Consider the following 144,179-nt stretch of genomic DNA (forward strand, 5'->3'; position numbering starts at 1 on the left):
TTTCTAGAAATTCCATTTTAAAGTGTTGAATTCATTTTTTTAAAGAGTGCTTTGCTGCTTTATAGATGATAAGAAACCAATAAAGCAATTAGTAATTAAATGAACAGGCTCTCCTAGCTGATGGAAGGGAATAGTCTTTCTAGAGCTCTACTTTGGAAATATCTGGAATTGAATTAAATTTAATAAGTATTTTAAATGCCTATTATGTGCCACAATTTATGCTAGGTATTGGGAACATAAAGATACAAATTATTTGTATTTTATTGAATGAAAGTCAAATTCTTGAAAACTTCATTATCTGGCTGCATGCAGAATGTTATTTAGGGATATAATTACATTAGTTGGATCATACATGTATCTGCAATTTCTCCTTTCTCCCAGCCCCAGCCTGTTTGGAAAGACAGAACATCTCTCTTTCTCTGCCTTCCCACCCCCAACCACCAGTATCACTAGCATTATTACCTTTAGAAACCCCAGAAATTTCAATGCCTAAAATCAAGGATGTATAATGGAATTTAAAAAATAATAACTAAAAAGCCTGTTCTTCAACTTCACACCTTATTATATCACCCTATCAACTTAAAGCTCATGCAAAGTACTCTAAATTGTGCCTTTAAAACAAACCAAAAAAAAAAACCAAACCCAAACCAACTACCTTGTCTTACTTTAGTTAAACATCACCCCTCATGACATCCTGGTTACCTGCCATCATTCACAGTAGACAGATTTGTAAAGTTGAGTCAAAGATCGAGATGACTCATAACTCTGCCAATCCTATAGGTTGGCTATGAAATAGATATAAGGTAAATTAATGATAAATCCATTCAGGCTGGTCTTTCTCAGAACACTCACTGTCCCCCATGCCCAATTTCTATCTCCTTTAATATCAGGTTAGTAGTCAGGCTTATGGTTGAAATATTGGTTATTTATACAGATTTTTTCCTATAATATTTCGGGCAACTATGTATTGTAATATATTTTGAGAGGCAGCATTTTTGTAATGGTAGAGTGCTGAGGTTGTCTGGAAGACCTGTGTTTGAGTCCAGACTCCTACACTTACTGTGTGAACCTTGGCAAGTCACTAATCTCTCTGAACTGATCTCCTTATCTGTAAAGGGGGAGGGGGTTGGTTTACGGTATAATATGTTATCCTCTACATGGAGTTGTTGTGGGCCTTAAGGCTTTATAGAAATGTTAGTTATTACCTTGGCTAGCATTAAATTATATACTTAACTCCTCCCACCCTGGAATCAACTCCAACTGGAACTAAGAAATATGTGTCATATAATTTCTCATCTGCACACCAAGTCACTCCCCTACCCTTGAGCTGTAGCATACAAAGGGTGGGGAAGAAGGGAGGGGAAGTAGCTGATAGGCGACCCTCCCTTGCCCGAAGGCTATGACTTTCCATTGCCAGTGGTCTGCTGCCCTGCAGAAGAAAACAGGTGCCTGATTAAAGTTGGGGGCTAGGAATTTGTGAATTGCTCTTAAAATTCCTGGTCTTCTGGAGAGAAAACTGTGGTGTGTGTGTGTGTGTGTGTGTGTGTGTGTGTGTGTGTGTGTGTGTGTGTGTATGTTTGGGGGGAGGAGGGGCAAGGAAAGGACTATGTGCGTATGTTGCAGCAAGAGCAGTACTGGGCAAGGAGAGTTGGGCTGAGTCGGAGTCTGGTTTTAGAAGCAGCAGTTGCCAGCAGCAGAAGCAGGAGCGGAGCCCAGCCTGACGCAAACCTGCCAGCAAGTAGCAGAGCCCCGAACACGAGGCAGGCGCCCCGGCGCGCGCGGTCGCAGCTGTCTCTCCACCCCAGAAGCCCCGGGCTGGCCCAGGAGAGGGAGCACAAAGGCAGGCGGTACGGAGCAGACCACTCTATCTCTGGTGCCACGAATGCGCGGCTCCTTCCCAGCGCCCCACCTGCGAGCGCGCCTGGCTGAGCTGAGAGAGGACGGGTGGAGGAAGCGAAGGCAGCATCAGCAGCAGTAGCATCTACAGCAGTAGCATCAGCATCCTTAGCGCTGCTCCTCTCGCGCCCCTCCCCCGCCCACTTCGCCTCCCACCCGCTGTCTCCGAGAGGCAGCCGGGCTGCAAGGGAACCCATCGAGGGTAATATGTTCCCGCGGCGACTCCTCCCGTGCGTGTCCTTGGCCCCGGGTTCGGCGCCGCAGCTCCTCCTCGTTTCCTCTGCTCCCGTCGCCACCGCTTCTCTCCTTACCTCTCTCCATCTCCATCTCTGCCGCTGCCGCTGCTCCTGATGGATGCCGGGGAGTGCTGCATTGCTTAAGCGCTTCTCCCCCACCTCCCCTTTTGCTGGTAGGGTAGGGGCCCTGGGTGCTGCTCTTTCGCCTCTCTTGGTTTAGAGGGGTTTATTGCCTAGCTAGAGACATTTCTGTTTTCTTTCCCCCCTTTCATTCCTTTTCTTCTTTCCCCTCCACCCTGAGACCATGTAGATTCACTGGCGAGAGATCCCACCTAGGCGGGAGTGGGGCTAGGCGGCTTAGATAAAAGGCTGAGAGGAGGAGGAGGGAGAAGAGGAGGTATTGGAGGGGGAGCCCACGCTGCTGCTGGTGCCACCGCCGCCACCAAAAATTTTGCTGGTACCATATGAGATCACTGTATACCAAAGGGAGAGGGGGAGATAACCAGCTTTACCCGAATCCCTCTACTTGGATCAAAGGGATTTTAAACACAAACGTAGAGCTCTTTTTTTAAAAAATTAAATAGTGACAAAAATATGCATCTTTGAATAAGCAAAGAGATAAGTAGGCTCCTTCCCCCTCCTCTTTTCTTTTCTTTCTTTCTTTTCCCCTAAAGATTCTCTCTCCCCGCCCCGGAACTCTGCCGAAGAGCCACTTTATTATTAATCAGAATTCCCATCTTTATCTAGGGCTCTTCCTTCTGTAGGGACTGCAGCATCAGAGTATTGGGTCTGAGATGTGCGTGGGGGTTGTTTTTATTATATCTTAGAAGAGAAGAGAGAGGAAGACAGCAGCGAGATAGCCGGGGCTATTTAGGGGTAGTAGAAAGGAGTAAAGAACTGAGTGCTGAAAACTACAGGGGGGACACATCCCCTAAAGAAAAGGGAACAGGAGTGGGACATTGGGGGGGGGGCGGAGTGTGGTGGAGCAACAGGGTACCACATTTGATACGAAGACAAATTAATTCCTGTAAAGAAAAAGGAGGCAGCAGTAGTAGCAGCCAGGGTCCAAGGGTGTAGGGTGTGTGTGGCAGAGGCCAGACTGGTCAACAAGGAACAAGAGGAGACAAGGAACTGGAGCACAATGACTCATTTACAAGCAGGTCTATCTCCAGAGACACTGGAAAAAGCCCGACTGGAGCTGAATGAGAACCCAGACACCTTGCACCAGGACATTCAGGAGGTGCGGGATATGGTCATCACCAGGCCAGATATTGGTTTCCTTCGCACGGATGATGCCTTCATCTTACGCTTCCTGCGGGCCAGGAAGTTTCATCACTTTGAGGCTTTCCGCCTCCTGGCCCAGTACTTTGAATACAGACAACAGAATCTGGACATGTTTAAAAGCTTTAAGGCTACTGACCCTGGCATCAAACAGGCTCTAAAAGATGGCTTTCCTGGAGGACTAGCCAATCTGGACCACTATGGCAGGAAGATCTTAGTCCTCTTTGCAGCTAACTGGGACCAGAGCAGGTAAATCTTCAATCCAGCCCTTTCTGTAGGCCAAAGTTTTGCAAGAGAGCTGAGAGAAATTCTTTTACTAACCCCCTTGGGGGGGGGGTTTGAAATTAAGCAGAGCACATAGGTTCTGAGATCTGCTAACTTTTTTTATGGGGGCACCAGAAGCTGAGGTTAGGAAAGAAGCTTTCAGAACTCACAGGGGGAAAGAAAGCCAATTACTTTACTAATTCAATTTAATAAATATTTATTAAGAACCTACTATTTGCAGAGCACCACGACAAGAATTGTGTGTGGAGGGAAGATAAGATATTTAGATAAGATACAGTGTTTGCCCCTGACTTGATTACTAGCCAGTCCCTATAGGTCAGTAGGATTATGGCCAGGCTTGCATTACCATAGCACTGAGTGTTAGACAAGCAGGACCATAAAGGATATCTCTACCCCTACCTTCGATTTCATAATCTCCTAAGAAAGTTCACTGGGGCTGTCGAGAAATGAAAATAAAAGTATACTTTTGCTTCCTTATCTTCTTTCTAAAATGTCTTTAAGAGAGAGATTCCTTTATATCTTGTATGCTTAAGCATTTTGCTTTTAAGGAAACATTCACCCAGATACAGAGAGTTTCCTTACTTGGGGACATTTCTGCTTAGTGATGTGTAGATGAAGGGATAATATGATGTATGTCACTTCATTAAGACATACCTTTTGTAGGCTAAGGATGCCCTAAAAACACTGAAAAGGAAACATGATTGGTGTGCTTATTCCTACATCCGTCACTAATATTAAGCAACAGAACAATGTGCTTTCTGTTCAATGATGTTCAGAGTGGTGGGGAAAAAAAGTAGAAAACATTCAGATGAATTTATGGGGAAATTCCTTAAAATATATTGCTGTTTTAAAAAAGAGAGATGTGTCATCATACTACTTAGATTTTGATGCTAGCCAAAAGAATGCAAACCACTTCTTTTCTACTTTTTTCTGAAGTATTTTCCCAGGTTGAAAAATGTGTGAAATTCAAAAAGACTTTTGTACTAGTTAGTACCAGCTAATGTTCAAAGTTGAATGGAGAGGCTAAAACTATATTCAGTGCTCTTATTTATAATGAGTTTTTCCTTTATTAAAAAGTGGCCTTTTGACAGGTTCCTTTTAGATAGCTTTAAATCTATCTTTAGAGTTTTTATGAATTTTTTTTCACATTTACTAAATTCTTATAAATAACCTTTCTTAGTCTTGACATTTTAGAACATAAACTTTTGTTTTCAAGAACTCATTTTCAACTTTGTGTATGTGTGTGTATGCATGTGTGTGCACACATACATAAATGAATTTGTATTATTAAGAGGTGGCCCTTTGTTCCTTGTTAGGTCAAAGTAAATTAGTTGTTTCTTAGATAAACATGGTGACAGATTCATACCTGAAGAAAGAGAGTCAAGACTTACTGGGTGGTTGGTGGGGTGGATTGTGAAGCATGACTGGGAAAGTGAACTTAGTATGAAGAAGTTCTGCTCAAATACAAAGCACACATATGTGAAAGGTTGGGGTTAAGATGGTAATTCTCAAATGGTGGTAGTTACTTTTCTCCAATTTTTTTTTTTTAATGAAGAAAGAAAGTTTAAAGTGACCTATTGGATACCCTGTTTTGAATTCTTTTCTCTTTCAAAAGTGACATAACTACACTTGCACAAGTAAATTGTGGAAATATGTAAGCCATTAATTGAACAAATCAAAATGTAAATAATTTGTTTAGAAAGAAATCAACATTTATGTGGAGAACATGGGTTTTATTTAGCTACAAGAAACTGTTAATTGTAAAAAAAATTTAGTGTAAACACCACACAAAGTGAATTGCAGCAGTATTCTAAAGACAATTTCATTCACAGTGACACAAATACATAAGAAACTTACTTTCAATGAAATCTATATGCAAGCTAATATTTATTTACTGATTTTTGGACTAATCTCAGATGGTCTTAGGGTTTAGTATAAAAAGCAAGGGACCTAGAATCAATATAGCTGAGTTGTAGTTTTAATTCTGCTGTTAACTAACTCTGTGACCCTGGGTAGGTCCCTTAACCTCTCAGGGTTTAGTTTGCTCATTGGTAAAAGGCTATTGGATTAAATTATCTTTAAGATATTTCCAAAGTCTAGATTTTTATGAACATAGTTTAAGCTTTGTATGGGAAAGTAGCAACTCTGAAACTCTTAAAAAGTTGTATTTTGTTAATTCTCTTTCATTTGTTTAAGTAAAAAGTACACGTTATAATTGTCAAAATACAGACTTTTTTGGTGATGGAAAGTGATTTATTGATTTACATGACTTGGTTTCATCTAATTAATCAAATGTGTTAATATTTTATTCATCTGAAAGTAGAAAATTATAACATAAAATTATATAATTCATTCATTAAACAAATTTTTTGAAATCTGATTATATGCAAGGCACTATTAGACCCTCGGAGGGGCAGCTAGGTGGTGCAGTGGATAAAGCACTGACCCTGGATTCAGGAGGACCTGAGTTCAAATCCGACCTCAGACACTTGATAATAGCTGTGTGATCCTGGGCAAGTCACTTAACCCTCATTGCCCCGCAAAAAAAAAAATAGACCTTTTGGAATTTTGGAGTTGGAAGAAAAATGAATTTTAACTAAGAAAAACAACTTTGGCATAATCAAGAAACTCACAAATATTAAAGTCAGTTGGTGTACAGTATTAGATATTAGATCATAGATTTTGAGTTGGAAGAGACCTCAGATATCATCATTTTACAGTTAACTAATTTGAGGCCCAAAGAGATCATAGAATCCTAGATCATACATAGACCTAGAACTGGAAGGAAACTTAGAGGTTGTTTAGTTCCTTCTCCCAATTTTATAAGATGGGGAAATGATTGTGAAGTAAGGAAGTAAAGTAACTTTCCCAAATCATGCAAGAAGTAATAAGTGGTGGAAGTAGAATTTAAACTTAGATCTTCTGATTCTGTGTTCTGTTTATTCTACTATAACATGCTGCCTCGGTTATGTCCATAAGACAGGTGTGATTTAATCTGAACTGCACAGTTTTACAGAAAATTTTTCTCTTGCTTCCCTCTATCCCACATGTAAATCTACTTGAAAGAGGTGAAGTCCAAGTTCATGTTCATTGTTTCCATGACACTGTCTATGCATTTCATCCTCTGCCATCTCCTTTTCCTTTTGCCTTCAATATTTCCCAACATCATGGACTTTTCCAATGAGTCCCATCTTTTCATTATGTGGCCAAAGCATTTAAGCTTCAGCTTTAATCTTTGACCTTCCAGTGAACAGTCTGAATGAATTTCTTTTAAGTATTGACCAACTTGACCTCCTTGCTGTCCAAAAGTCTTCTCCAGCACCAAAATTTGAAAGTATTGATTCTGCAGTGCTCAGATTTCTTTGTATTTCAACAATCACAGCCATACACTGCTACTGGAAAAGACAAAGGCTTGACCACATGAACCTTTGTTGGTAAGGTGGTGTCTCTATTTTTTAGTATGCTGTCCATATTTGCTAAAGATTTCTTTCCAAGGAGCAAACATCTAATTTCATGACTGCAGTTGCTGTCTGCAGTGTTCTTTGAGCCCAAGGATATAAAATCTGACACTGCTTCGATTTCTTCTCCAACAATTTGCCAGGATGTAATGCCTCCAGTTGCCAAGATCTTAGTTTTTTTTTTTTTATGTTAAGCTTCAAGTCAGCTTTTACACTTTCCTCTTTCACTGTCATCAAAAGGCTTCTTTATTCCTCTTCAGGTTCTGCCGTCAGTGTAGGCAAATAGTTTATTTTAGGGGGTCTGAATGTATAACAAAACAAATTCACTTAAACCCTTGTACTCTAGATAGAGTCCTTTTCTAGTCTTGGAACTGTAAAGAACAACTGCCCTTCAGTCCATTTCATTCTCATCACCAGGCCTACCTCATCACCTCTAACCTTTGAACCCTTCCCCAGTCTTTTTGCACCTGACCTTCTATATGTTAACAATAGTCTCTAGACTTTTTGAAGCTTCAGTGTTTCCATTGGATGCTCAATATTTATAACCCCGCTTCCCGTACTCTTTCTCTTTTCCCTCCCTCCCTCCAAAACCTCTTTGCTTTCCTAATATGGTTTTAACTTGCCAGAAAAATTCTCATCCCTGTTCTTCTTTCTCCTCATTCAGTTCTTTGCCTAACACCATGTAAATCTCATGTAACTAGTCAAACCCTCTACCTAAGTAAAACTTAACTATGAATCTCTTATCTTGACCAAAGATAAAGCCAGCATCCTGGTTGGACATGGGGAGCTCCCATTATGGTAGGTTTCATGCATTTCTTTAAGTCATTAGAAAGCTGGGTGATTGGTAGAAGTGGATGATTTTCTAAGGGAGAATCCAGAATCAGAGTAGAATAAAGGATTCTTTTACTCCCCTGCCTACCCCAGTCCCTGTAATGTATTGCTTGCACCCTTTGTTATATTTTCTAAGAGATTTGTCAAACCAGACTCATTGAAGAATTGATCTGCTTAACAGGTCAGAAACGGTGTCTTATGTTTCTTTTGTATTCTCCACAGCTCCTAACAGAGTGCTAGCATTTCACTCAATAAGAACTGGCCAAATTCAACTGGGTTACATATGAGTAGGAAGTTAGCTGACACCCATTTTCCTGAATTTTAAATTTGGAGAATTAGCTGGTGTAGTCGCACAGGAGACTGTTGGATAAAAGTAAATATGAGGGAGGGGATGCCAACCATCCATAAATGAAATAGGATTTGTTCCTGCAGTAGAATAATGCAGAGCCAAATCCAGTATTGTAAAATACTGGCATGCTTCCAGAGACACTGGAGGGTATATCTGATGGTTTTTTTTTTCTACAAGAAGACCAAGGTAAAAGTGCAATATCACCCCCCTCCCATCACTGGAATGTTCAAAGACTTTCTTGTCAAAATGCCTTCCTGTGTGGTCTCTGAGGGTTCTTCTTTTTCTAAAAGGAACAGGCACATTTGATTTATTACATTTATTGAGCAGGCTGTAACTTGGAAAAGATCAATAACATTTTTGCTTCTTTATTTTAGATTGTATAACATAATTTTTAAAAACAAGAAGAAAACTGAAGAATGAAAAACAAGTTATTGAACTTCATGTAATTCTCCCATTGTCATAGTATGTACATATACATACATGTAAATATGTGTATGTATATGTGTGAGTATATGGATGTATACATATACACACTAAGAGACAGACACACACATACATACATGCACACAGAGAGAGTTGCTTCATAAACTCTGACCAACCCAGTTATTGTTATCAGTTGTTTCAATCATATCTGACTCTCCTTGACCCCACTTGGAATTTTCTTGGCAGAGAAACTGGAGTCGTTGGCCATTTCCTTCTCCAGCTCATTTTACAGATGAAGAATTGAGGTAAATGGAGTTAAGTGACTTGCTTAGAGTCACACAGCTAGTAAGTGTCTGAGGCTAGATTCAAACTAAGAAAGAGTCTTCCTTACTCCAGGCCCAGTACTCTATCCAGTAGGCCACATACTCTTTATGATGCCATGGACCTATACTGTCCATGGGATTTTCTTGGCAAAGATACTGGAGTGGTTTGCCATTTCCTTCTTCAGTGGATTAATGTAAACAGAGGTTAAGTGACTTGCCCAAGATCACACAGCTAGTAAGTGTCTTAGGCCAGATTTGAACTCAGTTCTTTCTGACTCCAGGCCCAATGTTCTATCCACTGAGCCAACTAGCTGCCTCAAACTCTGATAAAATATTTAGTGAGTTGCCTATTGTATTCAAGACACTAAATATATGTTACAGCTACTTTATTTTGGTGGTCACTGGTTTTTCTCAGTCTCATGCTTTCTCTTTCCTGATCAGAATCTTGTTCTAAGACCTTCTCATTCATTTCTCATCCTATTCTAAATTGATTATTTTCTCTATTTTCTCTATTTTCCCTTCTCTAGGCCTGCTAAGTTTTCTACTTTCCCATATTTTCTTCCCTACTTCTAGGCTAGCCTTGGTCTCCTATTAATTCTCTAGCCCAATTAAGATTTTTTTCTCTGTCTTCAATCTAGTCTGAACCTAATCTTGTATTTCTCTCCTTTTCCATGCTTTCAGTGTGGATAAAGTCTTTCTCTTTTGTAAATATGTATGTATATGCACATATATATGTATATTATATATAGCTACACACATATATGTATGTGCACACATAACTTCAAGTTTCTTCTCCTAATTGGAAAATTTTATAAAATGAGTAAGGTAAAGAAAGATGTCATGAAGTAAGAGGACAGAAATAAGAGAACATTAAAGAAAAGAATTCTGGCATCATCAGGAACAGGTAGGGGAGTAACTGGAGAAATTAAATCAATTCCAAAGGGCTTTAACTGAATCCCATTATTACATGCCTCCCTAGTGTACAGATTAATATATACCTTGAATTAAATTATACTTCCTGAAACATAACTATATAAAAGTCTGACATATCAGAATTAGTTTGTAAACCAGGTGATAGATATTATCCCCCTCACCAATACCATAAATGGTTTCCTCTTTACTATAAGCCCACATTTATGGTTGAGTGCTAGAGTATTCTGTTTAAATATTTATTCTGTTCAACAAGGTTATATTCAGGATGGATTATCAATTTTCAAAGAAGTAGGAATAGAAATTTAATAATATGTAGGTTATAATTTAATATAATTAAATATTTAAGATGATGATTATCACATGATGAGTAAGAGATAACCAATGGAAAATCCATGTACTTTATTGGTATCCTTGTGCATGCAAAGAAGGCCCCCTGCATGCACAGTTGTCTAGGCCCCTTTTTGCTAATGTTATAGGAGGACATGGAGAATAATTACACAGGATAGATGGTTATGGAAGCATCTTTGTTGCTGGAAGGAGCAACGATACTGATGAGATGATGGATTCAGTTGAGTGAGTAATACCCTAATACACACTAAGTGAAAAAAATTCTTGATATCCACTTATTTGTAACATCTCTTTTCCATAAAAATTAAGATACAGTAAAAATTTAGCTGCTTGAGCTTTCTGGGCATTTGAATTTTGTTTTAGCCAGGATTGACTAAAATAGTATGATGCTTTTTTTTTTTTGTCTTTTTAAGGCTATGAAACAAAAACACTAAAGTTTTAAAAAGAATGTTCAATAAATGAAAACTTGGCTGAATTATAGCCAATAGTACTAATATTTTTCTACAGGTTTACTGAGAGATATACTAAACAAGAATTAAAAGAGAATCAGGCAATCTTCTGGACAACTAAATGAAAAAAAATAGTAAGAACAACAGCAGAAAAATAAAAGTTGTTTTTTGAGGTTTTTTTTTGTTTGTGTTTTGTTTTGTTTGTGAGGAGGGGGCTTTATTTTCCAGGTTCTCTAAATGATTCAAATAATTTCTCAAATGTCCACATTGTTAAAAAACAGATGGAAAGGAACTTGTGACTAAAGGGCCTGGAACTTTTCCCACCAAGATTTGGGGAACAGTGAGACTATATATTTATGGATCTTGGTCCATATTGAGGCAGGAATTGATAGTCACCTGGGCCTGCATGCCAGACTTTTCCCAGTCGGAGCACCCTTTTTGTAAATACACTGGAGACTGTTGCTTGTCAAACCTTTTTAGTTCATTCTTAGACTTGGCCCTTTAGTTCATGCCATGAAGAAGAAAAAAAATAGTTCTAATAAGTGTACTGAGAGTTGTTCTTAGGATCCTGGAGCACATTCCTGAAAAAAAATGGGATGGTCTTTTAAAAAGGGATGATGTTGGGATGTGTTGCTAGGACTTGAAGGGGCTTTGCAGAATCATCAGAAAAACCAAGTGATGCTGAAAGCAATAGGCACCCAACTAGTAGGAAACAGGGGATGTGAGAGCAGAGTACTAAGGCTGCATATACCTCCTCAACTAGAGTAGCAATTGACACCTCCAAACTAGGGCAGCAGCTGACATCTGTGATCTAGGACTTTTCTCCAACCCTCACCTGGAGACCAGAATTCACAAACATCTACTTAATGGAGAGGAGGAGCTAGGTAGCACACTGGCTACAGTACTGAACTTGCAATGAGGAAGACTCATTTTCCTGAGTTCAAATCCAGCCTCAGACACTTAATAGCTTTATTCTCAGACAGTTACTAGCTGTGTTATTAGCTAGGCAAGTCACTTAACCCTGTTTACCTAAGCTAAGCATCAGGGATACAAAGAAAGGCAAAAGAAAGTCCTTGATCTGAAGAAACTCACAATCTAATGGGAGACAGAAGATACAAACAAATATGTACAAATTATACACACATATATACATACATTAATATAAACACATACATATATACATATGTGTGTGTAAATTTTCTTCAGAATTAAAGTAGTACTGGGAGGATTGGAAATAGCTTCTTACAGAATATGGGACTTTAGCTGGGATTTGAAGGAAGTGGGGCAGGGGACGCTAGGAGATAGTGACGAAGAGGGAGAACATTCTAGGTTGGAGGACAGACAGTGACAATGCTCAGACAGGAGATGGAATGTTCTGCGTGAGGAACAACAAGGAGACCAGTGGCACTGGATTTCAGAGAATATGGAGGGGAATAAGGTGTAAATAGATTGGAAAGGTAGAAGAGAGCCAGGTGTTGAATGAATTTAAAAGCACAACTGTAGGTGTTGCCAGGAATCCTTGGAAACAATGACTTCAAATAGTGGCAGGGGAAGTGAATCCATCATGATCTTATGGGTCCCTGTTTACAAAATGTGGTGCTCTTGTAGAGGCTTTAGGGTCCATCTTCATTGCATGATTCAGGGCAGTTCAGAGATCATGGTAATTAAGGTGTTTTAATGGGGAAGAATCATTAGTCAATTCTGAATGGTCTCCCATCTCCCAAGTCAGAGGTAGGCAGGGATCAATCATAAATAAAAGTTTCTAACAATAGGAGAATCAAAGTATTGGGGAATTGGGAAAGGATCCCAGAAAAGGAGCAGGGCAAGAAGAAAGGATAACAAGTAGGAAGAGGGCATATGGCTAGAACTTATGTATCTTGTTTGATAGAGAAGGACTAGACCCTGCCAAAACAAAGGTTATTCTTGATTACAACAGATGCCCTATCTGACATTTTACAAAACAGCTGATGAGATAAAAAGTCAAGAATATCAACTTCCAGTGGCCCATCATTTAGCATTTGCTAGGATCAGGAAGTTTCCAGGCTCATATGGAACCTTCTCAGACCAAACAGAAGATCATAAAATCACCCATTTAGAGCTAGAAGGGACTTCAGAAGCTATCTGGTCCAACCCCTGCTTTTTACTGATGAGGCAACTGAGAATTAGAGAGGTTAAGTGATTAGCCCAAAGTCACACAAATGTCAAATGCCACATGTAAGACTTGAACCCAATGTTTCTGACTCCCTAGCAAATACTTTTCCCTCTGTTCTGCCTTCCCACAAAGGGTTTATTGGGCAAGACTGACTAAGATATTACCCACCAAAGAAAGATTTGTCTAACATTTCAAGGTACTTTGAAATATGTAGTATGGAACTTAGTGACTAATATTTCCACTGGAAATCCAGACTGACCAATTTAGGAATAATTTTAGCTCTTTTTAAGTCCTATGAATAGGTATATGTATGTGTATATATATATATATATATATATATATATATATATATATATATATATATATATATATATATATACTGACTCTACAATGAGTTGAATTACTCTATTAGTCTGGAAGAGCCATTGGCTCTTGATGCTGGTTTTTTATGGTACCAAACAATGAGTTGAAGAATGAAACACTTGGTCAATTTGGTTATTTATTATAAGGATTTTATTTCCCATTTTTTTTTGTGTGTGCATAGCATTAGGCATGAATTCAGTCCCTGGTCTCAAGGAATTTACAGTGTGGCTTGTGAGAAAACCTGTGAAAAGCTGAATAACAACATAAGCAAAATACTGCATTCATCACAAGACAATTTGGTGCCAAGGGTGTTATGCAAGTGGTATAGACAAGAAATGCCAGAAGTGAAGAAAAGCCACTGTGCTCCATTTAGAGTCATTTAGACAAAGAGGGATGTTAGCAGAATTGGTCTCAAAGCCAAGAAGACCTGGATTCAAATCCTGTTTTTGACACATTTTGGGGTTTCAATGCTCCAGGTATCTCTATTAATTTCTTTTCTTTTTTTGGGGGGGGGCAATGAGAGTTAAGTGACTTGCCCAGGGTCACACAGCTAATAAGTGTCAAATGTCTGAGGTCGGATTTGGTCCTCCTGAATCCAAGGCCAGTGCTTTATCCACTGCACCACCTGGCTGCCCAAGGATATTAATTTCAAAGGGCTGTCTTGGTTTTAAATAGGGCGTTTTCTCATCTGAGAGTTCCCTGTGTCATTGGTCTGGTTCCTGTCTTTACCTGGACAAACAAAAACTCAAATGCATTATTTAGGTATGCTCAACTTTCCTCCTTCTGCTGAATTCATTGAATTATTTATATGGTCAGTCCCTAACTTATATGGGAGCAGCATAATTTTAAATGTGATTATGTGGATATACCCTCAAGTGACAGAAATTCCAATTTCACTACAACTTGATACATAGTCTTTGAGTATTTCTGTGCCTGAAGAATTAATCACCTTGTCAACAAATATTTCCCAATGTTGTGACCTGGGAAGGAGGGGAAGAGAACAATTATTTATTAAGTATCTACTATGTGTCAGACACACTGCTAACTACTTTATAAATATAGTTTCATTTGATCTTCATACCAATCCTAGGAGGTTAGGTGATATTATTATCATCCTCACTTTACAGTTCAGGAAACTGAGACAGACAGAGGTTAGTGACTTACTAATATGGTTACTGTTTAATGACCTGACCAGGGTCACACAACTGGTAAATGTTGGAAGTAGATTTGAACTCAGAGCTCTCTGTATTTAGGCCTAGCACTATGCACAGGTCCTCTTGTTCTTTAGACCATCAATGTGAAATCTATTGATAGGCCTACACTGAGAGCCTTTTCCATTTGCTATAACATTACAGGGCTTGTGCTTCATGGATGTAAACTTTGAGAATCTAGGGTCAGCCTCCACACCATGAAAAAATTGAAGAGGGCACTATTTCTATTAGTGAAGTATACATTTCAATATAAGGCAGCTAGGTGTCACAGTGGATAGAGTGCTGGGCCTGAAGTCAGGAAGACATCTTCATGAGTTCAAATCTGGCTTCAGATACTAATTGTGACCTTGGGCAAGTCACTTAACCCTGGTTGCCTCAGTTTCCTCATCTGTAAAATGAGTTGGAGAAGGAAATGACAAATCATTCCAGTATCTTTGCCAAGAAAGCCTCAAATGGGGTCATGAAGAGCTGGACAGCTTTGAAAAATTGCTAAACAACACATTTCAATGTAACATTTTAAAAAACACCACCACCTCTATGTTTGAAGGAATTTCTTCACTTTGGTATTTCCCATAACAATAAAATTACAGGTCCAGTACCAGTCAGTGGACAAAACCAAACAAAACACTTCCCCTAAAGTTTTTAAGAATTATTGTGACCTTATGAGTTACAGTTGAGGGAAACTTACAGCGTGGCAGGTTATTTGGCAAGGCCTGATGAGAGGAAAAATTCTTTGATTCTGGGACAGATTTTAGATGTCTGTCATCTGAGGACTAGTCTAGGTACCTTCAAAAAGTCCCACCACAGGGTGACAGATTTTTTCCACTAAAGCAGCTCCCAAAGATTATCTCGTGTGAACTGATACAGAGTGAAGTGAGCAGAATAAAGAGAATGATTTACATAAAAACAGCATTGTAAAAACAACTTTCAAACCTTAACTCAACAACACAATGATCAATCATGATTTCAGAGGACCATGAAGCATGTTCCTTATCTCTTGACAGAGAGATGACCTACATACATTTTTGGTCATAGTCACTGTGAGAATTTGTTTTCCTTGACTATTTACTTTTGTTACAAGGTTTGATTATTCTTTTTTTTTTCCTTTTTTCTTTTGTTTTCTTTTATTTCTCAATGGTTAAGGAGAGGAATAAGAGAAAATAAATAAAAATTATTTTTAAAAAAGTGTCATTTAATTTCCAACTTTTAAAAATTGCCTTGCAAGGTTGATTTGAGAATCAAGTGAAATAATGTCTCTAAAGTGATTTGCAAGCCTTTAAAGCACCATCTAAATGTCATCTATTCTTATTATCTTCACCTACTAAGGCAGAGTAGATAGAGGTTATTTTAGTGAAGGGAGGGCACATGCTGATGAAATCAAGGATCCATGAAGTGTTGAAAGAAAAGTATGGAAAAAAATACAAAGTTGTACCAGTCACAGTGACACATCTTGTTTATTTGACAAGAACAACATTGGGAGAAATCACAAGTGGCCGTCAACATAGAGAAGAATTCAAACAGTACAAGGCAAGTAATATTTGCTTTGGTACATAAGTAATACTAGTATAATATAGCATACACAGATCATTTAGTGTGATTGGGTTTGAAGTTTATACCAATTAATAGCAGACAATTTAAATAGCAAGTACCTGAGTAATGTCCAATCTTTAATGTCTTTCAGAGCTATAGACTGGCAATGGAGTGTATGTATGTGTACGCGCATGCACATACATATCAGTTCATACATTTTGGGGGATGGGCAAGGACTAAACAGATTAAAGGGAAAGATTATTAGATAGACACTTGTTTCATGGAATCTTGTGCCCCATTGGAATAATAGAGAGATATAATTGTCTTTTGAATATGGTTGCTTTTTTCCACCATTATAGAACTAGTTCCTTCTGTTCGTAGTGGCACTCATTTTCTACATTTTCTTCAAAGAAAGATGATTTTAGTTTCCATGTTTCATCTCTAACATTTCCTTCAGTCTTATTCACCTTCATTCCCACAAAATAATAGCTCAGATGCTAATATGCCAAGCTTGGTGATAGGAGCTGGATTTATTTTTTGAAGTGCATATTTTTATCAGTGTTTTTACAGAAGATTTCATTCTTCCCCATCCTGTCCCAAATGTATGTATGGGTTAAGTGACTTGTCTAAGGCCACACAGCTAGTAAGTGTCAAATGTCTGAATCTGGATTTGAACTCAGGTTCTCCTGAATCCAGGGCCAGTGCTCTATCTACTGTGCCACCTAGCTGCCCCTCCCTCAGAGATTTTTTTGTTTTGTTTTGTTTTGTTTTTTTGTCGGGGCAATGGGGGTTAAGTGACTTGCCCAGGGTCACACAGCTAGTAATCGTCAAGTGTCTGAGGCCGGATTTGAACTCAGGTAGTCCTGAATCCAGGGCCGGTGCTTATCCACTGCGCCACCTAGCTGCCCCCCCCCCCCCCCCCGAGATTTTAAAAGGGAAAGAAAGAATGTTTCCTTTACACATTAGGGAAGCCCCTGAAAGCCAGCTTAACATGGATTCCTCCAAATAGGGGAAAAGAGGGGACTAGCTCCTAATAGATATGCCAGTGTGGGCAGGAGAGGGGGTGCTTAATGATCCTGTCTCCATGAGTCTAGAGTAGTATAGGTGATAACATTCAGAGTCAAATCATGTCAACAAGCATTTACTATGTATGTGTTAGGTACTGCTAAATCCTGGGAATACAAATACAAGCAGGAAGAAAGATAGTTCCAGCCTCCAAGGAGCTTACATTCTAATGCAGGAATGTAACACATAAAAGGAAGCTTAAAAGCCCAGGGGGATGGGGAAGGCAGGGAATAGATGAAAGTACCCAAGCATCTGACATGGGGGCATGGCAGAGAGAGTTCAGAAAGTTCAAAATTCAGTCTAAAGAATAAATGATTGTCCTTGTCTTCCTCCTTGAAATGGAGATTCTGGGAGGAAGCAGCAAATCATAAGTAGAGGAGCCAAGAATTGAGAGTACTTCCAGTGTGTGAAGTCCAGGGTTGAAGTGATCTTCAAAGGTGATTGTAGAGAAGGGCTGGAGAATCAGAAAGGCAGCTTAGGAAAAGACATGATTACTGAGAGGTAATACTAGAAGGTGAGGTGATGTGGATCTTGAAGGAAGGCAAGACTTAAATAAATGGAAAGGACAAAGAGAGTAATCCAGGTAGAGCAATTGGTGAGTAAAGATGTGGTAGTGATAATATACATAGGGTATTAAGGGAATAACAAGAAGATTAGACTAGTTCAAGTGAAGTTTCATGTAGTGGGGTAATGGGAGATAAGATCAGAAAGGTAGGTTGTTGTTGTTCAGTCATGTGTGACCATGACACTGTATGGAGTTTTCTTGGCGAAGATATGGGATTGGTTTGCCATTTCCCTCTCCAGTGGTTTAGGCAAGCAGAGGGGTTTGGGGTTTTTTTGGGTGGGGCAGTTGGGGTTAAGTGACTTGCCCAGGGTCACAGAACTAGTAAGTGTTAAGTGTCTGAGGCCGAATTTGAACTCAGGTCCTCCTGAATCCAGGGCAGGTGCTCTATCCGCTGCGCCACCTAGCTGCCCCAAACAGAGGTTTCTTTTGATTCAAACAGGCAAATTTTCAATTTCTGTATAAATGTCAGTTGTTGTTATATCCTCATTTGTTTAAAGGAAGAAGTAGAGCCAGAGGAGGCAAAGTAGGAGTGTCCAGAGAAGTAGGGAACGTAGGAAAAGAAATGTCATGGTAATCAAGAAATGACAAAATTTCAAGAAGGAGGTTGAGATTGACAGTGTTGAATGCCTCAGCTAGGTCAAAGGAAATGAAGACTCAGAAAGGGGTTCTGGTTTGGGGTGTGAGAGGTCTCTGCTAACTTGAGAAAAAAATTTAGTAGAGAGTTCTGAAAAGAAGTGGGTTAAAATGGAAGGTAAGAAAGCAGAAGCAGCAAGTATAGACCACAAAATTTATGTTCACCTATATTTAATATTTAAGTGCTTTGATCTCTTCAGAAAAATAACATTGGTCTAATAGCCATGGTCATTAATTTGTGAATACACACAATAACTCTGCAACAAAGGCCAGATTTTTTTATGGTCACTTTATACAGGAAAATACTTCAGGAGGATCAGGTTATTTTCCCCAGGTTCTTGAGGAAGAAAATAGAATAGATGGATGACGGGATATCCTACTTCACACTCTTTTATATATTAGAACATCTGTGATTTCTTTCAAGGAAAACCTTTTAGCAGTTTGGTGCCCAAGGGTAAGATGTCTTACCAAAGACATTACTGCCTCTCACAAATTGGAAAAGTGGTCTTCCTGCTACTAATCTTAAAGTCAACAATCACTGTCATTATTATTTTTTGTTTGTTTGTTTGTTTTTAGTGAGTCAGTTGGGGTTAAGTGACTTGCCCAAGGTCACACAGCCAGTAAGTGTTAAGTGTCTGAGGCCGGATTTGAACTCAGGTACTCCTGACTCCAGGGCCAGTGCTCTATCCACTGCGCCACCTATTGGGTTCAAGAACTCCTTAAATGTGATAACTCCTTCCTTGAACCTCTTTCCTCTATGTACAAGAGAAGGATAGTTATAGAAATGGTTCATAGAGTGATCTTGGTTGTGAACTCCAAATAAGATTATCATTTTTTTGAAAATATCTTATTTAATAATAACAATAGTTAGCATTTACGTAGCACTTTAAGGTTTTCAATGTTCTTTATAAATACGATCTCATTTTATCTTCACAACAACCTTGGAAGGCAGATACTTTTATGATATTTATTTTACTGATGAGGAAACTGAGCCATAGGCAGCTAGATAGTATAATGGATAGAATGCTGGGCCTGTAGTCAGGAAGACACAAAGTGAAAACATTGTATAGAATATGTTAAATCTCTTGTGCAAAATTGTTTATTTGCCTTTTCTTTGTAACTTATCTATAAAAAATTGCTGCCTTCCTTCCCCTTCTGGCAAAAAGATATGCATGTGTAGTAATTAGGACTTCATTCCTCCATGTTTTTCTTCCTCTTATCTTTTGTCATTGTCCTGGAATTTTATTTTAGAAAACCCATCAAGTAAAATATGTTGGATGTGGCTTACTCTGGATATATCTAAGCCCTTCTGCACATCTAAAAGTAGATGGAGTTGGTCAAATGAGGGAACATCTGGGTTTTGCCTTTTTTTTTTTTTAAAGAAGTAGTTTTCTTTAGGGTCTGTCAGCATGTTGTTGACGCATAGAGTTGTAACCCTGTTTGAATTGTAAACACTCAATAATATGTATTTAAAGTTGTACTATTGCAAACCAGGTATATTATCCATGTACTCATACACTATTTTTTGTACCTCTTTTACCATTTGGCCTAGTCTGTTTTTTAGGGTGTTATTTTCTTCAGTAATTTTTTGTGTCTCCTTTACCAAGCTGTTGACTTTTTTTCATGATTTTCTTGCATCATGCATTTCTCTTTCCATTTTTTCTCTTCCTCTCTTACTTTATTTTCAAAATAAAGCACTTTTTGAGTGCTTCTATGGCCTGAGACCAATTCATATTTTTCTTGGCAGCTTTGGATGTAGGATCTTTGACTTATTTATCTTCTTCTGAGGGTGCATTTTGATCTTCCTTGTCACCATAGAAACTTTCTAGGGTCAGCATTTTTATCTGTTTGCTCATTTTCCCAGCCTATTTCTTGATTTTTAACTCTTTGTTAAAGTGGGGCACTGCTTCCAGGGTGGAGGGCACAGTGTTCCAAGCTTCAGGGGTTTTGTATAGCTTTTTTCAAAGATACTTCTAGGGATTTGTAAGTTTTTAGTTCTTCCAAGGTAGTATGATTTAAGGAGAGATATGTTTACTACTCTCCTGGCCTGTGCTCTGGTTTGCAAGTAGCCACAAGCCTGATTTTCTGCCCTGGAACTATGAACAGGGTTCCACTCCACTGTGGCTACAAGCTCCAGTGTGTTTGTGCTCCTCCTCAGCCAGGGACTGCCACCCAAGACTGTGACCTGAATGGGAGTATGGGCAAAATAATAGAGTCTTGCCTCAGTGCTATCAAAGAGATCCCTGTAATCTCCTCCTGGCTGACTGTTTGACCCCCTTACTGTCTGTGGGCTGAGTTCCAGAAGCAGTTGCTGCTGATGATGATTCAAAGACTCCCAAAACCTGCTTCCTGGTTTGCTGGGTCTGGGTCTGCTCTGGCACAGCCTGCATTGGACTCCACTCCATTCTCACCCTGGTACAACAGACTTTTCCTGCTGACCTTCTAAGCTGTCTTTGGCTGGAAAAGTACTTCACTTTGTCTTCTTGTGGGTTCTGCTGCTCCAGGAATTGTCTTATGGCATTATTTCAAAGTTTGTGGAGGGGTCTTGGGGAGAGCTCAGGTGAGTGGCTGCCTTTCCCCCACATCTTGGCTCTGTCCTCCCCCCCAACCCCCAATACACTATTGTTTTTTGTATTCTCATCCTGTATCAGAAAATATTTTCTTCTATTGTTACTTGATTTTTAAATTTTGTTTAGCCACTTATTAAAGAATGTGTTTATGGAACAATTTGCCTCAGATCCATTCTAAGTCGTATATTTGATTTCAAATTTAAAATAACACAATAAAATGTTCAAATCTGGCCTCAGACACTTACTAGGTATGTGACAGTGGACAAGTTAATTAATCCTGGTTGCCTCAGTTTCCTTATATGTAAAGTGAGCTGGAGAAGGAAATGGTAAACCACTTCAGCATCTTTGTCAAGAAAATCCCAAATGGAATCATAAAGAGTCAGGCATGATAGAAACAACTGAACAACAAATTAAGTCTGACAGAGGTCAAGTGACTTTCACAGGGGCACAAAGCTAGTAAATATTTGAGGTTAGATTTGTACTAAAATCTTCTGAACTTCAGATCTGACACTCTATCCATTGTACCACTTAATTGCTTCTAGTTCCTTTCTAGGTTTTAACTATTAAAAAGGCTTTTAAGTCAGAGAATGGTAAAAAGAATCCTGGGGAAGCAAAATGAGCCAAAACTCCATCATAATAGCTTACAATTGTATGACTTTCCATAAATTATGTCATTTGAGTCTGTAATAACCACGTAAGCTAGTGCAAGTATTATAATAGACATTTTATACATGAGGAAACTGGGATTTAGAGAGCTCAAATAAGTAGCCCAATGCTACACAGCTAATAAATGATGGGTACTGATACTAAAACCTAGGCCTTCTGATTTCCAGGCCTATGCTCATTCCATGACACTTAACATTATCATTGCTTTGGAAGATACCTTTCAGACTTGTTCAAGATTCTGGGTAATGCTGTTCAATTTGCAAATATCCCGCTGTGCTACTAATAGTCATAATATGACATGTTTGACAACAGAGGACTGGAGTGAGTCAAGATCAATTTTGACCTCATGGAGAATAATTAAACTGTAAAGTTTTTTCTGAATTATATTCCACAGATATTTATTCATTTCCCCTTTTAAAACTGGAGAATGAACATGATCTATCAGAACAATCACATCTTTTCAATGAAAAAAGTAAACTCATTTTTAATATTAACATTGCAATTCTGCTTTTCTTCTTCTTCAAGATAATGGTTCTACCTGTCTTTTAATTTTCCTTCAAAAATAGTCATGACTCATACACTAGAAGGTTTTTTTCTAAATGTGGGTACATTTAAGAAAAGCATTTTTTATGGTTGAAACTTAGATCAAGCCAGCCAGTTTCCTTTAAGAATACTTGTCCTGGGGCAGCTAGGTGGCACAGTGGATAGAGCACCGGCCGTGGAGTCAGAAGTACCTGAGTTCAAATCTGGCCTCAGACACTTAACACTTACTAGCTGTGTGGCCCTGGCAAGTCACTTAACCCCAATTGTCTCACAAAAGAAAAAAAAAATACTCATCATGCTCCAACAGGAAGTTCCTCAAAAACCTTTCCTGTTCACACTATAATTTGGAAGTCTTTCCCTGTTATTTCTTGTTCAGCTCTCTACGACCCTATTTGGAATTTTCTTGGCAAAGATACTGGAGTGCTTTGTCATTTCCTTCTCCAGTTATTTTACAGATGAGGAAACTGAGGCCAAGAAGGTTAAGTAACTTGCCTAGGGTCACACAGTTAGTATCTGAGGCCAGAGTTGAATTCAGGTCTTCTTAATTCTAATGCTCTAGCCACTGCACCATCTAGCTCCCCTTCCTGGTTATTAGGATTATAGATACCTTTTGAGTTTCATCTTCCTTGATCTCTTTGTAGTATTTGACACTGTTCATGCCTACTTCCTGTTGGATTCTCCTTTGGTTTCAGAGATATCACACTTTCCTTTTGCTTCTCTGATTATGCCTTCTTTTTGTTTTACTGATTTCTCATCTTCATCTTTTTAACAAGCCTATAAGGTACTTAGCTTATACATGTCATTGGCCTTTTTTGTTCTCTTTCCATATTTTCCCTCTTGGTATTCATTCCCATTTCTTCACCTGATTCCTCCATGTCAAATGATCCCACTCTGTATTTTCAAGCCTGATCTTTCTTCTGAATTCCAGGTCTTGATTTATGATTGGCCTCAGCATAGCATATCCTCATTTGAATATTTCATCACCATCTTCCTCAATGTTGCCGAAACTGACATCTTTTCCCATTCATTGGCTGCTCTTTTTAGCTTAATTTATTTCTGTTGCTAGCAACATCATAAACTTAGTCTTCCATATTTTAACCTCTGTGGCTCTCTAGGACTTTTTTCTCCCTTACTTCATATATAGGCTTTCACAAACTCGTGTTTATTCCATCTCCTTAATATCATTTATATCTGTACCTTTCTCTCTATTGACACCTCAACCACCTTAGTAAAACGCCATATTACCATCAACATGAACTATTCTAATAGCCTTCTAATAGATCATTCCTCTTCCATTCTCCCTGCCCTACTTTCCACCCTTCTTCTTACTATGAGGTTAATGTTTTTATTAGATAAAATTTGTAAAGCACTTAGCACAGGGCCTGACACATAGAAGATGCTTAATAAATACTTATTTCCCTCCTTCTTTATGTATTGATCCAATTATGCCACAATTATGCTCAAATTTTTTCAGTGGTTTCTTCACATTGCCTACCGAATAAAATTCACATTTCTTTGCCTGACATTCAAGAGCCTCTACAATCTGCTACCATATTCCCTCTCAAAAATTTTTTCATCTCATTTCGCTTCCAAGTACTCTATGTTCCATCTAAATTGCAGGCCACTTTGTTCCCTGAACATGTCCTTTGTACCTCTGCTCATGCTGTTCCTTGTGTTTGGAAAGTCTCCCTTCTTCTCTTTGCCTACTGGAATATGATCCATCCTTTTCAAACACAACTCCACAGACACCTTCCACATAAAACTTTCCTGATTACCTCCTGTTAGTTGATATCTTTGCAGTCAAACTTTACATAACAGTTTGTTTTTACTCTTCTTTTATGTATTCATTACATATTATTTTTACTATAATTTTATGTTTGTGTTTTATCCTACTTCTAGACTATTTGCTCTATGAAGGTAGGGGCTTTCTTATCTAAACTTTTTATTTCACTCAGTACCTAGCTCAGGCCTCCAGATAGATAGATAGATAGATAGGTAGATAGATAGATAGATAGATAGATAGATAGATAGATAGATAGATGGATGTAGATATAGATATAGATGTATGTGTATGTATATGTTTGTGTATATGTGCATGTGCATGTGTATATGTGGGTATGTAAGTATACCCACATACACATACACACACACACACACAGACACACACAGAGTGCTTAATGTCCGCTCAATATATTAATGTCATGTAATCATAGAGCTGCAAAGAAATTTAGCGACCATCTAATGCAGTGTTCTCACTTTGCCAGTGAGAGCTCTGGGTTTTATAGAGATTTAATTACTTGCCCAAAGTTAGGTGGTGAGTTAAATAGTTGTGGTCACAAGAACCTATAGTCATAGATTTAGAGCTAGAAGGCATCTTAGAGGGCATTTAGTCTAATCCCTTCATTTTACAGAAGAGGAAACTGAGGTTCAGAGAAATTACATGACTTTCCCAGAGTCCTTTGGGTCATAAGTGTCAAAGATGGTATTTGAACTCATGACTTCTTGAAAGCAAGTCCAGCCTTTTGGTGTAGTGAAAGAACACTACATTTAGAAACAGAAGACCTGCTCTTGAGTGCTGGACCCACCACTTTGTCAAAGGAATACTGTTACTTTACTTTATTCAGTTTGCTCCTCTGTTTGGAGGAGAGAGTTGAATTAGATTCCAGGTTCCTTTTAAACTCTAGTATCCCACGATTCTAGGCACCAGGACTCCTGAATCCCAGGAACAGTGTTTCTATAGTGATTTCCCCCCATTCAACTTCTGTGCTGGGAAGAAATCCCTATTCTCATTCAGAAAGGGAAATTGTGGTCTTGTGATTTTTATAATGATGTGAAAGTGAGAGCCTAATGACATATTCTTTGCCTATGATATGAGAAACTAAGTGACTTGTCCAGGCTCACAAAGCCAGTATGTGCTCAGCGTGAGATAGGAATTCAGGTATTCCTGTCTCTGAAGTCAGGTCTCTTTCCACTACATACCATGCTGTCATGAATTTCAGAAACTGTAGTGTGATATTTGGGGGAAAATAGGAATAAGAAATGCCTGTGGTTTTCTGGATTGTCTAAAGTATACCTAGGTAACTGTCTATATTATCGGAATGCTCATTGGCTATTCCAATAATGAAGTATGCCAGCCCTGAAATGACTAAAGCAAGGTAGTCAGTCATGCTCAATGGAACATTACAGAGGTAAATGCTTGTTTGAAAAGTATAAAAAGTGTTCCTGGGACATGTTCTCTGAAAATATTTTCCCTTCCATTGCCTTTCACTCAGACAACTTGTATAATTTCCAAAAGTTATGAAGGTACATCTCAGCACTGATCTTAATAGCAGACATGAACTACTGTAAGGATCACTGTTTATGCTGTTAGTGAAATCTTCCTGTGTTCAAACACAAACACACTATCATGTCTATTTCTGCTTCCATTATTCCTCTCTGTTAAGGGCTAAAATTCTAGCTTGTCTGTCTAAAATATCTAATGAGTGGTCACCAATAAATGATAAGCTTTAGCAAGAGTTAGACTTTTAAGCATTTATTAAGGAGAATAAGAATTTGGTAAAGAGAGAGAAAGGCCTAGATTCCTATCTATTAAAGGGAGAGCACATTTCTAGCTCCCTTCTCCACCAGAATCCAGAGGAAAGAGAGCGAGAGTGAGTGCCAGTCTCTTCCTTCCTCCTCCCACTAGTCCGCGTCACTTCCTGATGCCAAAGAAAAGACTCCTGGTCTTGCCCTCAAAGACCTTCGCTTCATGGGCAGAACTCTTCTACAGTAAGTCTCCAGCAGGTGACGTCATTCCAATCGTTACAGTCCCCCCTGTTGTTCCTCAAGAAACAAAATGTTTCCTTGACGGAACAGTAAAAAGAATATAATAACTATTGCTAACTAATAATATGTGAACAACAATATAGAAAAGGAAGAGAGGAAAGTTTTGTCCAGGGGGCGATTTTTTTTGTCCTCGTGAACCGACGCTTTGACATTAGTCTTGCAAAGGGAGGGCCTCTGCAGAGAATACATGTTACAGATGGTGTATATTATAACAGAAAGAGAAAAAAACAACAAAAACAACAAATCAAAACTGTTCATTTAAAGTCTCTGAAAGTCTTTTCTTAGATGTCCTCTAGGTGTAGTCGTGGAATGGAAGTCTTTTCAGGGGTTGAGGTGTGGATGCTGGTAATCAGCCAGGAAAACTTCCTACAAAATTGAGCTTAACACAACTTTAAAATAGCTTTGTCAATAATCAAATCAAACAATGAAAGTTCTCAAAAACATGTCTAAGGGAATACAGAATCTTAGTTGTTACACATGAAACATATAATAAAACAGAAATTGAAACATTCTTTAGAATTATAATATTACTATAGTCCCCCCCTTATGGAGGGTAATTGAGAAGACAATTGCTGCAATATTAATTATTAAAAATAATTTTTATCTGTTTCATCACTTTTTGCATCATCTGCCTAATTATCCTCATGCCATTATGAGAAATTCCAAGTCTCATATGGATTTAAAAATGAGGATAATAAATGATTGCAAAAAATGCGAATACGTCTTGACTCAAAATATAATATATAATTATGCAACAATTTCAAATAATACCCTTTTTTTACTTAGAATACAATTACTTTTGTGAAAAATCAGAACATATTTAAATACAAGTTAAAGCACAACAGAATCTCAAAGAAAACGTTTTTTTTTTTAAAAAAAGAAAACTTTTACAGACCAGAGCAATTTGAATCAGACTTGATTTTGAACTCAGGCCTGGATTCCTCTTCCCCCACTTTGCCTCCAGGTGCTAGGGGATTAAAAGCTTCCAGAGGGTGGGTCGTTGCCTCCAGGCATGCAAAATTAGAGCAACAATTAGTGTTAGAACTGGGAAAAGCTGCAGGAATCTCTTCAGGTTTCTCTGAAAAAGCATGGTTGGGAGAGGGGGAGATATTTCTTTGTGGGAGTACATTGCTGGCTCTTCTAACAAAAATAAAAAGAAAAATAGAAAATCCACAAAAACAAAGCATTAACATGATCTTATCTCCCATTTGTCTGGTTAAACGGACTAAAATCAAAAATAGGGTAATTAGGGAGTTTAAAAGGTCCATTTGAAAAAATTTAAGGGGAAAACACAGCCAGTACACCAGTACTTAGCAATTTAAAGGGTAGGGGAAATTTCTTACCCAACCAGAAGATCAGAAGAAGACTGAGGTTTAGCTTTCCTCTTCGTGGTCGGCCATCTGTTAAGGGTTAAAATTCTAGCTTGTCTGTCTAAAATATCTAATGAGTGGTCACCAATAAATGATAAGCTTTAGCAAGAGTTAGACTTTTAAGCATTTATTAAGGAGAATAAGAATTTGGTAAAGAGAGAGAAAGGCCTAGATTCCTATCTATTAAAGGGAGAGCACATTTCTAGCTCCCTTCTCCACCAGAGTCCAGAGGAAAGAGAGCGAGAGTGAGCGCCAGTCTCTTCCTTCCTCCTCCCACTAGTCCGCGTCACTTCCTGATGCCAAAGAAAAGACTCCTGGTCTTGCCCTCAAAGACCTTCGCTTCATGGGCAGAACTCTTCTACAGTAAGTCTCCAGCAGGTGGCGTCATTCCAATCGTTACATCACCCAAGTGCTCTCCATCATGCTTTCCCACTCTGCTTCCTGTATTTCATAATATGTGAGTCTTTCTAGGTTTTTCTGAAATCACCCTGCTTGTCATTTCTTATTGCAAAATAGTATTTCATTACAATCATATACCACAACTTGTTCAGCCATTCCCTAATTGAAGAGTATTCCCTCAATTTCTAATTCTTTTGCAGCACAAAAAGAAGTGTTGTAAATATTTTTGTACAAATAAGTCCCTCTACACCCCTTTCTAATCTCTTTGGGATATAGATCTAGTAGTGGTATTGATGGATTAAAAGGTATGCACAGTTTTATTGTCTTTTGGGCATAGTTCCAAATTGCTTTCCAGAATAGTTGGATCAGTTCATGACTCCACCGACAGTAGTTAGTGTCCTAATTTTACCACATCCTTTCCAACATTTTCGCGTTCATTTTCCGTCATATTAGCCAATCTGACAGGTGTGAAGAGGCACCTCAGAGTTGTTTTAATTTGCATTTCTCTAATCAATAGCATCACCTTGCTTTTCAAATATATTACTCCCCTCCCATGTTTCTTTTGTATCAGAGAATAAAGAGAACCAAAAGAAAAGTTCCATAAAACTAACCACATATGAAATGTCTGATATTATGTTAAATGTAAATGCTCTACATACATATTTCTCTGCTTCTGCAAAGAAGGGAAGGAGAACATTTTCTCATTTCTTTAGGACCAAATTTCATCATAATAATTTCATAGGATTCAGTTTCATGTTTTTTTGTATTTATATTATTGTGATCATTACACATACAGTTTGCTTATTTTTTACTTCATTTTCAGTCAAATCATTTAATACTTTCTATGCTTTGCTAAATTCTTTTTTTTTCTTTTTTTAATTTTTTTTTTTTTTTTAGTGAGGCAGTTGGGTTTAAGTGACTTGCCCAGGGTCACACAGCTAGTAAGTGTTAAGTGTCTGAGGCCGGATTTGAACTCAGGTACTCCTGAATCCAGGGCCGGTGCTTTATCCATTGCGCCACCTAGCCGCCCCCACTTTGCTAAATTCTTCATAGTCATTTTTAAAAAATCATTTGTATCTTTTGTTTTTATATTAACTTTCTTTCCCAACTCACTCCTTTTTCCCATCCCCAGAGACCTATCCCTTACAGCAAAGAATAAAAACAGAGGGGGAAGAAGTAGTTCAACAACACAAACCACACACCAACTAATTCTGACAGTATACTTTATTTCATCCCCCAAATCTCCCACTTCTGCAAAGAAGGTGTATTTACTCATCACTTTCCAAGCTGGATTTGATTGGTCATTATAATTACTCTCCCTCATTTTTTTCTTCTTCTTTCCTTCCTTCCTTCCTTCCTTCCTTCCTTCCTTCCTTCCTTCCTTCCTTCCTTCCTTCCTTCCTTCCTTCCTTCCTTCCTCCCTCCCTCCCTCCCTCCCTCCCTCTCTTCCTCCCTTCCTTCCTGCCTTCCTTCCTTCCTTCCTTCCTTCCTTCCTTCCTTCCTTCCTTCCTTCCTTCCTTCCTTCCTTCCCTCCTTCCTTCCCTCCCTCCTTCCTTCCTTCCCTCCTTCCTTCCTTCTTCCTGATTCCTCCCCTTTTTTCCCATCTTTTGTCTTAGTTACATGACCATTTTACACTTTCTTGATCACTTCTCTTTCCCCTTTAGACCTCCACTCCTTCTAATCCTCCTATTTGCCTTCTCCTGTTCCTCCTTCTCCTCAGGTTCATATACTTTAGGACTCCTTCTTTACTTGGAGCCTTCCATCTCTTTCTCTTCCTTGAAATTCTTTTTTTCTCAAATTTCCCTTTTTAAAAATAAATATCTGGACTTTTACAGTTTTCAAACCCTTAAGATCTCTTCCACAATTCCTTTCCAACTTTCCCTTTTCTTTCTTCAATAAACACCCTCCTCTTGCTCCATTTTCTTCACAGCCTCCTCCTACCAAAGCTAAAGTAAAAAAAAAAAATACTGATTTGGGGGGGGCTTAGAGTTTTCTGAATAATTAACTAACTTCTATAACATACATTCAAAACCATTTTATTATTATTTGAAATCTAATAGTTTAATATTAAAAGGGTAACTATTTGTAGAGTTTTTGCCTTACCATATAACTTAATGTCTCTGACATTCTAGACACTGAATATATATATATATGTATATATATATGTGTGTGTGTGTATACATCTATACATACATACATATATATATATATATGTACTGATGAATTTTTGGCTAATAATAACTGTTAAAACCTGTCATGTGTTGTTTATACTTTTCTCCTAGAATAGCTCAGTTATTTTTTACTACTGTATACATACATGTATATGTATCTATATGTATATGTTAATAATATACATGTTTAGTGTATATAGAAATATATGTACACACACACACATATATGAGTTATAGAGTGGAAAGAGGACTGGTTTTAGCATCCAGGGACCTTGGTTCTGAACCACAATGGATATTAATTAGCAATTAGCTGTTATTTTGGATAAGTAACAACCTTGGAGTCTTAATTTTCTCACCTGTAGAATGCTAAATTGATGTAGATTATATTAATCTAATAATAGATAGAATTTTGAAGGTTTGTGAAGCACTTTGCAAGTCATTTCATTTGGTCTTCACAACCTTATCAAGTAGGTAATGTTATTACCCCCCACTTTACAGATGAGAAAACAAATATAAAGATAATTTAAGTGACATTCCCACAGTCAGTGTCTGAGGATAGATTTGAACTCTTGTCCTCCTGACTCAGATGCAGCATGCTATCTATTCTGTCACCTAATTGCTACTACATAGTAGGTAGTCTTAAAGGTTTCTTCCAACTCTAAGATTCTAGAATTCTACAATTCTATATTTTGCTTGTTACACTCAGTTCTTTTGAATGTGTCAAACTATGCTGCCTTATTTGGATTTGTTATTTTAGTCATTGATAATTGACACTACTACTTAAAAAGGATCAAAACAGAATCCAGAAAATAAACAGCAGATGTCTTAAGTATATATCACCAAAAATATTTAGTTCCCAGAGATGTAGACTCAGTAAAACAGAGGACAGGGGTTCCTACATTTATAAGATCATTCTCATTCTTTATTGTTCATAAAATTCATTATAATTAGTTATGTATATGGTACTTTAAAGTTTACCAGGCACTATATATGTGTGAATATGCATATTATATATAACAATCATATATATGTATGTATATATGTTAAAATTGTGTATATGCATTTATCATATACACACGATTTTAACATATAAAAATCTTTATATGTACACACTAACATCGTATATGAAATTCCTATGTTTGTATTTTATATATGTATGCATATACATATATAAATAAATTGTACCTATATGTATATTCATATACATATGGGCAGCTTGATGATGCAGTAGATAGAGCGCTGGGCCTGAAGTAAAGAAGTCATCTTTTTGAGTTCAAATCTAGCCTCAGACACTAGCTGTGTGACTTTGAGCAAGTCACTTAACCCTGTTTACCTCAGTTTCCTTATCTGTAAAATGATCTGGAAAAGGAAATGGCAAACCACTCCTATATCTTTACCAAGAAAACCCTAAGTGGAATCACAAAGAGTTGAACCCTGCTGAAAAATGACTAAATAACAACATACCACAATTCTACCTTTTTAGAGTACAGCACAATTGGTTTAATAAGACCAAACTTAACCAAATTTGAAGGCATGCAGTATATTTGAGGAACCACAGAATTGTGGGAATTTGGCATTTAGTTGTTGTTAGTCCTGGATCCTTTCTTTTCTTCTTTCCTCCCTTTCTCCTTCCTTCCTTCCTTCCTTCCTTCCTTCCTTCCTTCCTTCCTTCCTTCCTTCCTTCCTTCCTTCCTTCCTTCCTTCCTTCCTTCCTTCCTTCCTTCCTTCCTTCCTTCCTTCCTTCTTTCCTTACTCCCCCTTCCAATTCTTAGCAGCTACCACAATGACATTTATACCAGATACTACTAAATATGGGATACTAAAGAGAATTCATGAAATAATCCAGGCAGCATTTAGATGTATGTCTCAGCAGTAGTAGACAAAAGCCTCTGGCCAAACCATTTGCAAGGCTCTTCCTCTTAACACTTTGTGTCATGTTACTTTAAGAAAAAAGAGATGGTTACAAAATTCCTTACATTTCAGTTTTGCTCTGCTGGAAAAAAGCTTAAGTGGGAAGGACAGAATGCAAAAGGCAAAGGTGGTGCAATGAAATTAACAGTATGATTTGGAAAAGCAGTCTGGTTTGGTAGAAAAGAATTAAAGGGAGGGAAAGAAGAGGCAGTAAGGATGGTGATCCTAAGATCATAGTTCATAGTGTCATGGATTTAAAACTGGAATAGAACTTAGTTGTTATGGAATAAAACCCCCTTATTATACAGGTGAGGAAACTGAATCCCAGAGAGGTTAAATGATTTTCCCAGAGTCACACAGCTCATCAGTGTCTGAGGTAACATTAGAACCCAGGTCTTCAAGGGTTCTAAGTCCTCTACCATATGGTATAAAAATAATTTTCAAAACATAAAGCCCAATATCCTTTTTTCTTTGAACTTCTATTTTTACACTTGAAGTTGGTATTTTTTTGGTTGACCATATTTCATAATCATATAAATCTGTAACCCCATTGATATAACTGCTCCTTCCAACAATACATATCCACATTGTAACCCATATAGGTCCTACCCTCCTGTTGGATTCTTGTTCCTTTTCCTCCAAAAAGTTAACCACAGGGATGCACCCAATATGTTGTAATGAAGTTATTATTATATGTTTTTCAGTCCTTTTTTTCTAGCTCTGTTTCATTTGTCCATCAGCAAAAACGTGTTTAAATCACTCATGATGGAATTCTTTTAATTGCATACTATAATTTTTCTTTCTCATTCCACCCCTTTATTCTAGACAGTCATTTAACCAGGATCTATTAAGTGTCAGGTACAGTGCTTAGAAAGGAAAAATAAAACAGTTCCTGCCCTCTGGGAGTTTGCATTCTTTTGGGAGTGGCAATCATGAAAATAAAACATGTAGGTAATACAAAATATAGAGATAGAGTAGATAGGTTATTTCAGAGGAGAAAGCAGCTGATGAGGACCAGAAAAGGCCTCCTGGCAAAGGTGGCTTCTGAACTGAGTCTTGAAGAAAACCAGGGAAATTGAGAGTCAGAGATAAGGAGCGAGCAGCATCGGGAATGGCCAATGCAAATGTTCAGAAATGGGAGCTGGAATGTCATGTTCCAAGATCAGCAAGGAGGCCAGTGTGTCTGGATTGTAGAATGTTTGGAGAAAAGTGAAGTAGCATCAGACTGGAAGGGCAGGGAGGAGTCAGGCTGTAAAGAACTTTAACTGTCAAACAGAGATGCTTATATTTGATCCTGTAGACAGTAGGGAGCTATCAAAGTTTATTGTGCAGAAGATGTATGTGGCAGTGTCAGACTTGTTTTAGGAAAATCACTTTTACAGTGGAGTAGAGGATGGACTAGAGTAGAGAGAAACATGAGGTAGGGAGACTCATGAAAAGGTTATTGCATAATCCTGGTGAAAGGTGATGGGGGACTGAAATTATAGACTGTATTGGATATGTGTGTAAGAGTGAGGTGTTTTTTTAAATTTTATTTTAAATTTTAAATTTTTTTTATTTTTTATTTTAAATTAAATTAAATTAAATTTAAATTAAATTTAATTTAATTTAATTTTTAAATATATGGAATAAAACAAGCATTACCTTAACAAAATGTAGTAAAAAAAAGATGATTGTACATGAAACTGCAAATCTATTATATACAACTTGTTTTTAAATTTATAATAGTTATTGTGTACATTTTTCTTTCTTCTTTTCCTTTCCCTACCCTGCCCTAGAGATGGCTACCATTAGACATGAATATGTGTAGATATTGTAGAAATACATATATATATTTATATATACATACATATATACACACATACAGAGGTATTGAAGATGATAATAAGGTTGCTAGACATGGTACCTGGAAAGATGGCAGGATCCCCAACATCAGTAATAAACTTTGAAAAAAAGGAGAATTTTTGAAGAACAATAATGAATTCTTTTTGGTTAGGTCAAGTTGATCTTTAATCTATTTTTTTCATAATTTTATTGCGTAACTGGTTTCTTTCATATATTCATATGCTGGGATGACTTGGCCTAGTCATGTCTGTCAGGTGGGTGGTTCTCTAGCTGGCAGTTTGCTCTCTCAGCCAGGGCTGAAGGGTCTCACAACTGGCTTTGCTTTGCCACCAGCCTGCTGAGCCAGGACAAAGGGGCCTCAGCCACTTGTCTGTGCTGTGGTCAAGAGCCTCCTGCTGACTTGCCCAGACACCCACCATGCTACACTGCACTCCCCTTTAGCCCAAGTTAGACAGACCTTTCCTAAAGTCTTCTAAATTATCCCAAGGTGGAAGATTGTTGCTCTCTGTCTTTTTGTAGATTCTATGTATGTTGTTTCTGAAGGGAACTTGGGAGAGCTCAGGCAACTTCCTTGCTTCTCTCTGCCATCTTGATCTTTGCTCTAACAAGGGAGTAGTCTGACTCTTTGTGGATGGCTTCTGCAATGACTTTTATGTCAATGATGAGCCATTTCCTATCTGTTAAAAATAATTAATTTAATTCTTTGTGATGTTATTCATCATGTCTAGTACCTTTCATTTTTTTCCCCCTGTAAAATAAATATTCATGGACTTGAAAAGCATAAGTTTTCTTGGGCTTCTCGCATTCTTTATTCCTGATCCATTTCTCTTGTTTCAACTTTTATGTTGAAGAGGCAGTGTGGAGTAGATGCTGGAGCACTGGAATTAGAATCAGGAGGACCCAGGAGGACTGCCTCGAGACAAGCCCCTTAAACTTTCTGTACTTTAATTTCTTCATATGTAAAATGATGGAATTGAACTCATATGTCCTCCAAAGATCCTTCCAACTTTAAAACTATGATGCCAAAAGTTACCAAGCATGAGAGGGATAGTGATTGGACATGTGACTTCCTGAAAATATGGAATGACTAGATGAAGAAAACCCTTCCATCCACTCAGGTGGGAGTTGCCTAAAACATTGAGAGATTAAGTAACTTTGACAAAGGTCACATGACTGGTACATGCCAGAGGTAGATCTTCCTGGCTTTAAGGCCTACTATATATTATGCCACTGTTTCCTCTAAGCAGAGAAGAGATGTATTTAATTTGAGGGTCTGAGTAGTTTCTTTGGGGTAACTAGATGGCAAAGTGGATAGAGTATGGGGCCTCGAGTCAGGAAGACTAGAGTTCAAAGCTGGTCTTACATTTACTAGCTATGTGTCCCTGAGCAAGTCAGTTTACCCTGTTTGCTTCAGTTTCCTCATCTACAAAATGAGCTGAAAAAGGAAATGACAAACCACTACAGTATTTTTGCCAAGAAAACTCCAAATGGGGTCATGAAGTGTTGGACACAACTGATAAATGGCTAAACGACAACACATTTCTTTGTAGAATTTTTGTATCTCTGCATATTTTACAACAGATGTTTTTTATATTAATGAGATTTTTTGATCACAGGCTTCTTGTAAATACTTATTGCAAGCACTGGAATCTGAGATGAGCAAATGTCCCATAAAATGACATTTCTTTTTGCTTGGGGTAGCACAGGATACAGCCAACTCCATAAGCTCCTTTATTTGCTTTTTCTTTCTTTTTTTTTTTTTTTTTTGTGTGAGGCAATTTAGGGTTGTGACTTGCCCAGGGTCACACAGCTAGTAAGTGTCAAGTGTCTGAGGCCAGATTTTAACTCAGATCCTCCTGAATCCAGGGCCGGTGCTCTATCTACTGTGCTACCTAGCTGCCCCTTTTATTTGCTTTTTCAAGGAGAACCCGACACATCTTTTCAGCAACATGTTCCTTCTTTCTTCTGGTTGTTTATTTTATTTTATTTTATTTTTTAGTGAGGCAATTGGGGTTAAGTGATTTGCCCAGGGTCACACAGCTAGTAAGTGTTAAGTGTCTGAGGTCGGATTTGAACTCAGGTACTCCTGACTCCAGGGCCGGTGCTCTATCCACTGCACCATCTGGCTGCCCTGGTTGTTTATTTTAAGAATGTCTGGTTAATACAATCCAGTTTTTCCATTGGTAACAACAGCAAAAGCAATTGATAAATGTAATCTCATTTGATGAGTGAGTCTATTATTCAGTGGATGAGGATTTCACAGTGTGTGTATGTGTGTGTGTGTGTGTGTGTGTGTGTGTGTGTGTGTGTGCACACAAATCTAGTGTTTCTGTAATGTCTGACTCTTTAGTGACCCCATTTGGGGTTTTCTTGGTAAGGATACTGGAGTAATTTGCATTTCCTTTTCCAGTGCATTTTTTTGCGTGCGAGTATGTGCGTATGGGGGGGGGGGTGGCGCAGTGAGGGTTAGGTGACTAGTCCAGGGTCACACAGCTAGTAAGTGTTAAGTGCCTAAGGCCGGATTTGAACTCAGGTCCTCCTGAATCCAGGGCCGGTGCTTCATCCATTGCGCCACCTAGCTGCCCTTCTCCAGTACATTTTAACATTGAGGAACCTAAGGCAAAAGGGGTTAAGTGATTTGCCCAAGGTTACACGGCTAATATGTGTCTGAGGTTGGGTTTGAACTCAGTTCTTCCTGACTCCAGGCCTGGCATATTATCCACTGGCCCACCTAATTGCCACTATACCCACAACTAAGTTAATGTATATAGAAATTATGAGGTTCCTAGTTTTCTCTGCCCCTATTTCCTCTACTCAGCCACCATCACAACAAATGTGCAAGGGAGCTTCTCAGTATTGGGGGCCATTTTGTATTTGTCTTTTTTACATGGTCTGCCATAGGCAATGAATTCATCACCAAGTAATCAGATTACTAGTGATGAACCTCATTATTTATAGCCAGGCTGACCTTTGGAAATTAGATCCCTTCTGTTGATAGGGCCATACTCGGAGGCATTCTGTAGAAGAACTTGACAGAACTCGCATTCGGTCAGTAGTTCTGGAGAGTCTAGGGTGATAAGGCAGGTCGGAAGTTGTAGAAACACAAAATAACCAATAGAAACCATCTAAATACATATTTATAGCACTTGTCTGATAATTCACAACTCCAAAGCATGACATTCTGTTTAAATGAAGTTAATTTCTTATACTTTCCTATTTGATTCACTAATTTAAGGACAACTGTCTTTTGCCCTGACTTTTCAGAAGTTTTCCTTTTGTTTTCCTATTTTTTAGTTTTGCTTTATTTTTCTCATGTCAGAAAATCAGCAAAGGGATGATGATGATGTTGTTGAGCAGTTTAAGATTTGAAAATGCGTGTGTTTCTTTGTGTAGAACTCATACATTATCTTATTCTGATACTCACAACAGTCCTGTGAGGTAGGTGCTATTATTATCCCAATTTTATAGAAGAGGAAACTTAGAGTAAGAGTAAAACCTCTTTCTTTAACCTCTCTGCCCTTAAATTAATATGACTAAAAACTAAGAAGTTATACAACTATTGTGTCTGAGGTAGCATTAGAACTCAGTCTTCCTAATTCAGAGTTCAGTTTAGTATCTGCTATGCCACTTACTTGTCTCTGGATAAAAAATTCTTTTGAAATATTTTACTGTTTTTAAAAAAATATTTATTTTCCTTTTAAAAATTTTCCTTTTAAAAAAATTATTTCCTGTTCATAGCATTTATTCATATACCTCACAGTTTCAAGTTACATAACATAATTATAGTGTCTCTTTGCCCTATGTTCAAGGTTAGAATGCACTGTTCTAATAACATTTAAGGATTCCTAGGATAGCTTTACACTTACTCCTTGAGAGGAGAAACCTGTAGAAGTGACATATCCCATGATGCCCAATGCTATCTCCTGCCTGTAAAATCTATAGAATCTCACTAGGTTATATTAGAAAGGGGATAGTAGAAACCTCTTCAATATTACTACAATGTTTCAATAGTTCTGGTTGTAGGTGGTTACTGATGGCTCCCTAGAGGGGAATTCAAAATACAAACAGCAACAAACAAAATTGAGCTCATTTTCAAGGTCACTGTGGTAGCAGTATGAACTGAGGTAGAATGGCTGCTGAGATTATTCAGGTGTGAGTTTCTGTAAGGAAAGAGGGGAAAAGCAGGGGAATGAACATTTGACTCACCTTTTATTTGTGCCTGTTAGTGCCTACTACAGTTTCTTACACATAGTGTGAATTTTGTGGATTCTTTTTGATCAAATGCTTTAGTTTATTTATAGCATCTTTATTGGTACAAAGGAAGAAATAGAACCCAATGTTAGAAATGCAGCTCAAAGAATCCAAGCAGGCAGCAGAGTGTGGTTGAAGGAGTCTTTATTCATCTTCGAAGATGGGCACTCTTCTGAATGTGCCAGAGAGTGCACTGAAGTTGAGGTCCTTCACCTCTATTTATACCCCTCAAAGGGTCCCTCCCAACCAATCACATTAAGGTATTTTACTATCCCCCTATTTATATTTCAGTTATTTCAGTTATTACAGTTGCTATTTATACAGAATAACATTAACAGCCTAAGAACGCATCAGGTGATACCAGTTGACCAATCAGATTGTGGCGCTAGGCCATACCCTTATTCTGGGCAAGAATGTCCCCATTCCTCACTAGAATAGTGCTGTGTGAACACACATAACCATACATAACTTGTCAAGAAACAAAACTGAAGTTGGTGTTTAAACATTGTGGTCACGTGGGGATCACCTTGGGCACCTCAAGGTGAACTCCCAGCCCAGCCCAACTCCCACAAAGCACAGGCCTTGTTCCAGGCCCTGCTCAGGCCCAAGGCCCAGAAGCCTCAGCTCCCTAGAGCCTAATGTGCTGGGCAGCCCCCGACTGGGAAGTTTGGCAACAAAGCTGTAGGGCCTGAAACCAGACTCACTCTGCCTTTAGGGCTCTGAGAAGAGTCTAAATAGAGTCTTTTCTCTCACCAACAACTATCAAGCAATTATATGGGGTCTTTTCTTCTTAAAGTTCAACAAGCTCAAATATTAGAAGTAAACACAGTCTCTACAAATTTGAATATAATTATATTGAAGGAGGTTGAATTTTGTATTGAAAGTTCAAAGGTATTAGTCTTCTCTCCTTCTTTGTTTTTTTACCCCTTCTTTCTTTTTTAATTTTTGAAGAAAAGGGGAAAAACTAAATCTAGGCAATAAATACAACCTCAGTAAACATTACCTTTAACTACAGATGTTTCTGTATGATATTCTTATCATTTATAGAGGTAGCCTTATTACTTTGCATGAGGAGATTCTAGAACATGGAGTCAGGAAACATCTGCTGTGAGTGTGATAGTATTCTGTTAGATATAACATTCTCAAGCAGGTTTTGGTAATAAAATTGAGAACTACAAAGAAAACTGGGTAGCTAGGTGGTGTAGTGGATAGTTTGCTGGGCCTTTAGTCAGGAACTCATGTTGCTGAGTTCAAATCTGGCTTCAGACAGCTGTGTGACTCTGGGCAAATCACTTAACCCTGTTTGTCTCAGTTCCTCATCTGTAAAATGAGCTGGAGAATGAAGTGGCAAACAATTCCAGTATCTTTGCCAAGAAAACTTCAAATGAGCTCATGAAGAGTTGAACACGATTTAAAAATGACTGAACAACAACAAAGAAGAGTAGATAAAAACCCAATTGTTAACATAATATATGTAGGTCATTCTACAATTGTAATTAAATCGATTATGTGATGTGCAAACCTAGTAATTTGAAGATAATTCATATTTTGCAAAGAAAAGTTCACCAATATAACCAATTATGGCTCTTTTTTAGTTTCTCATAGATTTTTTTTTTTTGTCATATGAAGTGTGGAAATGTGGAATTTCCTTTGAGAATCTATCCACTAGACACATTTTAGTGGCTTTTAAAAAGCAAAGTCATAAATTTGTTGAGGTATTTAAAAGAAACATTTAGAGGTATACTGTTGACTTTCTGAGGCTTCTGTTGTAATAGTGCTCTGACTTAATTAGTATTTTTTCTGTTCCCCATAGGTATACTTTAGTGGATATTTTGCGTGCTATACTTCTTTCTTTGGAAGCCATGATTGAAGATCCAGAACTACAAGTGAATGGATTTGTTCTGATCATAGATTGGAGCAACTTCACCTTCAAGCAGGCCTCTAAACTCACACCAAGCATGCTGAGATTAGCAATAGAGGGCCTTCAGGTAATGATTTATGAAACATACACACTCCCCAATACCCCCATCTCACTGATTCTGTGCTGAACATCTGTAGTCAAATCTAAGGAGGAAGTACAATGTTCTCATCTAGTTCTACAGCTAGATTCTCAGTCTGTGTAAGTCAATAATATAATTCCCAATGGAAGTCTTTTATAGATTTACACAGGCTGAAAATATGGAGCTAAATTTATCATTGAAATGCAGTTACCTCCATGGGAAGGAAGTATGGGGGTACAAATGACATTTGGAGTTCCTGTGACAAAGAACCTTAAATTTGGGGCTATATTTTTCCTTTTATTATGATAAATGTTACATTTGATTCTACTTGTATAGAATCAATACAGAGCTCACCAATTTACATTAACTGGGCCATCAAATATGAATTGTGGAGGCAGATAAAAATAATAGAATGTCTTAAATATTAATTCTTCTATAATTCTTCTATACAAATTAACAACCCCTGGAATATCTTTCTATACACATAAAAAGGTATAAATGCAATCATATTTTAAGTCCAGCTATTGTTTAAAGCAGAGGTTCTCTAATGGTTTGAAGTGTTTCTGCATGGAAACCCAACTTACTTCTCTGCCTGACTTGATGTTTGTAAGACACCTCCACTGTGTTTTGGCACTTCCCAAATGGATGATTATAAAGTCAGATAACTGAGTATTTTATCTTTATGATTCCCAGGCAATTTGAAGCTACTTTTAGTTGGGTGGAGAAAGCCCTCCTCAGTATTTATGTAGGAATGGATGCTTACCTAGGAGTAAGATCAATTTTGCCCGATTGGGATATTATAAAAAACAGTAAAAAAAATTATTGGATCATACGAAGCAAATTTCTATTAATATAAGGCATTTTCATTTGTATAATGTCTTCTTGCTTTTTAAAAAAATTCTTCCTTCTTAGCATGAAATTTTTTTTCTAGTGGAAATGATCAACTCTTTTGAACATTTATAAAGGGTTGTGAATATGTAGAGTACCTTATAAATATTTAATATAAAACCAAAGTTTTAGTCATGAAAGGGATTTTTAACAATGGTGTTCTGCATTTATTCTCTGTATTTTAAAACTTAAATTTACCCATTTGAAAGTTGTTTAGTTTCCTAATCTTTGTCACTGCAAAGTCAGTTTTTTTAACTACCATGGTTTTCTGACACACTGACACCACCAAAATATGTTAAGCTTTTTTGTGTGTGTTATATAAACCAAGAAGAATTCAGATTACTTCACTACAACAATCAGAGACTATGTCTGTAGGATATTAAATGGATGTTTAGAGACCTCTGAGAGGAGTCAGCTCTGACTGTGGAGTATCTTCTTTGAATAAAAAATTCACTCCTTGGTTTGATGCCCTGGAGTTGGTCAAATAAATTGATTCTTTTTACTCCTGAGGGGATTTTTCCAGATTCAAGCCTCCTTATTGGTTTTCAGTGAATCAGGCTTATAACTTGCTTTAGCACCCTTTTTAATTCTGAGGTGACAGACAATGGTGTGAAAACAGGGAGAAGGTAATACTTGGAAATACTTATATTATTAGACTTATCCTTAAATCTTCCCTACTGCTAGCAAGGTGAAAAACCCCCTTCAGTCACCAAAACAAATTGTCTCCATCTTATGGAGCTATATGTGATTCATTAGGAAATTTCATAGGATGATAAATGAACTATTATTGTTGTTGTAACTCAGCTTGATTCCCTACCCTTTACATCTGAAAGGATACCAGCAATGTGCCCTTAGCTGCAGATATGAAAACTTGATTTTTTTTCTGTTTTTTTTTTCTTCTTTCCCCATTCAAACTTAAAACCTCTTTCAAGGAGAGATCTAGCCAGTAGGTTCAGGCTGCTTGTATGATCTCTCACAGAGATGCCACCATATGGCATTTCACAGGTGAAAGGAAATTGTCACAAGACAGCCAAGCAACAACTGTGATATGATTGGAATATTGCCAGTTGGGCAATGACCATAGCCATTGCAGTAGCTCATTGGAAGGCTGAGTGTGGTACACGACAGGAATAGCCTCAGTGTTCAGAAGCCGTGTTTATGTTCTCAGAGAGGAAGTGATTCAGCCCCCATCCAGAGACTTACACAGCCTCTGAAGCATGTACTTTGGGAATGACATCACTATATTACTTCAACAGCTCTTCAGGGAATGGTACTACTCTCTGAGTGAGAGTATACCTAGCCATAGTGTGATTTACTTTGATGTCACACACATTCCAATTCAGTCCTTCTCTAGTTTAGAGTTTGTTTGTTGGCTTGAATGCACCTAAGCTTTGAGAGAGTGAGGAATTGACTCTCATGGGAGGCAACTGAGGTAATTACCCAAATGACCTCAGCTACTAGTAGGCAGATAGTCCCATACAGCTGAAGACTAAAGTTAAGTCAGATCCCTCATGGTAATAGATGAAGTACTAAGCAAATTACCTGTCCTACACATTTCTTCTAGGGCTACCCCTTCTCTTTACTCTGCATTACCCTAACCAGGATCTTAGAGTAAAAAAGGCCCTTAGAGATTATTTAGTTTAGCCACACTTATTTTTATGTAACCCTGAAAAATACATTTCTCATCAGCTCCTACTGCCTCGAGGATTATGCATAGATGTGAGCAGTCCTCTTCCCTCTGTTCTTGCCCTACCTGCCCACACCTCTAAATCGATATCTCTAAGAATTATGCAGGAGAGCTTACTCACCCACAAGAAATACATATTGTTCCCCAGCAGACCAGAAGTACTTAGCCCCTTGGTAAAAGTAAAACTCCTTGGTACTCTGGTTGATAAAAACATACTTCTCTTTCTAAGCAGCTGATGGTATTTGGTGCTGCATAGAAATCTATTAGAATTTAGGAGATAGCATACATAATATAGAAGACAGACCATAATTTCAGGAGTCAGAGAAGCTTGATTCAAATGCTGCTTTGTACTTTTGGCTGAAGTTAGGAAAGTCCTTTAATCTCCCTTGCCCCTAGTTTCTTCACTGGGAAAGTGAAGGGTTCGAAATCAACTCTGAGGTTCCTTTCAGCCCTAAATCTATAAACCTGTGCATAGATTGAATATTTTATTGCTCTGTCTCCCTACTTGGTTATCATCTCCCTCAGTGAGGTAGTGAGCCCTTAGTGACATCTGTGCCTTTCTAAGCAAATATAGCCACGCTAATCACATTAACCTTATACATTTGTGATTGGCTAAAAAAAAAACTAAAACATATATGATCAGGTTTGGATTTTAACTCCCAATTGACTCTATCCTAATGATCATGAGCTTTTCTAAATTGTTAATGGATGCTTTTGTTGGCCTGTAGATTAGGTTATAAATTCTGTGGATTATAGCTGTTTTGTCAGTGACCAACAGAGGACCTTTGACCTTTCCCCCCATTCACCTACTGGGCCAATAAGTCATGTATCATCCATTTAGTTCTTTTTTTCCCCCATGACACTCTCAGGTCAACGTGGAGTCCCCTCATAGGCCACCTGGGTCCCTTTATTATTCCTCTTTGTATTCCCCTGGACTTAGCTTACCCTTCTTAGTATCACTATAATTATTTATCATTTTTCTTTCCCTTCTCCCTCCCCACCTCAATGTGCATTGACAGGGAAATGGACCTGGGTCAACTTCTGGGAAGCCAATTAAGTTCACCAGTATACCACACTGTGCCCACAGGATATTCCAGAAAATGCAGAAAGAACTGTCATCCTAATGGAAACACTGGGTATTCTGAAAATTGAAAGAAGTGGACATCATAGGTCATGAATGTGTTCCAATATGACAGATATATGATTTGCTATTCTGCTGAGTCCCTCTTGTTTCAACTACTTTCTCAGAACTAGTCACTTTCTTGACATTTGATTTATTATCTGTAATATACTACATTTTCTTTATACATGACACAGATGGAACTGTACACATAGATACACAACATTGTTTCAAAGGTACAAAACCATACATACATATAGTTAAATCTCAGAAGAAAAGTGTGTGATTTCAGTTTGCTTTCTATGTACAAGTAGGTTAGGCATTTTGAGAGGTATTATGGTTTAGTGGATAGAGTCCTGGATGTGGGGTCAGGACATCCTAGGTTTTTCTACTCTTGCTTCTGATTTTATTTGCTGCATGACCCTGGACAGGTCAATCTCTTTGTGCTTCAACTTCCTCTATTGAAAAATAGGCATAATAACTTACATGATTGTTGTGAAAATCAAATGAAATATCTCTAAAGCATTTTATGTTATTGGACAGGGACTTAACAAAATGCTTTTAGGTAGTAAATTAAGAGATCTCAGAGTTAGCTCTGGAATCACAGTTAGTATCAATAAAAATATGCTATGACTAATGGGTGGCATTTGTATTTTGGAAAACAAAAAGGTAGATCATTAAGGAAAGTGCATTGAAGAATTAAAACAGTATTCAAAAAGGACTGCCAATAGAATGGAGGACAGGGGCCATTACTCCAACACTCATGGTATTGGGCTATTCATTTTCTAAATACAGTATTATTCAGAATACATACTGCTTTTTAAAAAGTCTAATGTTATCATTAGAGAATTAGCATTACAAATTGTACCTTACTTTAATAAGGTGGGGATTTAGTATCTTCCCCAGCATAGTTGCAGCAATTCCCACTTCCATTACTTCATACATTGCCATAAGGAGTCCCACAAGTAGGGATGGAGAATTTAATACATGGCCTTATGGATACAGAAGTAGAATCACAGGGAAATGAACCTGAGTCAACTGCTTGGAATTAAGCTTATTGGTATACCATACTAGCTTATAAGATATTGCAACAAATGCAGAAAGACATTTGATTTATTATCTGTGGTATTTTATTTGTGTCATAGACAGAACTATATGCATATAAACACAAAATCATTTTAAAAGTTCAATGCCATATAGTGTGAGGCTTTTAATGTTTACTATGTATCTATGGGACAGAATTAAGGAACTGGCATCTGAGGTCATAGGAGAATATGGAGAGAAAGAGGGAGTCTCAAGGCAAACTTTGCCTTCTTAGCAATTTTGCCTGTGGTCAGTCTAGTGCCTGGAAGTTTCTGGGATTTCTTTAGCTCTATACCGAGGGCTATCTGTTTTTCACATCATCTTATATTAATAATTGCTAGCATAATAGCTAGAATTTCTATAACACTTTAAGGTTTTCAAAATATTCTATCACTTCATCTGCTTAATGACTCTGAGAAATGGGTGATATTTTTCTCATTTTATAGATGAGAAGGGAGCAGACAGAAGTCAGATGATTTGCCTAAGGTCACATACCTTGTAAGTGTCTAAAACTGTATTGTGAACTCACTTCTTCCTGACTCCCTGTTCAGCACTCTGTCTACTACAAAACTTAGGAATTAAAGTTTTTGGCAAAATAAACATTGCCTGAGCTGTATTCCCAGTTGCTTCACTGTGTAATCTTGGTGAAATCACTCAACTCCTTAGTCTCAATTTCCTTTGAGAAGTAGCCTGTATTAATGAAGACAGCATTAGATTTGGAAAGATATTTGTATATACACATATAAATTTATGTATAGGTAAATGTGTATGCATGGGGAAGCTAGGTGGTACAGTGAATAGAGTACCAGACCTGGAGTCAGGAAGACTTCTCTTTGAGAGTTCAAATTTGACCTTAGAGAATTACTAGCTGTGTGGCCCTGGGCAAGTCACTTAACCCTGTTCGCCTTAGTTCCTCATTAGAAAAATGAGCTGGAAAAGGAAATGGCAAACCACTCCAGTATCTTTGCCAAGAAAATCTTAAGAAGAGTCAGACATGACTGAAATACCTCAACATCAACAAAAACATGTGCATGCATATGTATATGCACATGTATGTACATACATACATACACATGCACACATATCTAGGAAATATTATATCTCACATATACACACACATACACACACAAATAAAAGATGATAGAGTACAATCCACGTGTGACACCTCTTATAGTGACACTTTATCTTAAATATAGCCATTTACTCAACAAGAAGTTATAATATTGATACAAATATATTAAGTACACATATATACATTTGTGCACACATACATGCAACACAAAACACCTATGTACATATACCTACTTATGTGTACATGTGCCTTTCTGTGTACACATGTAGATATGAAAACACATGCATATATGTATGCATATATGCTTTAATATATTGATAGCAATATTATTATTTCTTTTGACTTCTTGTTAAGTACATTTATGTTTAAGATAAAAAATATCATTGTGAGAGGTGTCATACCTAGAATGTACTCTATAATCTTTGCCCTTAAACATCCTTGTCTTTCCTTGATCTTTATTGCAGGTACAGTTTCCTTCACAAAGACTTCCCTCATCCCTCCATTTCGTAGTTCTCTATTTGCCCTCAATTTTCTTCATACTATAATCTTTCATGTACAAATAATACCCCCTCAGTAGAATGTAAGCTTCTTGAAGACTATTTAATTATTTTTCTTTATTCCCCTAGAGTCTAGAACACTGCCTTGTACATAGTAGGTGCTTAATAATTTTTTTAAAAATTAAATTAAGTTAAATGAAATAGGGGCCTTCTTTCTGCTGTTTTTGGTGCTCTGAGTCACATTTGTTTCCTGCAGGTATTTGTGTAACAACAATCCTAATGTTCACAGTCACTGACTCACTATGAAACATTCTTCAAACAACCAAATTCATCATGTTCACTGTTGTCTCTGGGACTGCCCCTTGGGTGACATCAGGCCCAGGGTCTTCAAAAGGCCTGTGATTTAATTTATGAAAATTTTTCCTTCACCGATGCAACAAGATCTCAGATTACAATCTCTCCATGGCCTTAAGTCACTTGTTTAATAAGTTGCTGTAGACTATCTACCTATACATGCATCTATGTGTATATATGTATAAGTATAGATACAAGTATATGTATACATATCTATATACATAGGTATATAAATGTATATACATACCCTATATGCATATATGTGTGTATGTACACATATACATACACTCTCACACTCTCTCTAAATATGCATATATATGTACATATTTATATGTATTTATGTATGTATGTGTGTATATATCTGTGTATGTGTGTGTGTGTGTGTCAGTGGGGTAGTCTATATATAAACTCCATTGTTTAGAACCTTGGGTTGAGATTTGTACTCTGATCAAAGCAGAAATCTGTGGAATAGGAAGCAACCTACTTAAATTTGAATTTCTCTTTCCTCACTGTAAAATGAGGGGAAAAAATACCTTACAGTGTTGTTAGGAGGATCAAAAGAAACTATGTATGTAAAATATGTTGCAAACCTTGAAACATTATATTATATTTCAGGTGTTACTCTTATTCCCCATTGGTGTGCTGATAGATCCATCTCCTTCTCAAAGGGCTGCCTGCTTTGATTAGAATCACAGAATCAACTAGAAAAAAAAATATAATTTGAGACCTGGATTAGCCCTGTGCCTTAGGAAGATTATTTTGGCAACTATAAGGAGGATTGACTGAAGAAAGGAGAGACTAGAAACAGTGAGACTATTTAGGACACTAGTGTAATAGTGACTAAAGTTTGAAGTTGGATGGTGTTGTGTGAAAGGAGAGAAGGGTATAGTTGTGTGATTCATTGCACAGCTTCTGGGTTGCCTCAGAAGAATGGGATTTGGGTCTGCAGCAATTGCTCCAATTTACCAGAATGATAATTCTGGTTTTCCCAATCAGAAATTGATATCAGTACATTGAAGCTTCATGAAGAACATCATCAAAGTATATCAGGATGTTTTGGGGCCCTAAAAGATTAGCATATCATTTTAACTAATGTCACTTAGCTCCATGCTTTGTAATGAGGAACATCAGAGATGTTTGTGGAAAGAATATTGAGCTTCAATAGAAAGAGAAGAGGTAAAAAAAAGTTCCAAACACCATTGATATCTGTGACATTTGTTTGATTAAAGTAACCATGGAAACAGGAAACATCTAAGAATGCCAGTATAAACAAGGATTGTATTTTGCTTTTATTCATTTGAGGAGGATTTTTTGGCAGAGTGGAGAGGAGCTAGTGATAGTGTTTCAAAAAAATAAGAAAGAAAAGGTCTGTGAACAATTTACATAAATGAACAGAAGAGAATAGAAGGAAGTTCAGATTCAAAAGGTAATGAGTTTGTAGGTAATAAAGATGTGTGGTTCATTTAAAATCCTCTTTTTCTGTACATATGGGAATGGTTTTTTTTATTTGTGAAATTCTAAATAAAAAAAGCACAAGAAGGCTCATTAGGATATTAAACAGTTGCAAGCATACTTTAAATACTTTTAAATGAAAATTTCATTGATAAAATTTTTTGTCAACACAAGATTAAGTAAATATGACTTTTTTAGATCTTTTATGAATCAACTTGTGAAGCTAAGTAGAACATGGAATATTTGGTGATGCCTGGAACAGCTATAACTAGGTTTTATTTATAGTGAGTACAAGGTTAAAAATCAAAGCCTAGGGATGAGACTTCCTAATTTTGGGTCCCTATTAGTATTATTTTCTTTGGGAAGTATCCCATTCTTCCTAAACTCTAACTATGGATTCTTTAATTTATGACCTTTTCTTATCACCACCCTCTTTTACACTCAGACATATTTGTTCACTGTCCTCTGATGGTTTTCCTGACCCATTCTCTGTTTTGTCTTGCACCACTTTGTATGATTCCCTAAACTCCATCTGCCCCAAAGTACCCAATATGGAGATGGCATGGTTGCTGCTGGCAGAAGATTTGACTGGAACAAAACTAGCTTTGCGAATGTAATGAGTTGAATGGCTGTTTAACAGGCTATATACAGGCATCCTGTCATGCTTCCATCTCCAAGTGCCTGAAACAGCACCAGATATTGTCAGCATTTCAAATGAATGAACAATGGGACATAGCCATCAGTAGGGAGAATTTTCTTAAGAGCAGATCTTTCCCTTTCATAACCACCAGCAGCCCCAAGCTGTTGGATATGACCATGTGGAATGCAGCCCCTCTGCAGGGCCTCACTTCCCACTTGGTTTGCTCTGTTGAACTGATCTTCAATGACATAAAGGGAGAGTGTGTGCCAAGGACTTAAAAGCATGGCCTCGACTTGGAATACTACTTTCTAGGCCAAGTGGGGAAAAGCACCATTCTCTTCAATATCTACCTGAACTACTTAAGTCTCCTTTTATTATAATTTTTGCCATGTTGAATAATAATAACTCATATAACTGCAGTGCTTTAAAGTCTCCAAAGTACTTTCCTGACAATATCTCTATAAGGGAGGTAGTGTATGTGGTTAAAGAACAGCATGGGATAGTGGACAGAGTGAAGGACTTGGTTGGAATCAGGAAGACATAGTATCATCTAAACTTGGATATTTTCCATCTATGTCAGTCAATCATCAACAAACATTTATGAGGCTCTTAGTATGTGCCAAGCACTGAGCTAAACACTAGGTGCACAAAAAGACAAAAAAAACCAGTCTCAGACTTCAAGAAGGTCACAGTCTAGGGGCAATTAGGTGGCATGATGGATAGAGTACCAGCCCTGGAGTTAGGAAGACCTTAATTCAAATCTGGCCTCAGACATCTATTAGTTATGTGACCCTGGGCAAGTCACCACACACACGAAGTTCACAATCTAATAGACCTATATGACCTTGGGCAAGTCATGAAACCTCTTTGAGTCTCAATTTTCTCATTTGTGAACTGGAGATAATAATAACATCAATTACTTCATAGGGATGTTTTATTTTCAAGTGAGATGAGGCATATAAAATATATAAATCTGCTCTTATTACTAACACCTCCATTTTTCAGTTGAAATGATCTATTGGACTTTTGTTAAGTGCCTACTATATGTCAGGTACTGGGAACACAAAGGCAAAATGGGAGTTAAAATTCTAATTAGGGTGGAAGGAGAAATATACATATATCAAGGTATATAAAATCAATGCAAGGTAATGTTGGAGAGGAGGAGCACATTAGCAGCTGGGAGGGATCAGGAAAAGCTACATATTAAAGGTGGTGTTTGAACTGCTTTTGTTGTTGTTGTTGTTGTTGTTGTTGTTGTTGAGGCAATGAAGGTAAAGTGACTTGCCCAGGGTCACACAGCTAATTAAGGGTCTGAGACTGGATTTGAACTCATATCCTTCTGATTCTAGGGACAGTGCTCTATCTGCTATACCACCTAACTTCCTCTTGTGCTGAGTTTTAAAGAAAACAAGGGATTCTAAATGTTGGAAATAAGGAAAGAATACCTTCCAAGAACTGGGGGATAATACAAAAACAAGGAGATTGGAGATGGAATATTATGTGTGAGGAACAACAGTAAGGTCAATTGGCTGGCATGTAGAGTGTGGAAATGTGTAACAAGGTACAGAGACTGTAAATGGCTTTCGAAATCAAACATAGAATTTATATTTGATTTAAATGTCAGTAGGGAACCACTGGAGTTTTTTGAGTAGGCCAGTGACATGGCAGGCCTAGGGAGCTAGGTTGTGTACTGGATAGATTACAGAACTTTTCAGTCAGGAAGCTGTAAATTCAAAATATGCCTCAGACACTTATTAACTGCATGGTCCTGGGCAAGTCATTTATCCTGTCAACTTCAGCTTCCTCATTTGTAAAATATGGATAATAATATCATCTACCACAGGATTGTGGGGAGCATTGAATAAGATATTTGTCGAGGACTTTGCAAATCTTTAAGCCCTCAGTTAATGTGGACAGATGTGTGCTTTAGGAAAATCACTTTGGCGGCTGTATTGAGGATGGATTTATGGTGTAATGGGATTAGATGGTAATGCAAAAGCCCAGGCAAGAAATAATAAGGGGCTGATCCAGCGGGGTAAGGAAAGTAAGTCTTAGTCCAGAAAAGTGAGCCTGATTTGAGCTTACTTTGCCAGCAGCAAGATGCCAGCTTCAAGATTGGAATCCAAGCCTGCTGGTTCTATGTCCATTGTTCTGTCCAGTATACCACAATGCTGCCTCTGCTGTGTGTATGTATTTGGGGAAGGGGGAGGGGGATCATTGGGCAGTGAGACAAGGCTCATTGAGGCATAGAATAGAGAAAAGATTCATAGGAAAGTGGGAAGTCTGTACCTTGCAACAGTCCTTATTGATGCCGGTTCCTCTGCCAGTGGTTTTTGGCTATTTATGTTTTGGACAAGCAGTGGCAACATTGAGCATAAAAGATACCATGTGAGTCCACAACTAGCATTATGCTGCCTTGATGGTAGTTTGCAGTAACAATGAACATTTTTTTTTTAAATGAGCATACAGGCTCATGAACTGTATTCACTTAGACAGACTGGAGGCAGGTGCATTTATTTTCACATTGTATATGCACAGACAGAACCTTTTTTTCAGAAACAGTGACAAGGGCAGTGTGTGTTTTTTTTTAAGTGACATTTTGTTCATCACATGCAGAGCTGGCTGAGGTAAGTGTGTTTCCTTTCCCATGCCGCTTAAATAGCTTACAATAAAATGGGTGAAAACACTGAAATTGCTTTGTTTATGACATGGGACAAGAGATCTACTTGAGTTTATCTCCCCTGAAATACTTATTTACATCTTTTCTAAAAGCTACCAACAGATGTGTAATTGCTGAGCAGATACATAAGAAACAACTTTTCGGTAGGAAGACAGTGGGTGCAGAAACTTTGGTAATGGGATAAATTAATTCTTCTTTGGCTACATTTATTTAATGTCATTTAGAAATAATTTTGGTTACATTAAAATTGGTGTTCATTCTCTCATTCAACTCACCTAACAATCCAGTTCAATAGACATTCATTAAGTATCTACTATATGCTAGGTGTTAGGGATATAATGATGAAAACTGACAGCCCTGTCCTCAAGGAGTTTATAGTCTAATAATAAGAGCAATAAAGTATGTATACTATTATTCTACAAGGTAGAATTTGATAATGGCAAAGGGGAGATCTAGACAAAGTACCATGAGACACTTGAGACCTGTCAAGTTTACCTTTGTATGATTTCTTACATATTCCCCCTTCTCTTCTCTGACTCTTTATACCCTGGTGCAGGGCCTTATCGCCTCCTATATATAACTTGTTTGCTCGTAGTTAATAGCATGCTATTTCACCCATTAGAATGTGAGCTCCTTGACAGTTGAGTGCATTTTTTACCTTTCTTTGTGTCCCAGCATTAGGCACGGTGCCCCGCACATAAGAGGGACCTAATGTTTATCAACTGACTTAGTTTTACAGTATAATGGAAAGCACATTGGACTCACTCAAAGGCCTGAGTCTGAAATTTGGCTTTCATATTTCATATTTGTGGAGGGTAAAATCATTTAACCTATCTGAGCCTCAGCCTTGTATGAAATGTGGACAAAAGTCCTTGCTTGTTCTACCTGCCTTGCAGGACCATCTTGATGAAAGGTCTTTGTAACCAAAAAGTGCTATGTCAATATGAGGCATTATGGTGGAGAGGGTGACTCTTAAGCTAGACCTTGAAGGAAGGAAAGGAATTAAACAGATGGAGTTTTGGAGAGATTGTATTCTAGGATCATGGAAAAGTTAGCAAAAAGTATAGGGAAGGAGTCAATGCATTTTGGTTGGAATGGAGAATGACTGAAAAAGTATAGTGTAAGACAGCTGTGGAAAGGTAGTGACATAGAGCTAAATGTGGAAAGGACCTCAGTAGTCATCTACTCTGACCCCTTCACAACTGAGGAAACTGAGGCCCAGAGAGGTAGCATAACTTTCCCAAAGCCACACAAGTAGTGTAAGTTGTAGCCAATTTGTAGGTTTGAGTGTCTGTTTAAGACACAAAAATGTCTGTTTATATTTAATCCTGTAGGCCATGAGGAACCCCTGAAGACTTTGGAGTAGTGAAGTACTTAGGTCAGACTTTTACTTTAGGAATTAATTTAGCAACTGTATGAAGGGTCAATAAGAGAAAGGAGAGACTAGGGGTAGGGAGAGGAGGTTATGATGGTATTAAAGAAGGCCTGAAATAGGATGTAAGTGGAAATAAGGAGACATTTAAGATATTGTGGCAATAGGATCAACACGATTTGGTAACTGATTAGATAGGGGTGGTGAGGAAGTTAAAGATGCCTTAGCTTTTGATTAGGAGGATGATAGCATAATCAATATAAAATTATTAGTGTTCTCTTCCTCTTCAAATAATGATATATTTGTTTATTTACCGTATTTATCTTTTTATATATTATATTAATTCAGGAGACTGTAAGCTCCTTGAGGCCAGGGTCTGTATTTTGCTGTTTTTATATAACCAGCTCCAGGACAGTGTGTTGCACATAGAAAGTACTTAATACATGCTTCTTGGATTGAATTGTGTTGGAAATTGGGAGGAAAGGTTTAGGATTGAAGATACTAGATCCAGATTGGAATGTGTTTTGGTTGAATTGTCAGCTAGACATTCCATTGGGGAAGTAACTGACAGTGTAGTTCTGGAGCATTCTGGCAAGAGATTTTGGGTGGGGCAAGGGGTGTGGAGATATAAATCTGGGATCCACTTCCATTTTCAGAGGACATGGGAGTGGCCTTTCTAAGGAAAGAGTATAGAGGTACAATAGAAGCCTAAGTACAGAATTTTGGACTACATCTATATTTGAGGGAAGGGAGGAAGAATAGGAACTAGCAAATGATTTCAGTAAGGAGTGATTAGGCTTGTAATCCCCACTCATTACCTTATGGAACTATGTAGTAGTATGTAATATGAATTCTCTGTCTGGTGATGTCAACACAGGCAAGGAGAAATATAGGATACACAGGAGGTGTTCAGTAATTAGAATCCTAGATTTCAGCATTGCAAGGGACATTAAAGATCATGTCCAACCTCTCCTTTTATAGGTTAAAAACAATTCAGGAGGGGGCAGCTAGGTGGCTCAGTGGATAAAGCACTGGCCTTGGATTCAGGAGTACCTGAGTTCAAATCCGGCCTCAGACACTTGACACGTACTAGCTGTGTGACCCTGGGCAAGTCATTTAAGCCCCATTGTCCCAAAAAGAAAAAAAAAAACCAAACCCAAAAATCCAACAACTCAGGCCCAAAGAGGGTAATTGACTTGCCCAAGGTCAATTAATACTTGTTTAATTGAAACTTGGCAGTTTGAAGCAACTATACAAATAGTTCATAACCTGCCCCTCACATGGCTCAAACAACACTTTCCCCACGATATTAACATAAGTAAAGAAAAAGTGTGCTTTTATGCCTTTTGAATTATTTAGAGTATAGCTTTTGTTCAGTCATATCAGTGATGTTTGACTCGACCCCATTTGGGGTCTTCTTGGCAGGGATACTTGAGTGGTTTGTCATTTTCTTCTCCAGTTCATTTTACAGATGATGAAACTGAGGCAAATAGGGTTAAGGGACTTTCCCAGGATCACACACCTAGTATCTGAAACTATATTTGAACTCAGGAAGATGAGTCTTCCTGACTACAGGACTGGCACTCTAACCACTATACCACTGAGCAGCCCCTAGAGAGTATAACTATACTTTTCCACTTTTTTTTGCCCGAATAAACATAGCCTGAAAATGAAATAGAGAATGTCACACGTATAAATTATAACATTCTGTGATTTGTTGCAAAATGTGAACATATTAGGGAGGCCATGATGACTGTCTTCATATGTCAGAGAGAGGCTGTCATGTGGAAGAGGAACCAGATTTATTTGGCACAATTGTGGAGGGCAGGACTAGGATGGTAGCTACAGGACAGATTTTATTTCATTAAGGAATGACAATCAGAGCTGCCCAACAGTGAAGATTGCTATACTATGAAATAGTGAGCTCCCTATGCCTTGCAGTTCAGATAGAACCTAGCTACCTATTTGCCAGGATTAGCAAGTATTGCTGCAAAGGGTAGGAGTTTAAACTAGATGATCTGTGCATTTCCATCAAGTCATGAGTCCAGGATCCTGTGAACTTATAAACACCATAATTCAGAAAGCACTTTGCATCTCTTTAGGGATAACTGTAAGGGAACGCATTACTTAATGAGGTTTGAAGAAATATGACTAAATGTTAATAGGGCTTAGAAAAAAACAACCCCCACATTTCAGATCTTCTATAATCCTTTGATACATAGACTGAGTGTTCCACTGATATCTTCCCAATGTCAAAAGGTAGAAGGACCTAGACCTGAAGTGAATTTATGGGAGAACATGGACCAGGGTCTGACAGGATGGACAGAGATGAATGGTGAGGTATTCCAGAATCAACTCAAACTGGCTCTGGAAAATCAGTTGTTAAATCCTCAGTGTGAGTATACCCCCCAAATCAACAAATTCTACAAATTGGGGCTTGATTTATTGCTTTATTGATTGTTCTGACTTAAGAAAGTGATGGTAAAAATGTAGGTTAGACTTAAAAGGGTGTTGTGAATACTATTTTTTTTCCCCTGAAGAGTTGGTTGTTAAACATTTATCAGCACACTACTGGATGGCTAAATTGCAGTGTGCATTGTTGGAAGGAATATCCACATCAATGATACAGATCCCATAGGAGTATTTGATTATACCAGAACTTGCATATGCAAACAGGGATTGTCACTATCAAAGTAGTCAATGTGAAAGACCTCAAACTTGAAAAGGCTCAAAACAATTTTGGAATTCATTAGTACTTGCCTTCAGAGTTTTAAAAAGTGGAAAAAGTTCGTTCTTTAAGGTCAGATGTGAGTTTTGGAAACAGTCCAAAGGTAAGCCCAATAAATAAGACCGGTGATCAAGCTGAATGATATTATTTTTAGTCAAAGAGTGAGTTAGATGATAAAGTAATTAGATTAAATTCCTTATGAAATAGTTCTGCTAGTAATTTTAGAAAAATATTTACAAAAATGATTTGAATGATGGCAGCATCCTTATAATTAGTATATGACCTCTCAAAGGAAAAAACTTGTATGAAAAAGTCAAGTTTGCTGAGTACTCCACCCCCTGCCCCTAGTTTTTCATTGTAGGAGTACTCCACCTGATGTTGAATTGATCAGAATTATATTGCAATAAAGTTACCAGTATATTATAACCAAATCCAACCAAATTCTCCTGAGAAAATTTAGACCCTTAACTATGAGTTTTCTCTTCTCCCTTTCTGTTCATCTTCAGACTCCTTGACATCTACCCACTCCCTTCCTTTCCTCCAATCTCTGATAATGAAGTGACCTTTGTCTTTGCCAAGCCCAACTCTTCCACATGTGCCTTTGAACACAGTCCCTCCCATCATCTTCTGCAGATTGGCCTTTTAATGAAACCCCCCAGCCACTCCTGCTTATCTTGAACCTTTCCCAATCTCTTGGTTCCTTCCTTATACCCTTTAAAAATGCTTATCTCTCCCATCCTTTAAAAACCTTCTTAGAAAAAAACAAAACAAAACCCTTTTTAGAGCCTACCATCCCTTCAAGCTATTGTCATATATTTCTCGTTTCCTTTTCAGCTAAGCTCTTAGAAAAATCTGTCTACAACCATTTCCCCCACTCCCTTCTTTCTTGCATAGGCCCACTCTTTCCATTTCAACTTCCTACCTTAGGATCTGTTATCCCCTGGAAGATGAATGGTCAGGATGATGGACGTATGTTTAAATTTAAGCTGCTTTCTTCTGGGGTTGGTGGGCAGTACCACACGACCCATTAATGGGTAGGGCCTGAGCAGGCATATGAGTAGCAGAGCCAACTGAGGAGATTTGGAAGCTATTGTGGTTTGGGAGTGACTGGCTTAAGATGAGAATGAGGAGAGCCAGAGCTGTGAGAATGATGAAAAGGTTCACTGCCAGGGTTAGTAGTGACAATGACTCAATTGCTTCTTATCCCTTGATCTTATGCACATGGAGATATAGGTTTGAAGATTTCCTACTTTTCCTGACTCCATCTGAGAAGTGAGCATTGTTAGAGGCCTTGGGGACTGTGGAAACTTGCAGGGAGAAATTTGTAAAAGTTGATGAGAGAGCAGGAATGTAGGCCTTTCTTTTCTTTTTTCTTTTTGTTGAGAACTATGATTTTATGGGTTTTAGAGCTGCAAGAGACTTTAGAGACCATCTAATTCAACATCCTCACATTATAGATCATAGGGATTGTAGATTTAGAGATAGAAATAGTATTTTTAAGTCATCTAAACCATCACCTTCATTTTATAGATCAGAAAACAGTACTAGAAAGGTTAAGTAACTTGTCCAAAGTCACAAATATAGTTAAAAATGTCAGAGCAAGGCTCCAACTTTAGGCCAAGCACCCTTTCAAATGCCCCATACCATCCTCATCCATATAAATGAGTATACAAGTGAGAAACCAGCCTGTGATTTCTATTGTTAGATCAGTGCCTGGGACACCTAGAGCCAACTTGCCAACAATCACAGAGCTAAGTTGAGTCTAAGGCAGGACTTGAGCCTAGACCTTTCTGACTGTCCATTAACAGCTCACTCCCTCTTTGAAGTTATTTTTAAGGTATGTAAAGAATTAATTGTTATTTGAGGTTTTTTTGCCTTCGTGCGCACTGGCCTGGGGCTCCACAAACTGCAGGGTGCTCCACCCAGTGGTTGTAGCCATTGCCAGGGCTCTGGCACCTCACATCATCACCACTCTCCCACATCTACATGGGCCTGGCAAAATTATAATGATTGGAAGCCTAGTGAGGGCAGTCATGTGACTGTCAGAGCGGCCATCCCATTGGCTGGGGCTGTGTGGGGTGTTTCTAGGTTTGGGGGAGAATTGGGCATTCTAGGTGGAAGCTGGAACAAGACAGGCATTCTGCTGCGTATTTTCAGCTGATTCCTGGGCGGTGGTATTTTTCAGGTATTATAATTTCCCTTTCCCCATTTTATTTCCTTTCCCTTGATCCTACTGATCCTGTTTGTGTTTTTTTTTTTTTTAAGTTCGTTCTTGTTAAAATAAATCTTGTTCTGTTTTGAGGGAGGTTGCTGGTCTCCTTCCTTGCCCCAATATTGCGGCTAGCCGCTTAGCTAGCACTCCCCGATTAAAAATTGGTCCCCACAGTTACTTTAAGGGTTGTACAATTGGAAATCTCTGTAAAAACCTATTTTAAGCTTTTATAGTCTGAATTTTTGATAACCAGGAAGGTATTCCCATTCACAAAAATATTCTTACGGAACTGTCTCCTGCAACATTGTTTTGTCTCATGACCTGTTGCTACTGAATGTTAGGGATGGAATGCCAGGGACTTTCTACTCACCCTTGGTAGTTTGCCAGTGTAATCTGGATTTGATTAATCATCAAGATCTTCTATGACATCTTCCAAACTATTTTTGCTATTCTACAGTTGGCCTTATATGTTAGCAAGTACAGACATGTTTAGACATGTCTTGAAATATAAACTTGACTACTTAAGAACCAAAACATTATGCTTTTATGTGCAAATTCTTTCATGATTACTTTCTCTAACCGAGTCCAGCACTTTAATGGAGATGAATCTTGCTAGCCAGTGGTTCTCTCCTCCGGGAGCCCTAATTTTCTTGTTTTCTGCAAGTCCAGAGCATGAACATTTATTTCTTCATTTTTTAACATTTAGTTAAGGTTCTGGTGGCTCATTTTTTAAAAGAATTTTCACTCTGGGGCTCTGGCATTTTTCTTTGTCACCTGTCTGGTGATTTCACTTTCATAAATGCCACCTCTTGGATGTTGAATCACATATCCTGTGGCATCCCAGTACAAATGTTTCCACTTCCTTATTTTTTCAAATTTTTAAACCAATATCTTTCTCAGTAGAGGAAAGCAACAGAACCTTTGTTTCATCCATGAAGTAATAATAGCTGACATTTATATAGCACTTCAAAGTTTATGAAGTGCTTTAAAAATATGATTTTGCTTGTAGATGGCGTCTAAGATCTCTTCTAGCTTTAGACCTAGGATTCCAAAGTGTTATATATATGATCTTCACACCAGCCCTATGAGATAGGGAACTATAGATGTCATTAAACCAATTTTGCAAGTTATAACACTGAAGTTCATACATATCTGATGACTTTTCTGTGGCTACATAGTTACCAGATGCCAGAGGTGGAATTTGAATCTAATACATTCCTAGAAGCATTAGGGTCTGCCAGTAAGAACATGGGAGTCAGAGGCCCTGAATGTGATTCTCAGCTCTGTAAATAATACTTTCTTGTGTAACTCCTTGGTAAGACACTTAGCAAAGTGCCTACGTAATGTTCTCATCCATTAAGTGAGGGGTTAGACTAGCTGACTGCTAAGGTAACTTTCATCTCTAAGTCTATGGTATTTTGACCTCTTTCCAGGATATCACACAAGAACTGCATAAGGGATAGAGCACTTGGCTTACAATCAGGAAGAAAGACCCTAGCTGAAATCTGGCTTCAGAAGCTTACTAGTTGTATGTCACTGAGCATGTCATTTAACCTCTCTGTGCCTCAATATTCTGAGCTATCAAATGAGAATAATAGCCACACTCACCTCCCAGGATTGTTATAAAGATCAAATGAGGGGCAGCTAGGTGGTGTAGTGGATAGAGCACCGGCCCTGGAGTCAGGAGGACCTGAGTTCAAATACGGTCTCAGACACTTAACACTTACTAGCTGTGTGACCCTAGGCAAGTCACAACCCCAATTGCCTCACCCCCCCCCCAAAAAAAAAGATCAAATAAGATATTTGTAAAACACTTGGCTTAGTGACTGGCACATAGTAAGTGCTATAGAAATGCTTATTGCCTTCCCTACTTCTAAATGAAAAACATTCATTTTGCTGTCTTTTCTGAAAAATTGAATTATTTTGCCTCATAGGCATCAATAGCAATTGTACATTTCTCAAGGTGAATTCATATTTAATCACATCTCTGTATACAGTAGACAATACATTTGTTGAATGGGATAGAATAGAGTACAACCCCCCCCCACCCCCGAATCACCTCCTGAAGTTGGGTGGGCAGAAAACCTTCTACTATCTATATTTGGCCAAATTCCCTTATAAACTCTGGAAGTATCCCCTTATGGGCTTATATCACCCTGGTCTCTAATTTTTAGATTGGAGAAGAAAGCTTTATCGCTTTATTTTTAATGACTCACAATTTTTGCCATCAATAGATTATTGACTGACTGACTGAATGATTGAATGCTTATTATGTGCCCAGAATTAGGGATACAAACACAAAACTGAGATAGACCTTGCCCATATGGAATTTACATTTTATTCATGGGAGACATAAGACAGCAATGCCCCATAATATAAAAAGTCTAGAAGTATAACCTTTGGAATTGTTTCTCATAACTAGATAGATCCCTATTCCTTAATTGTCAGATGGGAAAATGCCCCTTTGCTTAGTGGGTAGGTTTCCTTCAACCAGTGTTTTACATTTAATCATTTAAAAGGAAGAGAAGTTCTCGCTTCATTCAGTGTAAAGGTACTTATGCCAGGAATTTAAAAGAGAAGATAGATGTTGATGTTCAGTCATTCCAGTCATGTCTAACGCTTCATGATTTGATTTCCAGTTTTCTTGGCAAAAATACTGGAGTGGTTTGTCATTTCCTTCTCCAGCTCATTTTATAAATGAGGAAACTGAGGCAAACAGGATTAAGTCGCCTGCCCGAGGTCACAGAGTTAGTAAATATAGTAAATATCTGAGGTCAAATTTGAAATCAGAGCTTCCTGACTCCAAGCCTGGTGCTTTATCTACTGGGCCACCTAGTTCCCCAAGCCAGGAGACTGAGGTTTGGCTCCCAGATGAAATACTGCCTGTGTGAATGTGGGCAGGGGGAGGTAGTGCAATATAGTGATTAAAGCATTTGTTTGGACTCAGAGCTTCTGGTCTCAAATTAGGACTTATGTGACTGGGTTCAAGTCAAGTAACATTAACAAGCATTTATTAAGTTCCTACTATGTGCCAGGCACTGTAGTAAGTACAAATCCTTTTGCCTGTTTGACCCTTATCTTCCTCATCTGTAAGATAGGGAAACTCTAAACTTGTAATCCTTTATCACTTAACTTTTAGAGCCTCAGTTTCCCCAACTATCAAATGGGGAAAGAGAAGGACTCCATTCTAGTCTAAGGTTCTTTGATTTAAGAGCACAAAAGGATTCTCCAGGCCACTTGCTAGTCCTAAAGTTCATTATCCAGTCACCTTGTTTCCCTTTCCTATTAAGACAAAACTGCACCTTTTCCCTATGATAGTTTTTCTAATTAACAGCCCATCCCTAATTACTTTCATTCCTGATTATTCTGCAGTTGATTCACTTATATAATATCAAGAGTGCTTCATAACTATGTTGTGACCAACACAGTTTTAGGGAATAAATGGTATATTTATTGTATCTAATTCTGAAAGACTTCCTGGTATTTGCATCTCATTCTTAGTACTGATGCTGTGATACTATTTATTACTGGATATAGAGGATCATAGATTTGGAACTGGAAGGGACCTTAGATCAATCAATGACTCAATCAATATACAATTATTGGTATTTCAGCTCAGTACCTGCAGCCATTACCCAGGGGAGCAGACACTGTAGAATCAGGTTTTTATCTTTGTAACCACTAGCAGCAACCTGAGCAGCCCAGATGCCACTGATAGGCAGGTAACCCTGAGAACTCCAAGAATAGCAACCCCCCCCCAACACACACACACACACACACACACACACACACACACACACACACCCCAAAACCCTTTAGCACCGTCAAACCCTGCTCTTCACACAGCCCAAGGGAAAATGTGACCTGGAAAATGCCCCTTTAGATGCTGATGTCATCACCTCCTTAGCAGCCACAACTTGTGAAAACTCAGTAAAGAAAAATTCTTAATACCAAAGTCCTTGGAACTATGAAATGCCTCATTATCAAAATGAATATGGTTTTATCAATGGAAATATCATTAAAGAAGATCTTCTTTGTCACTGACATCAAAATGACGTTTTTCTTGATTTTTTTTCAAAGTCTGATGGTTTTCTAGCAATTTGGGTTTTAAGCTTTACATGTCCCAGTATTCAAAATAAGACTAAGTAGAACTATCAACTTCCACTAGGAAAGTATGCAGAAACCACTAATTTTGTATTGTTCTCATATGAACATATAGATTAGTTTGTGTAGACCTTTGTCCTACCTCTTATTTTTATTTAAGAACTGTTTAATATATTTTAGATTATTTCTTCATCATAGAGATGTAACTGGACAATTTTGTGCCTTTTCTAATGTGGACTATGGGAGAAGGTAAGGATTAGAAAATGGCTGAGGCATTTTTAGAAACAATGAAAAAAAAAATCCCAAGAAGCCTGCTTTTACATTGTAAATTTGTGGGGTAAATCAGTAGAAGAGCTTGGAATAAATCAAACAGAAACTGAGTTAAATATTTGGTGCTTTGAGTCACAATTCTTTCCCAATGAAGCCTGCTAGCCATGTGTTTTAGAAATGAAAAACAAATATATAAATCAATAATTAGAACATATTCCTTGTCAACTAAACCTCTGAATTTCTTTTATAAACTAAGTTTAATTTTGTATGATTCAAAGTTTATATGAAACAGGTAATCTAAATTTGTCGCTTTTAGAAATATTCTTCAGTGTTAAGATAGACAAGCTGTAATAGTTCAGGCACATGTCAAGATCATATAGGCAATTCATATCATGATTCAGGGAATAAGAAACAGTTGAAGCCTAAGTATGCTCTAGAGAGACAGTAAAAGACCTTGAAAAAAAAATTAATGAAGCCATCAAACTGAGACAAGTAGAAAAGTGATAAAAAATAATACTGTATCCAAATTGATCTGGCAAAAAAAGGAATGTGGAGTGGGGGTTGGGAGCTGGATTAAATTCTGTTTAATAACCATTTGATAAATGTTTTTTTTTCTAAAAAGAAAAAAAACATTTTTTTGTTTTAATGTGTAATTAGCCACATATAAGATAGAGAATATACCAAAAGTAAAACAATAAATTATAATAACCTCAAACTATATAGTCAGTTCTTTTCAATAAACATCTGTCAAGTTCCTATTATGTGGTAGATGCTGGGAATTCAAGAGAAAAAAATGAAATCAATTCCTGCTCTGGAGAAGCTTACATTCCAAGGAAGGTAAGGGGTAGGGGGTAGCAGCAGGGGGAAGGAGGAGGAACAAGAGATACACATACAAAGAAGTATAAAACTAAAGTTTTTTGACAGGAGGAAAGTGGTGTTTTAGAAGGATTAATCTGGTGTCAGTATAGAATATAAATTGCAAGGGATGAAAACAGAGATAAAGAAGGAAGACTAATAATCATTGTGCTCATCATCATTATCACCAACTCCATTTTTGTATTAAATGTGGGCACGTCTTTTACTCTAGGATGGTTTCAATGAAAATGGAAAAAGAAAATATGGCTATATGAATGGGAAGCATTTGATAATTAACTTTGGTGGCTTGGATTATAGGCAGTCAAATGTAAGATCATTAATTTATTAGTTTTTAAGTGGATTTCAGTCTGACTTGTTATTCATAACTTCCTCTAGCAAGGTGAGTGAGCCAGCTACAGTGAGAAGTGATAACACTGGAAATAGAATCAAAAGACCTGGGTTTGAATCATAGGTCCTGTTATAATTATCTTTGTGTCGTTGAGCAGATTACTTCCTTGCTTTGAACCTTGGTACCTCATCTAAAATGTAATGGGGTTAAAATAAATGATCTCAAAGATCTTCTCAAGTTCTAAAAATCTAAATAATTTTCTACTAGGCATATTATTTCACTTTAGTTTGTCTAAATTGCTTAGATCTCATTTATACATACATACATACATCCACACATATGTACATACATATATATGCATATCATTGCCTTACAAGCACAAGAATGTAAGCTACATTGAGTGTAAAGTGATTCAAAGCTTAGTGTGATCCTTTAAGTGCATTTTACTTGAGTATTTTTTTAAAACAAATTTCTTTTCCATTCCCAAGTCTACTCCTCCCTTTAAAGTCACACAATCCAAAGTGTTTAATAAGCTCTGAAACAAAACAAAACAAAACAAAACAAAACAAAACAAAACAAAACAAAACAAAACAAAAAAACTTCTAACCTCTCTTTCCCTGCTGTCCTTAGGTATACTCAAGTGTACCTTAAAAAACCTTCAGTTGACCTTGTCATTTCATCTGATGATATCCTGTCTTTCACTGTTCTACTCTTAGAGTCACTTCTACTCAGACTCTACTTATTTATTTTATTTTTTCTCTACTTCTTTATTATACTCACTTCTGAGCCCCTTGAACCACTTTACTGAAGGTGATCTCCTAGTGGCTAAAAATCTCCTCTCAGCTGTTGTATTTGATATTTTTTTTGATCCTCATTTTATTTGACCTTTCTTCAGCTTTTGATATTGTTTTCCCCTTTCCTTCTGTCTTCCATTAGATTATTACCCCCTTGCTCTCTCTCTGTTTGGCTGCTCCTCACTCATTTAATCAAGCATATAATAATAAACACCTCGTATTCTATAGACGATAGAGTGCTGGGCCTGAAGTCGGGAAGACTCTTCTTTCTGAGTTCAAATCTGGCCTCAGACACTTGGTTAGCTGTGTGACCCTGGGCAAGTCACTTAACCCTGTTTCCCTCAGTTCCTTATCTGTAAAATGAGCTGGAGAAGGGAAATAGCAAACCACTCCAATAACTTTACCAAGAAAACCCCAAATGGGGTCACAAAGAATCAGACAGGATTGAAAAATGACTGAGCAACAACAAATTCTGCAGACACTGTGTAGGGATTGAGGATGCAACTGAAACAGTCCCTACTCCTTTGCTTCATTACTATCCATATCTTGCCCCTATTTATGGGTGATCTGAACTCTCTTCTCTTCTATCTCTATACTCTTGCTTAGTTATCTCAACTGTTTCCATGGGATTATTTATCACCATTATGCACAGGACTTTCAAATCTCTCCTGATCTCTAACATTGTACCGTTAACCACTGGGCACTCCATTCTGAATGCCCTAGTGATATCTTAAGGTCCACATATTCAAAATGGAACCAATCATTTTCTCCCTTTAAATACTCTCTCCTCCAAACTTTCCTTTTTTGTTGTTGTAGTTGAGGATATGATTATCCTCCCTGTTAATACAACCTCCTCATCTCTGGCTTTCAGAATACTTGACTTCAAGTTGCCTTAGAATAATGTAGTTCACTTTTGCCAGTTAGACATGACCTTTCTGTAATATTTTCCCAACACCACTATTTCAGTAACTAAATCATAAGATTATAGATGTAGTGCCAGAAGGCACCTACGAGATCATCTAGCCCCCTCATCTATAAAATGAAGAAGCTGAGGCCCCCAAAGATTAAGCTACTTGTTCAGTGGCAGAATGGTGAGTATTATCTCCATTATATCTTTTTTTTTTTTTTTGGCTGGGCAATGAGGGTTAAGTGACTTGCCCAGGGTCACACAGCTAGTACGTGTCAAGTGTCTGAGGCCGGATTTGAACTCAGGTACTCCTGAATCCAGGGCCGGTGCTTTATCCACTGTGCCACCTAGCTGCCCCTCTCTCCATTATATCTTATTGTATAGTGTTTATCTAAGTGAATGTATTCACCCACTAGAATATAAGTTAATTGAGAGAAGAAACAGTTTATACCACTAACCCATAGCACAGGACTTCCTGCAAAATATGTGCTTAATAATGGTTTGATTAATGGAATTAACTTAATACAATGTGGTAGAAAGATGACTGGATTTGGAGTTAGAGCAACTGGGTTCAAATCCTCACTTTGCAATTAGTCATTTGATATTGGGAGCACCATATTGCCTTTCTGGACCTAAGCTTCTTCATCTGTGAAATGAAAGGATTGATCTGATCATAACTAAGGTCTCTTGCAACTCAAAAATCTAGAATTTTCTGAATTATTTGTTGAAATGATGTTTTGGGATAAGATTCAATAAAGACCTCTACTACATTGGGAAAATTAATTCTATTATTCTGAAAATTCAAAGCTATGGTTGTATGACTTCAAAAATAAATTGTTCTATTCAGTCATTTCAATCTAATAGCCAGTTCAGTAAATAAAAGCCTCTCAAATGTACCATTAACTGTTTGGTCAAGATGTTTGGTTTAGCTGGCCATTAGCATATTAGAAAACGTGCTTGTAACAGGACTGAAATCTCTGAGCTCAAAGCCTAGCTCTGCCATTTTATCAATTGTGCAATAATCCCACCTTCTACAGGAAGCCTTCCCCCTTCCTTTTTTTTTTTATACAATTTTTTGTTTTGTTTTGTTTAGTAAGGCAATTGGGGTTAAGTGACTTGCCCAGGGTCACACAGCTAGTAAGTGTTAAGTGTCTGAGGCCAGATTTGAACTCACGTCCTCCTGAATCCAGGGCCAGTGCTCTATCCACTGCACCATCTAGCTGCCCCCCCCTTCCTTTTTAATGCCAGTGCCTTCCCTCCCTTAATTTCTTTCTATTTATCCAGGATATAGCTTGCTTGTATATATTTGTTTGCATGTTGTCTCCCCTGTTAGATTATAAACTCTTTGAGAGCAGGGACTGTCTTTTGCCTCTTTTTGTATTCCTAGTGCTTAGCACAGTGCCTGTCAAACAGAAGATACTTAAATGTTTATTAAATTGAATCTTAGATGTAAACTGAACTTCAGTTTACTCATCTATAAAAGGGAGATAATAATACTTGTACTATGTGGCACAGTGAATGGAGCACTGGACTTGGAATCAGGAAGATCAGCTTCATGAAGAGTAGGACATGACTGAAAAATATTTGAAAACAACTAGTCACCTCACAAGGTTGTTCTGAGAAATAAACTAACATATACGAAAGAACTTTGTAAACCACAAAGAACTATAGACACATAAGTGAAGTGCCTTCTTGGGGGGGTGTCCTCCAAAGTGTAGTGTGGGTTTCTTGGCAGATGGCTTCCCCTCTGAGTCTGCACTTCTAAAACTATAGCTCTTTAGCTCCCACTGTTGGATATAACTCTTGTTTGTCAGTTAAAGTACACAGTTAACTGAAAGTACAAGAATTTACTGAACCATCATAGTCAGAAGAACATTTCCTGCCACAAAATTAGGACACATTCTCTTGCAAACATATACAACATAAATGCGGAAAATAAATAATTATACATTTTGCAGGTACATGAGAGGCTTATATTTGAGGAATGCATATGAATGGGCAAAACATACACATCTCCAATGCTACTGAATCCCTGGTGTCCCTGTGCTTCTGAAGAAGTGAGACATCTTTGCTAGGTGTGTTTCTCTGAGTTACTAGGTCTCATTTGAGTGCATTACTTGGCTGGAGTGACACAACCAGACCATTTTCTTTACTTCAATTTTCCACTCACTCACTCACTCACTCTATTTATCATCTATCCATTTATTTGTTCATTCATTCATTTATCTATTTATTTATCTATTCACTCATTTATTTATTTAGCTGCCTATCTATTTATTCATTCAGCTATTCATGTATTTGTTCATTTATTAATCCATTCATCCATCTATTTATTTATTTCTCTATTTATTTACTTAGAATTTTCCCTGTTGTATGTAAAAACAAATTTTCACATTGATTTTTAAAATTCTCTTCCTCCCTTTCTCCACCCGTTTTTAAGAACTCAAGTGATTCAATATAAGTTATACATGTGCAGTCATGCAAAACATTTCCACATTAGCCAGGTTGTGAAAGAAAAAAGACAAAAAACTTTAGAAAGAGGAACTAACAAAAAAAATTATACTTTAATCTATAATCAGGTACCATCAGTTATTTCTCTGTAGGTGGATTGCATTTTTCATAAGTCCTTCTGATAGAATCCTGCTCCTTTCTTACAGTATAATAGTGTTCCATCCTAATCTCATCTCACAATGTGTTAAGCCATTCCCCAGTTGATGGGCACCACCCCAATTTCAAATTCAATTTTAAAAAATGTCTTTTAGGATACCAACCTAGTAGTGGCATTGCTAGGACAGAAAGTATGCATGGTTTTATAGTCCTTTCCAAATTGTTCTACAGGATGTTTGAATCAGTTCACAACTTTACCAAGAGTGTATTAATGTCTCATTTTCCCCATAACCCTCACAGCATTTGTCATTTTCCCCTGCTGTCTTATTATCCAATCCAATAGGTATGAGGTAGTACCCAGAATTATTTTGACCTGTCTCTCTCCAATCAATAGTGAGTTAAAGGATTGTTTTTTCATATGGCTATGGGTGGCTTTGATTATTTCATCTGAAGACTTCATGTCTTTTGATCATCTATCAATTGGGGAATGGCTCTCATTTTAACAAATTTGACTCAGTTCTCTATGTGTTTGGGAACTAAGGCCTATCAGACAAATTTGTTTCAAATTTTTTTCACAGTTACTATTGCTAACTGTATTACTTTCCATCCTATTCCCTCCCCTTGATATTTCCTCTATTGTCTATCTTCTTTTACCCTACCCCTCCTCAAAAGTGTTTTGCTTTTGACTCCCCCCTCCCCCAATTTGCCCTCCCTTCCTTCACCCCTCCTCCCTTATCCCCTTCCCCTTCCACTTTCCCACAGGGCAAGGTATATTACTATACCTACTTGAGTGTGTATGTTATTCCCTCTTTGAGCCAATTCTGATGAAAGTAAGGCTCACTCACTCCCTTGCATCTCCCCCATCTTCCCCTTCACTCTTCTATGTGAGATATTTTACCCCATTCCACCTCTCCCTTTCCCTTTCTCCCAGTGTATTTCTCTCACCCCTTAATTTTATTTTTTAAAGATATCATCATGGGGCAGTTAGGTGGCACAGTGGACAAAGCACCAGCCCTGAACCCAGGAGGACCGGAGCCCAAATCTGGCCTCACACACCCAACACTCACCAGCTGTGCCACCTTGGGCAAGCCACCCAACCATGAATGCCCCACAAAAAATGATTTAAAAAAATAAATGCTGTAAAGATATCATTCCTTCACATTCAACTCACACCTGTGCCCTCTGTCTAAATATACTCCATTCAGCTGCCCTAATAATATGAAAGTTCTTATGACTTAGAAGTATCATCTTCCCATGTAGGAATGTAAACAGTTTAACCTTTTAATATCCCTTATGATTTCTTTTCCTGTTTACCTTTTTTTGCTTCCCTAGTGTCTTGTATTTGAAAGTCAGATTTTCTATTCAGTTCAGGTATTTTCATCATAAATGCCTGAAAGTACTCTTTTTCATTGAATTCCCATTTCCCCCTCTGAAAGATTATTCTCAGTTTTGCAGGGTAGGTGATTCTTTGTTGTAATCCCAGTTCCTTCACCCTCCAGAACATTGTATTCCATGTTCTCTGAGCCTTTAATATAGAAGCTGCTAGATCTTGTGTTATCCTTACTGTGGTTCCACATTACTTGAATTGTTCCTTTCTGGCTGCTTACAGTATTTTCTCCTTGACCTGGGAGCTCTGGAATTTGACTATTATATTCCTGGAAGTTTTCCTTTTGGGATCCCTTTCAGGAGGTGATCAGTGGATTCTTTCGATTTCTATTTTATCTCCTGCTTCTAGAATATCAGGGTAATTTTATCTGACTATTTCTTGGAGGGTGATTTCTAAGCTCTTTTTTTGATCATGGTTTTCAGGTAGTCCAACTATTTTCAAATTATCTCTCCTGGATCTATTTTCTAGGTCAGTTGTTTTTCCAAGGAGATATTTCACATTGCCTTCTATTTTTTCATTCTTTTGGTTTTGCTTTATTGTGTCTTGATTTCACATAAAGTCATCAGCTTCCATTTGCTCAACTCTAATTTTTAAGCAATTAATTTCTTCAGAGAGCTTTTGTACTTCCCTTTCCATTTGGCCAATTCGGCTTTTCAAGCTGTGGACTTTTTTTCATGACTTTCCTGCATCTCTCTCATTTCGCTTTACATTTTTTCCTCTACTTCTCATACTTTATTTTCAAAGTCCTTTTTGAACACTTCTAAGGCCTGAGACCAATTCATATTTTTCTTGGAAGCTTTGGATGTAGGACCTTTGACTTTGTTATATTCTTCTGAGGGTGTATTTTGATCTTCCTTGTTACCAAAGAAACTTTCTAGGGTCAGCATTTTTTTTCTGCTTGCTCATTTTCCTAGCCTATTTCTTGACTTTTAACTCCTAAGGTTGTGTGCAAATACTGTATCTGTGGACCCTGTGTTTCTGTCACAGAATTCCATTGCTGACGGGGAAGAGAGAAAACTTCTCCACTCCCCTCTTTGCATCAAGAGGAATAATCCAGTCCTTAAATGTTTATACATCCTCATGACATTGGTTGGTACTTCTTCCAGAGCTGACTTCTAAAGCTCACTGTCTTCCTGATTCTCCCCTTAACCACCTTGACTAGGTCCTCATTCCTAAATTCTGTCACTTTTGCTTGTCTGGCCAAATAAGTGGGAGAAAAAAAAATGACAATCTTCCCTCAGAGGGAAGCCCCACTGCTCCATCTCCTGGCTCTGCCACTGAAAATCCAAACAGTACCACAAACTTTAAATGGAGCACTTGCCATCTTACTTTGCAATTGATCAAGTGCTCCTATTAACCTCCTGTCATGCCAATTACTATTGTTTCATTAAGTTAAAATAGTCAAACTCTCAGCACTGTACAGATACAGTAAAGTGTAATTATTTTGTATTACTGGTATAATGTTTTAAAATTCTCATTTAATTTTCTCTGACAATAGAAAATGAATGGAAATGAAAGAGCTTGTTTTTCCAAGCATCATTTATAGGTAAGGTCATCCACCATAGTCATGTGACTTAAGAACTTAAATTTTAACAAATGTATAAGAATCTTTGTACCTTAGTGCATTTGTTTTGGGATTTAATTTTAAAAATAAGACATTAGCAGCTAACTTCTGGTGGTGAAATCTCTTATGGAAAAGATTTGCTTGAGAACATTTTCAGCTGCTCCTCAGCATCTGATGCTAAACTGCCTTTACATTTTTAATGTCTATACAGATCACTGATAGGAACATAGATATTTTAACAATAAAACATTTTATGTGAATGATTTTATATATACAAATGTATCTCACATCATAGTGTTTGTGAGTTGTTAGCAAATTTTGTCTGATGATGAAATTCATATATAGAAAAGATTTCTGCCATTAGAACCTAGATGGATGAGGCAAATTTTGTAATTCATTCCATGAGACCAGCTCTCATGAATCATACTATACTAAATGTTCCCATAAAAGCAGAAGAGCTATGACATTTGCTCACTGAAATGTTTATAACCCCCTTCACATTGCACATTTAACAAACCATTCAGAGAGAGCATGGAGTCGAAAGCCACACAAATGATGACTCTTAAAGAAGATAGTAAGGACATGGATCATCAGAATTGTGTTATTTTGTTGCTCAACTTTCGTTTGACATTTGCTTTCTTTTCCTTGCTGTTTTGAAATATATTGTTAATAATGAGAAGACTAAAAATAATAAATCTGAAGCTTATATTTGGATCTTTCTCTTTTAATTGAATCTGCTTTAGATTCAATGACTGAGCTATCACAGGGGAGAGATAAGTACCTGAATGCATTGTATAAAACATGCAGTATTCATTGGAACTCATAATTGTCCTAGTCTCTCTTATGTAGAAGTTTCTTTTATCAGGGGATGAGTAGTGTTCCATTGAGGTCAGGACTTCCTTACACCCATATCTGTGAGTTTCCGTGTCTAATGAGAGTAGATGAAAGACCCTTCCAAAGAACAAAAAAAAGGGACAGTTCTTTGTTATTCTACTGGAACTTTTGTATCAGATCAACTCAATCTATGATTTTGGACCACAACCAAGTCTGTAATTCTTGTTCTTTTATACATTTGCCACTAGAGGCCTTTCTGTCTTTCACCTGTCATCAAATAGATACCAATGCAATGCATAAGCTTTCTCTTGGTTATCCTTCACTCTCACCAAGAGACCAGTCCATATTTTTTTCAATCATATATTTCCCTGATAACATCTTTAATTCCAGTTCTCTCTCATAATTCTTTACAATATCTTGCAACCTGTTCACATGTGGCATGTGTCTCTCTGTTGCCTACTGGATGATATTAATTTTTAATACTTCAGAGGCCATATTGGAGAATATTTTTTGAGACTGGATTTCACTATCTCATATAGGCTGGAAGTGCAGCAGCCAGCCAGGAGACTAATCCCAGTACTGATCTGCGCAGAAACTTTAACATGTTCCATTTTCTGTCCTGGTCTGGTTTGTTCCTCCTTGGGCAGTGTGGTGGCTCTCTGCTTCTAGGGGCTCACCATATTGGTGCTGGATTTAGTGGAAACACTTGATCAGCTTTAGATTCATTGTAGCTCAGAACTCCTGAGCTCAAGAGATCTACCAGCCTCTGCCTCCCAGAGTAGCAGGGATTATAGACATAGACTACCATCCTTCATAAAATTGACTATGATGATACAATTTCTGATCCTAGTTCTCACTGTCTTTTTCCATGCCTTTAAATTAAACTTTGTTTTTAGAAAATGTTTGAATGAACTCAAAATAGCACTCTGTCCTTGAGTTAAGGGTAAAAGATTCTTCTTTCACCTCATTCTCTAGGTGAATACCCAAGGGGCATATTTCTAGGGGTTTGACAACAATCAGTTCTCCTCAATGAAACACAGTATCTCTATAAAAATGGCAAACCCAGCATGTGTTATACACAAATTTGCCTTTTCTGAACCTATTTATAAACTGTTACAAGATGAAAATGCTGATTATGGCAGGTTCTGAATTATGCCAATGCTATGGGGTTATATGACTTGAAATCTGTTAGTATGGCCCTATTTAAATGACATAATATGCCAGTTTTTATTTCCTTAACATACCTATGAATGGGGAAATCCTGACTCAGAGGCCTAAGTAGCCATTTAGAATCCAAATGGCACTGAATATATGCCAATTTCAATGATAGCTATAGCCCTATTGGTAACCCTGGGCAAAGTCATCAATATCTCACTGTCTCAGTTTCTTTAGTTACAAAATGAAGACTATGAAATGGCATCCTTTCCAAAAGACTGAGAAATATTCATGTAAACATGTAGGTAATCCCAAGTTTCTTACTTGTTATTTTCCCCATTAATTTTTCCTAACTTTCAGATACAGGTCATTAATGTATAATCCTGTTTGTCTTTTGTATTTTGGCACTTTGGATTCTTTGTGGTTTTGAATGGAAATTTTGCACAGTGATATGTTTTGGGCTTATCCAGCAGAAAGACTCAAAGTGACATGTTAACACCACAATTTCCTCTGGGGAAAAGAATCCCTTCCTACAAACTCCCACAAAAACAAAACAAACAAAAAAAACCCCTCCCAACAACAAAAACCATGAAGCAACTGTTAAGAATGCATCTATTTATTTATTTTGCTTTTGAGATCCTAGAGCAGATGTTTTAATAGAAATATAAAAATCCCTAAATGCAAGTAGTATCTTCCTGGTCAGATTGCTGCATTAGCTAAGTGGAGAAAGGCAAAATTCCCTTAAGTGAAAACCCACTTTGTTACTGTCTAGATTTGAGAAGTTCTCTTGAGATTTCAGTTATGGACAAGGATTTTCTGCCATGGGGAAGGTGCCAACCGTACAGCAGAATTTTATTTTTTTGTAAATGCAAAGGCAATGCAATAGTGCATATGAAGGAAGGGGAAACCCATTAGATTCTTGAAACAATAAGAAAGAGTAGTAGGATTTAGAGAAAAGTAATCATTTGGATTGAAAGTGTGTGTATATATATATATATATATATATATATATAAATGTATGCATATATGTGTGTATACACACATATGTATGTGTGTGTATTCATCTCAGTGATGGCTTCAAAATTTCCAGAATCTACTAATGCTGCAAACACAAGCTGTGCCTTCTTTTGTGGCTTGCATATAAGAATGTAGGTTCTCTTAAATGGTCCATATTTAAAATACCACCTCCATTACATAAATGAATTGTATTATACAGCTTCATGTATTGTTTTGAGTGCATAAAACTAGTTGCTAAATCATTTTTCTTCATTAGCCAATTTTAGAATAACTTTGTACATTCAAATATATTACCTTTTCCAAGCTTATGCCCTAGGTTGAGGCCCAGAAGGAGATGGGTGAAACTTGGCAACATATTTTTACTTCAATTTTTTCCCATAATTTTCCCTAGTCTTTAACTCAGGGCTCTTTTATGTAACCAGAACTGTATGTGGCATGGCATTGAGGTTTGGTATGGCCAGCAGTAGTCTAGAAGTATCAATTTGGAGATTTTGCCTTTTTTCTGTCATGTTATTAATGTCACTGAAAGAAAGTACCACTTTTACTTCTATTCACTGGAATAGTTATAAAGAATCTGAAGGGTATTTCTAAATAGGATGAATGGTTTGTGAAATATTGAATAATATGGGTATTCAAATTATTCTGCCAAAGACCATTATAAACTTATCAGTGTAGTGAGAGTGCTGGGTTGTAAGCTCTTTGAGTGAAAAAAAAAAGTTTTCTACCTTTTTTTTTGTATACTCTGCAGATTGTGGTGCTCAATAATACTGATTAACTTCATTACTCTAGTGAAGTTCATCTAGACTAGGGGTCTGTGAATTTGGATGGGAAAATGTCCATCTTTTTTTAACCTTTATTTCCTCTGAATCAATCAACAAGCATTTATTATATTCCAGGCTCTATACTAAGCAAGGGAAATATAAGTAGAAAGACATTCCCTGCCCTCAAGAAGTTTGTTCTCTAGTGGGGGGAAGACGATATATAAAAATAAGGTGAAAAGGGGGGTGGGGGAAGGAAGAAAGGAGACAAAGGTACCTGGGTTAGGGATGTTAGAGGAAATCCAGAATGCTACATCCTGTAAGGGAATAAGACATGACTGGCCAGCCTTAAAATGGAGGTTCCAGGAAGAGTTATCCAATCAAAAGGAGAAGGTACAGGGGCAAAAGATACTTCCAATGTGTGGATTCCAGGATTGGAGTGAGGCACCTGAGGAAGTCCAGAGTGCAGACCTGGAAAGGAATATAATAAAAATCATTATCTTGACAAGTGGTCCCTAGTCTTCATCAGACTGCCAAAAGAGTCTTTGACACCCCCCACCCCAATGAAGAACCCTAACCTTGATCTAGATCATTGAATATATTGGATTCTTTCTTGAAGGGCCCCATTTGAAGGAGAATGGGGCTGAAGCAACATAAAGAGTCACTGCTATACATGGTAGTGGAAACTATCTAGTTGGTAATAAAAACATTAAGAAAAAAAGGATGGGGGCAGCTAGGTGGCGCAGTGGATAGAGCACCGGCCCTGGATTCAGGAGGACCTGAGTTCAAATGGCCTCAGACACTTTACACACTTACTAGCTGTGTGGCCCTGGGCAAATCACTTAACCCCAATTGCCTCACAAAAAAAAAAAAGAAAAGAAAAAAAGGATGGGGGCAGCTAGGTGGCATAGTAGTTAAAGCACTGGCCCTGGATTCAGGAGTACCTGAGTTCAAATCCGGCCTCAGACACTTACTAGCTGTGTGACCCTGGGGAAGTCACTTAACCCCCATTGCCCCAAAAAAGAAAAAGAAAAAAGGGAGAAGAGTTCCTAGCATTGCTGCCACAACTCCTACCTCTAAAGCTTTTTAAGATCTGGTGAATTTCCTGGCTCTATATATAGGAACTTCCTTTCCCACTCCCCTCACCCCCTCTCTCAATTAATAAAAATAAACAAATCTATGTTTTCTATACTATTGCTATGACCAATAATAAAACCCAAGAAGGATGTTGTTGAGTCATTTTCCAGTCATGCCCAACTTTTCTGTGACTCCATTTGGGGTTATCTTGGCAAAGATACTGCCATTTCCTTTTCCAGTTCATTTTACAGATGAGGAAACTGAGGCAAGCAGGATTAAGTGCATTGCCCAGGGTCACACAACCAGTAAGTGTCTAAGGTTAATGAGTTTTACTGACTCCAGTCCAGGCACTCTATCCATGCTACCACCTAGCTGTCCTGTGGGATAGTGAATTGAAAACTCAGATAACAGAATACAGTCCTTTGCATATGCAAGAGAATATTAGTTAAATGCATTGAGGATCTGGAAGGGATTTAGAAAATTCTTTTCACTTCTATAAAATGATCCCAAGCCAATCCACTTCTGTTGTCTATGCAATATAATTACAAAGACAGAAACCAATTAAATTGGAGAAGAGGAAATTTAGGAGGATATAATAGCTGTAGTGTCACTTGGAAGAGGGGTTAGCAATGTTCTAGGCAGAATTAGGAACATAGAGAGACAGGGACAAATTTTAATGAAGCCTAAGTGGGTGATCAGGGGAGCTCCCCTAATCTGCTGGACTGGGGGATCTCCTATGGATCTGGTCACATATACTTTGGCTCCCTGGGGAGAGTCATGTGCTGTGGCTCGATTCTGAAGGACTTAGAGATAATGTAACAATGCCTTATTGTGTCTGGGGATTGTGTCAGAAATGGCTGGCAATCTAGCCAAGAAAGGAAGTGAAACCTTCCTAATAGTCAGAACTGTCTAAAAGTGCAATGGGCTTCCTCAAGATGTAATAGGTCCTTCTTCCTTGGAGATGTTCAAGTAGAAGGTGGAAGATGACTTGTTGGGGGAAGTTCTCAGGTCCATTTCAGCTCTTAAGTTTCCTTGGTTCATGATTTTGAGATCAAGTGGGATATTTTGACAAGGGTGTGACAGAGCTGGCCCAAATTGGCTTCCAAGTATTTTTAATTTTTAGTGTGAGCATTTGCACCTTGGAAAATAGTGAACAACACAAATCAGAGCTTGATTTATTGCTTTGCTGATTGTCTTGACTTAAGAAAGTGGTGGAGAAAGTGGCAATGAGGATTAAACTTGAAAATGTGTCATGAATACCCCACTCCTTCCCCCCCCAAAAAACCCCTCATTATTAAACATTTATCAGCACACTCCTGAATACACACATATACATATATACATACATACGTATGTGTATATATATAAAGATTTAAAAATTTTAATTTATGTTATTCTGAACTTAAGAAATAAAATAAGCATTTCTATAACTAAGAATAGAAAAAAGGTTATTGCACATGAAACTGCAAATCTATTATGTACAATTTGCTATTCCTTTTAAATATACATAATAAAATTATTTTGCAACTTTCTTTTTTTCCCTTTTATTCTCCCTTACTCCCACCCTAGAGATAGCTACTATTAGACATACACATATAGGTATATATGTACATATACATCATACAGATGATATTACATATACAAATTATACATACATGTGTGCATATGTGTATTATGCATGCATGCATTGTTTAAGCAGGAAGCTTTAGAGAACAAGTGGGCAATCTGTTCTACCTTGTCATGAGACTAAGCATATATGCTTCTCTGTTGGTCCTGCAGCCTAGGTATCCTTAAGCTGTCTCAGGGCACTTGTATTCTCTCCCTCCTGCTCTATTCCTGTCTAGAACCTTTTCCTCCATACTGTAAGGGAGGAGAGGGGCACTTTATTTAAAAATTTTTTTTTTTTTAGTAAGGCAATTGGGATTAAGTGACTTGCCCAGGGTCACACAGCTAGTAAGTGTTAGGTATCTGAGGCCAGATTCGAACTCAGGTACTCCTGACTCCTGGGCTGGTGATCTATCCACTGTGCCATCTAGCTGCCCTGAAATGGGCACTTTAAACATTATATCACTCATTTTCATATTTTTAAAAAAGGTCTATCATGAGATTTTTTTCTCAACTCCTTTCTGGGAACCATTCCATGAAATTGGGAGAAAGCACTGAAATGGAGGGGGAAAATGTGCTGGTGATATTATAAAGTATTTTGTAACAGACAGTTTCCAATAATGCAGCATTTTAAAAAATCCTTATGAATCTTTAAGGTGGTTTGGTTCGTTATAGGCAGCTTCACCCTGGAGACATGGACAACAGTGTTGGACAATAGCTGAATCTTTTACTACTTAGAGAAAAAGGAGTGACTCCGAATAGCCTTTTTAAGCCTTTTTTCAGATCCCTGATTCTTCTTATTATTTGCTATTTTCCATTCTCTGGCTAAAATCTTTCTTCTTAGGTGCCCCTTGGTGAGCCTGCTTATGGTAACATCAGATTTTCTGAGTGCCCTGTTATCTAAAATGGATTAAAAGTCAAGTGGGAACACTGATCCATTATTGATATGTTGGTTTGAGGAATACTAACCCTTCCTGCTGCCACTAGCATTCAGATGGGAGCAGCAAACCTCAGGTTTATCCTGATTTCCTGGACTCTATTTAGGATGCTAGATTATTCCATATTCTGCTGCCCTCCAGAATGGTATAATTATTTGTTACATTGCCATATATTCATGTTTAAAAACAGACCATGCAAAAAAAAAAGTGCATTAGAAAACACTTATGTGGTGGGCATTTTTTTGATTGGAGTACTCTCTTGCTGTTATTACTTGACTGAAATGGTTATTTCATGAATTCTGTGGAGGTGCATAGAGAGTGGCTTTGTATTATGTTCTTGGGGCAGCCTCTGCCATCTGCATGTACCATGCACCGACAGTAGACTAATTGAAAAAAGCCATGCCTATTCAAGTCAAGGCTGAATGGCTATGATTTGATTCAATCCATTACCAAGCTTTTCTGATGGAGGAAGCAGCTGGTAAGTATATACCACTTATCTTGCTTGCCAGAGAGAGCTCTTGCCCAATCAGTTATAAAGATGATTAAACTTGTTCAGAACTTGGTGTTCAGAATCAGTTTCGTTTTGGGGAACCGTTTCATCTCTTTAAGAAGCTGAATATATTATATAATTCAACACTGAAAATACTTGTATTACCCTGTACCTAGACTCAGAAATTATATGGGATTTTTGTGGGACCTGCTCTCTTAGTAGTTAACTAATGTATCCTTTTCATACAAATATGTTTCTATAGCCCTACACCAACAACAATATGTGTGTTGAGCTGTTTTTCCAGAGATGGGAATTATTTATTCCTGATCATCAACCTATTTCTCTCCCTCCCTTTGACAAGTCATGTAGTTGAAAGTCACTTGGCCAAGGTCTGGGATAGAATCTAGGAACATAGGACAAGCATAATTAACTGGCTTGTCCCAGAATTGAGTCTGGTTCTTGGGTTTAGTCTACAAAATTAACCATCTATCTACTATACTTATGCTGTTTATAGTCATTTTTCAACAGAACATGAATATCCTAAAGAGTAATTATCTAATCTAATTCAGTCCAATAAACACTTATTAAGCACTTAATTTATGCAGAACATTGTGCAAGGTACTGGGAATACAAAGAGGAAAAATAAAAACAGTTCCTGCTATAAAGGAGTTTACATTTAAATCATGCTGTTTACATGACAATTGAGGGGAAGACAAAGTCCATTTAACTAGTCTAGAAATGTTGCCCATTTGGCAGCAGTCTTTTGTGAGAAGAAATCTGAAGGCAGGGAAAGTGAGTAGTGAAAGTGAGGCAAAAAAGTTCTAGTCTTCTTTAAAGCAAATAATCAAAACATCTTTTCAAAAAAGCAGTAGACTAGAGTTATAGAATGTTAGATATCAGAGAAATGTTAGATATCAGGTAAGAGAACCATAAGGTTTAACAGAGAAAGAAATTGAAACTCATAAGGATGGGGTCATTTGTCCCACAAGTAATCACTGACAGATAAAGAATTAGAACAAAGGTTTTAGCTCCTGATCCAGTGTACTTTAAGGGAAAGAAAAAATATACCCCCCACATCCCCTCCATAAACTACACACTCATACATACACACAAACATATATCTGTATATATAAAATTTACATACATATACATATACATGTATATATATTTTAGATATAACTATATAAAATGAGAGAAGAGACAGAAAGGCAGAAAGAGACAGAAGTCACTTAATGTTCTAATATATATGTGTATATATACATATGTAGTATATATATAAATGATAGCCTACATATACATAGTAGTCTACATATAGAGTAGTGTGATGTTTAAAAATCTAAATTGTGGTTGCCTTAAATTAAAAAGCTTCACTACCAATCTTTGGGCATTAAACATTTATTAAAGCATACAGATATTTATAAGGGGTTCAGAAAGTTAAGAAAAAGAAGTCCTACCTAGCCTAGAGTTCCAGCCTGGTTGAGTTCTTCCTCAAGTCCTCCTCCACGAGCCTGCTTTAATCAGGAACTCTCTAGCAAGCTGATTGTGGAAGCTTTTTATAGATCTGGAACAGATCTATACATACTGCCTCAAGGTGATTGGTTGCTGTCCTCCAAATCCATTGGCTTAGAAGGTGTTCTCAAGTTGAGTTCACAGTCTAGTTTCTGAGAATAATACCTTCTTAAGGGCTAGCCAGGTGTGATTACAATCCAGTTAACTTGAAGTAGGCTTAATCAACAGTCAATTACTCTCACTTGATTCAATCAGTATAGATTAATCTCCAGGTGGGTCTTTGAGTATCTGCTAAATCCCATTATTTCATCACATTAGTCTCTCTGTATATACATACAAACATATAAATTCTGTTAAATCATCTTTGATTAAGTTTGTACTTTCATGATGAGACCACTATTTAACTATGTGTGTGATGATTTATCAAATAAGGGAAGGAATTGGGGGATTGATAGTAACAAAGCTGATTTCATTTTGTAAAAAAAGATCTATATACAAAATATGTTTAGATTCTTACTGTATTTTACTTAAATGTTTTGTTTTAATCAGCCAAAAGCCAAGTTCTTATCTTCCCATCCCATCCCTCTCCCTCCCTTACCTCAAATTGAGCACAGAAGAAAAACAAAATCCATTACAATCATGTAGAGTCAATCAAAACAATTTTCTACATTGGCCATTTTTTTTTAAGTCTCATTCTGCATTTTGAGGCTTTCACTTCTCTATCAGGAAGTGGGTAATGTTTACTCATTAGTCTTCTAGAATCCTGGTTTGTCATGATGTTGATAAGAATTTAGCACAATGATATTTCTTAAGAGTTTAGCACAATGATATTCTATCCCATTTGTATATAACTTGTCTCTCTTCCCCAATTTATGGACACCCCTTCATATTTCCATTCTCTGCCACCCCAAAGTGAGCTTTCAATATTTTTGTACATATTTTGTAATTTTTTAGGGTTTATTTTGCTTTGATTCCCCCTCCCCATTTTCCCCCTTTTCCTTGTTGAGTGAAATATATTTTTATATCCAACTCTATGTGTGTGACCAGTTCAGATGAGAGTGAGTCTCAAGTAGAAGCTACTCCTCGCTACACCCCCTGCTCCTTTTTTGTATAGATGTCTATGTCTGTACCATAATTATGTAAGTTAATTTTCCCTAACCTTTTTTTCCCCTCCCACACTTTTTACTCATGGCTCCCCACACCCCCAGGGCATTCCTCTTACCATCTTTTTCCTTTCTTTTCTTAAGATCATCAGGACATAATAGAACTACTTCCAGGCTAATTAGTCTAATTAGATTTCTTCTATGAGCCCTGATGATAATAGAGTTTACAAGGGGACACATCATCACCTATTTGAATGTATAATCTCCCCATATTTTAATATTAGCTATTTATCTTTGTTTAGTCCTTTATTATTGTTCATTCATGTTTACCTTTTTATATTTTTATTAACTCCTGTGTTTGAACTTTAAAGTTTCTCCACAGGTTTGGTCTTTTCATCAGGAGTGCTTAAAAGTTTTCTATTTCCTTAAAGATTCATTTTTTTCCCCTATGTAGCATTATACTCAATTTTACTGGGTAAGTTATTCTTGGCTGTGAGCCCATATCTTTTGTCTTCTGAAATATCATATTCCAAGTTTATTACCCCCTTTATAATGGTGGCTGTTACATCATGTGTGATCCTGACTATGTATACTTGAAATCTTTTTGTCTGCTTGCAGCATTTTTTTTTTTTTGACTTGGGAGCCCTGGATTTTGGCTCGTATGTTTCTGGGAGTTTTCAGAATTTCTTTTAGGAGGTAATCAGTTGGTTCTCTCTATTTCTACTTTGCCCCTTTGTTCCAAGAAATCTGGAAAATCTTTTCAAATTTTTTTGAAATATTTATCTTTTTTTTTTGTCCTTGCATTCTGATACTCCATTGATTCTTAAATTTTCTTTCTTTAACTTGTTTTCTAGCTAGTTATTTTTATCATGAGATAGCTTAAATTTTGTTTTATTATTTTAGTCTTTTAACTTTGTTTTAACATTTCTTGTTGCCTCAGGGAGTCATTGGCTTCTATTTGGTCCATTATAACTTTCAGGAAGTTGTTGCTTAAGTAAGGTTTTGTGTCATTTATGTCAAGTTGTTTATCTCCTTTCCAATTTGCTACTCCATAGTTCTCATTTCTTTCCCACCTTTTAAAAGGACTTTTATTCCATTTATAAAAACTTTTTTTTGGCTCTTTTAAACAGAACACCCAAAATGTTGCTTATATGGTGCTTTTCCATCTGTTTTGTAATCTCACATAAGGATATTCAGGATGTATATAACCTCCACTTTCTCCCTAGAAATCTTCCCTCCATGAATCAGTGAAGGAAAGAATCAAGCAATATGTTTATGCTCATTTATCATTTTAAACCCAAACTCAACTATGCACCATGATGGAATAGCAAAAAGAGCAATATCTAAAGTTATTATGCAATAGAAATTGAACCCTGTAAAGGAAACAGTGACAAGAGCAACAGAGAGATTAGCTGAAAGTCACAGTGTCATTAGGTCCCTGTCAGCCGAATGTCTACATCTGGAATAAAAAAAAAGTTATTTATGTAGAAATGCCAAAAATGATATATGCCTTTGGGTAGAACATACTTAGTTGATTACTCAAAAGAGAAATGAATTTTGACAGTTATGTATTCATTAAAGTTCACTTGAACAATGGTCTGAAATTTTGCCAAAGGTAACACAATAAAAGGACATTTTCAGTTATACAACCCAAACCTAGAATATCAGTTTTAAAAAGAATGATTTTAAGTGGAAATTTATTCCACTTTTTATGACTAATGGGATAGTCCTTGCTTCCTGTTGGTCTCCAACCCCTCAATGTTTCCCCTTTCCCAACATAATGCACTTTTCTTATTTTCCCATATTTTGAACATAGAACAAAAGTCCCTGGCAGAGGAGAAGGGAATTATTAATCCATTTTTCATGCAAAATGTCCCTACGTGTGGGAGGTCAGTATGACATATCTAAGTTGTTGCTTTGATTTTAAATAATCCACTTTGACATGATGAATTGGTTCCTAAAAACACATCTTGGAATGAACATTCCATCTTCTGTAGAGACTATGAGGATTTAAACTTTCAATTTACATGTATTTTGTTTTCAGACATATCCCATTAAATGGAAAGAAAGGCATATAAAATGTTAATTTTGTAATACAATGTAATTTTTCTTTGGAGACTGACTTGTTTCCTATAACATGAATTGATTATCTATTCTACAATGTATTAAAATCTTTCCATTTTGGGAGATGAAGAGAGACAAAGTATTAAATTAACTTATTTTTTCAAATGTTATTCAATGTTGGCTATCTTTATAGCAGGGCAATTAACTGTTTTATGTTGAATCTTTTCTTAAGGCACCATTGACATAAGACAGGTATTTCCTGTGTTATTTGAACAAAAATAGTTGGTTCCTTTTTGCTCAATCACCTTTCTACTTTATTTATACCACCCCAGTAAAATGTAAGTTATTTGAGGGCAGGCTGTGTGTGTGTGTGTGTGTGTGTGTGTGTGTGTGTGTGTGTTTATATCTTCTGATTCTAGCACAGTGCCTTTCCCATAGTAGACTCAATAAATGGTCATTGAATTTTAATTTGCATGATGAGAAATGTATATTACTCTAAATTTATTTGAATGGGCAATCCAGAATCCAGATGAAGAAACCTAATTTATGCATAATAGCCCAAATTTAAACACTTATCTCTGGTCCTGGGTGAAGGTCTTTTGTTTTCATCAAGTAACTTAATTAATTTAAATATGGCTCTAAAGAGTCATGAGGCAGACACAAAAAGGAACATGCTGATTAACTGCTAATTAAACATTTTTCTGGCTGCCTCCTTTCATTAAGGCAGAACCTACCACTTTGATTGCTTTGGTATTTTCAAAGTGTGGATCAAGGTCCCTCATGAAAGTAGTTGACTCACCCAATCTCAACTAGGAACAGTGGCATTCAACTTGTAGAATCACAGCTGTAGTTGCACAGACTAGCTGTGCAAGTGCTATAATGCAAATTAGTTCATCTCCACTGAATTCAACAAACATTTATTAAGTATGCAAGGCACTGGGTAGGGTATTTAATTAAAAAATCTTATGATATCTGTCTTCAAGAAGCTTAAATCCTATTTAATCAGTATGGTGAGAGTGAGTGGATTTAGAAAGAAGGATTTTAGAGATGTTATTGTTATTTTTTGTCTGTAGTTCTCAAAAAGGACCATTCCATTGGGCAGGTGATGTCATGACTTGCAGTGAATTGAAATTAAGTGAGGCAGTACTGTGCAGTCTCCAGAGCCATCTGGGTCCAATGGCAAGATATAGATTAGGATGACTGAAGATGGTTTTTTAACTAAGGTTTTTAAACTAAGGTCTTTCACAGGTCTCAGTTTCCCTGAGGCAACACCCAATTCAGTGATTAAGGCTAGGTAGAATTAGGATGGACATGTAGTGGGAAGTGATTGGATCATTCTCCATCCTGACTCCTTCAAAGTTCCCTATGAGGCAGCATTAGGCACTAGTCTTTAAGGCCTAGTTGTTGTTGCAAAGAAAGTTAGTCAAGTTTCAGTGAGTACAAAGGGAAGTGGAAGTGATGTGAAAGGAAGAGATCTATAATTGAAAAAGGGTTAACGATAGTGAATAGCTCATAGAAGGCCCAAGGGCGGACAGAAGAAGAAAGGGGCTGAGCTTACATAGGCTGAGAGTAACTGACAGATAGGAATGGATAGTTTTGGGGATTTTTACCTTAATAAATAGCAGAAGGTAAAATTTTGTTAGGTTTTGGTCAGAGACTAGGTGCTGCAGTGGCTAGAGCCCTGGGCAAGCAATCAGGAAGAACTGAGTTCAAATCAGACTTCAGACACTTACTAGCTGTGTAACCCAAGGCAAATCATTTACCTTTTATTTGCTTAAGTTTCTTCATCTGTAAAATGGGGGTGATAATAATACCAGGATTATTGTGAGGATTAAATAAGATCACAATTGTAAGTTGTTTAACAGAGTATGTGGCACATAGTAAACACTATATATATGTTAGCTATTATTATTGTAAAGGGAGAACAATGGAGAGAAACTTATAAACTAAATTGCCTTCAATGATATAATTAACATGTTGGTGTGAAGATGCCCCTGCCGCAATGTGTTCCATGTGAAACCTTCTCAGATTGAAGGAGGAGAAGGGAGGATCAAGGCTTATGGCAAGGATAAGTATCCTCAGGTGAAAGAGCCCTCTCTCTGTTTGTCTCCAGGAAGAACACCCTCTCTTAATTAGAAGAACTGTTCCTTGCAAGAAAGGCAAAGTGATCAAAATTTTACAATGACTGAAGGAAAAGGTTCCCAATTGTTATAGCATAGGTTTTATCAGGTGTTTTATGTTCCTGATTTCTGGACTATACTGTACTTAGCTGGGATGAATCAGTAATCTGGAAAGTGGTGTCCTCTTTCTGTATGTGTCACATTCAGCCTCTGTTTTGGATAGTTACTATTATAATTCTAGCAATAAACAATCTCAGTGTAATTTTAGAAATTATGGTAAGGGATTCAAGGCATTTTTTGCTAGTGAATATCACTAGCTGAAGGCTTTCCAGTAAGACAAAAAAATCTGGAGTCCTTTCCAGTTGATCCTCAAACATACCCATGTCTATGTCTAAAAGGTGCTGTGATGTAGCTAAATATTGAAAAAAAAAATTAGTCAAATCACATCTTTGGCATCACAGAGACAACTGCAATTCTATTTAAAATATTTAATTACATTAAAAGATGGAATTAGATGTCTGATTTTTCCCTTTTATTTGGATATGTTGATTTTCTGTAGATTCAGTACCTATCTAACTCTGTGCACACCAAAGGGGCATTATCTATTTAGTTACTATTCCTATGTTTATAGGGAAGGTAAGTGGCACAGTGGATAGAGTGCCAGACCTGGAGTCAGGAAGATTCATCTTCCTGAGTTCAAATCTGGCCTCAGACACTTACTAGCCATGTGATCCTGGGCAAGTCACTTAACCCTGTTTACTTCAGTTTCCTCATCTGTAAAATGAGCTGGAAAAGGAAGTGGCAAACTACCCCATATCTTTGCCAAGAAACCCCCAAATGGGGTTGCAAAGAGTTGTACATGACTAGAAAACAACTAACAACTATGTTTATAGAATAAACAGACATCCAAATCTGGTTGGTAATTTACAAGTTAACACAATGCTAACAAGTCACAGAACCACAGTTTGGGGGTTGGAAGAGATTCTGTGCCCATTTAATACAAACCTAATAGGACTACATATCTAAATACACACCTAATACATAAAAAAACATACCTAATAGGAATTCCCACTGTAATGTGCCCCATAAGTAGTGTCTGTCTAGTCTATACTTGAAGACCTCCACTGAGGGAGAACCTATCCTCTCCTAGGGAAGACAAATGTATTTTTTGGATAGCAGTAATTGTTCTAAACATTATTCTCCTATCAAGTCTAAATTTCCCTCTGTGCAACTTATATCTGGTTCTGCCTGCAGGACCAAATAGATCATGTCTAATTTGTCTTCCTCTTGGCAACCATTCAAATACGTGAAAATAGCTCTTATGCTCTCTTTCCCTTTTGCATTTTTCTTCTCTACCATCTTCTTGTGAATAATTCTTTCATTGACCCTATACTTGGCTAGTTATTTTGCCATTCATTCACAGAAACAGGAGGAACAGGAAACTAGTGGAACTGAGGAGACTTGAATTAATTCAACACCCCCATAACACTAACCAGTGCTGTTGTAAGCCAGACCTGGGGCAGTATGAGTTAACTTTTTTCCCCGGTCTATTCATGTGGGATCCAGCTATAGGCCCTATGGGCAAGAAGGATGTAAAAACTGTTATAGGTAGGACTTTTGGTGAACTATGAAGACTCCAGGAAGTTTCCTTGCCAGTGGCTTTTAGTCAACATAATTGAATGCTTAACATTTATGTATATTTTACTTTTAACCATCTAGTAGATTGCTTTTATTTGGCGGTTGTTGGATATTTTCATTAAAGCATTTGTTTATTTTGACCCTCATCTATGAGTGATCCTTTGCCTCAGATGTGCAACCATGAATGGGCCAATCACGAATATGACATGTTTCTCATCTTCTGATGGTAGAGTCAGGAATATAATTTTCATAGACAGGCAACAACATTGCTAGCAGCTTTGAACACAGAATTAAGACAATATCAATAATTCAGTACTTAAAAGTGATTTTACATAATTTAGCCAGAAAAATTAATTTTTTGTTTACTTTGATTATATTGAGAATTGACTTTTCTCTAAATGACTCCTGCTGTAGTCTTGAAGTGAGAAAGGATAGGCACATCATGGAAAACACATTCTGAAGGAGTCGAATAAAATTGACAAGCATTTATTAAGCACCTGCTGGACACAATGCTAAGGGCAGAGGATACAAAGAAAGGAAAAAATAAACAAATAAAACAATCCCTCCTCTTAAGGGTCCCACAGAGAGAAAACATGCAAACAGCTATGTATGTATGTACAGAATAAATTGAAGATTATCTCAGAGGAAAGGCACTAAAATTAAGGAGGCCTGGCAGTCTTCTTACTGAAAGTGAGACTTGAAGGAAGCCAGAGAAGCCAGGAGACAGACATGAGGAGGGAGGGAGTATACAAAGCATGGGAGACAAGCAGTGAAAATGCCCAGTCAGGAGATGGGATGTTTGGTGAGAGGAACAACAAGTAGGCTACAATCACTGGATTAGAGTGTGCTCATGGTGGTAAAGTGCTGATGATTAGAAAGATCAGAAGGGAACAGGTTATGAAGGGCTTTCAAATGAAAGCAAGAGAGCTTATATTTGATAGTGGAAGTGCTAGGGAGTTCCTGGAATTTATTGAATAGTGGGGACAGTGTGACATGGTCAGACCTGTGCTTTAGGAAGATCACTTTGATAAACTGAGTGGAGTTTGGATTGGAGTTGAGAGACTTATGGCAGGCTGACCAACCAGCAGGCTATTGCAATCATCCAGGCATGAGGTGGTGAAAACTTATAGCAGGATGTTGGGAATGCTAGAGAAGGGGGTATGTATGATAGATGTTATTCAGGTAGAAATGATAGAACTTGACAATTGATTGGATATGGGAAATGAATAAGTGTGAGTAGAAGTTCATATCAAGGTTCTAAGTATGGGTGCCTGGGAGAATGTTAGTATACTTATTAGTAGTCGAGAAGCTAGGAAAAGGGGTTGAGGGAAAAGTGAAGGTCATGAATCCAATTTTGGATATCTTGAGTTTATGGGATACCTAGTTTGAGAGATACAATAAATAGATTGAGATGGACAACAAGAGGTGACGAGAGAAGTTAGCACTTGACAAATTAATGTAGAATCATTTACATCTAGATGATGATTGAATTGATAAGAGCTGATGAGATCAAGAATGAAAAATATAGAGGGAAAAGAAAAGGGGACCCAGGACAGAGCATTGGTGTATAACCAGTGTTTGTGCACATGGCCTAGACAAATATCTAACAAAGGAGGCAGAGGAGTGGTCAGACAGGTGGGAGGAGAACAAGAGGAAAACAGTGTTGTAAAAAAAACAGAGATGAGAATGCTTCAAAAAAATAACAAAAAGATGATTGGCAGTGTCAAAGACTACAGAGAGGTAAAAAAGAGATGAGGTTTGAGAAAAGGCCAATAGATTAGTCATTTAAGAGGTCATTGGTAACTCTGGAATGAGCAATTTTTTAGTTGAATGATGAGGTGAGAATGCAGATTGTAGAGAGTTGAAAAGAAGAGGTAATGAAATAGAGGCATATTATAGATGCCCTTCTCAAGGAGTTTAGCCACAAAAGGCATGAGAGAGAAAGAACAGCAGTTATATGGACAAATCAAGTGAAAGACTTTTTTTTTTTTTTTGAGGATGAGAGACATGAGTGTGGTTTATAGGCAGTAGGGAAAGTAGTCAGTAGTCAGGGAGATAAGTGAGAGAGTGGAGATGCTGCCAATCTGTTAGAAGACAGGAAGGAATGGGATTACTTGTGCATGTAGATTTGCCTTGGTGAAGAGAAGAGGCATTTTATTATATAAGATAAGGAGGAGATAGTAGCAGGAGTTTATGGAGGCTTGAGCCAATCTATATTAAGTATATACATTTACAGTTTTTTTTTTGTTTTGTTTTTTTGTGGGGCAATGAGGGTTAAGTGACTTGCCCAGGGTTACAAAGCTAGTAAGTGTTAAGTGTCTGAGGTAAAATTTGAACTCAGATCCTCCTGAATCCAGGGCCAGTGCTTTATTTACTGTGCCACCTAGCTGCCTCCTAGGCATTTACTTTTTGAAGACATTTGTACCTCTGGCTTCTGATAGTTCATCAGAGATGGAACAATTGGAGGTACTATTTTTGACTGACCCTCCTGGTACAGAAGTGAAATTTTTTGTCTGTTATACTGTGCCACATTACAAAGAATAACTTCATTCATTTAAATTGTTTGATAACTAATCAGCTCATGAACCATGAAATCCTGAAAAGGGTATTTCCAAACTCATCCGTTTCCAGAGGGAAACTTTTATTTGACTGTGTGCTTATCAAAGATTATGATTTGGTTTGGTTAAAAAAGTATTATGTTAAGAATATGAAATATATGAAGAACTGAGGCAGTGGTCATTGTAGTATCTGTTTACTTGAATGAAGGTATGACTAGGAGCTGGCTGTGTTGGGAACAGATGATAGCCATTTCTTGAAACCTATAAGTTCCACTGTGTTTCTTCAGTTCATCCTGTTTTTGCTTTTCTTAACTCTCTTGACAACAGATTACCTTCTGCTTTATTATTTCTTGTAGTTGAACACAGGAGTTTAGCAGAATTAATAGACAATTTTTCTTCAGAGATCAAAAATGGTGCAGTGATCATTAGAAAATACATTTAGACGAAGAGGAAATTACAGATCAAAGAATAGGAAGTGCCTTGTGTCACCACTCACTTTCTTTGGTCACATTTTGTAATGTGGTTTTGGTTTTATGTTTTCTCCTATCTTTCATCATGTTTTAGGAACATAGCATTTTTTTTTTCACCAGAGTCAGTCCATTTCATTACTCTGACTGCTACCTAGTAGCAGCACTCTATATTTAGAAATGGCCCCTGTTTCTGGCTAAATTTCCTTAGGGGCCCATGAATTTAAGCTTTTTTATTATTGTATTTTAATATAATTGATTTCTTTTTCAATTCTATTATTTTATTTTATACATTTTTAAACTGGGTAGGGGTCCATAAACTTTATTAGGATGCCAGGAATGTCCATTACCTCTTTCCCTCTTCCCCTGAAAAAGTGAGTAAGAAACTCTGTTCTGTAGCTTTAGTGTCCTGTAGTGTCTGAGTTATTGGATATATATCTAAAGGACTTTTGCCTTTCTACATATTTTGACATCATATACACTTCTGTTACGGTTATTGATAGCAGCTTTAGCTCATTAAACTGTACAAGAAAGTCTGGCTAACATAAGAAACTATGGATTAAATGGTGACTACATTGTGTAGTAAGGAGCTGAGTAAAACATAGGACCCAGGCTAGTAAACTCATTAACATACTGTTCTTTGATACAGTACTGCACATTTTTCTTATCATTGGCCTAACTTTGTACCTGGGCCTAGGATTGACTTAAGCCTTTCACAAAGGTAACATTGTCTAATAGTCAAATGTCTAAATCTTTCTTTAGTTTATAAGCACATTAATCAACCTCTGGTGGTTTGGACCCCTGATTCAGTACTGAACAAGTTTAATGTTTCTGCCATGCTACTACTGTCAGCAAAATTTCGTTCCTTCCAAAACATATGGACACCAATCCTACAGTGGAGGCCAACTGGGCTTCCCACATAACATGATATCACCCTGATCCCATTTGAAAGTGGAGCCAGATAGACAAGACTATGCTATTGGTAACTGGTTATCTTTTGTGTTGATAGCATCCCAGTGCCACATTCAGTTGATTAGAAATTGTTTGGGTATATCAGCTATTCAAAACCATTGCTCATGAGTCCCCATTTTTCCACTGAATCTCTTCTGCCTTGCTAAAATTAAGCATGTTGACATCATAATATGGAAAAAGGTCACTTACTTAAAATATAATACATGGTAAATAACAAAGCGTGAAAATTAAATAGCAAATACTCTCAGTGCCATTTCCTAAGACTTCTCTTTCCAAAAACATCTGGGACTGGAAGTTTACTCCCTTTTCACTCTTCCTTTCTTTCTTCAACATAACAGGAGGGAGACACAGGTAGATTTTCCATCTCAGATTTAATACTTTTTCTCTTCAACAAAAAGGAAGGGAATCACATTAAGTATTCATAAAAAGTTGTAGGGGACCCTACCAAACCTCTTGGATGTGCTGAGTTTCACATACATATTCCATTTAATTACAGACAACACACCATGTAGTTTTCTGCCTGTTCTCATCTGCTCCTCCCATGTAGATCCTAACCTTCAGTCTAATTGTCTTTTGACCATCACTGCCCCACCAAGTCCCTTCCATCTAAAAAAAAAATCTATTCCTCACTAGGCACTTTATGTGAGAACATCATAGATAGGTGAAAAATGCCTCATTTTAACTTATTACATATGTTTATGTAATTCCATATGTAATTTCCAAGGAATGCTTGGCATTTTACTTGGCCATGGACATGCTCCTCTCCTCTCCAAAAACTCCTATGTTGCATAGCCTATAGCCAATCACTTGAAAAATCTCCAGTGACCTTTTTTTACACTCATATATTTAAAAATTTCAAATACTTTATCAAGAACAGATTGAAGAAAATGACAAATTTTCCTTTTTCATATTATATATCTGACATTGTAATATAGTCTTGAGAAATGAAGAACTGAATTCTCTTTAAATAAAATCAGGCTACCTTTGGAAACAAAGGGAAAGCTTCTTTAGTGTTCAGTATTCTTATCTATTTTCCTGAAACACGGTTCATTTTGCTTTTTATAGTGTGACACTTCCTGGGATAAAAATTATCTTGTGAAAAAAATCTACGAACTTTGAAAGTCATGTGCTAAACCTTTAAAATTAATTAATGCTTAGAAAATTTATTCAAGATATAGAAATATTTGCTCTTATGTCACTATAACAGGATTTAAACTAGATTTTACTAGGTAGTTGGATAGGAGAAAATCATAGACAAATAGAACTTTGGAGTTGGAAGGGACCTGGGGTTGGGGGGTAGAGCTTAGTCTAACCTCTACCTAAAGTGTGAATTCTCCTTTTGATAATAAAAATAATGACAATAATGATGATTATGGAATTAAACAATAGCTGGCTCTTTCTTAAAGACAGGACAGTTACATAACATTGGTGCATAACATTGATTCATAAAAATTCATCCTACTATTTCTTTTCTTTTCTTTTTCTTCAGTTTTGTGGGGCAATGAGGGTTAAGTGACTTGCTCAGGGTCACACAGCTATTAAGTGTCAAATATCTTGGGCCGAATTTGAACTTAGATCCTCCTAATTCCAGGGCCAGTGCTTTATCCACTGCACCACCTACCTGCCCTGATTCTAATATATATATATATTTTTAACAATAATTTTAAAAGAATTTTTGAGTTCTAAATTCCCTTCCCCTTTCTTGAGAAGGCAAGCACTTTGGTATAGATTATATAAGTGCAGTCATGCAAAACATATTTACATATTAGCCATGTTGCAAAAGAACACAGACCCCCCAAAAAAAGAAAAAAAGAAAACCCAAGAAAACTATAGTTTAAAAATATGCTTTGATCTGCATTCAGACTCAATCAGTTTTTTCTGTGGAGGTGGATAGCATTTTTTATCATAAGTCCTTTGGGATTGTTTTGTATCATTGTATTTGTGAGAATAGCTAAGTCATTCACAGTTGATTATTGTACAGTATTACTGTTACTTTACATAATGATCTCTTGGTGCTGCTCAGTTTATATTGCTTCCTATAAATCTTCCTAGGTTATTCTGAAACCATCCTACTCATTATTCTTATAGCACAATAGTGTTCCATCACAAGGGGCAGCTAGGTGGAGCAGTGGATAAAGCACTAGGCCCTGAAGTTGGGATGACCTGAATTCAAATATCACCTCAGACAGACACTTACTACCTGTGTGACTCTGGGCAAGTCACTTAAGCCCAATTGCCTTATCTCCAGTCACCCTGAAATATATCTCATCATTGGATCCAGATGGCTCTGGAGGAAAGAGTGAGATTGATGACCTTGCACAGTTCTCCATCACTTAAAAATCCAATTCAGTGCAAGTCATGACATCACCCCAATGTCATAGTCCTCTTCAGGAATGAAGGCCATACAACATTCTATCACAATCATATGCCACAACTTGTTCAACAATTCTCCACTTGATGGACATCCCTTTAATTTTCAATTCTTTACAACACAAAAAGAGCTGCTATAAATATGTTTGTACACATAGATTCTTTCTCTCTCTTTTTAAAAATATATCTTTGGGATACAGACCTAGCAGTATTATTATTGCATCATAGCGTGTGTACAGTTTTATATTTGGGCATAGTACCAAATTGCTATCCAAAATGTTTGGATCAATTCACAACTCCACCAAGAAAGAATTTTTTTCAAAATATGTTTTCAATTATACACAGATACATTTACATTTATATGGAAATGTGTTTTGAAACCTCTTAAAGTGGGTCCTAGTTTTTAGATTTTTTTGCACACTATTTTTAAGCTTGAAATAAGAAAAAGAAAAGTTTTAAAATGACCACTCTGCTGCTTAGTATGTGCAGACTCTTGCTTATATTAAAGGTAAGATACATTGATATTTCAAGAGAAAACAAAACAAAACAAAACAAAACAATACATCCAGTATAATAGACATACTCGGGAAAGCTCAAATGCTTTTTCTTTATGTTTTATAACCTATGATGATTGAATGCCTAGAGGCTTTGGGTTTTAATATGCTACATTTCTGGACCTTTAGAAATTGATAAGAGGTTATTTGATTTTGAAGGACATTTTCTCAATACCTTTCATTGCTAATTGACAGCAACAATGCTCAGTAAGGTGAGTTTCTCCCCACTTCTCTCTTTTCATAGGCAGGTAAACCACTTCAGAAGGAATTACATTTGCCTAGTCTATGAATCTTCTTTTCAAAAGAATTTAAGTGCCTAAGGAAAAGGCCTGTTTCTCTATTTTTGTATGTTGCCGCCACCCAGTACAGTGTTATGCTCATAATAGTTGTATAATAAATATTTGGTGAACTGAACTACTTACCTTCTTTGAATAATAAAACATGCATTGGATTTGTTTTGTTTGATACTGCAGGACAGTTTTCCAGCTCGATTTGGAGGAATTCATTTTGTCAATCAGCCTTGGTACATCCATGCCCTGTACACTGTCATACGGCCTTTCCTTAAGGAGAAGACACGCAAAAGGGTATTTAAAGTATTTCTGTTTTTTTGGCTAATATTATTTATTCTGTGAATTTCATAATATGATCTTAGTATAAAAATAAGCTGACACAGATGTATAGTTATTTACATACTTGTTATAAATAAATAATTTCAGCCTTTTTTTTTACTCTGTTCTTTAAGCTCAGATATTCATGCTGAAGAATTTATGTATATAAGTAACATTTCAAAAATAGCTTTTGTAGGGGCAGCTAGGTGGTGCAGTGGATAGAGCACCGGCCCTGGATTCAGGAGGACCTGAGTTCAAATCCGGCCTCAGACACTTAACACTTACTAGATGTGTGACCCTGGGCAACTCACTTAACCCCAATTACCTCACAAAAAAAAAAAAAAAAGCTTTTGTGTTCTAAAGGAAAGGAAAATACCTTTCTATAAATATTATTTCATAAACCAAACCCTAATTCCCATCAAACAGAATATCTTTCATGTTCTAAGATTTTAGAAAAAGCATGGAGTATTAGAGATAGAAAGGATATTAGAGATGGTTTAGTCCAATCCCTGTAGATGAGTAACTTGAAGCTTAGACAGTAGGTTTAAGTGACTTTCATAGCTTACCTGTGGAAGAGCCCAGACTCTGTCTAAGAATCTTGACTCCCATCCTAATGTTTCCTTTTCTTTCTTTCTTTTTTTAATTTTTGTTTTTTGTGAGGCAGTTGGGGTTAAGTGACTTGCCCAGGATCACACAGCTAGTAAGTGTCAAGTGTCTGAGGCCGGATTTGAACTCAGGTCCTCCTGATTCCAGGGCTGGTGCTCTATCCACTGCACCACCTAGCTTCCCCTAGTGTTTCCTTTTCACCTTGCAGATATTTACACTTAAAAAATATAATTTAATTTACCATATTGTGATTGATCCACACAAAGTAAAATGAAGTATATTGAACATATTATATGTATACATGCATATCTATTTATTTATTTTTCCCAAAGTGGATATAACTTGGTAAGATCAATTAGACTCTGAGCTACCTGACAGTGTTTTCTATGGTTATTCAAATCTTGTTAATAGAATTCTATTACTAGATTACTAATTTTCAGTGAATTAGAATATGGTAAAATATGCAATATTGCAATTATACTGAATATAATTTATTCATTTCTTGAGTATTAAGAAGGCAGTGTTTCAGTGTAACCATGGATATCAAAGTTCCATGTACTTGTAAAAGTGTCAGTTATTTATAATAATAAAAGTTATAATATCCAGTATAACAGCATTGTGTCATAGTGGGGATAGAGCATAGAATTCAGGGTCAGTAATGACTTCTGTTCAAATCCTTTCTTGCTCACTTAGTATTTGGGTGATCTTTAAGTTATTTAAACTTTTAAAATTTTAGTTTATCTACTTGTAAAATTTAGATAATAATAGAACCAACTTCATAGGGTTATTATAGGAATTCAATGAGAATGTGTATGTATAAGATTTTACAAATCTTAAAATGCCTATGTAAACTTTATTATTATTATCATTATTATTATTAGAAATACCGTTATAGAAAACAGCATTTGCTACAGTCAACATCTTGTGAGAATTGTCACAATTATTTAAGGAATTGCTTCAACAACTGTGAAAATAGAATTAAATCATCTTTTAAAATAGCAAATGGGAATATTTGGTACCTTAGGAATACCTCTTTCATTTTTTTCCCCTTTCCACATCCCCTAATAGTGGAGAGAATAGCTTGTCATATTTGTTGTTCAGTCATTCAGTTATGTCAAACTCTTTGTGACCCTGTGGACCATACGGTCCATGGAGTTTTCTTGGCAACGATACTCGAGTGGTTTGCCATTTCCCACTCCAGTGGAGTAAGGCAAACAAAAGTTAAATGAGTTGCCCAGGGTCACACAGCTAGTAAGTGTCTGAAGCTGGATTTAAACTTAGGTCTTCCTAACTTCAGGCCCGGTGTTCTATCCACTCAGCCATCTAACTACCTCTAGCTTATCATAGACATACATACAAACATATACACATATTTCACACGTAAAGTTTTGAAGCATTAGTACACACCTCATATTTATTCCCAGAGAAGGAAGCAGTGGGGATTTGGGTAGTACTAGTATCCTTTCCAGTGTTAAGATCTGATGAAAGCTCTTGCAATTACTGTTATGCTTCTCTTGATCAGGGAAATTTTTGGCTATGCTTGATTCTAAAAGGGAGTCTAAAATTGCGGAAATCATTTGCATAGTGTAGCTACCCCTTCTTGTTCATTCCATTGCTGAAATACAGAGCCAGGGGAAGACCAGGAGATACTTTAGCCAGATCTTAATATATGGGAAGCTGATATGAGCCCAGGCTCAAAAGAGAAATTGTCACTTCATTCTTCTAATAAAATTTCTTTAGTTTAGAAAACTTCATGTGAGAATGTAATTGTCACATCACCTATTATTTTCATAAATGTTGGCAAGCTTGGGCAACTTCAAAATATCATCCAAATATTTGCTCTTTGGATACTAGAATATGAAGCTTGTTACTAAACCTTTCTCAATATTAAGATGCAAACCATGAAGAATATTTTTAAAGGTCTAATTAATTTTGGAAAAGTTTGCATAATATAAACAAATTAAACAGTAAATTCAATAGTTGAAACGCATTTTAGTGATCACTTGCAGATGGAATTAGTTATGGAGTTACACACTGGAACAAATTATCTAAAATATTATCTTTTTACATTTCATGTTTAAAATTTAACCTTTATTGAACTTTAAGGGGGCAACAGATGGTCTGTTTTTCTTATGAAATTATTGCTAGAGGTTTGTGACTCTATAAAATACAAGCAATATAAAGTAATTCCTAAATAGCCTAAGATAATAATTTATTTTATGTTTTATCTTTTCTAAATTATTTTTTGTATTTCTCTTTTTAATTAGGGACAGTGTTTAATTAGATACTGTCTCAAGTCCCAGTGATGATGAGGGCCACTGGATGAGTGGGTGGGGCAGCGTTTGAGAAGAAGAAGAATGGAAGATTATAGCAATCCTGGGGAATGGTAGTGGGATACAGACAATTCTGAGCATGTGGATGACTCTTCAGATTTCCATGTCTATGGGAATATTTTAAAAGACCTATATTTCAACTATTTGGAATGTGTCACACTGGAAATCTGTAGTAGAGAAGCACCTAGAAACATTAGAGCGATCAAGTTTCTTTGGATACAAAATGCTACCCATTTTGAGAGAATTTGTGAATGTTAGATTTTGATTCTGTCTCTCATTTTGCATTTAGAACAGCATTTAGGGCTGCTTTGGGTAAGGCATTCTTGGTAACAGTCAGGAGAAAGGCTTTATAACAGTGTCAGCTTATAGGCTTAATATGTAGGTTGGCAATGTCCATTTTCTGAGTCTTCTATGAAGTGGACTCATCTTCAACAAAGGTCAGTAGGGTTTATCAGACAATTTATCATGCTGAATGTTGGGTTGGCCCATGGATTTGTTTCTGGTACATATGAAATTTCCTCTCCACCTTTGGACTTTTACAGATGAGAATATCATATATATATATGTTTGTATATACATATACATACATACACACATACATACACACATGCATACACACATACATGCATGATATTCTAGTACCTTGGGTAAGATATGACCTTGAAAAGTCGCTTTTCATTTTATGACAAACTGCTGTCACGGCATTTATATATGTGTGTGTGTGTGTGTGTGTTAACCAATGTAGTTCTCTTTCTTTTATGAGTTGTGGTTTGGATGACTTATTTTTTATCTTGAAAATATAGATATTTCTGCATGGAAATAACCTGAATAGCCTGCATCAACTCATTCATCCAGAGATTCTACCTTCTGAATTTGGAGGAATGCTACCCCCCTATGATATGGGTACATGGGCAAGAACACTGCTAGACCATGAGTATGATGATGACAGTGAGTACAATGTGGACTCCTATAGTATGCCTGTGAAAGACGTGGAGAAAGAACTATCTCCAAAGTCCATGAAGAGGTATGTTGGAAACAAGTGTGGGATATCACTGTATAAATTACAGTTTCAGTTATATATTCTAAGGAGACTTACTTCAGTTTGGATCTGAGAGTGAGAGAGAGCAAGAGAGTGAGAGAGCAAGAGTGGGAGCAATCCAACTGTATATTGAGGATGTTCTCTTTGGAACCTACAAAAAGATGAGTGTCTTAGTTTATAACAACATGACTTTTTTTATACTTTGAAGAAAGTGCCATGAATTCTCCAGAATGGAATGTGAAAGTATTTATTTCTACCTGATTTTCTACTTGGGTTATCTAAGGTCATATGAAGATAGTGTGACATAGAGTATGGAACACTAGACTTTGAATTAGGAAAACCTGGGTATGATCCCACCTAAGCCACTTTACTAATGGTATGACCTTGGACAAGTCAAATAAGCCAGCTGGGTCTCATTTCTAAAATGGGAAGAATAATATTACATACCTCATAGGGTTATTGTGAGAATAAAATTGTATGATGTATAGAAAATGATTTGCAAACCTTCAAATGTTATAAAATGTGAGTTTTTAGTCTTGTCATTAAGAGCAGGTCATTCATACACTAACGGGAGGTGTGGTTCATTCTCTGCTTATGTAGATTTCAGAAGATCAGTAAGAAGGAGACAGTTTTCCCTTAATGCAAATTATCAAAGAACATATTTCCATTGTACATTTCTGGATTTAGTGTCCTAAATTTAAATTCTAGACTCCTAAAACACATTCAGAGAGGGTCCTTTTGTTAATGCCAAAGTATCAGGGCCTACTTGGATACTCTTTATGTTCAACCATGGTATATAACATTCTATCCATTTTCTTGCAGAAATCTAGTTGAATGGTAGTTAATAACTCTGACTGGGTATCCCAGTTTATAGGAGATGAAAGAGAAATGGAACCAAAACAATATTCAGATTTGAACATAAGCCCATAATCAGTTCATACCTGACTTGTTTTACTTAGGAGATGTTCTAAATTTGCAGTGGTTCATAGCATCTCAAAACCAATTCTGACATCTGTAGTGCATAATGAGAGCAGATTAAGAACAGAATCAAAGTGTGCCTTTAATTTTTGTCCATTATGTTAAAAACTAACACCTTCATATACACTTGGAGATTGAGAGAAAGAGGTAAAGAAGATATAAACTTAAAAGAACAACAGATATATATAGATATATTTTTTTTTGGGGGGTGGGGTGAGGCAATTGGGGGTAAGTGACTTGCCCAGGATCACACAGCTAGTAGTTGTTAAGTGTCTGAGGCCGGATTTGAACTCAGGTCCTCCTGAATCCAGGGCCAGTTCACTGCACCACCTAGCTGCCCCACAACAGATATTTTTAAAAAATAGTATATTATACTTCTATGCTTCTTAGATACACATACACACACACACACACACACACACACACACACATATATATATATATATATATATATATATATATATACACATACACACACACAAACACACATATATTTTTTCATTGGAGAAGGTAATCTTTTCTGCAGTGATTCTCAGAACCCTTCTTCAGTAGATAATCTTCATGAGTTACCATCTCCCCTCCCAAAAAATTCTTTAACTTGTGGCTAGCCTTCTGATAAGGAGTCTGTTCAAACTTAAATAGTACTTGTATTGTTGTTGTTTACAAATAGTCCACTGCTTGGCCTGCCTTTTATGCTTAGTAGGAACTTCCATTGTTTGCCCTCAACACATAGACCTGGGCTTCAAGAACACAAGGGCAAGTCTATGCCAAAATGAGATGTCAGGGTAGGACTTTATAGAGGTGCATGTTATGCTGCAACCAGTCCTGAAATGGCCTGACATTTCTTTTTGGAGCTTCGGTGTATTTGTGAATGTTACAAGAACATCCTGCAACATAAATACATTACTGTACATGTTCATTATCTATCTTTATTTTCATTTTCTCACTGCCCATAGCTATTTGTTTTAAGCAGTTTCCTTCCTACATTTTTAATACTTAGCCAGAAGGATTCAGGATCTCTATTTTATCAACAATTTGCTAGGAGGAAATTAAGAACTTTGAGAAACTAAGTCTTTCAGGTCAGTGGGTTAACAGTTGTTAAAGACATCAGGCCATTATTAGTAAATTGTCTCATCTTTCAATTTGAGATGGACTCATAAATGTGCATACCACATTGTACCTAATTGATTTTGGGGGGGGTCCAGTATGTGATTTCATCAGCATAAAGAACTCTAGTTTAGAAACTTCTGCCATCATAAGCAATGGAAAACTATTAAGAAACCAACAAGTAGGAGCAGGTAGGTGGTGCAGTGGATAGAGCACTGGCCCTGGATTCAGGAGGACCTGAGTTCAAATCCGGACTCAGACACTTAAAACTTACTAGGTGTGTGACCCTGGGCAAGTCACTTAACCACAATTGCCTCAAAAAAAGAAAGAAAGAGAGAAACCAACAAATAAGCATTTATCTAGTGCCTACTCTATACCAGGCACTATACTTGGTGTTGGGGATTCAGATTACCAAAATAAATAAGTGGAATAACCCCTATTCTCAAGAAGTTTGCATTCTATTGGTGAAGAAATAGTTTTACAGCTGTTGTACTAAAAGGCTAAGTGACTTCCAAAAGGCAGGATTTGAACTTAAGTCTTACACATTGAACTTAGGTCTTATTCAGCTGAACATTACTAAAAGAAACTGGTCTAATGCTGTTTTTCAAAGGGTCCATTGACTTGCCTAGGATCACACAGCTAGTAAGTGTCAAGTGTCTGAGGTCAGATTTGAACCCAGGTCCTCCAGAATCCAATGCTGATGCTTTATCCACTGTGCCACCTAGCTGCCCCGATTTGTGATCTTTTGATATAAGTAAATAGTATATCTTTGCTTAAAACATTTAAGGCCAAGACATAAATGTCTATCAGTCAACAAGCATTTTTTAAGAATGTCTACTATTCACCAAACACTGACTAAGCATTGTTTATTTCTTAAAATGGTTCAAAAATAAAATAAAATAAAATGGTTCCATCTTCTACTTAGTCACCATGTCTGCTTCGTTCACAGTCCTGAAGTAGGAAACAGCTACTTACTTGTTATTGAGGTGAAATAGTAAAACTGAGTTAGGAATAGTAACTATTTACCTTCCCCATTATCTTTGGAGTCTTCTGTTCTTCTGTCAAAACCTAGTGTCAGAGTTGATTCATTTCACTTAATCATCTAAGTTTTTTTCGATTTTGCTTTGATTTCAGGTTATAAATGGCTATTCTGTCTGCTTTTTTCATCATTAACATATACTTTACCTTATAGTTTTTCTATCTAAAGTTAATGATATCTGCTAAGAAGCATATTACCACAATGATATCTAATTGGCTGTGATATAGCATCAGGAAAAAAAAAATCATTATGGCTAGAATTTTAAAAGGGCAGTTGCTTTGCAAATGCTATAGCTATTAAGGAAGCAGTTTTCTGCCATAACACTAGCATGTTTCATTGGCTTTTCTCCTTCCCAATTTCATGTTGTTTCCTAATGATAAATTGAAGTAAAATTCTCACCTACTACATAATTGGGTGTATGTAAGGGCTCTTGTTCAGCTTATTTGCTTCTCTAATAATAAAATGATGTTACTTAAACTAGTAAAGATACTGGATACTTTTAAATAAACGTTAAATACCTTTAAAAAATTCCAAGAAACCAATTCACTGAGTAGTAAGTTTTATTATTATTACATAGTCTAGTTGGGAATTCATGGCAAGGTTGTATTCATTTTTTGATATCTGATCTTAATGGATGGGGATAAAGTTAACACTAGATTTCCAATTTTATGGATAATAAGGAAAATGCATTTGGACTTTATTTGCTTTATAGAATTCTTGAGGCTAGGAATCCTGCCTTCTATTGTGGTTGTTTTGCAATTTTTATTATATCGTTACTCCTTTTTCTCACTGATTGCACATGTCCAATCAGTTACCAGATCTTGTTATCTTTATCTTTGAATCATCTCTTTTCTATATACTCTTCCAGTTCTTCACCTTTCCTTGCCTGGACTATTGCAATAAGTTTTCTGATTGGTTTTGCTGACTTAAGTCTCTCCCCACCCCAATTCACATTTCAAACTGTTGCCCATGCTATTTTCCTAAAACATAGCACTGCTCATGTCACTCCCCCAAACTCCAATGACTCCCTGATATGTCCAGGATTACATCTGATGTTTATTTTTTGTTTGGCATTTAAAGTCTTTTGCAATTCACCCCTTCCAACCTTTCTTTACTCCACTCCACACATACCACAGTGATACTCCATCTCCAGGTTTTATTTGTCTTGAAAATTTACAGTATTCAAAAAAATTGTAGTCAGACCTCACCTCATTATAAAAAAGAAACTAGAAAATGGACTGCTTCCCTGAATTATCTCACATGCTTAGAACTCTTTTCTGTTCAATACTCTATGTTCCAGATAGATTTAATTCCAGTTATAGGAACTAGAGATACAGTGACAAAAATGTACCCAAGGGGCTGATGTTGTGATGGGGGCCATTGATAGCATTCCCTTGTTTTGTGCTGGCCTCATTTGAATTGCCATTTTTCTCTTTTTCTTTCATTTCGTTTACTCTTGTATTTCATATCCATAATCCCTCGATTTGGGATGTGTAGGTATATTAGCTTCATGGCGGCATTAAAACAAAGAAAAGACAGGGTGGTGTCAGTGAAGGACATCATCTGCTTAATTATACTATCAATAACTTGAAAGCAACAGACATGCTAGAAAATTATAATGTAGATAATTCAGTTGACTGTGGCTTAATTAATTAATCCATTAGTACATCTTTCTATGTATCTATCTCTATCTAATCTATCTACTTATTTACAGATCTCAGTCAGTAGTGGATCCTGCAGTGCTAAAACGTATGGATAAAAATGAGGAAGAAAACATGCAGCCTTTACTTTCTCTGGACTAAGAACCTATTAACATCACCAATAAATTGGAATGGAAGGTACTCCCTTTCAGCAAGAAGCAAACCATTGGGGAAGAATGTACCAGCTGGGAATCTATTTATTTATATTAATGTAGCATAATGTAATAAGGCAGCAGGTTTTCCCAGTGTGCCTAAAACATAGGTGTCCTGGGCTGGATTTTTTTTTAAATCAATAATTTATTCTGTAAGTGCCAACTTGTTTGTAAATACAATGTAAGCTCCACTTAAATTTTGTTAGTCTTGATAGCAACATAGTTTGGAAAAAGGATGACTCTTAAGTCCCTGTCATACACACACATAGACACACACACACACACACACACACATCATACTACACTGTAACCAAAGGGGTAAAACACACATGAAAAAGATCAAAGGTAATTAAATGTAGCCCTGTTTCCTATGAAGCCATATTGCAGCTATCATAGTGACTGCTTCTTTTTCCTCTGAGATTCTCTTTCAGTATGTTAATATATTTCTTCATAGGAAAAGGGAAATAGAAGATTGTGGGAAATGTTATTATTGCAAACATAGTTCCTATCCAGGGATTATCATTTCAGAGGAAACATACCCTGAGACCCTCACTGGCCTTGTATTATCGAGACAAAGAATAACAGTTGAGCAGGTAAACCAGACTTTTGGAATATTTTATGTTGGAGTCTTAGGGCACTGGGAAGTGGCATTTCCTTTCAGTTAAAATGTAGAATTCAGAAACAATGTGGACTCTTCTCAGACTTCTGTCTTTACAATTTGTTCTTTATTCAAGCCTCCATTGTATTCTGTCTAGTATACTTGGAGAAGTTTTTTTTTTTTTTTCCTAAAATCTCATCAACAAGAGGAAGAGAACTCATACAAACCAAATGTTTTGACAACCAATTTTGAACACAACACTTTTCATTAGCAGACAAGGGGCTAATTTCTGAATCATGTGAACTGGTTGATTAAAAAATACATATATATATATATTTATTTTTACTGTGCTCTAAAGAAGTAAGAGGCCTACTAATTAAGGATCCATACACCCCATGATAGTTGTTCAGTGTGCTTAGAGATATTATAGATTGTCACATGAGGTACTGCTGAAACCTATTTCAACTTAAGGTCAATGTAAACCAGGTGTAGTGAAACAGACTGTTAAAGGTTGTACTCATTTTATCTGTAATATAGTCTTGAACATGTGCCATATTGCTGAAATCCTTTTTACCTCAGAGGAACAACAGAACTTGATATAGATTTAATGGCATTCATCAACTGAGTTTTTCTCAAATTGACCAATGTTAAGTTTCCATCATTCACTTGATTATCTATGTAGGAAGGACAGGAATGAATGGACAAACAGAATCTCAGAGTTATAACTAAATCACCAATACTAGGGTGGGTGATATAGACTAAAACTAGCTTTAGGGTTCACCATTAAAAGGGAACTCTTTCAATATGGTGGCAATATTTTCATTTAGTTTAAATTCCTATTATCAGGGAAAAGAATCAAAGTCTCTATCACTTTTTTGGATTTGGGGCTAAACTGACAAAAACTATATGTTTTATGGTGAAGAGAAGAGAAAGATTGTGATTGACCAAGTTATTGGGAATTGGAAGCAATGAAGTTTTATTGCTCCCTTTTACAGACTTTTACACTCCATGTGTCCTTTCCCAAATCTAACCTAAGTTGGCCATCTAGATAAGTTTTTGAAACATATATCAGAACCTTTAGCCCAAACAGGAAAGATAGATGCAATTTTCCTTTTCAAGTATGAATCACTTAATCAATTTGCATGGAATATTTCAAATCATAATATCTTGGTATATTAGTCTATTTTAAAAGTATTTGGGAATATATTGGAAATAAAAAGAATACCAGTACATTAATTGGTACAATTCAAAGTATGTTAAGAAATTTCTAGTAAATCTGAATTAATAATCATTTAAAAATGCAATTTCTCTTCAGTGACAGAGAAAGCACTTACTGTATCAAGTATAAACTCAACCTGCTAATAATTTAATACTTAAAATGATTTGGAAATAAAGGATAATGGACTCTTCATTTTTTATTTAATGATTGTACTGCTAAGTGACCCTGAATGTCTATGTTTTTACATGTTTGTATATGTGGTGTACAATTTGGAGTCTTAGGCTTCATATTCTACATAACTCACTGTAAGGTTCTAAGTTATAGTTTCCAGTCTTGTAATTGGAGGGGGGAGACAACAATAACTAAGTAGAGTCAATTTTCAATGAATTTTGTGTGCGTTTTCCTGTGATAGACCATTGACAACTTTGCAATCATAAGTTACCTTTCTAGCTCCAGAAAACATATTCCCAATCGCCTCCCTTAATCATGCAGTGACAACGCATGCAAAGAATGTGAACTCATTTTAATATGGACCTAGGAAAATGCAAACAGGATGGCAAATCTTCTAATATATTTCAAATTCAAATATTATCACCTTCCCCCCACTTTGAGATATATGCAGTGCTGCATGGCTGCATGAGCATAGCATGGGAAAAATGATAGTTGATTCTATTACTTAAAACATCTAAAAATGAATGGGTGGAGTATAATAGTGATGCCTTTTGAAATTACTTTGTCTAGGTAATTCAAAAACTAAGTTTATTGGCCAGTGACCTTTTTGAAGTTGCTTAGTTAAGAGATGTACATTCAACTTTATGAATCCTTTTCTCAGTATTGCCTAACTAGAAATTTGTTTAGGAGTCCTTTGAGTGTCTTTTCTGTGATATGTGTCTTTGTGTATTAACTGTCAAACTTAGTTCCTATTAATTAGCATTCATATCTTCATTTAAAGAAAAAAAATTTGTAGTAGATTATCAATAATTAGACTCTTTACCCTATTGAAGCTGGCAATCAATTCCAAGAGCAGTGCTAAGCTTTATGTGGTGGTCTTGTGACTGAATATGTGTATACTTGAAAGAGCTTCACTACATTTGGTTTGGAATAAAGGCCAGCAGTCTATTTCTCCTTCTCCTTCTCCCTCTCGCTCCTCCTCCATTTCCTCTATCTTGTTGACCTTCAAGTTGCTTTATTGGCAGCTGGCTAAAGAACAATAAATAACTTCTCTTCTTATTTTGTCATTGTTTTTTGCATGTACTTCAATACTGGTCAAAGAGTGAGAGTTTTTCATACTCTAAGAAACTTTAAAAAGTGCCTCTTTAAAGATGTAATAAATCTGTGCTCTGGTATAGGAACTCCTATTTTCACCCTCTTTAAAAAAAAAAAGCATGTTCTGTCTCTGTGTAATAGATCTGAAACTGAAACCATTAGAAATCTGGAAAGGAAGCAACATTATAGACAGCTTTGTGCATTTCAGTTAACAGTATTTCATCTTTGGGCTCAACATGGTTCTTTATTAAGAGTTATTAAAAAGCCAAGTCCTATGCTAAGTGGAAAAAAAAAGTATCAAAGAGAGTTTGGTAGGAAAGTTTAAGAAATAAAAATGAATAGTTCATTTCTCTCTTTACACAGGGTTTTAAGCAAGTACAGGCCAAGGCACCAATGATTTTTATGTAAATCTTCATGTGTAAATGGCTCTTCAACTGATCTTCTGGAAAAACAAACTTTCATAATCCAAAAGTCAATTCTTATGGCTTATCTCTAAAATAATCAACAGGGCAAAATAGTTTGAATGAAGCATTTTCAATTTCTGGTATACTTGTAAGAGAACAAAAGATTATTACATGTATTAGAGAGTTGTTTTTAATCATCATAAGGAGAATTGAATATCTAATCTCAAAAGGAAACCTTTTGAGCAACAATAAATCTGTCTTTGGGTACCATTTAGCTTTTCTACTATATCCTTTTTAAAGATCTTAGAGGGTGGGGAATACTGCTTTGGGGAAAGGAATTCTAATTATCATGAGTTATATCAAGGAATCTTGATGATTAAGTATCATATATACAAAATTCTATTCCCATTTTACTGAAAAGTCAAAATGGTTTCTATGGTTAATGCTTTCTTCTTAATTCTCTTTATGCATAATTAACTAATAATTACTTTTAAATTTGCCAACACCATGGGTATGTTGTATGTCTATGTATTGAAAAATGAAGGGAAGATTGGCAAGAAATCTAAATTCTTTAATTTGGTTTATCAACAGTTATTAAATTCATGTGAGATAATTGTCAGTTTTTTTTTCATTTCAATAGGTGCTGTCTAGACTTTTGGGGGAGGAACTGGACAAGTGATGTCATAAGTAATTACCAGTGTGGAAATTCCCTTCAACAATTCAGGACAGTTACTTTCTTTGTTACTTATAGTCTTCAAAAGTTAACCAAAACTGAGAAATTAAATGACTTGCCCATATTCAAACACCTATCATGAGTCAGCAACAAGATTTGAATTCAGATCTTCCTGATTCCACAGTAGGTTCTCTATCCACTGCTAACACACAACCTAATGAATATCATTTTATGAATAACTTTAAAAATATTGCTGAAATTTCACCTTTTGGGAACATCTGAGGGCTGAGCACTGTTGTGATTGCATACAAAAAAAAGTCTCTTCTTTTTAGCCACTAGTGCCATGAATTCATCAAAAACTTGAACGTACTGTTCCTGTGCTAAAAAAACTTTGCCAATCTTTATTTGCCATAAAGAAGGAGGGAAACGCTAAAGGAGCTTTTTAGTTTGTAGTATCATTATTGAATCCTGAACTCAGCATCTTCTTAGAATCTAGACATTGTTTCATATTTCAAGGTGTCATGCTTTAATGTACTTAATTATGTGTATATGGGCAGCTAGGAGACAAAATGGATAGAGTGCTGGGCCTGGAGTCAGGAACAATCATCTTCCTGAGTTCAAATCCAGCCTCAGATACTTGCTAGCTTTGGGACCCTGGGCAAGGCACTTAACCCTTTTTGCCTCAGTTTCCTCATCTGTAAAATAAGCTGGAGAAAAAAATGGCAAACCACTCTAGTATCTTTGGCAAACAAACCTCAAATGGGGTCACAAAGAGTCAGACATGACTGAAAAATGACAACAGCAAATTATGTGTGTGGAGATATAGGGGATAAAAACCCCATATTTTGTCAAATATACCAGGCACAGTTTGGAAATCAATGACAGTTAGAAACACATAAAATCTCAGATTTGCCAAAGTTCTTGGAAGATTCACACACACACACACACACTTGCTAAGAGGGCCTTTCCCCGAAAAATGAATTTTATCATATCTTTGGTAAATATTTATCTGTCTTCTGCTAAAAAGACTTCCTGTGATGCCATTATTCACTACTACTAGATGTAATCCACTCTAATTTTGGACACTTCTAAGTGTTTAGAAATTTCTAGATATATTCACCTGAAAGGGAGGTAGCAAGCATATATAGTGAATAATGGGTGGGTTTTGCAGTCAGGGGGATTTGGGTTTAAGTTCCACCTTAGACATAGAGAAAATGTTTGACCCTGTACAAGTCACTTTTCCTGTCTACACAGCGAAGAAACTCACTATGGTTGTAAGTTGAAGAGCAAGTGCCAATCTGTATTAAGAAGAAAAGTTCCTTATGTAGAGCTTCTTTTAGCAGTGCAATTTCAGTCTGGTTTAAAAAGAAAGGAAATATATCTACCTGTAACTTAAATTGTTTGGCCTTGTTCTGACCTCTGTGGCCAAAGAGAGTGTCTAATAACAATTCCTCTGATACTTATTTCCATAAATTTTCTCTTCTCCAGGTGAAATATTGAAAATCCCTTTAATTGAGTCTTACATGGCATAATTGTTAGCTCCCTTGACATCCTATGTGTTCATCAGTGGTCAATTCAGATTTGTCAATATCCTTACAAAAATGTGGTTACCAAAATGAATATCATATTGTAGATGTCAAATGATTAGGACAGAGCCCAAGGTGACTATCACCATCTTTATTCTGGACACTATATATTTATTGAGGTGGTCTAAGTGATATTAGCATTTTTGGGTCCATGTTATATTGTTGGTTCTTATGAAACTTCTGGGTCCACTAAAACCCCCTATATATTTTTCACCTAACTAGTGGTTGACTAAATAAATGATCCTATCTGCCTCATTCTCCCCCACTCCCACTACATAAGTTGCATGTGTAGGTGTTGCATTAGTTTGGGTAATACATTAGTTTGAGAGGAAGTAAACATTTATTAAGCACCTACTATGTGCCAGACCTTGTGCTAAGTAATTTACAAATAATGTCTCATTTGATGATTTATGAGTATTTCATATACATATTGTTTTTATGTTGTTTTAGTGCAGAATGTTCCCATGTCCTTTAAAAAATTAAAAATAAATCAGATGGGGGCAGCTAGGTGGTGCAGTGGATAGAGCACTGGCCCTGGATTCAGGAAGCCCTGAGTTCAAATCCGGCCTCAGACACTTGATACTTACTAGCTTTGTGACCCTGGACAAGTCACTTAACCCTCATTGCCCTGCAAAAAAAAAATCAGACTTCTTCTGTTCTATATATGTAAATGTGTGTATCGTATACACACATATACTTTGGATTAAATAAATACTTCAATTCAGCAATGATTTACCAAGATCTCCTATGTACCAAGATATGTGCTAGTTGCTGATGATACAAAGAAAAGAACAAGGCAAAACAGTTCCCATGCTAAGTAGATAGAACTAATTCAGAGGATCAGGGTAGGCTTAGCAGAAGAGGTGAGGCCCAGGCTGAGACTCAGGATTCTGAAAAACAGAGATGGGGAGAACAGTCCAGGCATAGAGATTGGCTTGCGCCATTCTTGGAAGTAAGTGATGCTGATGGTATGTAAATGGAGGCAGCAGCTCGTATTCCTTGGGGACATTGCTGGGATGAGAGGAAAATGTCAGCTAAGTCTGGAAAGATATATTTGAGGCCAAATTGTGGAATACTTTGAAAGCTAAGCCAAAGGGGGTTTACCCTGGGTAAACAGTGAGGTGGAACGAGGTGGTGCAGTGGATAGATCATGGGGTTTGGAGTCAGGAAGACTTGAGTTCATATCTAGTCTCTGACACTTTTTAGCTATGTGAACTCCTGAGCAGGTCATTTAAATGCTGTTTGCCTCAGTTTCCTCATCTGCAAAATAGAGCTTATAATAACACCTATCTCCCAGGGTTATTGTGAATATCAAATGAGATGATAATTGTAAAGTACTTAGCACAGTGCCTGGTATACACTAAGTGCTATATAAATGTTAGCTGTTATTACCTATTATTATTAAAGAGATGTCTTGGGGCAGCTAGGTGGCACAGTGGATAAACCACTGGCCCTGGATTCAGAAGGACCTGAATTCAAATATGACCTCAGTCACTTGACACTTACTAGCTGTGTGACCCTGGGCAAGTCACTTAACCAGCCCCCCCACACCCTCCCCCCCTCCCCCCAAAAAAAAAGAAAAAGAAAAAAAGATGTCTTTCTTTTTTTTAGGCAGGAAAATGACACAAAAATGTAGATAATCATTTCACCAAATTATTTTTTAAATAATACTGCTGTCATTTTATCTTGAAAAATTACAATTGACATAAATCGTTAGGGGCACAGTCTAAGAAATTTATTTTGTTTTTCATCTGGTATTTTGAAATATTCTTATTTAGCTGAAGCAAGAATGTATCCAAACTGTGATATCCTGATCAGAGTTAAAAAAAAAACAACTGGAGAAATAGATTGGTTTAAGTTTAAATAAAAACTAATATAAGTAAGCCCTTGAAGACATCACATCCCTCAAATGTGGTCAACGTGTCATACCATGATAGACTAAATTTTGATATTCAATTCTAGAACCATATCATATACATTTTTCATCTTAGAATCCATATATCTTATTATTAATAAAATACAAAATTTTTAATCAAATGGGTTTTGCTTTTAAACTGTTATTTATTTGTATGTAATGATTTTCACTCAAAGTTGCTAGTGTTAAATTGCATTATATGAATAAACTTTTGCCAAAGGAAGTTTTTAAAAAGTGATATGAAGGGAAAGGGATTAATTAATTTTTTAAAAAATATGTATATGAAAATGTGGCATTTGTTTTTTACATCTGGCTTCCTGGGGAGGGAAATATTTGTCTCATAAGGTTTAGAAAATATCTAAATTATACAAAATATGAATACAATTCTCCAAAGAAGAGTGAAAAATATTCTTTAAAAGTCCTATTTTAAAGAAAATAAGCATAAATTGTAGAAAAACTGATTAGTTAAGTAGCCTCTAATTGGGACCTCTGCTTTCTCACATGAAATTAATTAATGACAAAAATGATTACATCTTCAAAAAACAACATACAAAAGACAAAAATCCAAGTTAAATATGATTGTTTTAGGAATAAACTCCATAAGAAAACACAACGTACATATATGACGTACACACATATAGGTATGTGTACATGTATATGTACACATGTGTACATGTGCATCTATGTCTATTCAGCCTGGATGAGAAACTTTTCACTCATGGAGTTACTTTTGGCTACAGTGCTTGGGTTTTCATAGTGTTATTCTAGTCATGGAGACCCAAAGATATCTATATCAGGGTTAAAGGACCAAAGTAAGATGAAATAAGTATATGTATCTAAAATTTTTTTCGGTAGATTTTCTGGCTTTCTTATGCTACTAAATTTATTTTCCACATGTCACTGTGGATAGAGAGTGGGTCTTTAACACCAAACAACACAGGCTTAAGTTTGTCTTTGGAGGCATGTTGCCTGTGTGATCATGGGCAAGATACTTAACTTCTCAGTGTCCCAGACAACTCCCTAAGACTATATGTTTCAGATAAGGTACCAATCTTCACTGGAAAAGGGAATTTCCTCACTAATAATTCCCTATGCTAATGAAATCAAAGTCCAGTTGAAAAAATTCTTTGGAGCTATCAGTTTATTGGATCACCATAGTAAGCCCCTCAATGTAGTGGGGGACCTCGCTATTAGACGACAACTAGCTTACTCTCCTGGAACTTTATATAGATAAAGCCCAAATACACTGAGAAGCCTGAAAAGTGGACAGAGAACAAGTTTTTCTTTCTTTGCACTTGAGAAATTGAAATTTTGCTGATAGAAAATGGAATCATGTAAAGTACGTATGAAGTTTTTCTTTTTAATGGTAGAAGTTCTTTTTGAGCACTAATCATTTGCTTCAGGAATAGAAACACAGAACTGTTTCAGGCAGTACACTTGGTTTTAGCTTGAAGAGAAGTTCATTAATTTTCTGTGACTCATTCATTCCTCCCTTAAAAATTAACATTTTTGTTTTCCACTGTTATTTTAGAAGGATAATGGAAGGGTATATAGATAGTAACCACATAGGAATTTGATATCTGTGGAGAAATGCATTCAATAGATAAGTATGCATATAACATGTGTGTATAACATTGAAGTAATCTTTGCATTGCATGACAATTTATACTTGATAAAATCTCACTTAAAGAACTTTTAATATGTGTATGATAGCCTTCTCTCTGAATCAAATGCAGCCTCAATAATGGCCCTTTGATAAATGTCTTATTGAAGTTACAACAGTAAGATTATATATTAGTGTGGTATATTAGTAAAAACTTATATTAGTAAGAAGTTATATCAGTAAGGCCTTGGTTAAAATCCCACCTCAAATACTTAATAGTTTTGTGACCCTGGAAAAGTCCCTTAAACCACTCTGTGCCTCAGTTTTTTTTATCTGTAAAATGAGGGGGGTTATATGCATTGTTCTCTAATGTCCCTTTGAGGTCTAAATCTATGATCCTTCATTTACAATATTCAGCCATACAGCATATAGTTATCCCTTCCACATAATGGGGGTTAGGGGAACAGTGTCCCCATGATCTGGAAAATTCATGTAAATTTTTTGACCCTCCCACTGTACCAGAGAAGAAGTCTGAATTAATGTGGTATTAAAAGATAAAATGTGTTGATATTATATAATACTATACATATATTTTATGCATTTCTGAGTTTCTAAACTTTTTTTCTGTGTCATTGCCTGGCTTTTGTGTGTCATCTGTGGCTTCTCACAAAACTCACCCCAAATTCCCATTTAATTCTTATGATGACTTGCAATGTATTGAAACCATGATGGGGAAAGTCATGATGTGGAGGGGATAACTGTACTCAATGAGAAAATCATATTCTGTTGCCACCCAGGGTCTTTCATGTCCTCTTAGAAGGATAAATTCTTTTTTACTCTTTGGTGACAATGGAATCCTGAATTGAGATTTCTCCTGCATGTATTGACCCCTCCAAAGGACATATTTCTTGAGAAGAATCTCAAAGAAATGATAGCTGTAATGTCTTGATCTGAAAATCACTTAGAATTTAGAACCAGAGAAAACCAATATTCATCAATGACCCCTTGATATCCCTCCAACAAGAAAAAAATATCAGGAAGCCGACAATCTCTAATTTTCCCCAAAAGGAATGTCAGGTGGTAATTATCTGTCCATGTATTCATAATTCATTGATATTGGGGAGGAAAATATCATTACCCATCCTTTCTAAAAATTGTGGCAGGGGTGACATGAAATTTTCAGTTTGTTTTTGGCCTAAAAATCTTTAATATGTAATCATTTCAAATAGAAAACTTAGCAAGTATCTCATGTTAATGGAACTATAAAGTAGTCAAAGCAATACCTTTTCAGAAACTCTAATATGGACAATTTAGACATTATCCAAGATAATTTTTATTCCAAATGGTCAAACACCCTCCAAGCTACTTTCCAAATAATGTCCCCTGAATTCTGTGTACTAAGATATCATTCCCCATACTTACTGTATTCTCATTTTGACTTTTCCTTTCTCTTTTAATTCTTGATGATCCTTCAATTCTCATGTGCTTCTATTGGTATTTTCACAATCCTCTCTCCTTTTAACCACTCTCTTGTTTCTCCCATACAAAACCTTGGTGTCAACAAATTGAAACTCTTCAATTGGCATTTGCCTTCTTTTCCCCTTCATAGTTGACAAACATCATCTCTCCTCCCCACCCCCTTCCCATTCCTACTGTTGTGCCTTTTTCCTACACTGTACACATTCTAGCTTTCCAACTATCTTCCTAAACGCCTTCTCAAGGGCCTTCTACCAAAAGGCCTCCAGAATAAAGTGGCTGAAAGTAGAAGAAAAGAAGAACTGACATCTTAAACAAAAACAGAAGACCAGACAAGAAATGAAACTAACAAAAAAAATCAGAAGCCAAATTATTCTTCTTGACCTACCCAACCTCTCAGTGGTTTTATGAATTTCTTTACATATAATCTTTAAATTGTAAGATTGCTGGGTGAGGGATTGTGCTTTTTTTTCTCTGTTCTGTGTGATATGGAGCATATCGCCAATAAGTAATAAATGATTATGTGAATTGTTAGTTATAGAAATATATGGTAATCAGGGTTAATAGGTAATCTGGAACACCGGTTTTTGTATTTAGAGAAAGGGCTAGAGGATTCTTGCTCAGGGACTGAGCAGAAAGTTATTGTATTTCCTATGAATTGTTAAACAGTAATCAATGGAGAGTGCATCATTTCGGTGTATGGCTTCTCATTTTACAAATTTTCAGAGAATGTTTAAGCATAGTTTTAGAAGCCCAGATGCTAAATTCATATTCCATACAAAGCTTGTGAAAGGTATTTTTAAGAGCGACATAATTTGGATATTGTTTCCTTCCTTTAATTCTCATCACTATTGGATCCTATGAGCAGATATTTTGGTAGATTTGATGACTTTTTTGCTTTTGAAATGTATTGTGTAGCTTTCTTGAAACAGATCATTGTTTATTGTATCCTTAAGAAATCAAATAATTGTAATTTCTCACCTATTAAAAATTGTAATTGTTGGTTACTGAGGAGGAATGCATTCTGTTCAATAAAATTCAACAATTGAAAATTTAAATGCAGAAATTAGAATTTGTGTATTTCAATGCCTTTTTTCAGTCACTTCATAGAAGACAGTCTTGAGAAGTCTCCAAATACCCATAAATTAATTTTACACTTCCACAAGGAACTGTTGCATGTATTCAGTAGGCCACATGACTGAGGAGTGACTTTTAGTAGTCATCATCAAACTTTAAGAAGTGGACATGCTCAGACTAGAGGAAAAAAGAACACCTGATGTGTGCGTGGGTGTCTTGGTTTCTATCTTCAAGTATTTCAAGGCCTATTACCACAGAGAGAGATTAGACTTGTTCTGCTTGGCCCCAGTTACCAAAACTGCGACCAATTAGTAGAAGTTACATGGAGGAAGTGTTCTGCTCAATATCAGGAAGAATTTTCCAATAATTCCTGCAAAACTTGAATGTGCAGTAGTGAATTTCCCCATCACCAGAAATCTACCAGCAAAGATTAAATGTTCCCATGCTGGAGATGCTATAAGAGAGAATTTGTTCATTGAATCAGTGGCCTATATAATCCTTACAGTCTCTTCCAACTCTTAAATTTCTATGTATCATATGAAAATTCATTGCATATTAATTATGCTTATATTATTCTGTGTCAGACAAAGATAAAAGAAGTAATTAAACTTTGACCAATAAGCAATAGGAAAGTAGAATGGATTAAACAACAATCTAATGCCTCTTCCTGACTTTGGATTCTATGATCCTTAACTTAAATTCTTCCTAAGGATTGTTATAGACTAGTAGACCTAATGAAGCACATTCCTGATCTTTCATTCCCCCCCCCCTTCTTTGATTTGTTTGCTTTCTTATTACATTAGCTTGCTTTTTACATTGTTTAATATAAGTACCAGGACTTATAAGTCCTTTTCTTCTTTTCCTTGGCTTTTTTCCCTCTATGGAGCTACAGTAGATCATTTCAAAAGAGCTTTTGTCATTGATCCAATGCAAGGAAGCTTAGAACCATCTCAATACTAGTTTCATGCCTGATTTTCTATGTCATAAAGCAGATCCGACAACTTTTTAATTTGATACAACATGGAAAGTGACACTAATTTTCTACCAGAGAAATGGCAGTGTAGAGCAAATAAACAGACTTTACTAGAAGACCTAATTTTATACTTTTATTATCTTACCTAACCATATGCACAAATAAATGGGTATAATAACACTGTAGGAGAAGAGATATGTTTTTCTTTCATCCCATATGCAACAGTGCAAGAGAAGGAAACTTTGTACATTTTATTTCAAAGAGTTGTTCATTTGGAGAGTACTCAAAGGATCATTTTTAAACAGTTCATATTATAGAGATTTTTTACTTTCCAGAAAATTGTCAGAACATGAAAACACTGAAAGAAATCAATTGGATTTGGATGGACCATAGGAATAGAGTGGTCACTGTTTATTACTAGTTTAAGAGGGACCCTGAGAACAAACATGGATTCTTTTGAGAGATAAGTCAGCAAAATTATATTTTCTTAAGAAATCACAGTACTTCTAGTGCCAGCCAGCATCTACATGGGGGGGGGGAGAAAAAAGAAAAAAAATCATCTCTACATTGGATGACAGAGTCATGTTTTAAAGGTACTTACTTCTTCCCAGGTATACTACTAATTCAAGGCTTCTTAACTCCTTTGTGTGTGGCTATGGTCCTCTTCTCAGAATAAAGACTCGTTGCCTACATTCATAACTGAAGGAAAGGTTAACTTTTAATGAGAGGTTCATGGAAATAAAGATGTAATCTTTTTCTGATATAAGTTCACAGACCCACTCCACCCCTCCCTGAAATCTAGCCACATCTTCCTTGAGTGTGGATCTCAGGTTAAGAGCCCTTATAGTACAAAAGTGAACTGAATTTAAATATTTTCATAAACAGGGAAATGAGAAGACCTCATAACAATAGTGTTAGATAAAAGCTGAATTAATTTAGTCTGGAACCAGGTCTTAACAACAATGATTCCCTCTGACTGAGAGAGACTATCTCTTCAGTTCCTTCTTCTAATAAGTAATGCAGGTAAATAGATCCTTTATCAGGAGTCATTGTTCTCCTGAGAAACACTGTGATAAGATACAAATGGGTAAATTTGGAGGGACATACCAATTCCTACAAGTAGACAATGGGAAAAGACTCCTATTAGGAGTCCCCAGCTCAAAACAGACAGAGCACATTCATCACTGTGGAGCTGAACCATCAGAATAAGGGACGGATGAAGGAAGGCAGGTGATCAGACCATATGGCTAGCCTCAGCCTTTATTTGCCATGGATCTTACTGTAATAGGTTATGTCCTTGGCAAGGAGGCTAGGGGTATCAGTTGATGAGAATCCTTTTTATCTGCCTGACTCCCACTGTTTTTCTTCCCTGTCTTGAGTATGCATATTTGTGCTTTCTCTCTTATGATGTGTTTTGACAGCTCTCTTCCCCATGGGCCTTTGCAGAGGGAGAACATGACTTTTGTCAGGTATACATAATCCTCTTTACTAACTGTCAACCAAGGAAATGTCTACAGAGATCGAAGGACCATAGTGGGGCCGTGTCAGCACTGTATCCTTGATGCATGGTAACTAACATGCAGGCCATGGGTTATTGTTTCACATGCTGAGTTTCATACAGGAATAATCTAAGATGAGCACTGTCATGTAATCCATCAAAAACTACCTTCTACATTTTTAAAAACTAAATCCATGCTTTCATCAGGCCAAGGGAATGCCTAGTGAAGAACTCCCTTTGCCAAGGTTGATAACACCCTCTCAGCTTGTTTAGTTTAGAGAACTGCCTGGTGCACTGAGACATTATGACTCAGGGTCACATACCCAGTATGGGAGAAGTCATGTCTTCCCAAGCATTGGCCGGCTCTTATCAAATTTATGGAAAATAAATAAATTCATTGATCCAATTAAATTTTCTGTTTCATCAATCTGAATATCACTTTCATCAACCGATTCAGTTCATTGTGGCTGTTTGCAGGTTTTGTGAAAGATATATCATTAGCAGGTTGATACCTAATACATACATATGCATCTTTACATGTTAGGTATTATGCACATCTATGTATATAAATAATTATAGTTTTTAAAACAAATTTTCTCGATGCATTTAAAAATTGTTGTATAGGAATATGAATCTTCAACTTTTCTATCACAACTTCTCCTCATTCATCATTTAAAGAATGAAGTATAATTTTCTTGTCACCTAAATTTCATCAACGATACCAAGACAAGGAAGCTAGGCCACAGGTTATATAAAACAACAAACATAATCTAGATCAGGGATTCTAAACCTTTTTTTCTTGTCATGGAATCTCTTTGGTAGTGTGCTGAAGACAACGAACTCCTTTTCAAGATGTTTTTAAATAATTGAAGTTAATGTTATATTTTGCTTTGAAGTTAGTGAAAAGAAAAATAAAAACATTCTTCCATCCAAGTCCAGAAAACCCACAAATTTTATGAACTCCATTGAATTTAAAAATGATTTTCCTAGAGGAAGACTGATCCAGAGTTCTCTTTTTACTCAGCACAATTTAAAGTAGATATTTCATAATTAGTCAGTTTATTCAATCAATGGAACCTGTCTTAAAATTCTATAGTCAAAAAACAAAGAAATTTCCTTCTCTCATACCCTTTTACCATAGAGAATTATTATCACAATAGCCCCTTTCTACTAAAATCCTTAAAAACTTAAGTTTCTCGTCATTGTGGTACTCTCCTCCACACTAACTCCTTCCAAGGGTTGAAAGCTTGGGGATCATTGGCTGAGACATACTAACATGTACCTGATTCTCTGAGAAATAGGACATCTTCTTTCCTAGGGCAACTGTACCTAGGGTTAAGTGCTACTGTACCACCTTTACCTCCCTACTCCCCCATCCCACTTCCATCTGAATTTGTCCTGGGTGTCAGTAAGAGCTTAAAGCTCTGTCTGCAAATAATCACCCTCCTTCCTTTTGTTTTTGTAATGTTCCTTTATTTTTGTTCCTGATATAATTTCCTTACCAAAAAGATTCCTGGTTCTTATAATGAACCACAATGCACTGTTTCCTTATCGACTTTGTTTTGCACTTCATTTGTTTGCAAAAATCATCCTTCATGTAACCTGCTAACACTTAGTATAGCAGAGAAACAAATGTATACAGGTTCAGGTCCTCTTTATCATTATAATAATTAAAAGGCAGCTTATAGAACTATTAAGTTTTACTTGAAAAAATTGATAATCTCAGATTGCATCGTAAACAGGTTTAAAATATATTGAAATATTTCTAAAATAGGCAAAGATGATTTCACAGAGCATCTAGTAAAGACTAATACACACATGCCATTGGACTTAGTAAATGCAGTCAATGCTGTTTGTTGTCCAAATGGATCCTATGAAATAGTTAATATCCAAGAGTGGAATAAAAGGACATCCATGGGTAACACTTATAAGCACTCAACCAACTATATGTCAATAATACAATACTGAACAAATGGCTCTCATGAATTTGTTTACATAAATTAAGAGTGTCATGATTGTTATTCAAGATTAGGTCATTGCCAGAAATGTCAATTTTAAGGAAAGCCATACTTTTCCATTAATGTAGATGATGCAAAAATTATAAAAAACTATGTAACATATCACAGCTGGTTGTAACCATTTAACACATTTCAAATGCTTGAACTGGCACAAGGAAGTAGTGAAAATTTTACACCAGAATTTCTTCATATACAGAGTACAGAACCTGGAGTCATGAAAACCTGAGTTCAATTCTGGCCGCAGAAACTTAATAGCTGTATTAACCTGGACAAATCACTTCAATCTCCTTCTTCCTTAGTTTTTTCAATTGTAAAAATGGGAATAATAATTGTATCTACCTCCTAGAGTTGTTGTGAAGATTGAGGTAATATTTATAAAGCACATACCACAGTGCCTGGTGTATAGTAGGTATTTAATAAATGGTTGTTCCTTTCTCTTCCATTGTTGTGCTAAACATATTGTGAGAATTGGAATGACACCCCCTGCTGGGAGGGAGAGTGTGAGTTCTGGCCATGAGAAGAAACCATGTGACTTTAGCATCCAGAAGTGACCTTTTCTGGGGTTTTGAAGGTCAGTTCAGCGTCAGAAAGTGATGTTTGATTGATGGGTCCTGTCAATCAAAGTTACCAGTCAGTTAGCTTGGAGCTGTGTGTGTGTGTGTGTGTGTGTGTGTGTGTATGGCCCTGTTTCCTGTTTCACAAGAGGTTCTGGGAGAAGCAGAGAGGGCGAGTGGGCTTTTTGTTTGGAGACTTCAGCAAGAGAGCAAGAGATAGGCAGGATAGGAAGAGCAAGCAAATTTCATACTTGATCTGTTTCTCTTTACTTACCCCTAATATAATTTAATAAGTACTTAGTACCCAAAGACTGATGCTATACTTTTTCTAATTTAAGGGGACCACTCATTAGATTTTAGACATCATAGCTAGAATTTTAGCCCCTTACAATATAAACTACTGAGAATTCAATAAATTGTTCTGGAACTATACCATCACCACATTCAAAACTATAGCAGCGGGGCGGCTAGGTGGCGCAGTGGATAAAGCACCGGCCCTGGATTCAGGAGTACCTGAGTTCAAATCCGGCCTCAGACACTTGACACTTACTAGCTGTGTGACCCTGGGCAAGTCACTTAACCCCCATTGCCCCGCAAAAAAAACCCAAAAACAAACAAACAAAAAAAAACTATAGCAGCTAAAATTGCTCAAATATAACATTGATCCATAAAAATTTAAGAACATATTAATAGATGTAATTATAATGAATATTTATAACACCAATACAATGTTATCTGCAAAAAGTAGTATCTGAAGAGACTTTATGCTTCACAAGGAAGCCCTCTTAAACCTGTCATGCTGGATTCTTCCTTTAATATATTTGTAACAACACAAAGGAGTTTGGCTTATCCATCCACTCAGGACAGAGAGAATGACTAAAGAATATCTATTGCTCAGATTTCAACATAGATTTGGATGAACACTCTATAGAGCAGGGGCTCTGAGCCTTTTTGTGTATGTCATTGGCACATTTTGTCTGGCTAAACCTGTGGATTCCTCAGAATGATGTTTTTTAGTGAACAAAATTAAGTACAAGAGGTTACAATGGAAACCAATTATATTCAGAATTGTCAATATAAAATATTTTTTAAATTAAGTTCACATATCGCAGCATGAGAACTCCTACTATTGATCACATCCAACAACATGCATATCTGGGCTAGACTGTACAGTTGGGCAGTGAGCTGAGACAAGAGTTGAAAATAGAAGAGTGGGCTGGATTGCTTTTAGGACATTGCAAACTTGTATTGGCTCCAAGCTTCATATGAAAGCTAAATCTTGCCTTTTCAATAGTAACATTTTAACATTGTTGCTATGTGGCAGAAAGATATGAAAAAAAAAATTACCTCTGAAGAATTAAAAGATGGGAATCACATAGGGGACAACAAAGAGGCAGTGGTGAGGATGAGTGAACTTCAACATTTAACCAACAAGGAGCTCTAAAGAAGAGTAGAAATATAGCCTACCATCAAAGAACAATACAGCCAAAATAGGATGGTCTGGTTATGAAGTGAGGGATGACACATGGATGACTGGTATCCTAGAAATGACAGAAGAAAGAGAAAAAAGTTTTCAGGATGTTTGATGAGCCCCCTGTGGTTAACTCTTGGAAGACTATGGACAAAAGTTACATAGGATGGTCAGGCTTGGATGGATTGAAATCATCATTGTAGAGAATTCTAAATTAAGTGAGCTCACAAGTCCATTCTAATATTGTAGCAATGCGTTTTTGGAGATAGATACTTGGGAGGTGGGGTTAATTTAGATTTACCAAGAGATTTAGATTTAGCTCAGTTTTTGAAATTTGGCTCTGAATTAGGTTGACTATAAAAGTCAGTCCAATATTCCCTATTGTTAATCATTTGTTCAAGTGGGAAAAGGGCAACTTGGCAAGCAGTTGCTTGGCAACCATCATTTTACCTGACCTTTTTGTTACTCGTAGTGGTTCTTTAAATCAACTCACCTCTTGTGAGTATATTTTATCCAAACCCAATAGTAAATATCATTATTAAAAACACAAAAGGCATAGAACACACATAGTCTTTCAATTTATATATATATATATATATATATATATACACATATACATATACATATACACATATATAATGGAAGTGTGATACTCTATTGTAAAAATAAATAGGAAAACTTTCCTTGGGTGAAGACTCCTTTTGGGAAAAGTCATAAGAAAAATGTTAAATGTCAGGCATTTGTGTTTGCCCTACACCATATTGTTTTTTCTATAAATAAACAAAGGGGCAGTGTGGTAGACTGGAAAAAGAGCCAGTTTTATTGTTTGTTTGTTTGTTGTTGTTTTTATTGGTCTTTTCAATTTATTTATTTATTTAATTTTTGCTTTTTCAACAAACATTTATTTTATTTTTTCCAGTTACATGTAAGGGTAGTTTTCAACATTCGTTTTCACAAGATTTAGAGTTCCAAATTTTTCTCCCTCATTCCCTTTCCTCCCCCCTCCACAAGACAGCAACCAGGTTATATATGTACAATCCACATGTGCTCTTTTTATCAATTCTTTCTATGAGGGTGGATAGTAAGCTTCATCATTAGTCCCTTGGGATTGTCTTGGATCATTGTATTGCTGAGAATAGTTAAGTCATTCACAATTGCTCATTGAAAAACACTGCTGTCACTATGCACAATGTCCTCCCAGTTCTGCTCATTTCACTATACATCAGTTCATGAGTCTTTACAGGTTTTTCTGGGATCATCCTGTTTGTCATTTCCCATAGCACAATACAATTCCACTACAATCATATACCACAGATTCTTCTATCATTCCTCAATTGATGGACATTCCCTTGATTCTCAATTCTTAGCCACCACAAAGAGTTGCTATATTTTTTGTACAATTCCCCCCCTTTTCTCTTTTTCATGATTACTATTGTTAACTGTTTCCCTTCCATCCTATCCCCTTCCTCATGATATTTATTCTATTATCTGTCTTCCTTCATCCTATCCCTCTTCAAAAGGGATTTACTTCTGTCTGTTCCCTCCTCCAATCTGCCCTTCTTTCTTTTGACCCTCTCTCTTTATCCCCTTCCCCTCCTATTTTCCTGCAGGGTTAGAGAGATTACTCCACCCAATTGAGTGTGTATGTTATTCCCTCCTTGAGCCAATTCTGATTAGTGTTAGGCTCAGATTAAAAATATTATTCCACCCAGTTGGGTCTGTGTGTTAATCCCTCCTTGAGGCAATTCTGATGAGTTTAAGGTCTTAGAGCCTTTTCTGATGAGTGTAAAATTCATTTACTGCCCTGCTTCTCCCCCATCTCTTCCCCCATTCCATAAGCCCTTTCCTGTTTCTTTCATGTAGGGTTTCACCTCTGCCCTTCCCCCTCCCCCAGTACATTCCCCTCACCCCTCAATTTAACCCTAAGGATGTCATCATGGGGCAGCTAGGTGATACAGTGGACAAAACATCCACCCTGGCTATAATATTTGGTTATAATATTCCTAGGAGTTTTCCTTTTGGCATCTCTTTCTGGAGGTGATTGGTGGATTCTTTCAATTTCTATTTTACCTTCTGCTTCTAGAATATCAGGGCAATTTTCCTTGACAATTTCTTGGAAGATGATGTCTAAGTTCTTTCCTTGATCATGGTTTTCAGATAGACCAATAATTTTCAAATTATCCCTCCTGGACCTATTTTCCAGGTCAGCAGTTTTTCCCAGAAGATATTTCACATTGTCCTCTATTTTTTCATTCATTTGGAGTTGCTTTCTTGTGTCTTTGTTTCTCATAAAGTCACTAGCTTCCATTTGTTCAATCCTAATTCTTAGGCAATGATTTTCGTCAGAGAGCATTTGTAACTACTTTTCCATTTGGCCAATTTGACTTTTCAAGCTGTTGACTTTTGTCTCATGTCTTTCCTGCATCACCTTCATTTCTCTTTCCATTTTTTCCTCTACCTCTCTAACTTTATCTTCAAAGTCCTTTTTGAGCACCTCTGTGGCCTGAGACCAATTCATATTTTTCTTGGAAGTTTTAGCTATAGGGGCACTGATGTTGACATCTTCCCCTGAGGGTGCACCTCAATCTTCCTTGTCACTGAAGAAAATTTCTATGATCCTCACCTTTCTCTATCTGCTCATCTTTGCTTTCTTTTACTATACTTTTAGCTCCTTAAAGTGGGGCACTGTTTCCAGGATGCAGTATCCCAAGCTTCAGAAGTCCCAGGTGGTATGATTTAAGGAAGAGCAGGTTCTTCACTCACCTGGCCTCTTCCCTGGTCCATAGATGACCCCAGACCAACTTGCTAATCAACTAGCCTTGTGTGTTGTGGTTGTCAACTCCCATGAGCCTGTGCCCCTCCCCCACCTAGGCCACTGCTACTCAAGCCTACCTCCTGGTTCCCAGAAGGGGTGAAAAATCCAAGTTCTGCCTCAGCACCAGCAAAGACCCTTGTAGTCTCCCCTCTGCCAAGGGCTCAGACCTCTCACCAGAATATGAGCTTAGTTCCAGATGGCACTGGTGCTTCAGCTGATTCAGAGGCTCTAGGGATCTCCTTCTCTGGTGAGGCCTTCCTGGGACTGGATCTGTGTCAGGGTGACTGTGGGGTTGGACTCCACTCCTGTATCAGCACAGCAGCTCCCTTCTTCTGACCTTCCAAGCCATTCTTGGTTAGAAGATGATTTCAGCACATTCTTCAGTGGGTTTTGCTGCTCCAGGAATTTTACTATGGCATTATTTGGATGTTTTTTGGAGCGATCATGTCATAAGTTCGAGAGCTCACTGCCTTTCCTACACCATCTTGACTCTGAGAGCCAGTTTTGAAGCTAGGAATACATGGATTCAATTCCAGGCTCTGGCACATATTATGTAACCCTGGACAAGTCACCTGAACTTTCAGTGCTTTAGGAAACTTTCTAAGACTGGAAGTTTCAGAGAATGTGCCATCTTAAATTCACAGAAGAATTTCCTCATCTAATGAAATCACAGATCTGATTCCTATCACTATAATTAGATATTTTCTTGAAATAGCCCTATTTTGTCTGGTGTTTTATGTGTAATTTAATATCTTCAAATAAAGAAGAATAAAATTTTTTTGGATGATCATTTAGGAGCCAGTGGAAAATTAAAATAGCCCTCTCTCTTATGATGTTTTAAGTCTTTATTATTATTTTTTTTAATCAACAACTACCATTCAATTGTAGCTCAGGCTCTGGGGCTACTCTCCTAACCCACATTTTGGGTATGTTGAGTTCCCTAAGAGTAGGTGGCTATTTCTCTCTTCAGAGTTCTAGGAGTAAGCCCTTTTGGTTGGGGTGTCCTTCAAATTCTATTTTTCATCAGCCCCTCTTGGAATGCTCTCTCATTGACCATGACTTTATAAAAATTTCCCAACTAGGCTTAATTAACTTCTAGAAATGGCTGTTTACTAAAAATGGCTTAGTAAGTATCGTTGGTTTAAAATCTCCCAAATTAGGGGCACCATCTCCCAGAAGTACATATAGAGTTCAGGTGGAATGTAGGCTCAATTTTAGATAGCATATTGTTAAAGGCTAAAATTCTAGCTAGTCTGTCTAAAATATCTAATGAGTGGTCGCCAATAAATTTTAAGCTCTAGCAAGTTTGGCTTTTAAGCATTTATTAAGGAGAATAAGAATTTGGTAAAGAGAGAGAAAGGCCTACATTCATCTATCTATTAAAGGGAGAGCACATTTCTAGCTCCACTTTCTGCCAGAGTTCCCAGGAAAAGACCCTAGTGAGAGTGCCAGGCTCTTCCTTCTTTCCCCCACCAGCAAACGTCACTTTCTGATGCCAAAGAAAAGACCCATGGTCTTGCCCTCAGAGACGTTCGCCTCATGGCGCGGCTTTTCTACAGTAAGTCTCCAGCAGGTGGTGTCATTCCAATAATTACAATATATGGCAAAGAAGAAAACCAAGAGCCTTTGATTACTGAATATAATTTTGTTCTTTTGTGGAGTCCCCATAAAATTCTCCTTTGAAATGGTGTCGCTTTCTGCTATGTCTCTTATAGAACCATGAAGATGCTTTTTCTCAGTATATCTAGTTAGTCCTTGAAGACAGGCACTGCTATCCTGGTGATACTGTTAGGATGGAATATGAAAAATCCAAAATCTTCTGATTTTTCAAATTTTGCAAGCCTATCCTCCAGTCAAAGGAAGGGCAAAAAAGAAAACAAAAGCTTTCTCTCCCCTTTTCTCCTCTTTCCCTAAAGTGATTTCTTCCTAGAGGCTCTGATGAAGTTGTTATCTCTAGGATGGTCTATGCCTTATATGCTAAGTTCTGAGTTTTTTTTTCTTTTATTCAAATCTCCACAGGATATGACTGAGTCTTCTCGACCAAATCTAATACATTTCCTGGGTAGTCTCATTTCATTTCACCCAATGGATTTAAGCACACTACCTCTCAGTTTGATTAACTAGGTTGTTCATAATTATTCTAATGCCTTTGAGTGATTGATTCAGAAAGAATTGGTTAATTGATTCAGTCAACCCATACTCTTACACATGTTTTTAAATGATGTATCTCTTTGAAACAAGACCAAAACAAAAGACCTTTTAGAGGAAGCATTGTCAGGAACCAAATATTCATTGCTTGAATGAGAAGTGAAAGAGAATTCTGAGTTATTTTCTAAAAGTATTTTTATATATTTCATTAACTATTCCCAATTACATTAAAAATTTAACATTCAACTTTTTGAGATTTTGAGTTCTAAATTCTCTCATCTTGAAACTCCTTCATCCCTTGAGAAGGCAAGCAATATGATATTGATTATATATCCATGTTTCAAACACACACACACACACACACACACACACACACATACATACACACACACACACACACACACACCCCTCCATGAAAAATAAAGTGAAAAAAAATCTGCTTCAATCTGTCCCAAGACTCGGTCAGTTCTCTTTCTGGAGGTGGACGGGTCCTTTGACATTGTCTTAGATCATTGTCTTGGTCAGAGTAACTAAGTCTTTCATAGTTCATCATTGTTACAATATTGTTGTTATTCTGTACACTGTTCTCCTGGCTCTGCTCACTTCACTTTGCATCAGTTCTGTGGAGACCACATAAGAATTCCCAAGTTTTTCTGAAACTATCCTTATTCTCATTTCTTAAAGCACTATAGTATTCCATCATAATCTATACCACAACTTATTCAACCATTCCCCAACTGATGAATATCCCTTCAATTTCTAATACTTTTCTACCACAAAAAGAGCTGTTATATATAAAATTACATATATATGTATGTATGTACATATACATTTACATATATACACAAGGGTGTGTTTATATATGTGTGTCTCTATATACACACATGTATGTATGTGTGTATGTATGTATATGTACACATATACATACACACACACATATATCCTTAAAAAATTTCTTTTGGGCTAAATATCTGGTAGTAGTATTGCTGGATCAGAGTATGCCAAGTTTTATAGTACCTTGGGCATTTTGTTCTCCATAATGGTTGGACCAATCTACAACTAAGAGGAACAATACATTAGTGTTCCTATTTTTCCATATTCTCTCCAGCATGTGGGACTTTAATTTCTTGAAGACTATGCTTGTAGAACAAAAAGTTTGGAATCAAAGAATTTCAGAGTTGGAAGGGACTTGAGTGGCCTTTTTCCTCATTTTCATTCAATTTGAACTCAATGACTTTTAAGGTTCCTTTTGAGCTCTAAGTCAGTAATCATTTAATTGACCCTTCCTCCCCTACCTACCAACAATGTTAAGAACAACATATTGAACAAGAAGTCGTTCAGCCTTTACCTTAAAACCTCCAATGAGAGGAAAGCTTTAGATATTTACTTTGGAACAGCTCCACTTCTTAGGAAGCTTTTCCTTACATTAAACTGAACTTTGCCTCCTTACAACTTCCAAAAATTGTTCCTATATCTGCCTTATGGGGTCAAGAATTATAAGCCTTACTCATATTGCATGTGAAAGTCCTTCAAGTACTTGAGACAGTTATCATGTTCTCTTACATTCTTCTTTAGGATACATCTCTCCAGTTCCTTCAAAGGATTCTTATATGATAAAGCCTAGTTACCCTTAATAATTCTGATTCTTTTTCTCTGGAAAAATTCAGCTTATTTGTCAATGCACTTCCTAAATTATCACATTTACAACTATATACAGTATTTCAGAAGTGATCTAACCAGAACACAGTTGTTCAGTCATTTTCAGTCATGTCTGACTCTTTGTGACTCCATTTAGGGGTATTCTATTTTTTAATGTTTCAAATCTACATTCTGACAACATTAATTCTTTCTCTGGGGATGGAGTGCATATTTCATTATAAGTCCTTATGAGTTCTCTTAGATCACTGTATTGCTGAGAATAGCTAAGTAATTCACAGCTGATCATCTTACAATATAGCTATTAGTTTATACACAGGACAGTTCACTTTGAATCATTTCATGTAAATTTTTCCAGCTTTTTCTGAGAGCATCTTGCTCATCACTTCTTATAGCACAATAATATTCCATCATAATCACACATCACAATTTGTTCAGTCATTCCCCAATTGGTAAGCATTCCCCTACTTTCCAATTTTTTGCTACAAGAAGAGCTGCTATAAATATTTTTGTACATAGAGGTTCTTTTCCTTTTTGTTTTTTATCTCTTTTTGGATGCAGTCCTAGTAATGGTATTACTAGGTCAAGGAGTATCCATTGTTTTATTGTCCTTTGGGCTTAGTTCCAAATTGCTCTATAGAATGGTTGAATCAGTTCACAATTCCACCAAACAGCATACTAATGTCTTATTTTCCCCATATACCCTCCAAATATTTGTCATTTTCTTTTTCTGTCCTATTGGCCAATCTAATAGGTATAAAGCAGTACCCTCAAATTGTTTTGATTCATATGTCCCCAATCAATAGTGAATTAAAGCATTTTTCCCATATGGCAATGGATAACCGATTATTTCATCTCAAAACTGTTCATTTATTTTGATCATTTATCAATTGGGGAATGACATTCAGAGAAAATTGCTTCAAAATTTTTTTCAGTTACTATTGTAAATTGCATTTCCCTTCATCCTTTCCCCCAACCCCCAGTTTATTCTATTCTCTCTCTCCTTTCACACTATTCCTCCTCAAAACTGTTTTGATTCTGACCACCCTCTCCCCCAATATGCCCTCCCTTCGATTAACCCCCTTTTTTTTATCCCTTTCACCTCCTACTTTCCTGCAGGGTAAAATAGATTTCTTTCTTTCTTTGTTTTTGCAGGGCAATGAAGTTTAAGTGACTTGTGGAAAAATAGATTTCTATACCCAACTGGGTATGTATATTATTCCCTCTTTGAGCCAATTCTGATGAATGTAAGGTTCACCCACTCCCCCTCAACTTCTTCATCTTCCCCTCTGTATAAAAGCTTCCTCTTGGCTCTTTTTTTTTGTGAGATAATGTATCCCATTCTACTGCTTCCTTTCCCTTTCCCCCAATGCATTCCTCTCTTGCTCCTTAATTTTATTTTTATAGATATCATCCCTTCATATTCAACTTACATCTGTGCCCTCTGTCTTAATAATGTCCAACAATAGTGTCTAACTGCCTTAATAATGAGAAAATTCTTAGGAGTTACAAGTATCATTTTCCCATGTAGGAGTGTAAAGTGTTTAACTTTATTAATTCCCTTAAGATTTCCCTTTCCTGTTTACTTTTTTTATGGTTCTCTTGAATCTTGTATTTGAAAGTCAAATTTTCTATTCACTCAGGTCTTTCCATCAAGAATGCCCGGAAGTCCTCTTTCATTGAATGTCCATTTCCCCCCCTGAAGTATTATACTCAATCTTGTGTGTGTGTGTGTGTGTGTGTGTGTGTGTGTGTAGGTGGTTCTTGGTTGTAATCCCAGTTCTTTTGCCTTCAGGAATATCACATTCCAAGCACTCCAATCCTTTAATGTAGAACCTGCTAAATCTTGTGTTGTCCTGACTATGGCTTCACAATACTTGATTTCTTTCTTTCTGGCTGCTTACAATATTTTCTCCTTGACCTGGGAATTCTGGAATTTATCTATAATATTGTTGGGAGTTTTCATTTTGGGATCTCTTTCAGAAGGTAACTGATGGATTCTTTTAATCTCTATTTTACTCTCCAGTTCTAAAGTATCAGGGCAGTTTTCCTTGATAATTTCTTTAAAGGTGATGTTGAGGCTTTTTTTTTGATCATGGCTTTCAGGTAGTCAAATAATTTTTAATTTACCTCTCCTGGATCTATTTTCCAGGTCAGTTTTTTTTCCCAGTGATATATTTCACATAGTATTCTATTTTTCATACTTTTGGTTTTGTTTGGTTGCTTCTTGATTTCTCAAAAGATCATTAGCGTCTGTTTGCTCAATTCTAATTTTTAAGGAATTATTTTCTTCAGTGAGAATTTGTCCCTCCTTTTCTATTTGGCTAATTCTTTTTTTAAGGAGTTTTTTTCTTCAGTGAATTTTTGTGTTTTCATTACCAAGCTGTTGATTCATTTTTTTATGATTTTCTTGGATCTCTCTCATTACTCTTCCCAATTTTTCCTCTACCTTCTTACTTGATTTTCAAAATCCTTTTGGAGCTTTTCCATGGCATGAGACCAATTTATATTTTTTCTTGGAGGCTTTGGATTTAAGAGCTTTGACTTTGTTATCTTCTGAGGTTGTGTTTTGGTTTTCTTTGTCACCATAGTAACTTTCTATGGTCAGAATTTTTTCTGTTTTTTTTTTTTATCATTTTTCCAGTCTATTTCTTGATTTTCAACTCTTTGTTAAGTGGGACTATGCTTCTAGGGTGGAGGGTGCACTGTCCCAAGCTTCAGAGGTTCTGTGCATCTGTTTTCAGAGATCCTGCTAGGGACTTGTAAGTTTTCAGTTTTTTCAAGGTGGTATGATCTAAAGAGAGGTGTGTTCACTACTTTCTTGGTCTGTGAGCAATCACAAGCACTGTTTTCTGCCCTGGAACTGGGAAGAAGGTCCCTGCTTCACTGTGGCTTCAATTTGTGGTGTGCTAGTGCCTTGGGACTTCCCCTCAGGACTGCAACCTAAAATTGAGTATGGGCAAAGCAACAGAGCCCTACCTCAGTGCTAGAAAAGAGACCCTTGTCATCTCCTTCTGACCAGTTGTTTTACCCCCTTATTGTCTGTGGTAGTTGAGAGCTGTGGAGGCAGCCACTACTGATTCAGTAGCTCCCACTTCCTGCTCCTGGTTTGCTGGGCCTGGGTCTGCACTGGTGCATCCTGCTCTGGACTTGCTCTACTCTCCCCTGGGTGTGATAGACATTTCCTGCTGACTTCATAAGTTGTTTTTCACTGGAAAATTATTTCACTCTGCCATTTTTTGGTTTCTTCTACTTCAGGAATTGTCTCATGGCATTATTAAAAGGTATTTGGAGGTGTTTGGGGGGAGCTCAGGTGAATGGCTGTCTTTCCTCCACCATCTTGACTCTGCCCCCAGTCTCCCATTTGGGGTTTACTTGGCAAAGATACTGGAGTGGTTTACCATTTTCTTTTTCAACTCATTTTACAGATGAGTTAACAGGGAGAAAACATGGTTAAATGATTTGCCCAGGATCAAGCAGCTAGTAAGTGTTTGAGACTGAATTTGAACTCACAAAGATGAGTCTTAATGACTCCAGTCCTGGCACTCTGTCCATTGCACCACCTCGCTACCCATACAATATTTCAGATATGATCTGACAAAGTATAAAGTATAGAGGGACTACTGTATCACCTCCTTGTTCCTGGAATATATGCCTCTGTCATAATGGAGTCAAAGAGTACATTCACTTTCTTTTTATTAATTTATTTTGCTACTACATCATGCTGGTGAAATGTTGGCATTCAAACAAACTAGAAATGTTTGGTTCTCTTAAGACTGCTATCTAATAATGGCTCATCTATCTAATATTTGGGGCAATTAGGTAGCACAGTTGATAGAGCACTGGTCCTGAAGTTGGGGCCATCTCCAGTCATCCTGATATATATCTTGCCATTGGACCCACATGTCTCTGTGAGTGAGGTTGGTGACTTTGCACAGTTCTCCCTCACTTAAATCCAATTCATTGCAAGTCATGACATCACCCCAATGTCATGGTCCTCCTAAAGAATGAAGGACAAACAATAAGCACAATGACAACAAGAACAAACAACAATCTAATATTTATCAAAGTTATTTTTTAACCCAAGGATAAGGCTTTACATTTACATTAGATTCAACTGAGTGATCTAGCTTAGTAGGTTTGTTTGTTTGATTTTTGGATCTTGACTGTCATCCAGTGTGCTCCCATATTTGTATTATCTGCAGATTTGATAAGTGCTTTAACCAAATCACTAATAAAAATGTCAAGCAGCCTAGAGCCAAGCACAAATCCCTTGGGCACTTCATTGGAAGCTTTTTTCAAGGTCATGTTAAATCATTAATGACTACAGAGTTTCAGTTACTATGCTAGTTTATCCAAAGTTATTTCTGAATATGGATATTCAGGTACAAATCCATATAAATTTACTTTTTCTAGTTTATATATTTCACATATTCCACATGAATAGCATGAGATACTTAATTATAAACTTTTCTAAAATTTAAACAAACCCTACAAGTACAGCATTCCTCAGATCTACCACTTCAGTAGCAAAGTCATAAAAGGAAATAAGTTTGGTCTGGAACAACCTGTTCTTAATTATGCATGTTGGTTATTTGTGATCATTTTTTCCCCAGATGATCACTAATCACCTCTTTAATAAGGTCTTAGAATTTTGCCAAGGGATAGCTAGGTGGCGCAGTGGATAAAGCACTGGCCCTGGATTCAGGAAGACCTGAGTTCAAATACAGCCTCAGACACTTGACATTTGCTAGCTGTGTGACCTTGGGCAAGTCAGTTAACCCTCATTGCCCTGGCGCCCCAAAAGAATTTTGCCAAGAATTGAATATAATTTCTAGATTTTCTTTTCTTTCCATACTCTTTATTTTTAAAAAGTGGAAGAATATTTGCCTTCTTCAGTCCTGTTCTCATGTTTTCCAAGTGTCATTGCTGCATCTCTAACAATCATATCCATCATTTTTTTTTCCCATACCTAGGGCTATACTTGTTTTGTGCCAGGGCACTAGGGTCATCCATCATAGCTTAGGTGCTCTCTTCTTATCTATATTTGGTATCAATTTCCTCTTATCAATTTTAATGTTGCCATTTGAATCCAAAACTCTTTCTTCTTCATTAAAAATTAGAAACAAAGCAAAATGAAAGCTGAATAGAACAATGGTATTACTCCTTCTTTGATCCTTCTATTTCCTCTAATCTAGCTAAATAACTCCTTTCTGTTTTCCTCAGCTCTCCTTACCAGCCTTAGTTCATTCTGCCCTTGAGCACCCCTGATAATATTTTTACATTACAGTGCCATTCTTTGGTGGTTCTCCTGTATTATCTGCCCTTGCACAGACTCTTAAGGGGAGTGCTCATTTTCCCCTAGGTTCCCATTATTTCCACTCAGCAAGCAGTTCTTCTCTCTTATTGAGAATAAAATCCTGAATAGATTTTTCCTAGTTGGTCTCTCTATTTGTTGAAAGATGAAATTATCATTAATGCACACCATGAAGTTATTAGCATCTCTTTTTTTGGCAGATAGAGAATTCACTTAGAAGTTGTCCCATCTCTACTATATCATGCCTTTCTGCCAAGCTTGTCATATATTTCACAAAATACTGATCTTCTTTCTGTCAAAATCACTTCTGTTTCTGTCTCCATTTATGACCCAAATGCCTCCCACCATATTTCTTGCTCCAGTTTCTATATGGCCTTGGATGAACATAGCCCCAAAATATGCAATGTTACCATTCCCTAATAGCTATTCTGCTTTCTTTCTTTCTTTCTTCTTCTTTTCTTTTCTTTTATTTTGCGGGTCAATGAGGGTTAAGTAACTTGCCTAGGGTCACACAGCTAATAAGTTTCAAGTGTCTGAGGTCAGGTTTGAACTCGGGTCCTCCTGAATCCAGGGCCAGTGCTTTCTCTGCTGCACCACCTAGCTGCCCCTATTCTGCTTTCTTTCAATAAGTTATACCCATCTAGAGCCTTATTCCAGTCATAGGTTTCACTCAATCAAATTTCATTAAAACTTATCAGGTAAAATTCGGCTTCTACTGTCAGGAGTACTAATTCATTTTGCATATTGCCCACACTTCATACATTTGTGTATGAACATTTGAGACCATGGATTTTTACTACTGGTACCCATATTGTGTTTTGTCTCCTGAAAACTTTTGGTATCTTAACTGTTATCCTTTTTCTTATGCCACAGATACTGTCTATGACATCTATTCTGGTGGATATTTAGACAACCATCTTCCTTTTCCATTCTTTTCTAAAATTTAAAGCATTAAAAAAATGTATTTGCAAAATATTAGGTGAATATATTTTTTACCAGCATGAATGAGGTGCATTAAATCTTTGGTCAGGATCCTATAAGTTTTATATTTTAAGCTATGGTTCAGAAATCCAAATCCCATTCTTAGATATTATTTTCTTAACCAGCTGTTCATTTCCCAAATCAGTTTTTCTCTTCAGCATCCATTACCATAAATGGTCTGAAGACATAAAAATAATGATCCTTATGGTCTCCAATTTCTTGGCCAAGACTTCATCTTTGCCAGAGTTTTCTAAGTTCCTTTTGATAGCAAAATTTATGCCCACATTCATCACCAAATTTCAAGAGTAATTATTCAAATTTTGATAAGATTTCAAAGATTTTCAGTTATATCTTGATTGTTTGAAATGGGAGAATATATATACATACACATACATGTACGTGCACACACACACATTTATGATCATAGAAGGATTACTATTTTTACAGGAGTGTGCCACAATCTTATATTTATTTTGTTACTTGTATCTTCTTCCATCTGCTGAATATTTCTTCTAAAAATTAAGTCGGTTGCTGGGTTCTTTGTGCATCCACATTGATTTCTTCAGACAAATATCATTTTTCCTCCTCATCAGAAATATTTTCCTTTGTGTCTTCAAAATTTTGTTCTTAATCCTCTCTGATAAATTTGGGGTAGACTTTTACTGAAATGTTTTTACCATATTAGATCCCACTTATCTTTCCTCTAATTTGAAATCTGATTTCCCCACATCTTGTGTGTATTTCAGACTATTCTAAAATCTTCTCTCATTTTCCATTACAAACTCTAGGAAACAGCATCACTTCCCTTATGTGTTCTTATCAATAGTACTTCAATAGTCAGTTTCTCCCTGTTAGCAAGAAACAGTTCCAGAGAAGAATTTCCCATACTTGGTTCCTTCACCTTTTGAAAGATAAAATTATCGGGGCAGCCAGGTGGCACAGTGATTAAAGCACCAGTCCTGGATTCAAGAGGACCTGAGTTCAAATCTGTCCTCAGACACTTGACACTTACTAGCTTGGTGACCCTGAACAAGTCACTTAACCCTCATTGTCCCCCCCCCAAAAGATCAAAAGATGAAATTATCACTAAGGCACATAAAATAAGGTATTAGAGACTCTATTTTTGACTAAGAAAGAGGTCCAAGAGATATCAAGATAATCTTTTACGTGGTGTTTATAGTACCATATTGTAAAATTTGGGTTGATATTATATAACATTTTACATATATTTAAACATTTCTGAATTTCTAAGCTTTTTCTATATCTTGTGCTGGCTTTCATATGTCATTTGCAGCTTCCACAAAACTCCCTCAAAATTTCCATTTAATTTTGTATGCTAACCCATGTATATTGAAACTGAGATGGAGAAAGTTGTAATATGGAAGGGATAACTATAAAACTTAAAAGAGAAAGTAGTTAACTTTATACAAATAATGGACTCCATGAAAATGAGAATAGATCATACAGAACTTAATGACTTCATGAGAAAAAAAACAAAGTAAAAAATTTGAAAAAAAGAAAAAAATATACAAAATATCCACTACAAAAAAATGTGTACCTGGAAAACAAATAAAATTCATCTACCATTCAGTTGTCAAAATGATTTTCCTGAAAGGCCATTTTTTATCATGACCCCCATTCCACCCAACCCCAACTAAACTCCAGGAACTTCCTATTACTACCAGGATAAAATATCAAAAGGGCAGCTAGTTTGCCTAAAGGCCAGGGCTTAACGTCAGCAAGACCTGGGTTTAAATTCTGCCTCAGACACTTACTATCTGTGTGACCCTAGGAAGGTTACCTAACCCTATTTAGCTCAATTTCCTTATCTGTAAAATAGCAGTAGAAGGAAATGGCAAAGCACTCTCCTATCTTTTCCAAGAAAACTCCAAATGGAGTCCCAAAGTCAGACATGACTGGAAACAACTGAACAACAAGAATAAAAATATCAAATACTTTGTTGAGCATTTAAAACACTTCACAGCCTTACTCCTGACTTCCATTGAAGTCTTTACATGCTTTATACTCATCCATGCACTCTAATATTCACCCACACTGGTTCAGTCCAAATTCTACCTTCAAAAGGCCTTTTCTGAACACTTTCCTCAATCCTCTTCCTCTATTATTCTTCCCCTTGATATTACCTTCAACATGTACTATATATCATGTATGTGTAACTACTACAAAGTTGTCTTCTACTTTAGACTATGAGCTCCTTTATACCTTCCCTTGTATCCCCAATCTTTATCACAATGCCTGGGACATTTAATAATTGCTTATTGACTGTCTGGTTAACTGATTCTAGAAGCTTTCCCAATAAATACAAGAGTGAAGCAAAGATGTCTATTTTCCTGCTATTATTTGATATAAATCTAGAAATACTAGTAATTGCAATAAGATACAAGAAAGAAATCAAAGACATTATGGGAAACAAGGAGACAAAAATATCCCTATTCATTAATGACGTTGATTTATTCAATTTCTTTGGGGAGATGATGGATGGATTTTTTTCAATTTCTACTTTGCCCTCTAGTTCTAAGATATCTGGGAAATTTCATGATTTCTTTTTTTTTTTTTTTTTTTTTTTTTTTTTTTTAGTGAGGCAATTGGGGTTAAGTGACTTGCCCAGGGTCACACAGCTAGTAAGTGTTAAGTGTCTGAGGCCGGATTTGAACTCAGGTACTCCTGACTCCAGGGCCGGTGCTCTATCCACTGCGCCATCTAGCTGCCCCTCATGATTTCTTGAAAAACAATATCTAGGTTGTTTCTATGTGTTTGTGTGTGTGTGTATGTGTATGTAGACATATGGTGATCTCAGAGTCCATTATTATTTAAATTATCTCTCCTAGTTCTGTTTTCCAGGACAGTTGTTTTTCCTAGAGATATTTCATATTTTCTTCCACTGTTTTTAGACTTTTGATTTTGTTTTATTATTTTTTATGTCTTATAAAGTCATTAGCTTCCATTTGTCCAATTCTAATTTTCAAGGAATTATTTTTTTTAGTAAGATTCTGTACTTCTTTTTCCTAAGTTGTAGATTCTCTTTAAAAATCATCCTTCCCTAGGTCTGGTTTTTTTCCCCACTTTTTTCTCTACTGCTCTTATTGGTTTTAAAATTATTTTAGGGGCAGCTAGGTGGTGCAGTGGATAGAGCACCGGCCCTGGAGTCAGGAGGACCTGAGTTCAAATCTGGCCTCAGACACTTAACAGTTGCTATCTGTATGACCCTGGGCAAGTCACTTAACCCCAACTGACTCAACCCCCCCAAATTATTTTAACTCATCTTTAATTTTTTATTTAATTTTTCAAAGAATTTTTCTTGGAGTTGTGTTCAAGCTGCATTTTTCTTTGAAATGGTCTTGTAAATGGTATTCTTTGAGTCTAGGTTTCCACTTTCTCAAGGTATTCTCCTGTGTTTGTGACTTGGGTTTCCCTGTCACCATAGTAGTTATCTGTGCCTGGGTTCTTTTTTTTTGTTTGCTTGCTCATTTTCTCAGGCTATTTCTTGTACTTGAACTTCATATTAGTGCTGGGCTTTGTAAAATTTAGAGGTGTGGGGAGGGACAGGATGTCAGGAAGTAATGTGTAGCCTGAGCTTCTGTTGCATCCTTCTGCTACCTTCACAACTCATTTTGGGGTACAGAAAGTTTTCAGTGCTCCAAAGTAATTTAATCCTGGAGGAGGTCTGTTTGCTGCCTTCCTGGTCTGCAAATTCCTGACCCATGTTTGCAATTGCTGACTTGTATTTAGTTGGGAATTTCAGCAGACTGTTGTTGGACTCAGTCACTATTAGACCACTGGGAGGTTGTGCAGGCTTGCTGTGAATAAACTGCCGGCTCCCCTTCAGTCTGTAACTTTTGCCCTCATTATTTCACTGTGGGCTTACATGCTAGAATGAAGGATACAACTGAGTCCTCACTCTGTTTCTGTCATCAGAGCCACACAATGACATTTCTGGAATTTGTTTCTTGTTAAGTATATAACCATGACCATTCTAGCAACCATCCCTATCTGCTCTGAGTATAAGATTTGAAACTGCATAGTAGGTTACAGAGATGCCAGATAGCATCCATTCCTATAGGAAATACCATTTCAGGGATTCCCTTAGATTGCTTTTTTTTGACCTGGTCTCTTGTCTTTTATCAATCTCCGAACCCTCTTCAGTCCCTGAGCACTGGAATGCTGCCCACTACCACATGTTCCTATCCAGGCACCATTCCCAGTATCCTCTTACCTGTCTGTCCCACTAAATTGTTCTGGGTTGGGAAAATGACGCTCCATTACTTTTTCTTGATTCTAACTATGTGAACCCCTACTGATACATTTTCTAAATCTTTGTGGAGAAGGAATAATAGAGAGCTAGGATCAACTGCTTCTTCTTACTCTGCCATCTTATATCTACCTTCTCTCATCACTTACTATAGAAAATCCTATACAATCAACAAAGAAAATATTTGAAGTAATTATTTCAGCAGAGTTATAGGCTACAAAATGAACCCATAAAAATCAACAGCATTTTGTATACTAACAACAGAATCCAAGAGCCAATAAAAAGGAAATATCATATCAAATAGCTCCAATTTTGACAAAGCCAAGATGGCAGAGGAAAGGCAATGGCTTGCTAGAACAATCCTACAAACTCCTCCAAATACTTTTAAATAATGCCATAAGACAATTCCTGGAGTACCAGAACCCACAAAAGGGCAGGGTGAAGTAATTTTCTAGGCAAAGACAATTTAGAAGGTCAAAAGGAAAGGTCTGTTGTACTGGGGTGAGAGTGGAACACAGCAAAGTGTTCCACAAAGTCCACAGCAAAGCCACACTATTGAAGACTCAGCCCCAGCAAACAAGAAGCAGGCCTTGGGAGCCACTGAATCAGCATCAGTGACTACTTCTGGAACTTTTAGTCCACAGACAGTAAGGGGGGGGGAGTTCAAACAACTACCCAGAAGATTACAGGGGTCTTTTTTCTAATACTGGGGAAGGACTCTATTGCTTTGCCCATGCTTAGCTCCAGGTTGCAGTCCTGGGAGGCAGTCTGATCATGGGGAGAAGCACTAGCACACCATAACTTGCAGCTGCAGTAAAGCAGGGACCTCCTTATAGTTCCAGGGCAAAAAAGAAGGCTTGTGGTTGCTCACAGACCAGAGCACAGGCCAGGAGAGTAGTAAACACACTTCTCTTTAGATCATACCACATTGGAAATACTGAAAACTTACAGGTCCCTAGAAGTATCTCTGAAAACAAATGTACAAAATCCCTGAAGCCTGAGACAGTGTGTCATCCACCCTGGAAGTAGAGTCCTACTTTAACAAAGAGTTAAAGGTCAAGAAATAGGCTAAGAAAATGATCAAACAACAGAAAAAAACATTTCTGACCATAGAAAGTTACTATGGTGACAAGGAAGACCAAAATATACCCTCAGAAGAAGATAACAAAGTCAAAGCTCCTACATGAAAAGCCTCCGAGAAAAATATAAATTGGTTTTGGGTGATGGAGGGGTTCAAAAAGGACTTTGAAAATAAAGTAAGAGAGGTAGAGGAAAATTGGGAAAAGAAATGAGTGATACAAGAAAATAATGAAAAATGATTCAACAGTTTGGTAAAGTAGACTCACAAAAAAAAAATACTGAAAAAAATACCTTCAAAACAGAGTAGGTCAAATGGTAAAAGAGGTACAAAAAGCCAATGAGGAGAAGAATGCCTTGAAAAGCAGGATTGGACAAATGGGAAAAGAGGCACAAAAAATCACTGAAGAAAAAATTCCTTAAAGAATAGAATTGACCAAATGGAAAAAGATGTACAAAATCTCACTGAAAAAAATTCCCTAAAAATGAGAATTGAATAAATGGAAGCTAATGACTCTGGGAGAAATTAAGGAAAAATCAAACAAAATTTTTTAAAAAGTGTAAAAATAGAACACAATTTGAAATATATCAGTGGAAAAACAACTGATCTGGAAAATAGATCCAGGAGAGATAAATTTAAAATTATTGGACTACCTAACAGCCATGATTAAAAAAGAAAGCCTAGACATCACCTTTAAAGAAATTATCAAGGACAACTGCCCTGCAATTTTAGAACCAGAAGGTAAAATAGAAATTGAAGGAATCCACCAATCACCTCCTGAAAGAGAATCCAAAAGTGAAAACTCCCAGTAACATTATAGCCAAATTCCAGAGCTCCCAGGTCAAGGAAAAAACATTGCAAGCAGCCAGAAAGAAAATTCAAGTACTATGAGCAACATCCAGGATAACAAAAGATTTAGCACCTTCTACATGAAAGGATGGAAGGGCTTGGAATATGATGTTCCAGGGGGCAAAGGAACTGGGATTACAACCAAGATTCACCTACCCAGCAAAAGTGAATATAATCCTTCAGGAAAAAAAGGGGGGCATTCAATGAAAGAGAGGACTTTCAGGCATGCTTGATGAAAATACCTGAGCTGAATAGAAAATTTGACTCTCAAATACAAGATTCAAGAGAACCATAAAAAGGTAAACTGGAAAAGGAAATCATAAGGGATTTTAAAAGGTTAAACAGTTTACATTCCTACATGGGAAAATGATAGTTGTAACTCCTAAGAACTTTCCTATTATTAAGGAAGTTGAACAGAGGGCACAGTTGTGAGTTATATATTAAGGGATGGTATCTAAAAAAAACAAAACTAAGGGGTGAGAGAGGAATGCTGTGGGAGAAAGGGAAAGGGAAAGGTGAAATGGGGTAAATTATCTCACAGAAAAGAAGGAAGATAAAGCTTATACAGAAGATGGGAAGATAGAGGACATGAGGGGGAGTGAGTGAACATTATTCTCATCAGAATTGGTTCAAAGAGGAAATAACATACACACTCAACTAAGTATAGAAATCTATTTTACCCTGCAGGAAAGTAGAAGAAGAAGGGGATAAGATGGGTTCAAATGGGTGATAGAATGAAGGAGAGGTTGGGGGAGGCAAAACACTTTTGAGGAGGGACAGGGTGAAAGGAGAGAGAAAAATAGAATACATGGGGAAGAGGTAATAGGATAAAGGGAAGTATAGTTACTGTGAAAACAATTTGAAGCAAGTTTTTCTGAAAAAGGCCTCATTTCTCAAACATATAGAGAACTGAATCAAATTTATAAAAATATGAGTCATTCCCCAATTCAGAAATGATTAAAAAATATGAACAGTTTTCAGATGAAGTTATCAAAGCTATCTATAGCCATATGGAAAAAATGCTCTCACTCACTATTGATTGAAGGGATACAAATCAAAAATTCTGGGGTACTTAGCTCATACCTATTATATTGACTAATAGGACAGAAGAAAAAATGACAGATATTGTAAGAGATATGGGGAAAGTGAGACATTAATACAGTGGTGGAGTTATGAACTAATTCAACCATTCTGCAGAGCACTTTAGAACTATGCCCAAAGGGCTATAAACCCATGCATACTCTGAACTCACAACATCACTACTAGATCTATATCCAAAAAGAGATAGAAAATTAAAAATGAAAAGGGTCTATAGGTACAAAAACATTTATAGCAGTTCTTTTCTGGGGACAAAAAATTGGAAATTGAGGGTATGCCCATCGATTGAGGAATACCTAAAAAATATTGTGGTGCATGCTTATGTTAGAATATTACTATGCTACAGGAAATGAACAGCATGCTCTCAGAAAACCCTGGGTAGTCTTGTGTGAGCTGATACAAAGTGAAATGTACTGTGTATAAAGTAACAGCAATATTCTAAGATATTCTAAGATATCAGCTGTGAATGATTTAGCTATTCTCAACAATGCTGTGATCCAAGATCACTCTGAAGAAAAATGCTATCCAACCCCAGAGAAAGAACTGATGGTGTCTGAATTTAGATTGAAGCATTTTTTAAACTTTCTTTATTTTTCTTAAGGTTTTTAAGTCTGTTTTCTTTCACAACATAACTAATATGAAAATGTTTTGCATGACTACACATGTATAACCTTTATCAAGTTGCTTGCCTTTTTATGGGGGAGAGGGAGGAAGGGAGAGAATTTAGAACTCAAAAACTTTTAAACGGATGTTAAAAATTGTTTATATATGTAATTGGGAGAAAATAAAATACTAAAGAAAAAGTAAACTGAAAATTAAAACAAGAAATAAAATAACTCCAATATAAAAAATGCAAGTCAGTTTATCACAGTTTACTCAATACCTATATAAATCCAGCTACTAAATTCTCATCAAAGAAATAAAGAACAACTTAAATAACTGGAGGAATATTTACTACTTATTATTGGGCTATACTAATATTTAAAAAAAATCAAAGTTAGTTTATAGATTTAATTCTATACTAGTCAAATTACTAAAGGAATAATTTAGCCCTATAATACTAGCCCTGGGCCCTGACCTCAGCAATCTTCCCACCTCCCAGCTTTGATCTGATCTTCTGGATAGGTTCACTGAGTCTAACTTTGATGAGTGGCAGCCTGGGGCCCTTTCTGGGATGGCAGGCTGAGGAGGGTGGTGAAAGCTGCTGTTGGTAGGTCTTGAGTCTGCCTTTGGAAGGTTGTGTCATTGGAAAGAGGAAAAAACTCTGTGTGTATGGGATTTTGGGGGGCCATCTTGATATAGGGATGAGTCCCTGGAGAGAGAAACCAATATTCTCTCCCCTCCCTCAGTAGCCTCTTTTGAAAACTCCATTTAAGTCATTAATAGTCCCGATCCTCCCCCTTCCCCAGGATCCTGCAGACATCAATGGAGAAAGCATGCTGGGGGGGTGGGGGTGGGAATGGGTAGGGAGCACCCCTTTTCATGGCACAGGCAAGAAGAAAAGGACCTCAGACTCTCCTGGGCTTTGGGAGAGAGCTGAAGTTCTTAGGCAAGCCATAGATTTTTGCATTGAAACTGACGTTGGATCCTTTCCTGAAAGGTAGTGACTAAAGGATGCCTCATCCAAGGAAGGGAGTAAGGTAAATTCTAGTGTGCTCTCAAGTCTTACCATAGTAATACAATTTACTCTAGTCCCCAGAAAATAACCGTGCTGACTCTGAGGGAAGCAACTTTGGGAATCAGAATTCCTGTGACACCAGAGAGAAAAGGGTTACTCATTTTGAATTAGTTAAAGAGATTCATAGTTTGAAGAGGTCATCTAAGCAAACCCATTTCTGGACAAGAATTCCCTCTCCAACATTTCCAATAAGTTATCATCTAGGATTGGCTATCTGGATTCTGAGACTGAAGGCAGACCACCTACCTCCTGAGTATCTACTTCAACAATCTCCAAAGTCCTTTCTACACTGAAATCCAGTGAGAAACTATGAGTCAGTGATGTCTACTTGAGAACTGAAAAATCAGACAGGAAATAAAAATGCAGGCATGGAAAAAAAATCTCTCAGTTCAGCCAAGGGGTTCATGTAGATTGTAGCCTGCAAAAGCCAAGAATCAAGAGTACTTTTTCTATTGTAAAAAGCCTTAGAGTGGAGAACTTGGAAGTGTGAGAGGGTTGAGGTAGTAGGCACCCACAGCCATAATACCAGGACTCTCCTGACCTAGGAGGTCTAAGTTTCCTCACAACTGCCCCTGAGACACCAGAGAGGGTCCTGAGCATTTAGCTCTAAATCTTAAAGATTCAGATATTTAATCCCAGGATGTGGAAGTCAGTGCAAGAATT

The 144,179-nt window shown here is 36.9% G+C and overlaps 1 protein-coding gene across 2 annotated transcripts; it reads left to right on the forward strand.

Moving 5' to 3' along the window:
• The first annotated feature begins 1,973 nt into the window (after nucleotides 1-1,973).
• CLVS2 (clavesin 2) lies at nucleotides 1,974-108,124 on the forward strand. Of its 2 annotated transcripts, XM_044003464.1 has the most exons (6): nucleotides 1,974-3,662; nucleotides 39,696-39,870; nucleotides 94,207-94,317; nucleotides 98,084-98,304; nucleotides 103,158-103,281; nucleotides 107,423-108,124. In XM_044003464.1, exons 1-5 carry the CDS (start codon nucleotides 3,274-3,276, stop codon nucleotides 103,243-103,245), a joined length of 984 nt encoding a protein of 327 aa, XP_043859399.1. In that variant the 5' UTR covers nucleotides 1,974-3,273; the 3' UTR covers nucleotides 103,246-103,281; nucleotides 107,423-108,124. The 2 variants fall into 2 exon arrangements, with proteins under 2 accessions (XP_043859399.1, XP_043859398.1); XM_044003463.1 differs by lacking the exon at nucleotides 107,423-108,124 and having other exon boundaries at nucleotides 103,158-106,342.
• The last annotated feature ends 36,055 nt before the right edge of the window (nucleotides 108,125-144,179 follow it).

The sequence above is a fragment of the Dromiciops gliroides genome, chromosome 4 (genome assembly GCF_019393635.1).
Source record: "Dromiciops gliroides isolate mDroGli1 chromosome 4, mDroGli1.pri, whole genome shotgun sequence".
Taxonomy (NCBI): domain Eukaryota; kingdom Metazoa; phylum Chordata; class Mammalia; order Microbiotheria; family Microbiotheriidae; genus Dromiciops; species Dromiciops gliroides.

Coding starts and splice junctions, on each gene's coding strand:
- CLVS2 (XM_044003464.1), top strand. CDS start 3,274: ATGACTCATTTACAAGCAGGTCTATCTCCAGAGACACTGGAAAAAGCC. Junction 3,663..39,695: donor GCTAACTGGGACCAGAGCAG/GTAAATCTTCAA, acceptor TGTTCCCCATAG/GTATACTTTAGTGGATATTT. Junction 94,318..98,083: donor AGGAGAAGACACGCAAAAGG/GTATTTAAAGTA, acceptor TTGAAAATATAG/ATATTTCTGCATGGAAATAA.